Source organism: Prinia subflava, unplaced genomic scaffold (genome assembly GCF_021018805.1).
Source record: "Prinia subflava isolate CZ2003 ecotype Zambia unplaced genomic scaffold, Cam_Psub_1.2 scaffold_98_NEW, whole genome shotgun sequence".
Lineage (NCBI taxonomy): Eukaryota > Metazoa > Chordata > Aves > Passeriformes > Cisticolidae > Prinia > Prinia subflava.
Genome location: NW_026961105.1, coordinates 1 through 119987, shown reverse-complemented (window position 1 = coordinate 119987; position 119987 = coordinate 1). Strand labels below are relative to the sequence as shown.

At 52.7% G+C, this 119987-nt stretch overlaps 18 protein-coding genes and 12 pseudogenes across 18 annotated transcripts; 10 read left to right on the top strand and 20 right to left on the bottom strand.

Moving 5' to 3' along the window:
* Positions 1-920: 920 nt before the first annotated feature.
* LOC134546496 (feather keratin Cos2-2-like) lies at positions 921-1400 on the bottom strand. The gene has a single exon (XM_063389300.1). It carries the CDS (start codon positions 1227-1229, stop codon positions 921-923), a length of 309 nt encoding a protein of 102 aa, XP_063245370.1. The 5' UTR covers positions 1230-1400.
* Positions 1401-5194: 3794 nt separating this feature from the next.
* On the bottom strand, positions 5195-5954 carry LOC134546503 (feather keratin Cos2-2-like; annotated as a pseudogene).
* Positions 5955-8929: 2975 nt separating this feature from the next.
* LOC134546504 (feather keratin Cos2-2-like) lies at positions 8930-9697 on the bottom strand (annotated as a pseudogene).
* A 3435-nt stretch (positions 9698-13132) lies between these two features.
* On the bottom strand, positions 13133-13507 carry LOC134546502 (feather keratin Cos2-2-like). Its single transcript, XM_063389305.1, has one exon. The coding sequence runs from the start codon at positions 13502-13504 to the stop codon at positions 13196-13198; it is 309 nt and encodes a 102-aa protein (XP_063245375.1). The 5' UTR covers positions 13505-13507; the 3' UTR covers positions 13133-13195.
* Positions 13508-16928: 3421 nt separating this feature from the next.
* On the bottom strand, positions 16929-17237 carry LOC134546501 (feather keratin Cos2-2-like). The gene has a single exon (XM_063389304.1). It carries the CDS (start codon positions 17235-17237, stop codon positions 16929-16931), a length of 309 nt encoding a protein of 102 aa, XP_063245374.1.
* Positions 17238-20635: 3398 nt separating this feature from the next.
* LOC134546498 (feather keratin Cos2-2-like) lies at positions 20636-21403 on the bottom strand (annotated as a pseudogene).
* Positions 21404-24904: 3501 nt separating this feature from the next.
* Positions 24905-25213, bottom strand: LOC134546495 (feather keratin Cos2-2-like). The gene has a single exon (XM_063389299.1). The coding sequence runs from the start codon at positions 25211-25213 to the stop codon at positions 24905-24907; it is 309 nt and encodes a 102-aa protein (XP_063245369.1).
* A 3936-nt stretch (positions 25214-29149) lies between these two features.
* On the bottom strand, positions 29150-29912 carry LOC134546508 (feather keratin Cos2-2-like; annotated as a pseudogene).
* Positions 29913-33410: 3498 nt separating this feature from the next.
* LOC134546506 (feather keratin Cos2-2-like) lies at positions 33411-33739 on the bottom strand. Its single transcript, XM_063389308.1, has one exon. It carries the CDS (start codon positions 33717-33719, stop codon positions 33411-33413), a length of 309 nt encoding a protein of 102 aa, XP_063245378.1. The 5' UTR covers positions 33720-33739.
* A 3377-nt stretch (positions 33740-37116) lies between these two features.
* Positions 37117-37425, bottom strand: LOC134546494 (feather keratin Cos2-2-like). Its single transcript, XM_063389298.1, has one exon. It carries the CDS (start codon positions 37423-37425, stop codon positions 37117-37119), a length of 309 nt encoding a protein of 102 aa, XP_063245368.1.
* A 3400-nt stretch (positions 37426-40825) lies between these two features.
* Positions 40826-41134, bottom strand: LOC134546491 (feather keratin Cos2-2-like). Its single transcript, XM_063389296.1, has one exon. It carries the CDS (start codon positions 41132-41134, stop codon positions 40826-40828), a length of 309 nt encoding a protein of 102 aa, XP_063245366.1.
* Positions 41135-48780: 7646 nt separating this feature from the next.
* Positions 48781-49532, bottom strand: LOC134546497 (feather keratin Cos2-2-like; annotated as a pseudogene).
* A 3489-nt stretch (positions 49533-53021) lies between these two features.
* On the bottom strand, positions 53022-53348 carry LOC134546484 (feather keratin Cos2-2-like). Its single transcript, XM_063389290.1, has one exon. The coding sequence runs from the start codon at positions 53346-53348 to the stop codon at positions 53022-53024; it is 327 nt and encodes a 108-aa protein (XP_063245360.1).
* A 2432-nt stretch (positions 53349-55780) lies between these two features.
* On the bottom strand, positions 55781-56089 carry LOC134546509 (feather keratin Cos2-2-like). The gene has a single exon (XM_063389309.1). The coding sequence runs from the start codon at positions 56087-56089 to the stop codon at positions 55781-55783; it is 309 nt and encodes a 102-aa protein (XP_063245379.1).
* A 4610-nt stretch (positions 56090-60699) lies between these two features.
* On the bottom strand, positions 60700-61026 carry LOC134546485 (feather keratin Cos2-2-like). Its single transcript, XM_063389291.1, has one exon. The coding sequence runs from the start codon at positions 61024-61026 to the stop codon at positions 60700-60702; it is 327 nt and encodes a 108-aa protein (XP_063245361.1).
* A 4771-nt stretch (positions 61027-65797) lies between these two features.
* Positions 65798-66127, bottom strand: LOC134546499 (feather keratin Cos2-2-like). Its single transcript, XM_063389302.1, has one exon. It carries the CDS (start codon positions 66125-66127, stop codon positions 65798-65800), a length of 330 nt encoding a protein of 109 aa, XP_063245372.1.
* A 2410-nt stretch (positions 66128-68537) lies between these two features.
* Positions 68538-69660, bottom strand: LOC134546488 (feather keratin Cos2-2-like; annotated as a pseudogene).
* A 1237-nt stretch (positions 69661-70897) lies between these two features.
* Positions 70898-71301, bottom strand: LOC134546492 (feather keratin Cos2-2-like). Its single transcript, XM_063389297.1, has one exon. The coding sequence runs from the start codon at positions 71225-71227 to the stop codon at positions 70898-70900; it is 330 nt and encodes a 109-aa protein (XP_063245367.1). The 5' UTR covers positions 71228-71301.
* An 11532-nt stretch (positions 71302-82833) lies between these two features.
* Positions 82834-83956, bottom strand: LOC134546511 (feather keratin Cos2-2-like; annotated as a pseudogene).
* Positions 83957-86279: 2323 nt separating this feature from the next.
* Positions 86280-86588, top strand: LOC134546481 (feather keratin Cos2-2-like). Its single transcript, XM_063389289.1, has one exon. The coding sequence runs from the start codon at positions 86280-86282 to the stop codon at positions 86586-86588; it is 309 nt and encodes a 102-aa protein (XP_063245359.1).
* A 2457-nt stretch (positions 86589-89045) lies between these two features.
* On the top strand, positions 89046-89375 carry LOC134546500 (feather keratin Cos2-2-like). Its single transcript, XM_063389303.1, has one exon. It carries the CDS (start codon positions 89046-89048, stop codon positions 89373-89375), a length of 330 nt encoding a protein of 109 aa, XP_063245373.1.
* A 1594-nt stretch (positions 89376-90969) lies between these two features.
* LOC134546480 (feather keratin Cos2-2-like) lies at positions 90970-91735 on the top strand (annotated as a pseudogene).
* Positions 91736-94163: 2428 nt separating this feature from the next.
* LOC134546486 (feather keratin Cos2-2-like) lies at positions 94164-94677 on the top strand. Its single transcript, XM_063389293.1, has one exon. It carries the CDS (start codon positions 94174-94176, stop codon positions 94501-94503), a length of 330 nt encoding a protein of 109 aa, XP_063245363.1. The 5' UTR covers positions 94164-94173; the 3' UTR covers positions 94504-94677.
* Positions 94678-96097: 1420 nt separating this feature from the next.
* LOC134546507 (feather keratin Cos2-2-like) lies at positions 96098-96863 on the top strand (annotated as a pseudogene).
* A 7811-nt stretch (positions 96864-104674) lies between these two features.
* Positions 104675-105789, top strand: LOC134546510 (feather keratin Cos2-2-like). The gene is made up of 2 exons (XM_063389311.1): positions 104675-104907; positions 105265-105789. The coding sequence occupies exons 1-2, from the start codon at positions 104743-104745 to the stop codon at positions 105613-105615; spliced, it is 516 nt and encodes a 171-aa protein (XP_063245381.1). The 5' UTR covers positions 104675-104742; the 3' UTR covers positions 105616-105789.
* A 1420-nt stretch (positions 105790-107209) lies between these two features.
* Positions 107210-107975, top strand: LOC134546505 (feather keratin Cos2-2-like; annotated as a pseudogene).
* A 2416-nt stretch (positions 107976-110391) lies between these two features.
* Positions 110392-110905, top strand: LOC134546490 (feather keratin Cos2-2-like). The gene has a single exon (XM_063389295.1). The coding sequence runs from the start codon at positions 110402-110404 to the stop codon at positions 110729-110731; it is 330 nt and encodes a 109-aa protein (XP_063245365.1). The 5' UTR covers positions 110392-110401; the 3' UTR covers positions 110732-110905.
* Positions 110906-112325: 1420 nt separating this feature from the next.
* Positions 112326-113091, top strand: LOC134546483 (feather keratin Cos2-2-like; annotated as a pseudogene).
* A 2436-nt stretch (positions 113092-115527) lies between these two features.
* LOC134546487 (feather keratin Cos2-2-like) lies at positions 115528-115857 on the top strand. The gene has a single exon (XM_063389294.1). It carries the CDS (start codon positions 115528-115530, stop codon positions 115855-115857), a length of 330 nt encoding a protein of 109 aa, XP_063245364.1.
* A 2279-nt stretch (positions 115858-118136) lies between these two features.
* Positions 118137-118900, bottom strand: LOC134546489 (feather keratin Cos2-2-like; annotated as a pseudogene).
* Between the last annotated feature and the right edge of the window lie 1087 nt (positions 118901-119987).

Below are 119987 nucleotides of genomic sequence, written 5' to 3'. Positions count from 1 at the left end.
AGGTGGGGAGATTAAGAATATCCGTGTGGGAAACTTCACATATTTACTGCTGATTATCCTGTTTCTCTTTTGAGACCTACTTTAAAAGCTATCAGAACCTTAAGAGTGATCTCTCACAGACAATCTGGAGCCTCCTTCTGGGAGAGTGAGAGATCAAAAATCTCAAAGGTCATCAAAGCACAGCATTGTGATAAACTGCACATGCATGAGACCCTCAGGGATACCGGGGGAGACAGGGAACCACCAGGACTAGACTAACCCTAAAGGTGCCACTGTTCCCATTTTATGTGTCTCTGCAGCACAGCAGTGTCTTGGGACCTTTAAGTTGATGAGGTAATGAAATAAATCAACCTTTTGCATTTTAGGCTTGGTTTGGTGACTGGGGCGTATCAATTCACAGACCAGCACACTCCTGTGAGCCTATGGAGCCTCGCTGTTCCTGAGGGCCATTGACTGGGCACCATCCAGGTATATTTTCCTCAGCTCCAATGGGAAAGAGAACACAGCAAAATTCACAGCAGGGATTCCCACCTTCTACTTCTCCACCCTTTATCATGAGCAGACTGGAAAATTTTCCATGGAAAGAAGGAGTACTCAGAAGCCAAGGCTTGGATGCGCATTGAATTTATTGAGTCTAAAGAAGAAAAGGTGGTCGCTCACACAGAGCACCAGGAGCAGCTGCTAAGATGCAGTGGAGCTTCTGAAGGGTGTCCAACAGCCTCTCCTGAAGAGGGAGGAAGAACAATGCATTTCCACTGGGCTGGCTTCAGGAGATAAGGGCAGTGAAGAAAGAAAGAGAAAAAGAAAGCAAGGAAGTGGTGACATGAAACTCTAAATACAATATCCCAAAGCTCTATCTCCTGGCCAGAGCCTTGTTGTGAGGTCTTGGAGACTGTTGCCCGAGGATGTTGCCAGCAGATTTAGCAGGGCCGGCATCTGCTGCCACCGTAGCAGTTGGTGATGCAGGAGATGTCAAAGCTGCCAGAGCTGATGGGCACTCCTCCACAGCTGAGGATGTTGCCAACAGCAGCAGAGGTGGAGGATCCCACGGCAGTGTTCTGTGGGAAGGAGCTGAGGATGGGGCCGGGCAGGGTCACCAGCACAGCAGGCGGCTCAATGACGACGTGGGAGCTCTGGCACTGCCTGACACAGCACTCATTGCAGCTGCTGGCCAGCGGGCAGGGGCCGCAGGGCTGGCAGCAAGGGTCACAGGGCTTGCAGCAGGACATGGCTCGGGGTCACAGGTGCACCTGGCACAGAGGGCAGGGACAAGCAGAAGGTGAGGACACATCAGGAAGCAGCACTGCACCCAAACCCCCTGCAGCCAAGGCACCTCCTGGCCCACACTGAACTGCCCAGCTCCAAGGCCAGGAGCCACCTCAGCCAAGTGCCAGCCTCTCTCTGTCTGCACAACACCTTCTCTCCCCTGCCCTCTCCCAGCAGAAGCACCTCCCAGCCCTGTGCTACCACAGCCCTTCTCAGCTGAGACCTCCAGCCAGGACAGAACTCGTCTTGAAGAACCAGCAGGAGAAGGAGAAGAAGATTCCCACTCACCTGATTCCTGAGAGAAGGAGGTTGAGAGAAGTGGATGAGGGAGCAGAGACTTGGGCTGCCTTTTATAGCACTCCTGCCCTGCCTCAGGACCAGAGGCATTTTTGTGCCAGTCATAATTTTGTGACCAGCTCATGCCACAAAGTGCACCATCCCAGCTAATGGCTGGGGCTGTGTCCTGGTTTCCTGAACTTCTGCCTTTTCATTTCCTGCCTAATTCTGCATGCTTTCCTACATGAACAGTCATTTTGTTAAATGCTGGGATGAGATGTTCAAGAATTTCCTGAGTAAAACCAATGCTGAGTGTATTTAGAATGTTCAGAACATTCTGTGGCAGCATCTGCTGTGGAGAATGTGTTCACCTGTGTCATTCATGTGGGTTTCTTTTTGTCCAAGTTGTCCGGAAATGGGCATCAGTCTCGTGCTTCTTGCCCACACGCCCAAGGGCTGCCATGGGAAGGGGTCATGACACATCATTTTCTCTTGCTTTTGCCATCTCTCCATGATGGTCACTCCCTGTTGCACACAGGTCTGCATCTGCTGGGCGGGTTGGACCTTGTTGCTACTCAGTGCTCAGAGAAAAATTGTGTTGGCCTCATTTGTCTCATTGTCTGTTTGGGCAATCTCTGGGGGTCCTCTGGGAAAACCAGGAGTTTCTGGGGCCTGATCATTCTCCAGGATACCTGAGTCATTTTCTGCCGCACGGGTCCCCTGTATCTCCTCATCTGAGTTCCCAAAACTGCACATCTTTTCTATCTGTTCTTGTCTCTTTGCTGACTCTGTGTGAGCATAGAGATCTTGACAGTGTTCCATGCAGGTGTGTTGGAGCACACGTGTGTCATTCTGTGCTTGGGTGACCCTCCTGTGGGCATGCCCAGGTCAGAGCAGCAGGCCTTTTCCCTGGAGTGTTCATGATCTGAGAGAGGAACATGTTCCCTTTGACCTCAGGAATGGCACTTGGTATGGAATCTCCAGCACAATGGTCATGGCTTTGAGCTGGCAGAGAACTCACACTGCAATCAGCTTCTGCCTCCTGCACACTGCTACATTTCTTCTCCCATCCCCCCCAAGCCTTTCCCCCCTCGGACCCCCAGAACAGTTCTGATGGTCTGCCAAGGCACTTGGTCATGTTTTTAGACTTTTGATCACTGTCCATCCATTATCTCCCAGGCAACAAATAGGAACTGAGTTCCCCAGAGAAAAAATGCCCCAAAATCTAAACCCTAAGGGAAAGATTGAAGGCATGCAGTCTTTTCTCCCTGGAGAACTGCAGGCTTGTGCAGGGCCTCATCACAGTATTTTAGTCATGAAATGGGCTCTACCAGTTTTATTTTCTCTTGGTAGCTTCAGTGTGATCTGGGCTGCCTCAGGTGTTCCTGGATAGGGAGTACACTTAAGTACCTCCTGCCCGAGTAGACACAGGCAAAGCTCCCAGGCACAGGCAGTACTTAGCAAGCTTAGTTATCAGTGATATTCAGCTCTTTGCAGTGGTCAGCTCTTAGCAGTGATTTTCAGCTCATAAGCTTGCTAAGCGCCATGGCTAACACAGGGAGAGAAAGGAAAAGCACTGTATGAGGATCCACAGATGAATCTTTATTGGCATGCTAAGTGAAGGGTTTCAGGGACAGCTCTTTGCTGAGCTGGGCAAAAGTGGGGTTTATGTACGGTACTGAGGTTTTGAGAAATGGTCCAATGGTCTGAGTCGGGGTAAAAAGTGACAGATTGTCTTACAGGGAGATAAGGGAGAGTCCAAGAGCGGGAGAGTGGTTATTTGTCCTAGTCACCATGACCAGGCATTTCTTTGCCTTCAGGCGACTGACCGCCAGAGAGGCCTGTTAGGCCTCATGGCTGCAACATACCAAGAGGACTGAGACTTTCTCAGCACCATCACAGAATCCTAGAATCAGAGGAGATGCTGAGTTGGAAGTGACACATCAGGAGCATCAAGTCCAACTCCTGGCCCTGCACTGGGCTTCCCAAGTCTCCCCCCAAGTACCTGAGAGTGTTGTCCAAACACTTCTGGAGCTCTGTCAGGTTTAGTGCTGAGCCCACTTCCCTGGGGAGCCTGTTCCAGTGCTCAACCACCAAATACCCGCTGGGTGAAGAACCTTTGGCTGATATCCAACTGAAACCTCCCTCAACTCAGCTCCAGCCATTTCTTCAAGGTTTATCACTGGTCATGAGAGGGAAGAGTTTGGTTCCTGCCCCTGTCCTGCCCGTCAGGAGGATGTCAAAGATCATAGTGAGGTCTGACCTCAGTCTCATCTTCTCCTGCCTGAATGGGCCTAGTGACCTCAGCATCTCCTCGTATGGGCCCCCTCCCCAAACCCTTCCCCATCCTCGTGGCCTCCTTTGGCCACTCTCTGGTAGCTTATACTCCTTTTCATATGGTGGGTCCCAGAAGGATCCATGTGGAGGTGTTCCCCATGAGGGTCACACACAGAAAGTGAAGTGGAACTGCAGATGGTTTGGTTCTGGACACTGAGAGCTGTGCTTGGGCACCAGGTCTCACTAGGAGCAGGTGAAGCCTTGGTTTTAGGATAGAGCAAGGTGTGCCAGCAGCTTGTGAGATGGACAAAGCTGGTGTCTCTGCCAAGAGATTTAGGCAGCAGCAGCATGTGTGGAAGCTCATATGGATACCAGAATGCTGTGAGCCTGATTTGCTACTTGGAGCCCTGCACTGCCTTCAGCAATTCACTTTCTGCACCCAGGAGAACATGGATACCCAGGGAATGATATTTGGAGCATTGCCTGGGACTGGATACCAAGGGCTAAACATAAATTTTCAAGCAGAACTGAAAAGATTCCGAAATAGTTCCATTAGCCGTGAAACCCCAAGTCATTGGCACAGGGAAGATGGACACCTGGAACAGAAGTTTTGATCCTTTTGGAGGTGTTGGGTCTACAGGGGTAGAGACTCCAGTGCACAGATGCAGTGTGTTACCACTCCTGCCTTGGGACTGCCCTCAGCCCTGTGTGTCTGGGCAGCAGCTGGGCCCTGTCAAGTGCTGAGGGGCTGTGTGAGCTTTGGATCTCATCTGCTTGTTGCCAGGTGTGCTGGCCACCGAGCCTAGGCCAGGAAATGAAGGCAGGGTAGGAAGAGATGAGGCTGTGGGCTTTCCCCAGGTGTTGTATCCCAACCCCTCTCCTTAGGAGCGAAAGGCTCCAGTCAAGGCCTTTGGTTTCTTAGTAGCCAGGGATGTTCTTCATCAGCCCCAATGGAGAAGGGCACAAAGTCAAATCCTCTGCAGCGAGCCCCACCCATTGCTTTCTGCATCTTTTTCCTGAGCAGACTGCTGGAGAAATTACCACAGAACAACTGATAACTCAGAGGCCGAAGCTTGAATGCAGCACAGTTTTATTAAGTTGAAAGAAGAAAAGGAGATGGCTGACAGAGAGCACCAGGAGCAGCAACTAGGATGGGGCTCCCATCTGGTGTTCTTTAGAATGCCCTGCAGAGGACAGGAGGGCCACAGGTCCACACTAGACTGGCCTGGCGAGAGAGGGACAGAAAGGGAGAGGCAGGTAGAAGAAAGAAGTGATGGTCCCAAGCTGTAAATACAATATCCCAAAGCTCTATCTCCTGGACATAGCCTTGTTGTGAGGTCTTGGAGATTGTTGCCTGAGGATGTTGCCAGCAGATTTAGCAGGGCCGGCATCTGCTGCCACCATAGCAGTTGGTGATGCAGGAGATGTCAAAGCTGCCAGAGCTGATGGGCACTCCTCCACAGCTGAGGATGTTGCCAACAGCAGCAGAGGTGGAGGATCCCACGGCAGTGTTCTGTGGGAAGGAGCTGAGGACGGGGCCGGGCAGGGTCACCAGCACAGCAGGCGGCTCGATGACGACGTGGGAGCTCTGGCACTGCCTGACACAGCACTCATTGCAGCTGCTGGCCAGCGGGCAGGGGCCGCAGGGCTGGCAGCAAGGGTCACAGGGCTTGCAGCAGGACATGGCTCGGGGTCACAGGTGCACCTGGCACAGAGGGCAGGGACAAGCAGAAGGTGAGGACACATCAGGAAGCAGTGCTGAACCCAAATCCTCTGCAGCCAAGGCACCTCCTGGCCCACACTGCACTGCCCAGCTCCAAGGCCAGGAGCCACCTCAGCCAAGTGCCAGCCTCTCTCTGTCTGCACAACACCTGCTCTCCCCTTGCCTCTCCCAGCAGAAGCAGCTCCCAGGCCTGTGCTAGGACAGCCCCTCTCAGCTGAGACCTGCAGCAGGGAAAGAGCTGGACGTGAAGCAGCAGCAGGAGAAGAGGCTTCCCACTCACCTGATTCCTGAGAGAAGGAGGTGAGAGAAGTGAATGAGGGAGCAGAGACTTGGGCTGCCTTTTATAGCACTCCTGCCCTGCCTCAGACTAAGTGGTACCTATGTGAGAGTCATAATTTTGTGACCAGCTCATGCCACAAAGTGCACTATCCCGACTAATGGCAGGGGCTGTGTCCTGGTTTCCTGAACTTCTGCCTTTTCATTTCCTGCCTAATTCTGCATGCTTTCCTACATGAACGGTCATTTCTGTAAACGCTGAGATTAGACATTAGTGCAGTTCCTGAGTAAAACCAATGCTGAGTGTATTTAGAATGCTCAGAACATTGTGTGGCAGCATCTTCTGTGGACAAATGTGTTGACCTGTGTCATTCCTGTGGGTTTCTTTTTGTCCAAGTTGTCCGGAAATGGGCATCAGTCTCGTACTTCTTGCCCACACGCCCAAGGGCTGCCATGGGAAGGGGTCATGACACATCATTTTCTCTTGCTTTTCCCATCTCTCCATGATGGTCACTACCTGTTGCACACAGGTCTGCATCTGCTGGGAGGGTTGGACCCTGTTGCTACTCTAACAGTGCTCAGAGAAAAATTGCGTTGGCCTCATTTGTCTCATTGTCTTTCTGTGCAATGTCAGGGGGTTCTCTGGGAAAACCAGGTCTGGTCTGGGGCCTGATCCTCTTCCAGGATACCTGAGTCATTTTCTGCCACACGTGTCCCCTGTATCTCCTCAGATGTGTTTCCAGAAATGCATAACTTTTCTGTCTGTTCTTGACTCTTCGCAGACTGTGTGTGATCATAGAGATCTTGACAGTGTTCCATGCAGGTGTGTTGGAGCACACGTGTGTCATTCTGTGCTTGGGTGACCATCCGGTGGGCATGCCCAGGTCAGAGCAGCAGGGCTTTTTTCTGGAGTGTTCATGATCTGAGAGAGAAACATGTTCCCTTTGACCTCAGGAATGGCACTTGGTATGGAATCTCCAGCACAATGGTCATGGCTTTGAGCTGGCAGAGAGCTCGCACTGCAATCAGCTTCTGCCTCCTGCACACCGTTTCGTTTCCCCACCCACCCAATGCCCAACCCTTTCCCCCCTCGGACCCCCAGAACAGTTCTGATGGTCTGCCAAGGCACTTGGTCACGTCTTTAGTCTCTTGATCACTGTCCATCCATTATCTCCCAGGCACCAAAGGGGAACAAAATTTCCCTAGAGAAAAAATCCTCCAAAACCTTACCCTCAAGAGAAAGATTGAAGGCATGCAGTCTTTTCTCCCTGGAGAACTGTAGGCTTGTGCAGGACCTCATCACCGTATTTTAGTCATGAAATGTGTTCTACTAAGAGGACTGAGATTTTCTCAGCACAATCACAGAATCCTAGAATCAGAGGAGATGTTGAGTGGGAAGTGACACATCAGGAGCATCAAGTCCAACTCCTGGCCCTGCACAGGACAGCCCAAGACTCCCCCCAAGTACCTGAGAGTGTTGTCCAAACACTTCTTGAGCTCTGTCAGGTTTAGTGCTGAGCCCACTTCCCTGGGGAGCCTGTTCCAGTGCTCAGCCACCAAATACCCTCTGGGGGAAGAACCTTTGGCTGATATCCAACCGAAACCTCCCTCAACTCAGCTCCAGCCATTTCTTCAAGGTTTATCACTGGTCATGAGAGGGAAGAGTTTGGTTCTTGCCCCTGTCCTGCCCGTCAGGAGGATGTCAAAGATCACAGTGAGGTCTGACCTCAGTCTCATCTTTTCCTGCCTGAATGGGCCTAGTGACCTCAGCATCTCCTCGTATGGGCCCCCCCAGACCCTTCCCCATCCTCGTGGCCTCCTTTGGCCGCTCTCTGGTAGCTTATACTCTTTTTCATATGGTGGGTCCCAGAAGGATCCATGTGGAGGTGTTCCCCATGAGGGTCACACACAGAAAGTGAAGTGGAACTGCAGATGGTTTGGTTCTGGACACTGAGACCTGTGCTTGGGCACCAGGTCTCACTAGGAGCAGGTGAAGCCTTGGTTTTGGGACAGAGCAAGGTGTGTCAGCAGCCTGTGAGATGGACAAAGCTGGTGTCTCTGCGCAGAGATCTAGGCAGGAGGAACATGTGTGGAAGGTCACAGCAATCACAGAATGCTGTGAACCTGAGCTGGTATTTGGAGGTTTGCAATTTCTTCAACCATTCATTTTCTGCACCCAAGAGGACATGGATACCCAGGGAATGATATTTGGAGCAATTCCTGGGACTGGATACCAAGGGCTAAACATAAATTTTCAAGCAGAACTGAAAAGATTCCTAAATAGTCGCATTAGCAGTGAAACCCCAAGTCATTCGCACAGGGAAGATGGACACCTGGAACAGAAATTTGATCCTTTTGGAGGTGTTGGGTCTACAGGGGTGGAGACTCCAGTGCGCAGATGGAGTGTGTTACCACTCCTGCCTTGGGACTGACCTCAGCCCTGTGTGTCTGGGCAGCAGCTGGGCCCTGCCAAGTGCTGAGGGGCTGTGTGAGCTTTGGATCTCATCTGCTTGTTGCCAGGTGTGCTGGCCACCGAGCCTAGGCCAGGAAATGAAGGCAGGGTAGGAAGAGATGAGGCTGTGGGCTTTCCCCAGGTGTTGTATCCCAACCCCTCTCCTTAGGAGCGAAAGGCTCCAGTCAAGGCCTTTGGTTTCTTAGTAGCCAGGGATGTTCTTCATCAGCCCCAATGGAGAAGGGCACAAAGTCAAATCCTCTGCAGCGAGCCCCACCCATTGCTTTCTGCATCTTTTTCCTGAGCAGACTGCTGGAGGAATTGCCACAGAACAACTGATGACTCAGAGGCCGAAGCTTGAATGCAGCACAGTTTTATTAAGTTGAAAGAAGAAAAGGAGATGGCTGACAGAGAGCACCAGGAGCAGCAACTAGGATGGAGCTCCCATCTGGTGTTCTTTGGAATGCCCTGCAGAGGAGGGAAGGGCCACACGTCCACACTAGACTGGCCTGGCGAGAGAGGGACAGAAAGAGAGAGGCAGGTAGAAGAAAGAAACGATGGTCCAAAGCTCTAAATACAATATCCCAAAGCTCTATCTCCTGGCCAGAGCCTTGTTGTGAGCTCTTGGAGACTGTTGCCCGAGGATGTTGCCAGCAGATTTAGCAGGGCCGGCATCTGCTGCCACCATAGCAGTTGGTGATGCAGGAGATGTCAAAGCTGCCAGAGGTGATGGGCACTCCTCCACAGCTGAGGATGTTGCCAACAGCAGCAGAGGTGGAGGATCCCACGGCGGTGTTCTGTGGGAAGGAGCTGAGGACGGGGCCAGGCAGGGTCACCAGCACAGCAGGCGGCTCGATGACGACGTGGGAGCTCTGGCACTGCCTGACACAGCACTCATTGCAGCTGCTGGCCAGCGGGCAGGGGCCGCAGGGCTGGCAGCAAGGGTCACAGGGACGGCAGCAGGACATGGCTCGGGGTCACAGGTGCACCTGGCACAGAGGGCAGGGACAAGCAGAAAGTGAGGACACCTCAGGAAGCAGCACTGCACCCAAACCCCCTGCAGTCAAGGCACCTCCTGGCCCACATTGCACTGCCCATTTCCAAGGCCAGGAGCCACCTCAGCCAAGTGCCAGCCTCTCTCTGTCTGCACAACACCTGCTCTCCCCTTGCCTCTCCCAGCAGAAGCACCTCCCAGCCCTGTGCTACAACAGCCCCATTCAACTAAGACTTCCAGCCAGGAATGGGTTGTCTTGAAGCAGAAGGAACACAAGGAGGAGAAGAGGCTTTCTACTCACCTGATTCCTGAGAGAAGGAGGTGAGAGAAGTGAATGAGGGAGCAGAGACTTGGGCTGCCTTTTATAGCACTCCTGCCCTGCCTCAGGACCAGAGGCATTTTTGTGCAAGTCATAATTTTGTGACCAGCTCATGCCACAAAGTGCACCATCCCGACTAATGGCTGGGGCTGTGTCCTGGTTTCCTGAACTTCTGCCTTTTCATTTCCTGCCTAATTCTGCATGCTTTCCTACATGAACGGTTTGTTAAATGCTGGGATGAGATGTTCAAGGATTTCCTGAATAAAACCATTGCTGAGAGTATTTAGAATGTTCAGAACATTCTGTGGCAGCATCTGCTGTGGAGAATGTGTTCACCTGTGTCATTCATGTGGGTTTCTTTTTGTCCAAGTTGTCCGGAAATGGGCATCAGTCTCGTGCTTCTTGCCCACACGCCCAAGGGCTGCTATGGGAGGGGACATGACACATCATTTTCTCTTGCTTTTGCCATCTCTCCATGATGGTCACTCCCTGTTGCACACAGGTCTGCATCTGCTGGGCGGGTTGGACCTTGTTGCTACTCAGTGCTCAGAGAAAAATTGTGTTGGCCTCATTTGTCTCATTGTCTTTCTGTGCAGTCTCTGGGGTCCTCTGGGAAAACCAGGAATGGTCTGGGGCCTGATCATTCTCCAGGATACCTGAGTCATTTTCTGCCGCACGGGTCCCCTGTATCTCCTCATCTGAGTTCCCAGAACTGCACATCTTTTCTATCTGTTCTTGTTTCTTTGCTGACTCTGTGTGAGCATAGAGATCTTGACAGTATTCCACGCAGGTGTGTTGGAGCACACGTGTGTCATTCTGTGCTTGGGTGACCCTCCTGTGGGCATGCCCAGGTCAGAGCAGCAGGCCTTTTCCCTGGAGTGTTCATGATCTGAGAGAGAAACATGTTCCCTTTGACCTCAGGAATGGCACTTGGTATGGAATCTCCAGCACAATGGTCATGGCTTTGAGCTGGCAGAGAACTCACACTGCAATCAGCTTCTGCCTCCTGCACACTGCTACATTTCTTCTCCCATCCCCCCCATGCCTTTCCCCCCTCGGACCCCCAGAACAGTTCTGAGGGTCTGCCAAGGCACTTGGTCACGTCTTTAGTCTCTTGATCACTGTCCATTCATTATCTCCCTGGCAACAAATAGGAACTGAGTTCCCCAGAGAAAAAATGCCCCAAAACCTAACTCCTAAGGGAAAGATTGAAGGAATGCAGTCTTTTCTCCCTGGAGAACTGCAGGCTTGTGCAGGGCCTCATCACAGTATTTTAGTCATGAAATGGGCTCTACCAGTTTTGTTTTCTCTTGGTAGCTTCAGTGTGATCTGGGCTGCCTCAGGTGTTCCTGGATAGGGAGTACACTTAAGTACCTCCTGCCCGAGTAGACACAGGCAAAGCTCCCAGGCACAGGCAGTACTTAGCAAGCTTTGTTATCAGTGATATTCAGCTCTTTGCAGTGGTCAGCTCTTAGCAGTGATTTTCAGCTCATAAGCTTGCTAAGCGCCATGGCTAACACAGGGAGAGAAAGGAAAAGCACTGTATGAGGATCCACAGATGAATCTTTATTGGCATGCTAAGTGAAGGGTTTCAGGGACAGCTCTTTGCTGAGCTGGGCAAAAGTGGGGTTTATGTAGGGTACTGAGGTTTTGAGAAATGGTCCAATGGTCTGAGTCGGGGTAAAAAGTGACAGATTGTCTTACAGGGAGATAAGGGAGGGTCTGAGTGCGGGAGAGGTGTTATTTGGCCTAGTCACCATGACCAGGCATTTCTTTGCCTTCAGGCGACTGACCGCCAGAGAGGCCTGTTAGGCCTCATGGCTGCAACATACCAAGAGGACTGAGACTTTCTCAGCATCATCACAGAATCCTAGAATCAGAGGAGATGCTGAGTTGGAAGTGACTCTTCAGGAGCATCAAGTCCAACTCCTGGCCCTGCACTGGGCTTCCCAAGTCTCCCCCCAAGTACCTGAGAGTGTTGTCCAAACACTTTTACAGCTCTGTCAGGTTTAGTGCTGAGCCCACTTCCCTGGGGAGCCTGTTCCAGTGCTCAGCCACCAAATACCCTCTGGGGGAAGAACCTTTGGCTGATATCCAACCGAAACCTCCCTCAACTCAGCTCCAGCCATTTCTTCAAGGTTTATCACTGGTCATGAGAGGGAAGAGTTTGGTTCTTGCCCCTGTCCTGCCCGTCAGGAGGATGTCAAAGATCACAGTGAGGTCTGACCTCAGTCTCATCTTTTCCTGCCTGAATGGGCCTAGTGACCTCAGCATCTCCTCGTATGGGCCCCCCCAGACCCTTCCCCATCCTCGTGGCCTCCTTTGGCCACTCTCTGGTAGCTTATACTCTTTTTCATATGGTGGGTCCCAGAAGGATCCATGTGGAGGTGTTCCCCATGAGGGTCACACACAGAAAGTGAAGTGGAACTGCAGATGGTTTGGTTCTGGACACTGAGACCTGTGCTTGGGCACCAGGTCTCACTAGGAGCAGGTGAAGCCTTGGTTTTGGGACAGAGCAAGGTGTGCCAGCAGCCTGTGAGATGGACAAAGCTGGTGTCTCTGCGCAGAGATCTAGGCAGGAGGAACATGTGTGGAAGGTCACAGCAATCACAGAATGCTGTGAACCTGAGCTGGTATTTGGAGGTTTGCAATGTCTTCAACCATTCATTTTCTGCACCCAAGAGGACATGGATACCCAGGGAATGATATTTGGAGCAATTCCTGGGACTGGATACCAAGGGCTAAACATAAATTTTCAAGCAGAACTGAAAAGATTCCTAAATAGTCGCATTAGCAGTGAAACCCCAAGTCATTGGCACAGGGAAGATGGACACCTGGAACAGAAATTTGATCCTTTTGGAGGTGTTGGGTCTACAGGGGTGGAGACTCCAGTGCGCAGATGGAGTGTGTTACCACTCCTGCCTTGGGACTGACCTCAGCCCTGTGTGTCTGGGCAGCAGCTGGGCCCTGCCAAGTGCTGAGGGGCTGTGTGAGCTTTGGATCTCATCTGCTTGTTGCCAGGTGTGCTGGCCACAGAGCCTAGGCCAGGAAATGAAGGCAGGGTAGGAAGAGATGAGGCTGTGGGCTTTCCCCAGGTGTTGTATCCCAACCCCTCTCCTTAGGAGCGAAAGGCTCCAGTCAAGGCCTTTGGTTTCTTAGTAGCCAGGGATGTTCTTCATCAGCCCCAATGGAGAAGGGCACAAAGTCAAATCCTCTGCAGCGAGCCCCACCCATTGCTTTCTGCATCTTTTTCCTGAGCAGACTGCTGGAGGAATTGCCACAGAACAACTGATGACTCAGAGGCCGAAGCTTGAATGCAGCACAGTTTTATTAAGTTGAAAGAAGAAAAGGAGATGGCTGACAGAGAGCACCAGGAGCAGCAACTAGGATGGAGCTCCCATCTGGTGTTCTTTGGAATGCCCTGCAGAGGAGGGAAGGGCCACACGTCCACACTAGACTGGCCTGGTGAGAGAGGGACAGAAAGAGAGAGGCAGGTAGAAGAAAGAAACGATGGTCCAAAGCTCTAAATACAATATCCCAAAGCTCTATCTCCTGGCCAGAGCCTTGTTGTGAGGTCTTGGAGACTGTTGCCCGAGGATGTTGCCAGCAGATTTAGCAGGGCCGGCATCTGCTGCCACCATAGCAGTTGGTGATGCAGGAGATGTCAAAGCTGCCAGAGGTGATGGGCACTCCTCCACAGCTGAGGATGTTGCCAACAGCAGCAGAGGTGGAGGATCCCACGGCAGTGTTCTGTGGGAAGGAGCTGAGGACGGGGCCGGGCAGGGTCACCAGCACAGCAGGCGGCTCAATGATGACGTGGGAGCTCTGGCACTGCCTGACACAGCACTCATTGCAGCTGCTGGCCAGCGGGCAGGGGCCGCAGGGCTGGCAGCAAGGGTCACAGGGCTTGCAGCAGGACATGGCTCGGGGTCACAGGTGCACCTGGCACAGAGGGCAGGGACAAGCAGAAGGTGAGGACACATCAGGAAGCAGTGCTGAACCCAAATCCCCTGCAGCCAAGGCACCTCCTGGCCCACACTGCACTGCCCAGCTCCAAGGCCAGGAGCCACCTCAGCCAAGTGCCAGCCTCTCTCTGTCTGCGCAACACCTGCTCTCCCCTTGCCTCTCCCAGCAGAAGCAGCTCCCAGGCCTGTGCTAGGACAGCCCCTCTCAGCTGAGACCTGCAGCAGGGAAAGAGCTGGACGTGAAGCAGCAGCAGGAGAAGAGGCTTGCCACTCACCTGATTCCTGAGAGAAGGAGGTGAGAAGTGAATGAGGGAGCAGAGACTTGGGCTGCCTTTTATAGCACTCCTGCCCTGCCTCAGACTAAGTGGTACCTATGTGAGAGTCATAATTTTGTGACCAGCTCATGCCACAAAGTGCACTATCCCGACTAATGGCAGGGGCTGTGTCCTGGTTTCCTGCACTTCTGCCTTTTCATTTCCTGCCTAATTCTGCATGCTTTCCTACATGAACGGTCATTTCTGTAAACGCTGAGATTAGACATTAGTGCAGTTCCTGAGTAAAACCAATGCTGAGTGTATTTAGAATGCTCAGAACATTGTGTGGCAGCATCTTCTGTGGACAAATGTGTTGACCTGTGTCATTCCTGTGGGTTTCTTTTTGTCCAAGTTGTCCGGAAATGGGCATCAGTCTCGTGCTTCTTGCCCACATGCCCAAGGGCTGCCATGGGAAGGGGTCATGACACATCATTTTCTCTTGCTTTTGCCATCTCTCCATGATGGTCACTACCTGTTGCACACAGGTCTGCATCTGCTGGGAGGGTTGGACCCTGTTGCTACTCTAACAGTGCTCAGAGAAAAATTGTGTTGGCCTCATTTGTGTCATTGTCTTTCTGTGCAATGTCAGGGGGTTCTCTGGGAAAACCAGGTCTGGTCTGGGGCCTGATCCTCTTCCAGGATACCTGAGTCATTTTCTGCCACACGTGTCCCCTGTATCTCCTCAGATGTGTTTCCAGAAATGCATAACTTTTCTGTCTGTTCTTGACTCTTCGCAGACTGTGTGTGATCATAGAGATCTTGACAGTGTTCCATGCAGGTGTGTTGGAGCACACGTGTGTCATTCTGTGCTTGGGTGACCATCCGGTGGGCATGCCCAGGTCAGAGCAGCAGGGCTTTTTTCTGGAGTGTTCATGATCTGAGAGAGAAACATGTTCCCTTTGACCTCAGGAATGGCACTTGGTATGGAATCTCCAGCGCAATGGTCATGGCTTTGAGCTGGCAGAGAGCTCGCACTGCAATCAGCTTCTGCCTCCTGCACACCGTTTCGTTTCCCCACCCACCCAATGCCCAACCCTTCCCCCCCTCGGACCCCCAGAACAGTTCTGATGGTCTGCCAAGGCACTTGGTCACGTCTTTAGTCTTTTGATCACTGTCCATCCATTATCTCCCAGGCACCAAAGGGGAACAAAATTTCCCTAGAGAAAAAATCCTCCAAAACCTTACCCTCAAGAGAAAGATTGAAGGCATGCAGTCTTTTCTCCCTGGAGAACTGTAGGCTTGTGCAGGACCTCATCACCGTATTTTAGTCATGAAATGTGTTCTACTAAGAGGACTGAGATTTTCTCAGCACAATCACAGAATCCTAGAATCAGAGGAGATGCTGAGTGGGAAGTGACACATCAGGAGCATCAAGTCCAACTCCTGGCCCTGCACAGGACAGCCCAAGACTCCCCCCAAGTACCTGAGAGTGTTGTCCAAACACTTCTTGAGCTCTGTCAGGTTTAGTGCTGAGCCCACTTCCCTGGGGAGCCTGTTCCAGTGCTCAGCCACCAAATACCCTCTGGGTGAAGAACCTTTGGCTGATATCCAACCGAAACCTCCCTCAACTCAGCTCCAGCCATTTCTTCAAGGTTTATCACTGGTCATGAGAGGGAAGAGTTTGGTTCCTGCCCCTGTCCTGCCCGTCAGGAGGATGTCAAAGATCATAGTGAGGTCTGACCTCAGTCTCACCTTCTCCTGCCTGAATGGGCCTAGTGACCTCAGCATCTCCTCGTATGGGCCCCCCCAGACCCTTCCCCATCCTCGTGGCCTCCTTTGGCCACTCTCTGGTAGCTTATACTCTTTTTCATATGGTGGGTCCCAGAAGGATCCATGTGGAGGTGTTCCCCATGAGGGTCACACACAGAAAGTGAAGTGGAACTGCAGATGGTTTGGTTCTGGACACTGAGACCTGTGCTTGGGCACCAGGTCTCACTAGGAGCAGGTGAAGCCTTGGTTTTGGGACAGAGCAAGGTGTGCCAGCACCCTGTGAGATGGACAAAGCTGGTGTCTCTGCGCAGAGATCTAGGCAGGAGGAACATGTGTGGAAGGTCACAGCAATCACAGAATGCTGTGAACCTGAGCTGGTATTTGGAGGTTTGCAATGTCTTCAACCATTCATTTTCTGCACCCAAGAGGACATGGATACCCAGGGAATGATATTTGGAGCAATTCCTGGGACTGGATACCAAGGGCTAAACATAAATTTTCAAGCAGAACTGAAAAGATTCCTAAATAGTCGCATTTGCAGTGAAACCCCAAGTCATTGGCACAGGGAAGATGGACACCTGGAACAGAAGTTTTGATCCTTTGGAGGTGTTGGCTTGACAGGGATGGAGACTCCAGTGCACAGATGCAGTGTGTTACCACTCCTGCCTTGGGACTGCCCTCAGCCCTGTGTGTCTGGGCAGCAGCTGGGCCCTGCCAAGTGCTGAGGGACTGTGTGAGCTTTGGATCTCATCTGCTTGTTGCCAGGTGTGCTGGCCACAGAGCCTAGGCCAGGAAATGAAGGCAGGGTAGGAAGAGATGAGGCTGTGGGCTTTCCCCAGGTGTTGTATCCCAACCCCTCTCCTTAGGAGCGAAAGGCTCCAGTCAAGGCCTTTGGTTTCTTAGTAGCCAGGGATGTTCTTCATCAGCCCCAATGGAGAAGGGCACAAAGTCAAATCCTCTGCAGCGAGCCCCACCCATTGCTTTCTGCATCTTTTTCCTGAGCAGACTGCTGGAGAAATTGCCACAGAACAACTGATGACTCAGAGGCCGAAGCTTGAATGCAGCACAGTTTTATTAAGTTGAAAGAAGAAAAGGAGATGGCTGACAGAGAGCACCAGGAGCAGCAACTAGGATGGGGCTCCCATCTGGTGTTCTTTAGAATGCCCTGCAGAGGACAGGAGGGCCACAGGTCCACACTAGACTGGCCTGGCGAGAGAGGGACAGAAAGGGAGAGGCAGGTAGAAGAAAGAAGTGATGGTCCCAAGCTGTAAATAGAATATCCCAAAGCTCTATCTCCTGGCCAGAGCCTTGTTGTGAGGTCTTGGAGACTGTTGCCCGAGGATGTTGCCAGCAGATTTAGCAGGGCCGGCATCTGCTGCCACCATAGCAGTTGGTGATGCAGGAGATGTCAAAGCTGCCAGAGGTGATGGGCACTCCTCCACAGCTGAGGATGTTGCCAACAGCAGCAGAGGTGGAGGATCCCACGGCGGTGTTCTGTGGGAAGGAGCTGAGGACGGGGCCGGGCAGGGTCACCAGCACAGCAGGCGGCTCAATGACGACGTGGGAGCTCTGGCACTGCCTGACACAGCACTCATTGCAGCTGCTGGCCAGCGGGCAGGGGCCGCAGGGCTGGCAGCAAGGGTCACAGGGCTTGCAGCAGGACATGGCTCGGGGTCACAGGTGCACCTGGCACAGAGGGCAGGGACAAGCAGAAGGTGAGGACACATCAGGAAGCAGTGCTGAACCCAAATCCCCTGCAGCCAAGGCACCTCCTGGCCCACACTGCACTGCCCAGCTCCAAGGCCAGGAGCCACCTCAGCCAAGTGCCAGCCTCTCTCTGTCTGCGCAACACCTGCTCTCCCCTTGCCTCTCCCAGCAGAAGCAGCTCCCAGGCCTGTGCTAGGACAGCCCCTCTCAGCTGAGACCTGCAGCAGGGAAAGAGCTGGACGTGAAGCAGCAGCAGGAGAAGAGGCTTGCCACTCACCTGATTCCTGAGAGAAGGAGGTGAGAAGTGAATGAGGGAGCAGAGACTTGGGCTGCCTTTTATAGCACTCCGGCCCTGCCTCAGACTAAGTGGTACCTATGTGAGAGTCATAATTTTGTGACCAGCTCATGCCACAAAGTGCACTATCCCGACTAATGGCAGGGGCTGTGTCCTGGTTTCCTGCACTTCTGCCTTTTCATTTCCTGCCTAATTCTGCATGCTTTCCTACATGAACGGTCATTTCTGTAAACGCTGAGATTAGACATTAGTGCAGTTCCTGAGTAAAACCAATGCTGAGTGTATTTAGAATGCTCAGAACATTGTGTGGCAGCATCTTCTGTGGACAAATGTGTTGACCTGTGTCATTCCTGTGGGTTTCTTTTTGTCCAAGTTGTCCGGAAATGGGCATCAGTCTCGTACTTCTTGCCCACATGCCCAAGGGCTGCCATGGGAAGGGGTCATGACACATCATTTTCTCTTGCTTTTGCCATCTCTCCATGATGGTCACTACCTGTTGCACACAGGTCTGCATCTGCTGGGAGGGTTGGACCCTGTTGCTACTCTAACAGTGCTCAGAGAAAAATTGTGTTGGCCTCATTTGTGTCATTGTCTTTCTGTGCAATGTCAGGGGGTTCTCTGGGAAAACCAGGTCTGGTCTGGGGCCTGATCCTCTTCCAGGATACCTGAGTCATTTTCTGCCACACGTGTCCCCTGTATCTCCTCAGATGTGTTTCCAGAAATGCATAACTTTTCTGTCTGTTCTTGACTCTTCGCAGACTGTGTGTGATCATAGAGATCTTGACAGTGTTCCATGCAGGTGTGTTGGAGCACACGTGTGTCATTCTGTGCTTGGGTGACCATCCGGTGGGCATGCCCAGGTCAGAGCAGCAGGGCTTTTTTCTGGAGTGTTCATGATCTGAGAGAGAAACATGTTCCCTTTGACCTCAGGAATGGCACTTGGTATGGAATCTCCAGCGCAATGGTCATGGCTTTGAGCTGGCAGAGAGCTCGCACTGCAATCAGCTTCTGCCTCCTGCACACCGTTTCGTTTCCCCACCCACCCAATGCCCAACCCTTTCCCCCCTCGGACCCCCAGAACAGTTCTGATGGTCTGCCAAGGCACTTGGTCACGTCTTTAGTCTTTTGATCACTGTCCATCCATTATCTCCCAGGCACCAAAGGGGAACAAAATTTCCCTAGAGAAAAAATCCTCCAAAACCTTACCCTCAAGAGAAAGATTGAAGGCATGCAGTCTTTTCTCCCTGGAGAACTGTAGGCTTGTGCAGGACCTCATCACAGTATTTTAGTCATGAAATGTGTTCTACTAAGAGGACTGAGATTTTCTCAGCACAATCACAGAATCCTAGAATCAGAGGAGATGCTGAGTGGGAAGTGACACATCAGGAGCATCAAGTCCAACTCCTGGCCCTGCACAGGACAGCCCAAGACTCCCCCCAAGTACCTGAGAGTGTTGTCCAAACACTTCTTGAGCTCTGTCAGGTTTAGTGCTGAGCCCACTTCCCTGGGGAGCCTGTTCCAGTGCTCAGCCACCAAATACCCGCTGGGTGAAGAACCTTTGGCTGATATCCAACCGAAACCTCCCTCAACTCAGCTCCAGCCATTTCTTCAAGGTTTATCACTGGTCATGAGAGGGAAGAGTTTGGTTCTTGCCCCTGTCCTGCCCGTCAGGAGGATGTCAAAGATCATAGTGAGGTCTGACCTCAGTCTCATCTTCTCCTGCCTGAATGGGCCTAGTGACCTCAGCATCTCCTCGTATGGGCCCCCCCAGACCCTTCCCCATCCTCGTGGCCTCCTTTGGCCACTCTCTGGTAGCTTATACTCTTTTTCATATGGTGGGTCCCAGAAGGATCCATGTGGAGGTGTTCCCCATGAGGGTCACACACAGAAAGTGAAGTGGAACTGCAGATGGTTTGGTTCTGGACACTGAGACCTGTGCTTGGGCACCAGGTCTCACTAGGAGCAGGTGAAGCCTTGGTTTTGGGACAGAGCAAGGTGTGCCAGCAGCCTGTGAGATGGACAAAGCTGGTGTCTCTGCCCAGAGATCTAGGCAGGAGGAACATGTGTGGAAGCTCACAGCAATCACAGAATGCTGTGAACCTGAGCTGGTATTTGGAGGTTTGCAATTTCTTCAACCATTCATTTTCTGCACCCAAGAGGACATGGATACCCAGGGAATGATATTTGGAGCAATTCCTGGGACTGGATACCAAGGGCTAAACATAAATTTTTCAAGCAGGACTGAAAAGATTCCTAAATAGTCGCATTAGCAGTGAAACCCCAAGTCATTTGCACAGGGAAGATGGACACCTGGAACAGAAGTTTTGATCCTTTTGGAGGTGTTGGGTCTACAGGGGTGGAGACTCCAGTGCGCAGATGGAGTGTGTTACCACTCCTGCCATGGGACTGCCCTCAGCCCTGTGTGTCTGGGCAGCAGCTGGGCCCTGCCAAGTGCTGAGGGACTGTGTGAGCTTTGGATCTCATCTGCTTGTTGCCAGGTGTGCTGGCCACAGAGCCTAGGCCAGGAAATGAAGGCAGGGTAGGAAGAGATGAGGCTGTGGGCTTTCCCCAGGTGTTGTATCCCATCCCCAATCCTTTGTCTGCCAAGTAGCCAGGGATGTTCTTCATCAGCCCCAATGGAGAAGGGCACAAAGTCAAATCCTCTGCAGCGAGCCCCACCCATTGCTTTCTGCATCTTTTTCCTGAGCAGACTGCTGGAGGAATTGCCACAGAACAACTGATGACTCAGAGGCAGAGGCTTGAATGCAGCACAGTTTTATTAAGTTGAAAGAAGAAAAGGAGATGGCTGACAGAGAGCACCAGGAGCAGCAACTAGGATGGGGCTCCCATCTGGTTTTCTTTGGAATGCCCTGCAGAGGAAGGAAGGGCCACAAGTCCACACTAGACTGGCCTGGCGAGAGAGGGACAGAAAGGGAGAGGCAGGTAGAAGAAAGAAACGATGGTCCAAAGCTCTAAATACAATATCCCAAAGCTCTATCTCCTGGCCAGAGCCTTGTTGTGAGGTCTTGGAGACTGTTGCCCGAGGATGTTGCCAGCAGATTTAGCAGGGCCGGCATCTGCTGCCACCATAGCAGTTGGTGATGCAGGAGATGTCAAAGCTGCCAGAGGTGATGGGCACTCCTCCACAGCTGAGGATGTTGCCAACAGCAGCAGAGGTGGAGGATCCCACGGCGGTGTTCTGTGGGAAGGAGCTGAGCACGGGGCCGGGCAGGGTCACCAGCACAGCAGGTGGCTCAATGACGACGTGGGAGCTCTGGCACTGCCTGACACAGCACTCATTGCAGCTGCTGGCCAGCGGGCAGGGGCCGCAGGGCTGGCAGCAAGGGTCACAGGGCTTGCAGCAGGACATGGCTCGGGGTCACAGGTGCACCTGGCACAGAGGGCAGGGACAAGCAGAAGGTGAGGACACATCAGGAAGCAGCACTGCACCCAAACCCCCTGCAGCCAAGGCACCTCCTGGCCCACATTGCACTGCCCATTTCCAAGGCCAGGAGCCACCTCAGCCAAGTGCCAGCCTCTCTCTGTCTGCACAACACCTGCTCTCCCCTTGCCTCTCCCAGCAGAAGCACCTCCCAGCCCTGTGCTACAACAGCCCCATTCGACTAAGACTTCCAGCCAGGAATGGGTTGTCTTGAAGCAGAAGGAACACAAGGAGGAGAAGAGGCTTTCTACTCACCTGATTCCTGAGAGAAGGAGGTGAGAGAAGTGAATGAGGGAGCAGAGACTTGGGCTGCCTTTTATAGCACTCCGGCCCTGCCTCAGGACCAGAGGCATTTTTGTGCCAGTCATAATTTTGTGACCAGCTCATGCCACAAAGTGCACCATCCCGACTAATGGCTGGGGCTGTGTCCTGGTTTCCTGAACTTCTGCCTTTTCATTTCCTGCCTAATTCTGCATGCTTTCCTACATGAACGGTTTGTTAAATGCTGGGATGAGATGTTCAAGGATTTCCTGAATAAAACCAATGCTGAGAGTATTTAGAATGTTCAGAACATTCTGTGGCAGCATCTGCTGTGGAGAATGTGTTCACCTCTGTAATTCCTGTTGGTTTCTTTTTGTCCAAGTTGTCCGGAAATGGGCATCAGTCTCGTGCTTCTTGCCCACACGCCCAAGGGCTGCTATGGGAGGGGACATGACACATCATTTTCTCTTGCTTTTGCCATCTCTCCATGATGGTCACTCCCTGTTGCACACAGGTCTGCATCTGCTGGGCGGGTTGGACCCTGTTGCTACTCAGTGCTCAGAGAAAAATTGTGTTGGCCTCATTTGTCTCATTGTCTTTCTGTGCAGTCTCTGGGGGTCCTCTGGGAAAACCAGGAATGGTCTGGGGCCTGATCATTCTCCAGGATACCTGAGTCATTTTCTGCCACACGGGTCCCCTGTATCTCCTCATCTGAGTTCCCAGAACTGCACATCTTTTCTATCTGTTCTTGTCTCTTTGCTGACTCTGTGTGAGCATAGAGATCTTGACAGTATTCCACGCAGGTGTGTTGGAGCACACGTGTGTCATTCTGTGCTTGGGTGACCCTCCTGTGGGCATGCCTGGATCAAAGCAGGAGGCCTTTTCCCTGGAGTGTTCATGATCTGAGAGAGAAACATGTTCCCTTTGACCTCAGGAATGGCACTTGGTATGGAATCTCCAGCACAATGGTCATGGCTTTGAGCTGGCAGAGAACTCGCACTGCAATCAGCTTCTGCCTCCTGCACACTGCTACATTTCTTCTCCCATCCCCCCCAACCCTTTCCCCCCTCGGACCCCCAGAACAGTTCTGATGGTCTGCCAAGGCACTTGGTCATGTCTTTAGTCTCTTGATCACTGTCCATTCATTATCTCCCTGGCACCAAATAGGAACTGAGTTCCCCAGAGAAAAAATGCCCCAAAACCTAAATCCTAAGGGAAAGATTGAAGGCATGCAGTCTTTTCTCCCTGGAGAACTGCAGGCTTGTGCAGGACCTCATCACAGTATTTTAGTCATGAAATGGGCTCTACCAGTTTTGTTTTCTCTTGGTAGCTTCAGTGTGATCTGGGCTGCCTCAGGTGTTCCTGGATAGGGAGTACACTTAAGTACCTCCTGCCCGAGTAGACACAGGCAAAGCTCCCAGGCACAGGCAGTACTTAGCAAGCTTTGTTATCAGTGATATTCAGCTCTTTGCAGTGGTCAGCTCTTAGCAGTGACTTTCAGCTCATAAGCTTGCTATGCGCCATGGCTAACACAGGGAGAGAAAGGAAAAGCACTGTATGAGGATCCACAGATGAATCTTTATTGGCATGATAAGTGGAGGGTTTCAGGGACAGCTCTTTGCTGAGCTGGGCAAAAGTGGGGTTTATGTACGGTACTGAGGTTTTGAGAAATGGTCCAATGGTCTGAGTCGGGGTAAAAAGTGACAGATTGTCTTACAGGGAGATAAGGGAGGGTCTGAGTGCGGGAGAGGCGTTATTTGTCCTAGTCACCATGACCAGGCATTTCTTTGCCTTCAGGCGACTGACCGCCAGAGAGGCCTGTTAGGCCTCATGGCTGCAACATACCAAGAGGACTGAGACTTTCTCAGCACCATCACAGAATCCTAGAATCAGAGGAGATGCTGAGTTGGAAGTGACTCTTCAGGAGCATCAAGTCCAACTCCTGGCCCTGTACTGGGCTTCCCAAGTCTCCCCCCAAGTACCTGAGAGTGTTGTCCAAACACTTCTTGAGCTCTGTCAGGTTTAGTGCTGAGCCCACTTCCCTGGGGAGCCTGTTCCAGTGCTCAGCCACCAAATACCCGCTGGGTGAAAAACCTTTGGCTGATATCCAACCGAAACCTCCCTCAACTCAGCTCCAGCCATTTCCTCATGTCTCGTCACTGATCATGAGACTGAAGAGTTTAGTTCTTGCCCCTGTCCTGCTGCTCAGGATTATACCAAAGATCATAGTGAGGTCTGACCTCAGTCTCATCTTCTCCTGCCTGAATGGGCCTAGTGACCTCAGCATCTTCTCGTATGGGCCCCCCCAGACCCTTCCCCATCCTCGTGGCCTCCTTTGGCCACTCTCTGGTAGCTTATACTCTTTTTCATATGGTGGGTCCCAGAAGGATCCATGTGGAGGTGTTCCCCATGAGGGTCACACACAGAAAGTGAAGTGGAACTGCAGATGGTTTGGTTCTGGACACTGAGACCTGTGCTTGGGCACCAGGTCTCACCAGGAGCAGGTGAAGCCTTGGTTTTGGGACAGAGCAAGGTGTGTCAGCAGCCTGTGAGATGGACAAAGCTGGTGTCTCTGCCCAGAGATCTAGGCAGGAGGAACATGTGTGGAAGCTCACAGCAATCACAGAATGCTGTGAACCTGAGCTGGTATTTGGAGGTTTGCAATGTCTTCAACCATTCATTTTCTGCACCCAAGAGGACATGGATACCCAGGGAATGATATTTGGAGCAAATCCTGGGACTGGATACCAAGGGCTAAACATAAATTTTTCAAGCAGGACTGAAAAGATTCCTAAATAGTCGCATTAGCAGTGAAACCCCAAGTCATTCGCACAGGGAAGATGGACACCTGGAACAGAAGTTTTGATCCTTTTGGAGGTGTTGGGTCTACAGGGGTGGAGACTCCAGTGCGCAGATGGAGTGTGTTACCACTCCTGCCTTGGGACTGACCTCAGCCCTGTGTGTCTGGGCAGCAGCTGGGCCCTGCCAAGTGCTGAGGGGCTGTGTGAGCTTTGGATCTCATCTGCTTGTTGCCAGGTGTGCTGGCCACAGAGCCTAGGCCAGGAAATGAAGGCAGGGTAGGAAGAGATGAGGCTGTGGGCTTTCCCCAGGTGTTGTATCCCAACCCCTCTCCTTAGGAGCGAAAGGCTCCAGTCAAGGCCTTTGGTTTCTTAGTAGCCAGGGATGTTCTTCATCAGCCCCAATGGAGAAGGGCACAAAGTCAAATCCTCTGCAGCGAGCCCCACCCATTGATTTCTGCATCTTTTTCCTGAGCAGACTGCTGGAGGAATTGCCACAGAACAACTGATGACTCAGAGGCCGAAGCTTGAATGCAGCACAGTTTTATTAAGTTGAAAGAAGTAAAGGAGATGGCTGACAGAGAGCACCAGGAGCAGCAACTAGGATGGGGCTCCCATTTGGTGTTCTTTAGAATGCCCTGCAGAGGACAGGAGGGCCACAGGTCCACACTAGACTGGCCTGGCGAGAGAGGGACAGAAAGGGAGAGGCAGGTAGAAGAAAGAAACAATGGTCCAAAGCTCTAAATACAATATCCCAAAGCTCTATCTCCTGGACACAGCCTTGTTGTGAGGTCTTGGAGACTGTTGCCCGAGGATGTTGCCAGCAGATTTAGCAGGGCCGGCATCTGCTGCCACCATAGCAGTTGGTGATGCAGGAGATGTCAAAGCTGCCAGAGGTGATGGGCACTCCTCCACAGCTGAGGATGTTGCCAACAGCAGCAGAGGTGGAGGATCCCACGGCAGTGTTCTGTGGGAAGGAGCTGAGGACGGGGCCGGGCAGGGTCACCAGCACAGCAGGCGGCTCAATGACGACGTGGGAGCTCTGGCACTGCCTGACACAGCACTCATTGCAGCTGCTGGCCAGCGGGCAGGGGCCGCAGGGCTGGCAGCAAGGGTCACAGGGCTTGCAGCAGGACATGGCTCGGGGTCACAGGTGCACCTGGCACAGAGGGCAGGGACAAGCAGAAGGTGAGGACACATCAGGAAGCAGTGCTGAACCCAAATCCCCTGCAGCCAAGGCACCTCCTGGCCCACACTGCACTGCCCAGCTCCAAGGCCAGGAGCCACCTCAGCCAAGTGCCAGCCTCTCTCTGTCTGCGCCACACCTGCTCTCCCCTTGCCTCTCCCAGCAGAAGCAGCTCCCAGGCCTGTGCTAGGACAGCCCCTCTCAGCTGAGACCTGCAGCAGGGAAAGAGCTGGACGTGAAGCAGCAGCAGGAGAAGAGGCTTGCCACTCACCTGATTCCTGAGAGAAGGAGGTGAGAAGTGAATGAGGGAGCAGAGACTTGGGCTGCCTTTTATAGCACTCCTGCCCTGCCTCAGACTAAGTGGTACCTATGTGAGAGTCATAATTTTGTGACCAGCTCATGCCACAAAGTGCACTATCCCGACTAATGGCAGGGGCTGTGTCCTGGTTTCCTGCACTTCTGCCTTTTCATTTCCTGCCTAATTCTGCATGCTTTCCTACATGAACGGTCATTTCTGTAAACGCTGAGATTAGACATTAGTGCAGTTCCTGAGTAAAACCAATGCTGAGTGTATTTAGAATGCTCAGAACATTGTGTGGCAGCATCTTCTGTGGACAAATGTGTTGACCTGTGTCATTCCTGTGGGTTTCTTTTTGTCCAAGTTGTCCGGAAATGCGCATCGGTCTCGTACTTCTTGCCCACACGCCCAAGGGCTGCCATGGGAAGGGGTCCTGACACCTCATTTTCTCTTGCTTTTGCCATCTCTCCATGATGGTCACTACCTGTTGCACACAGGTCTGCATCTGCTGGGAGGGTTGGACCCTGTTGCTACTCAGTGCTCAGAGAAAAATTGTGTTGGCCTCATTTGTCTCATTGTCTTTCTGTGCAGTGTCAGGGGGTTCTCTGGGAAAACCAGGTCTGGTCTGGGGCCTGATCCTCTTCCAGGATACCTGAGTCATTTTCTGCCACATGTGTCCCCTGTATCTCCTCAGATGTGTTTCCAGAAATGCATAACTTTTCTGTCTGTTCTTGACTCTTCGCAGACTGTGTGTGATCATAGAGATCTTGACAGTGTTCCATGCAGGTGTGTTGGAGCACACGTGTGTCATTCTGTGCTTGGGTGACCATCCGGTGGGCATGCCCAGGTCAGAGCAGCAGGGCTTTTTTCTGGAGTGTTCATGATCTGAGAGAGAAACATGTTCCCTTTGACCTCAGGAATGGCACTTGGTATGGAATCTCCAGCACAATGGTCATGGCTTTGAGCTGGCAGAGAGCTCGCACTGAAATCAGCTTTTGCCTCCTGCACACTGCTACATTTCTTCTCACATCCCCCCCAACCCTTTCCCCCCTCGGACCCCCAGAACAGTTCTAATGGTCTGCCAAGGCACTTGGTCACGTCTTTAGTCTTTTGAACACTGTCCATCCATTATCTCCCAGGCACCAAAGGGGAACAAAATTTCCCTAGAGAAAAAATCCTCCAAAACCGAACGCCCAAGAGAAAGATTGAAGGCATGCAGTCTTTTCTCCCTGGAAAACTGCAGGCTTGTGCAGAACCTCATCACAGTATTTCAGTCATGAAATTGGTTCTACCAATTTTGTTTTCTCTTGGTAGCTTCTCTTGGCAGTGTGATCTCAGCTGCCTCAGGTGTTCCTGGATAGGGAGTACACTTAAGTACCTCCTGCCCAAGTAGGCTCAGGCAAAGTTTCCAGGCACAGGCAGGACTTAGCAAGCTTAGTTATCAGTGATATTCAGCTCTTTGCAGTGGTCAGCTCTTAGCAGTGATTTTCAGCTCATAAGCTTGCTATGCGCCATGGCTAACACAGGGAGAGAGAGGAGAAGAGCTGGATGAGGTTCCACAGATGAATCTTTATTGGCATGCTAAGTGAAGGGTTTCAGGGACAGCTCTTTGCTGAGCTGGGCAAAAGTGGGGTTTATGTACGGTACTGAGGTTTTGAGAAATGGTCCAATGGTCTGAGTCGGGGTAGAAATGACAGATTGTCTTACAGGGAGATAAGGGAGAGTCCAAGAGCGGGAGAGTGGTTATTTGTCCTAGGCACCATGACCAGGCCTTTCTTTGCCTTCAGGCGACTGACCGCCAGAGAGGCCTGTTAGGCCTCATGGCTGCAACATACCAAGAGGACTGAGACTTTCTCAGCACCATCACAGAATCCTAGAATCAGAGAATATACTGAGTTGGCAGTGACTCTTCAGGAGCATCAAGTCCAACTCCTGGCCCTGTACTGGACAGCCCAAGACTCCCCCCAAGTACCTGAGAGTGTTGTCCAAACACTTCTTGAGCTCTGTCAGGTTGAGTGCTGAGCCCACTTCCCTGGGGAGCCTGTTCCAGTGCTCAACCACCAAATACCTGCTGGGTGAAGAACCTTTGGCTGATATCCAACCGAAACCTCCCTCAACTCAGCTCCAGCCATTTCCTCAAGGCTTATCACTGGTCATGAGACTGAAGAGTTTGGTTCTTGCCCCTGTCCTGCCCGTCAGGAGGATGTCAAAGATCACAGTGAGGTCTGACCTCAGTCTCACCTTCTCCTGGCTGAATGAGCCTAGTGACCTCAGCCACTCCTCGTATTGGTCCCCCAGGACCATTCCCCATCCTCGTGGTCTCCTTTGGCCACTCTCTGGTAGCTTATACTCTTTCTCATATGGTGGGTCCCAGAAGGAGCCATGTGGAGGTGATCCCCATGAGGGTCACACACAGAAAGTGAAGTGGAACTGCAGATGGTTTGGTTCTGGACACTGAGAGCCGTGCTTGGTCACCAGGTCCCACTAGGAGCAGGTGAAGCCTTGGTTTTGGGACAGAGCAAGGTGTGCCAGCAGCCTGTGAGATGGACAAAGCTGCTGTCTCTGCCCAGAGATCTAGGCAGGAGGAGCATGTGTGGAAGGTCACATGGATCACAGAATGCTGTGAACCTGAGCTGGTATTTGGAGCCCAGCACTGCCTTCAGGTGTTCATTTTCTGCACCCAGGTGAACATGGATACCCAGGGAATGATATCCGGAGCATTGCCTGCGACTGGATGCAAAGGGCTGAGCATAAAAATTCAAGCAGAGCGGAAAAGATTCCTAAATAGTTGCATTAGCAGTGAAACCCCAGGTCATTTGCACAGGGAAGATGGACACCTGGAACAGAATATTTGCTCCTTTTGGAGGTGTTGGCTTGACAGGGATGGAGACTCCAGTGCACAGATGCAGTGTGTTACCACTCCTACCTTGGGACTGCCCTCAGCCCTGTGTGTCTGGGCAGCAGCTGGGCCCTGCCAAGTGCTGAGGGACTGTGTGAGCTTTGGATCTCATCTGCTTGTTGCCAGGTGTGCTGGCCACAGAGCCTAGGCCAGGAAATGAAGGCAGGGTAGTAAGAGATGAGGCTGTGGGCTGTCTGCAGGTGTTGTTGTTTCCCATCCCCAATCCTTTGTCTGCCAAGTAGCCAGGGATGCTCTTCATCAGCTCCAAGGGAGAAGGGCACAAAGTCAAATCCTCTGCAGAGGCCACACCCATTGTTTTCTGCAACTTTTTCCTGAGCAGACTCCTGGAGGAGTTGCCACAGAACAACAGATGACTCAGAAGCCGAGGCTTGAATGCAGCACAGTTTTATTGAGTTTAAAGAAGAAATGGAGATGGCTGTCAGAGAGCACCAGGAGCAGCAACTAGGATGGGGCTCCCATCTGGTGTTCTTTGGAATGCCCTGCAGAGGAAGGAAGGGCCACAAGCCCACACTAGACTGTCCTGGCGAGAGAGGGACAGAAAGGGAGAGGCAGGTAGAAGAAGGAAGCGATGGTCCCAAGCTGTAAATACAATATCCCAAAGCTCTATCTCCTGGACACAGCCTTGTTGTGAGGTCTTGGAGATTGTTGCCTGAGGATGTTGCCAGCAGATTTAGCAGGGCCGGCATCTGCTGCCACCATAGCAGTTGGTGATGCAGGAGATGTCAAAGCTGCCAGAGGTGATGGGCACTCCTCCACAGCTGAGGATGTTGCCAACAGCAGCAGAGGTGGAGGATCCCACGGCAGTGTTCTGTGGGGAGGAGCTGAGGATGGGGCCGGGCAGGGTCACCAGCACAGCAGGCGGCTCAATGACGACGTGGGAGCTCTGGCACTGCCTGACACAGCACTCATTGCAGCTGCTGGCCAGTGGGCAGGGGCCGCAGGGCTGGCAGCAAGGGTCACAGGGCTTGCAGCAGGACATGGCTCGGGGTCACAGGTGCACCTGGCACAGAGGGCAGGGACAAGCAGAAAGTGAGGACACATCAGGAAGCAGCACTGCACCCACACCCCCTGCAGCCAAGGCACCTCCTGGCCCACACTGCACTGCCCAGCTCCAAGGCCAGGAGCCACCTCAGCCAAGTGCCAGCCTCTCTCTGACTGCACAAGACCTTCTCTCCCCTGCCCTCTCCCAGCAGAAGCAGCTCCCAGACCTGTGCTATGACAGCCCCTCTCAGCTGAGACCTGCAGTCAGAAAAGAGCTGGGTTTGAAGCAGCAGCAGAAGGAGAAGAGGCTTCCCACTCACCTGATTCCTGGGAGGAGGAGGTGAGAGAAGTGGATGAGGGAGCAGAGACTTGGGCTGCCTTTTATAGCACTCCGGCCCTGCCTCAGGCCCTGAGGCAACTTTGTGGAAGTCATAATTTTGTGACCAGCTCATGCCACAAAATGCACCATCCCAGCTAATGGCAGGGGCTGTGTCCTGGTTTCCTGAACTTCTGCCTTTTCATTTCCTGCCTAATTCTGCATGCTTTCCTACATGAACGGTCATTTCTGTAAACGCTGAGATTAGACATTAGTGCAGTTCCTGAGTAAAACCAATGCTGAGTGTATTTAGAATGCTCAGAACATTGTGTGGCAGCATCTTCTGTGGACAAATGTGTTGACCTGTGTCATTCCTGTGGGTTTCTTTTTGTCCAAGTTGTCCAGAAATGGGCATCAGTCTTGTACTTCTTGCCCACACGCCCAAGGGCTGCCATGGGAAGGGGTCATGACACATCATTTTCTCTTGCTTTTGCCATCTCTCCGTGATGGTCACTCCCTGTTGCACACAGGTCTGCATCTGCTGGGAGGGTTGGACCCTGTTGCTACTCTAACAGTGCTCAGAGAAAAATTGCGTTGGCCTCATTTGTCTCATTGTCTTTCTGTGCAATCTCTGGGGGTTCTCTGGGAAAACCAGGAGGGAAAACCAGGTCTGGGGCCTGATCCTCTTCCAGGATACCTGAGTCATTTTCTGCCACACGTGTCCCCTGTATCTCCTCAGATGTGTTTCCAGAAATGCACATCTTTTCTGTCCTTGTCTCTTTGCTGACTCTGTGTGATTATAGAGATCTTGACAGTATTCCACGCAGGTGTGTTGGAACATACGTGTGTCATTCTGTGCTTGGGGGACCCTCCTGTGGTCATGCCCAGGTCAGAGCAGCAGAGCTTTTTTCTGGAGTGTTCATGATCTGAGAGAGAAACATGTTCCCTTTGACCTCAGGAATGGCACTTGGTATGGAATCTCCAGCACAATGGTCATGGCTTTGAGCTGGCAGAGAGCTTGCACTGCAATCAGCTTCTGCCTCCTGCACACTGCTACATTTCTTCTCCCATCCCCCCCAACCCTTTCCCCCCTCGGACCCCCAGAACAGTTCTGATGGTCTGCCAAGGCACTTGGTCACGTCTTTAGTCTCTTGATCACTGTCCATTCATTATCTCCCTGGCACCAAATAGGAACTGAGTTCCCCAGAGAAAAAATGCCCCAAAACCTAACTCCTAAGAGAAAGATTGAAGGCATGCAGTCTTTTCTCCCTGGAGAACTGCAGGCTTGTGCAGGGCCTCATCACAGTATTTTAGTCATGAAATGGGCTCTACCAGTTTTGTTTTCTCTTGGTAGCTTCTCTTGGCAGTGTGATCTCAGCTGCCTCAGGTGTTCCTGGATAGGAAGTATACTTAAGTACCTCCTGCCCGAGTAGACACAGGCAAAGCTCCCAAGTACAGGCCGTACTTAGCAAGCTTTGTTATCAGTGATATTCAACTCTTTGCAGTGGTCAGCTCTTAGCAGTGACTTTCAGCTCATAAGCTTGCTAAGCGCCTTGGCAGACGCAAGGAGAGAAAGGAGAATCGCTTTAATGGGTTCCAAAGATGAATCTTTATTGGCATCCTAAGTGAAGGGTTTCAGGGACAGCTCTTCTGCTGAGTTGGGGAAAAGAGGGGTTTTTATAGGGTGCCGAGGTTTTGAGAAATGGTCCAATGGTCTGAGTCGGGGTAGAAATGACAGATTGTCTTACAGGGAGATAAGGGAGGGTCCGAGAGCGGGAGAGTGGTTATTTGTCCTAGTCACCATGACCAGGCATTTCTTTGCCTTCAGGCGACTGACCGCCAGAGAGGCCTGTTAGGCCTCATGGCTGCAACATACCAAGAGGACTGAGACTTTCTCAGCACCATCACAGAATCCTAGAATCAGAGGAGATGCTGAGTTGGAAGCGACTCTTCAGGAGCATCAAGTCCAACTCCTGGCCCTGCACTGGGCTTCCCAAGTCTCCCCCCAAGTACCTGAGAGTGTTGTCCAAACACTTCTTGAGCTCTGTCAGGTTGACTACTGAGCCCACTTCCCTGGGGAGCCTGTTCCAGTGCTCAACCACCAAATACTCGCTGGGTGAAGAACCTTTGGCTGATATCCAACCGAAACCTCCCTCAATTCAGCTCCAGCCATTTCCTCAAGGCTTATCACTGGTCATGAGACTGAAGAGTTTGGTTCTTGCCCCTGTCCTGCCCATCAGGAGGATGTCAAAGATCACAGTGAGGTCTGACCTCAGTCTCACCTTCTCCTGGCTGAATGAGCCTAGTGACCTCAGCCACTCCTCACATGGGTCCCCCCAGGACCATTCCCTATCCTCGTGGTCTCCTTTGGCCACTCTCTGGTAGCTTATACTCTTTCTCATATGGTGGGTCCCAGAAGGAGCCATGTGGAGGTGTTCCCCATGTGGGGCACACACAGAAAGTGAAGTGGAACTGCAGATGGTTTGGTTCTGGACACTGAGAGCTGTGCTTGGGCACCAGGTCCCACCAGGAGCAGGTGAAGCCTTGGTTTTGGGACAGAGCAAGGTGTGCCAGCACCCTGTGAGATGGACAAAGCTGGTGTCTCTGCCCAGAGATTTAGGCAGGAGGAGCATGTGTGGAAGGTCACATGGATCACAGAATGCTGTGAACCTGAGCTGGTATTTGGAGCCCAGCACTGCCTTCAGGTGTTCATTTTCTGCACCGAGGTGAACATGGATACCCAGGGAATTATATCTGGAGCATTGCCTGCGACTGGATGCCAAGGGCTGAGCATAAAAATTCAAGCAGAGCAGAAAAGATTCCTAAATATTTGCATTAGCAATGAAACCCCAGGTCATTTGCACAGGGAAGATGTGGACACCTGGAACAGAATATTTGCTCCTTTTGGAGGTGTTGGCTTGACAGGGATGGAGACTCCAGTGCACAGATGCAGTGTGTTACCACTCCTACCTTGGGACTGCCCTCAGCCCTGTGTGTCTGGGCAGCAGCTGGGCCCTGCCAAGTGCTGAGGGACTGTGTGAGCTTTGGATCTCATCTGCTTGTTGCCAGGTGTGATGGCCGCAGAGCCTAGGCCAGGAAATGAAGGCAGGGTAGGAAGAGATGAGGCTGTGGGCTTTCCCCAGGTGTTGTTGTTTCCCATCCTCACTCCTTTGTCTGCCAAATAGCCAGGGATGTTCTTCATCAGCTCCAGGAAAAAGGACAGAAAGTCAAATCCTCTGCAGTGAACCCCACCCATTGTTTTCTGCATCTTTTTCCTGAGCAGACTCCTGGAGGAGTTGCCACAGAGCAACAGATGACTCAGAGGCAGAGGCTTGAATGCAGCACAATTTTATTGAGTTTAAAGAAGTAAAAGAGATGGCTGACAGAGAGCACCAGGAGCAGCCACTAAGTTGGAGCTCCCATCTGGTGTTCTTTAGAATGCCCTGCAGAGGACAGGAGGGCCACAAGCCCACACTAGACTGTCCTGGCGAGAGAGGGACAGAAAGGGAGAGGCAGGTAGAAGAAGGAAGCGATGGTCCCAAGCTGTAAATACAATATCCCAAAGCTCTATCTCCTGGACACAGCCTTGTTGTGAGGTCTTGGAGATTGTTGCCTGAGGATGTTGCCAGCAGATTTAGCAGGGCCGGCATCTGCTGCCACCATAGCAGTTGGTGATGCAGGAGATGTCAAAGCTCCCGGAGGTGATGGGCACTCCTCCACAGCTGAGGATGTTGCCAACAGCAGCAGAGGTGGAGGATCCCACGGCAGTGTTCTGTGGGGAGGAGCTGAGGATGGGGCCGGGCAGGGTCACCAGCACAGCAGGCGGCTCAATGACGACGTGGGAGCTCTGGCACTGCCTGACACAGCACTCATTGCAGCTGCTGGCCAGTGGGCAGGGGCCGCAGGGCTGGCAGCAAGGGTCACAGGGCTTGCAGCAGGACATGGCTCGGGGTCACAGGTGCACCTGGCACAGAGGGCAGGGACAAGCAGAAGGTGAGGACACATCAGGAAGCAGCACTGCACCCAAACCCCCTGCAGCCAAGGCACCTCCTGGCCCCCATTGCACTGCCCAGCTCCAAGGCCAGGAGCCACCTCAGCCAAGTGCCAGCCTCTCTCTGTCTGCACAACACCTGCTCTCCCCTTGCCTCTCCCAGCAGAAGCAGCTCCCAGGCCTGTGCTAGGACAGCCCCTCTCAGCTGAGACCTGCAGCAGGGAAAGAGCTGGGCGTGAAGCAGCAGCAGGAGCTTCCCACTCACCTGATTCCTGAGAGAAGGAGGTGAGAAGTGAATGAGGGAGCAGAGACTTGGGCTGCCTTTTATAGCACTCCGGCCCTGCCTCAGACTAAGTGGTACCTATGTGAGAGTCATAATTTTGTGACCAGCTCATGCCACAAAGTGCACTATCCCGACTAATGGCAGGGGCTGTGTCCTGGTTTCCTGCACTTCTGCCTTTTCATTTCCTGCCTAATTCTGCATGCTTTCCTACATGAATGGTCATTTCTGTAAACGCTGAGATTAGACATTAGTGGAGTTCCTGAGTAAAACCAATGCTGAGTGTATTTAGATTGCTCAGAACATTGTGTGGCAGCATCTTCTGTGGACAAATGTGTTGACCTGTGTCATTCCTGTGGGTTTCTTTTTGTCCAAGTTGTCTGGAAAGGGGCATCATTCTCGTACTTCTTGCCCACACGCCCAAGGGCTGCCATGGGAAGGGGTCATGACACATCATTTTCTCTTGCTTTTGCCATCTCTCCATGATGGTCACTCCCTGTTGCACACAGGTCTGCATCTGCTGGGAGGGTTGGACCCTGTTGCTACTCTAACAGTGCTCAGAGAAAAATTGTGTTGGCCTCATTTGTCTCATTGTCTTTCTGTACAATCTCTAAGGGTTCTCTGGGAAAACCAGGAGTGGTCTGGGGCCTGATCCTCTTCCAGGATACCTGAGTCATTTTCTGCCACACGTGTCCCCTGTATCTCCTTCAGATGTGTTTCCAGAAATGCATAACTTTTCTGTCTGTTCTTGACTCTTCGCAGACTGTGTGTGATTATAGAGATCTTGACAGTGTTCCATGCAGGTGTGTTGGAGCACACGTGTGTCATTCTGTGCTTGGGGGACCCTCCTGTTGGCATGCCCAGGTCAGAGCAGCAGAGCTTTTTCTGGAGTGTTCATGATCTGAGAGAGAAACATGTTCCCTTTGACCTCAGGAATGGTACTTGGTATGGAATCTCCAGCGCAATGGTCATGGCTTTGAGCTGGCAGAGAACTCGCACTGCAATCAGCTTCTGCCTCCTGCACACCGCTTCGTTTCCCCACCCACCCAACGCCCAAGCCTTTCCCCCCTCGGACCCCCAGAACAGTTCTGATGGTCTGCCAAGGCACTTGGTCACATCTTTAGTCTTTTGATCACTGTCCATTCATTATCTCCCAGGCACCAAATGGGAACAAAATTTCCCTAGAGAAAAAATCCTCCAAAACCGAACGCCCAAGAGAAAGTTTGAAGGCATGCAGTCTTTTCTCCCTGGAAAACTGCAGGCTTTTGCAGGACCTCATCACCGTATTTTAGTCTTGAAATGTGTTCTACTAAGAGGACTGAGATTTTCTCAGCACAATCAGAGAGTACTAGAATCAGAGAAGATGCTGAGTTGGAAGTGACACATCAGGAGCATCAAGTCCAACTCCTGGCCCTGCACAGGACAGCCCAAGACTCCCCCCAAGTACCTGAGAGTGTTGTCCAAACACTTTTACAGCTCTGTAAAGTCTGGTGCAGAGGCCACTTCCCTGGGGAGCCTGTTCCAGTGCTCAACCACCAAATACCGTCTGGGTGAGGAACATTTTCATGATACCTAACGTACACCTTCCTCAACTCAGCTCCAGCCATTTGCTCATGTCTCGTCACTGGTCATGAGACTGAAGAGTTTGGTTCTTGCCCCTGTCCTGCCCGTCAGGAGGATGTCAAAGATCACAGTGAGGTCTGACCTCAGTCTCACCTTCTCCTGGCTGAATGAGCCTAGTGACCTCAGCCACTCCTCACATGGGCCTCCTCCCCAGACCATTCCCCATCCTCGTGGCCTCCTTTGGCCACTCTCTGGTAGCTTATACTCTTTCTCATATGGTGGGTCCCAGAAGGAGCGATGTGGATGGGTTCCACTTGAAGGTCACACACAGAAAGTGAAGTGGAACTGGAGATGGTTTGGTTCTGGACACTGAGAGCCGTGCTTGGGCACCAGGTCCCACTAGGAGCAGGTGAAGCCTTGGTTTTGGGACAGAGCAAGGTGTGCCAGCACCCTGTGAGATGGACAAAGCTGGTGTCTCTGCCCACAGATCTAGGCAGGATGAGCATGTGTGGAAGCTCACATGGATCACAGAATGCTGTGAACCTGAGCTGGTATTTGGAGGTTTGCAATGTCTTCAACCATTCATTTTCTGCACCCAAGAGGACATGGATACCCAGGGAATGATATCTGGAGCATTGCCTGCGACTGGATGCCAAGGGCTGAGCATAAAAATCCAAGCAGAGCAGAAAAGATTCCTAAATATTTGCATTAGCAATGAAACCCCAGGTCATTTGCACAGGGAAGATGGACACCTGGAACAGAATATTTGCTCCTTTTGGAGGTGTTGGCTTGACAGGGATGGAGACTCCAGTGCACAGATGCAGTGCGTTACCACTCCTGCCTTGGGACTGACCTCAGCCCTGTGTGTCTGGGCAGCAGCTGGGCCCTGCCAAGTGCTGAGGGACTGTGTGAGCTTTGGATCTCATCTGCTTGTTGCCAGGTGTGATGGCCGCAGAGCCTAGGCCAGGAAATGAAGGCAGGGTAGGAAGAGATGAGGCTGTGGGCTGTCTGCAGGTGTTGTGGTTTCCCATCCCCAATCCTTTGTCTGCCAAGTAGCCAGGCATGCTCTTCATCAGCTCCAAGGGAGAAGGGCACAAAGTCAAATCCTCTGCAGTGAACCCCACCCATTGTTTTCTGCATCTTTTTCCTGAGCAGACTCCTGGAGGAGTTGCCACAGAACAACAGATGACTCAGAGGCAGAGGCTTGAATGCAGCACAATTTTATTGAGTTGAAAGAAGTAAAGGAGATGGCTGACAGAGAGCACCAGGAGCAGCCACTAGGATGGAGCTCCCATCTGGTGTTCTTTGGAATGCCCTGCAGAGAAAGGAAGGGCCACAAGTCCACACTAAACTGGCCTGGCGAGAGAGGGACAGAAAGGGAGAGGCAGGTAGGAGAAGGAAGTGATGGTCCCAAGCTCTAAATAGAATATCCCAAAGCTCTATCTCCTGGACACAGCCTTGTTGTGAGGTCTTGGAGATTGTTGCCTGAGGATGTTGCCAGCAGATTTAGCAGGGCCGGCATCTGCTGCCACCATAGCAGTTGGTGATGCAGGAGATGTCAAAGCTGCCAGAGGTGATGGGCACTCCTCCACAGCTGAGGATGTTGCCAACAGCAGCAGAGGTGGAGGATCCCACGGCAGTGTTCTGTGGGAAGGAGCTGAGGACGGGGCCAGGCAGGGTCACCAGCACAGCAGGCGGCTCAATGACGACGTGGGAGCTCTGGCACTGCCTGACACAGCACTCATTGCAGCTGCTGGCCAGCGGGCAGGGGCCGCAGGGCTGGCAGCAAGGGTCACAGGGCTTGCAGCAGGACATGGCTCGGGGTCACAGGTGCACCTGGCACAGAGGGCAGGGACAAGCCGAAGGTGAGGACACCTCAGGAAGCAGCACTGCACCCAAACCCCCTGCAGCCAAGGCACCTCCCGGCCCCCATTGCACTGCCCAGCTCCAAGGCCAGGAGCCACCTCAGCCAAGTGCCAGCCTCTCTCTGTCTGCACAACACCTTCTCTCCCCTTGCCTCTCCCAGCAGAAGCAGCCCCCAGCCCTGTGCTATGACAGCCCCTCTCAGCTGAGACCTGCAGCAGGGAAAGAGCTGGGCGTGAAGCAGCAGCAGGAGCTTCCCACTCACCTGATTCCTGAGAGAAGGAGGTGAGAAGTGAATGAGGGAGCAGAGACTTGGGCTGCCTTTTATAGCACTCCGGCCCTGCCTCCGGCTAAGTTGTACCTATGTGAGAGTCATAATTTTGTGACCAGCTCATGCCACAAAGTGCACTATCCCGACTAATGGCAGGGGCTGTGTCCTGGTTTCCTGCACTTCTGCCTTTTCATTTCCTGCCTAATTCTGCATGCTTTCCTACATGAACGGTCATTTCTGTAAACGCTGAGATTAGACATTAGTGGAGTTCCTGAGTAAAACCAATGCTGAGTGTATTTAGAATGTTCAGAACATTGTGTGGCAGCATCTTCTGTGGACAAATGTGTTGACCTGTGTCATTCCTGTGGGTTTCTTTTTGTCCAAGTTGTCTGGAAAGGGGCATCATTCTCGTACTTCTTGCCCACACGCCCAAGGGCTGCCATGGGAAGGGGTCATGACACATCATTTTCTCTTGCTTTTGCCATCTCTCCATGATGGTCACTCCCTGTTGCACACAGGTCTGCATCTGCTGGGAGGGTTGGACCCTGTTGCTACTCTAACAGTGCTCAGAGAAAAATTGTGTTGGCCTCATTTGTCTCATTGTCTTTCTGTACAATCTCTAAGGGTTCTCTGGGAAAACCAGGTGTGGTCTGGGGCCTGATCCTCCTCCAGGATACCTGAGTCATTTTCTGCCACACGTGTCCCCTGTATCTCCTCAGATGTGTTTCGTGAAATGCATAACTTTTCTGTCTGTTCTTGACTCTTCGCAGACTGTGTGTGATCATAGAGATCTTGACAGTGTTCCATGCAGGTGTGTTGGAGCACACGTGTGTCATTCTGTGCTTGGGGGACCCTCCTGTTGGCATAGCCAGGTCAGAGCAGCAGGCCTTTTCCCTGGAGTGTTCATGATCTGAGAGAGAAACATGTTCCCTTTGACCTCAGGAATGGTACTTGGTATGGAATCTCCAGCGCAATGGTCATGGCTTTGAGCTGGCAGAGAACTCGCACTGCAATCAGCTTCTGCCTCCTGCACACCTCTTCGTTTCCCCACCCACCCATCGCCCAAGCCTTTCCCCCCTCGGACCCCCAGAACAGTTCTGATGGTCTGCCAAGGCACTTGGTCACGTCTTTAGTCTTTTGATCACTGTCCATTCATTATCTCCCAGGCACCAAAGGGGAACAAAATTTCCCTAGAGAAAAAATCCTCCAAAACCGAACACCCAAGAGAAAGATTGAAGGCATGCAGTCTTTTCTCCCTGGAAAACTGCAGGCTTGTGCAGGACCTCATCACAGTATTTTAGTCATGAAATGGGCTCTACTAAGAGGACTGAGATTTTCTCAGCACAATCAGAGAATACTAGAATCAGAGAAGATGCTGAGTTGGAAGTGACACATCAGGAGCATCAAGTCCAACTCCTGGCCCTGCACAGGACAGCCCAAGACTCCCCCCAAGTACCTGAGAGTGTTGTCCAAACACTTCTTGAGCTCTGTCAGGTTGAGTACTGAGCCCACTTCCCTGGGGAGCCTGTTCCAGTGCTCAACCACCAAATACCTGCTGGGTGAAGAACCTTTGGCTGATATCCAACCGAAACCTCCCTCAATTCAGCTCCAGCCATTTCCTCAAGGCTTATCACTGGTCATGAGACTGAAGAGTTTGGTTCTTGCCCCTGTCCTGCCCGTCAGGAGGATGTCAAAGATCACAGTGAGGTCTGACCTCAGTCTCACCTTCTCCTGGCTGAATGAGCCTAGTGACCTCAGCAACTCCTCGTATTGGTCCCCCTCCCCAGACCCTTCCCCATCCTCGTGGTCTCCTTTGGCCACTCTCTGGTAGCTTATACTCTTTCTCATATGGTGGGTCCCAGAAGGAGCCATGTGGAGGGGTTGTCCATGAGGGGCACACACAGAAAGTGAAGTGGAACTGGAGATGGTTTGGTTCTGGACACTGAGAGCTGTGCTTGGGCACCAGGTCCCACTAGGAGCAGGTGAAGCCTTGGTTTTGGGACAGAGCAAGGTGTGCCAGCACCCTGTGAGATGGACAAAGCTGGTGTCTCTGCCAAGAGATTTAGGCAGGAGGAGCATGTGTGGAAGGTCACATGGATCACAGAATGCTGTGAACCTGAGCTGGTATTTGGAGCCCAGCACTGCCTTCAGGTGTTCATTTTCTGCACCCAGGTGAACATGGATACCCAGGGAATGATATTTGGAGCATTGCCTGTGACTGGATGCTAAGGGCTGAGCATAAAAATTCAAGCAGAGCAGAAAAGATTCCTAAATAGTTGCATTAGCAGTGAAACCCCAGGTCATTTGCACAGGGAAGATGTGGACACCTGGAACAGAATATTTGCTCCTTTTGGAGGTGTTGGCTTGACAGGGATGGAGACTCCAGTGCACAGATGCAGTGTGTTACCACTCCTACCTTGGGACTGACCTCAGCCCTGTGTGTCTGGGCAGCAGCTGGGCCCTGCCAAGTGCTGAGGGGCTGTGTGAGCTTTGGATCTCATCTGCTTGTTGCCAGGTGTGCTGGCCACCGAGCCTAGGCCAGGAAATGAAGGCAGGGTAGGAAGAGATGAGGCTGTGGGCTTTCCCCAGGTGTTGTTGTTTCCCATCTCCAATCCTTCGTCTGCCAAGTAGCCAGGGATGTTCTTCACCAGCTCCAAGGGAGAAGGGCACAAAGTCAAATCCTCTGCAGTGAACCCCACCCATTGTTTTCTGCATCTTTTTCCTGAGCAGACTCCTGGAGGAGTTGCCACAGAACAACAGATGACTCAGAGGCAGAGGCTTGAATGCAGCACAATTTTATTGAGTTGAAAGAAGAAAAGGAGATGGCTGACAGAGAGCACCAGGAGCAGCCACTAAGTTGGAGCTCCCATCTGGTGTTCTTTAGAATGCCCTGCAGAGGACAGGAGGGCCACAAGTCCACACTAGACTGTCCTGGCGAGAGAGGGACAGAAAGGGAGAGGCAGGTAGAAGAAGGAAGCGATGGTCCCAAGCTCTAAATACAATATCCCAAAGCTCTATCTCCTGGACATAGCCTTGTTGTGAGGTCTTGGAGATTGTTGCCCGAGGATGTTGCCAGCAGATTTAGCAGGGCCGGCATCTGCTGCCACCATAGCAGTTGGTGATGCAGGAGATGTCAAAGCCCCCAGAGCTGATGGGCACTCCTCCACAGCTGAGGATGTTGCCAACAGCAGCAGAGGTGGAGGATCCCACGGCAGTGTTCTGTGGGAAGGAGCTGAGGATGGGGCCGGGCAGGGTCACCAGCACAGCAGGCGGCTCAATGACGACGTGGGAGCTCTGGCACTGCCTGACACAGCACTCATTGCAGCTGCTGGCCAGCGGGCAGGGGCCGCAGGGCTGGCAGCAAGGGTCACAGGGCTTGCAGCAGGACATGGCTCGGGGTCACAGGTGCACCTGACACAGAGGGCAGGGACAAGCAGAAGGTGAGGACATATCAGGAAGCAGCACTGCACCCAAACCCCCTGCAGCCAAGGCACCTCCCGGCCCCCATTGCACTGCCCAGCTCCAAGGCCAGGAGCCACCTCAGCCAAGTGCCAGCCTCTCTCTGTCTGCACAACACCTGCTCTCCCCTTGCCTCTCCCAGCAGAAGCAGCCCCCAGCCCTGTGCTATGACAGCCCCTCTCAGCTGAGACCTGCAGCAGGGAAAGAGCTGGACGTGTAGCAGCAGCAGGAGAAGAGGCTTCCCACTCACCTGATTCCTGAGAGAAGGAGGTGAGAAGTGAATGAGGGAGCAGAGACTTGGGCTGCCTTTTATAGCACTCCGGCCCTGCCTCCGGCTAAGTTGTACCTATGTGAGAGTCATAATTTTGTGACCAGTTCATGCCACAAAGTGCACTATCCCGACTAATGGCAGGGGCTGTGTCCTGGTTTCCTGCACTTCTGCCTTTTCATTTCCTGCCTAATTCTGCATGCTTTCCTACATGAACGGTCATTTCTGTAAATGCTGAGATTAGACATTAGTGGAGTTCCTGAGTAAAACCAATGCTGAGTGTATTTAGAATGCTCAGAACATTGTGTGGCAGCATCTTCTGTGGACAAATGTGTTGACCTGTGTCATTCCTGTGGGTTTCTTTTTGTCCAAGTTGTCCGGAAATGGGCATCATTCTCTTACTTCTTGCCCACACGCCCAAGGGCCGCCATGGGAAGGGGTCATGACACATCATTTTCTCTTGCTTTTGCCATCTCTCCATGATGGTCACTCCCTGTTGCACACAGGTCTGCATCTGCTGGGAGGGTTGGACCCTGTTGTTACTCTAACAGTGCTCAGAGAAAAATTGCGTTGGCCTCATTTGTCTCATTGTCTTTCTGTGCAATCTCTGGGGGTTCTCTGGGAAAACCAGGAGTGGTCTGGGGCCTGATCCTCTTCCAGGATACCTGAGTCATTTTCTGCCACATGTGTCCCCTGTATCTCCTTCAGATATGTTTCCAGAAATGCACATCTTTTCTGTCTGTTCTTGTCTCTTTGCTGACTCTGTGTGAGCATAGAGATCTTGACAGTGTTCCATGCAGGTGTGTTGGAGCACACGTGTGTCATTCTGTGCTTGGGGGACCCTCCTGTTGGCATGCCCAGGTCAGAGCAGCAGAGCTTTTTTCTGGAGTGTTCATGATCTGAGAGAGAAACATGTTCCCTTTGACCTCAGGAATGGTACTTGGTATGGAATCTCCAGCACAATGGTCATGGCTTTGAGCTGGCAGAGAGCTCGCACTGCAATCAGCTTCTGCCTCCTGCACACCGCTTCGTTTCCCCACCCACCCAACGCCCAAGCCTTTCCCCCCTCGGACCCCCAGAACAGTTCTGATGGTCTGCCAAAGCACTTGGTCACATCTTTAGTCTTTTGATCACTGTCCATTCATTATCTCCCAGGCACCAAAGGGGAACAAAATTTCCCTAGAGAAAAAATCCTCCAAAACCGAACGCCCAAGAGAAAGATTGAAGGCATGCAGTCTTTTCTCCCTGGAAAACTGCAGGCTTGTGCAGGACCTCATCACCGTATTTTAGTCTTGAAATGTGTTCTAACTAAGAGGACTGAGATTTTCTAAGCACAATCAGAGAGTACTAGAATCAGAGAAGATGCTGAGTTGGAAGTGACACATCAGGAGCGTCAAGTCCAACTCCTGGCCCTGCACAGGACAGCCCAAGACTCCCCCCAAGTACCTGAGAGTGTTGTCCAAACACTTCTACAGCTCTGTAAAGTCTGGTGCAGAGGCCACTTCCCTGGGGAGCCTGTTCCAGTGCTCAACCACCAAATACCCTCTGGGTGAGGAACATTTTCATGATACCTAACGTACGCCTTCCTCAACTCAGCTCCAGCCATTTGCTCATGTCTCGTCACTGGTCATGAGACTGAAGAGTTTGGTTCTTGCCCCTGTCCTGCCCGTCAGGAGGATGTCAAAGATCACAGTGAGGTCTGACCTCAGTCTCACCTTCTCCTGGCTGAATGAGCCTAGTGACCTCAGCCACTCCTCGTATGGGCCCCCTCCCCAGACCCTTCCCCATCCTCGTGGCCTCCTTTGGCCACTCTCTGGTAGCTTATACTCTTTTTCATATCGTGGGTCCCAGAAGGAGCCATGTGGATGGGTTCCACTTGAAGGTCACACACAGAAAGTGAAGTGGAACTGCAGATGGTTTGGTTCTGGACACTGAGAGCCGTGCTTGGGCACCAGGTCCCACTAGGAGCAGGTGAAGCCTTGGTTTTGGGACAGAGCAAGGTGTGTCAGCAGCCTGTGAGATGGACAAAGCTGGTGTCTCTGCCCAGAGATCTAGGCAGGATGAGCATGTGTGGAAGCTCACATGGATCACAGAATGCTGTGAACCTGAGCTGGTATTTGGAGGTTTGCAATGTCTTCAACCATTCATTTTCTGCACCGAGGTGAACATGGATACCCAGGGAATGATATCTGGAGCATTGCCTGCGACTGGATGCCAAGGGCTGAGCATAAAAATTCAAGCAGAGCGGAAAAGATTCCTAAATATTTGCATTAGCAATGAAACCCCAGGTTATTTGCACAGGGAAGATGTGGACACCTGGAACAGAAGTTTTGATCCTTTTGGAGGTGTTGGGTCTACAGGGGTGGAGACTCCAGTGCGCAGATGGAGTGTGTTACCACTCCTACCTTGGGACTGACCTCAGCCCTGTGTGTCTGGGCAGCAGCTGGGCCCTGCCAAGTGCTGAGGGACTGTGTGAGCTTTGGATCTCATCTGCTTGTTGCCAGGTGTGATGGCCGCAGAGCCTAGGCCAGGAAATGAAGGCAGGGTAGGAAGAGATGAGGCTGTGGGCTGTCTGCAGGTGTTGTGGTTTCCCATCCCCACTCCTCTGGCTGCCAAGTAGCCAGGCATGCTCTTCATCAGCTCCAAGGGAGAAGGGCACAAAGTCAAATCCTCTGCAGTGAGCCCCACCCATTGATTTCTGCATCTTTTTCCTGAGCAGACTCCTGGAGGAGTTGCCACAGAACAACAGATGACTCAGAGGCAGAGGCTTGAATGCAGCACAATTTTATTGAGTTGAAAGAAGAAAAGGAGATGGCTGACAGAGAGCACCAGGAGCAGCCACTAGGATTGAGCTCCCATCTGATGTTCTTTGGAATGCCCTGCAGAGAAAGGAAGGGCCACAAGTCCACACTAAACTGGCCTGGCGAGAGAGGGACAGAAAGGGAGAGGCAGGTAGGAGAAGGAAGCGATGGTCCCAAGCTCTAAATACAGTATGCCAAAGCTCTATCTCCTGGACACAGCCTTGTTGTGAGGTCTTGGAGATTGTTGCCTGAGGATGTTGCCAGCAGATTTAGCAGGGCCGGCATCTGCTGCCACCATAGCAGTTGGTGATGCAGGAGATGTCAAAGCTGCCAGAGGTGATGGGCACTCCTCCACAGCTGAGGATGTTGCCAACAGCAGCAGAGGTGGAGGATCCCACGGCAGTGTTCTGTGGGGAGGAGCTGAGGACGGGGCCAGGCAGGGTCACCAGCACAGCAGGCGGCTCAATGACGACGTGGGAGCTCTGGCACTGCCTGACACAGCACTCATTGCAGCTGCTGGCCAGCGGGCAGGGGCCGCAGGGCTGGCAGCAAGGGTCACAGGGACGGCAGCAGGACATGGCTCGGGGTCACAGGTGCACCTGGCACAGAGGGCAGGGACAAGCCGAAGGTGAGGACACCTCAGGAAGCAGCACTGCACCCAAACCCCCTGCAGCCAAGGCACCTCCTGGCCCCCATTGCACTGCCCAGCTCCAAGGCCAGGAGCCACCTCAGCCAAGTGCCAGCCTCTCTCTGTCTGCACAACACCTTCTCTCCCCTGCCCTCTCCCAGCAGAAGCAGCCCCAAGCCCTGTGCTATGACAGCCCCTCTCAGCTGAGACCTGCAGCAGGGAAAGAGCTGGACGTGTAGCAGCAGCAGGAGCTTCCCACTCACCTGATTCCTGAGAGAAGGAGGTGAGAAGTGAATGAGGGAGCAGAGACTTGGGCTGCCTTTTATAGCACTCCGGCCCTGCCTCCGGCTAAGTTGTACCTATGTGAGAGTCATAATTTTATGACCAGTTCATGCCACAAAGTGCACTATCCCGACTAATGGCAGGGGCTGTGTCCTGGTTTCCTGCACTTCTGCCTTTTCATTTCCTGCCTAATTCTGCATGCTTTCCTACATGAACGGTCATTTCTGTAAACGCTGAGATTAGACATTAGTGGAGTTCCTGAGTAAAACCAATGCTGAGTGTATTTAGAATGTTCAGAACATTGTGTGGCAGCATCTTCTGTGGACAAATGTGTTGACCTGTGTCATTCCTGTGGGTTTCTTTTTGTCCAAGTTGTCCAGAAATGGGCATCATTCTCTTACTTCTTGCCCACACGCCCAAGGGCTGCCATGGGAAGGGGTCATGACACATCATTTTCTCTTGCTTTTGCCATCTCTCCATGATGGTCACTCCCTGTTGCACACAGGTCTGCATCTGCTGGGAGGGTTGGACCCTGTTGCTACTCTAACAGTGCTCAGAGAAAAATTGCGTTGGCCTCATTTGTCTCATTGTCTTTCTGTGCAATCTCTGGGGGTTCTCTGGGAAAACCAGGAGTGGTCTGGGGCCTGATCCTCCTCCAGGATACCTGAGTCATTTTCTGCCACACGTGTCCCCTGTATCTCCTCAGACGTGTTTCCAGAAATGCACATCTTTTCTGTCTGTTCTTGTCTCTTTGCTGACTCTGTGTGAGCATAGAGATCTTGACAGTGTTCCATGCAGGTGTGTTGGAGCACACGTGTGTCATTCTGTGCTTGGGGGACCCTCCTGTGGTCATGCCCAGGTCAGAGCAGCAGGCCTTTTCCCTGGAGTGTTCATGATCTGAGAGAGAAACATGTTCCTTTTGACCTCAGGAATGGCACTTGGTATGGAATGCACAGCACAATGGTCATGGCTTTGAGCTGGCAGAGAACTCGCACTGCAATCAGCTTCTGCCTCCTGCACACCGCTTCGTTTCCCCACCCACCCAACGCCCAAGCCTTTCCCCCCTCGGACCCCCAGAACAGTTCTGATGGTCTGCCAAGGCATTTGGTCACGTCTTTAGTCTTTTGATCACTGTCCATTCATTATCTCCCAGGCACCAAAGGGGAACAAAATTTCCCTAGAGAAAAAATCCTCCAAAACCTTACGCTCAAGAGAAAGATTGAAGGCATGCAGTCTTTTCTCCCTGGAAAACTGCAGGCTTGTGCAGGACCTCATCACAGTATTTCAGTCATGAAATTGGCTCTACCAATTTTGTTTTCTCTTGGTAGCTTCTCTTGGCAGTGTGATCTCGGCTGCCTCAGGTGTTCCTGGATAGGGAGTACACTTAAGTACCTCCTGCCCAAGTAGGCTCAGGCAAAGCTCCCAGGCACAGGCAGTACTTAGCAAGCTTAGTTATCAGTGATATTCAGCTCTTTGCAGTGGTCAGCTCTTAGCAGTGATTTTCAGCTCATAAGCTTGCTATGCGCCATGGCTAACACAGGGAGAGAAAGGAGAAGCACTGTATGAGGATCCACAGATGAATCTTTATTGGCATGCTAAGTGGAGGGTTTCAGGGATGGCTCTTCTGTTGAGTTGGGGAAAAGAGGGGTTTTTATAAGGTACCGAGGTTTTGAGAAATGGTCCAATGGTCTGAGTCGGGGTAAAAAGTGACAGATTGTCTTACAGGGAGATAAGGGAGGGTCTGAGTGCGGGAGAGTGGTTATTTGGCCTAGTCACCATGACCAGGCATTTCTTTGCCTTCAGGCAACTGACCGCCAGAGAGGCCTGTTAGGCCTCATGGCTGCAACATACCAAGAGGACTGAGACTTTCTCAGCACCATCACAGAATCCTAGAATCAGAGAATATACTGAGTTGGCAGTGACTTTTCAGGAGCATCAAGTCCAACTCCTGGCCCTGCACTGGGCTTCCCAAGTCTCCCCCCAAGTACCTGAGAGTGTTGTCCAAACACTTCTTGAGCTCTGTCAGGTTTAGTGCTGAGCCCACTTCCCTGGGGAGCCTGTTCCAGTGCTCAGCCACCAAATACCCTCTGGGTGAAGAACCTTTGGCTGATATCCAACCGAAACCTCCCTCAACTCAGCTCCAGCCATTTCCTCAAGGCTTATCACTGGTCATGAGACTGAAGAGTTTGGTTCTTGCCCCTGTCCTGCCCGTCAGGAGGATGTCAAAGATCACAGTGAGGTCTGAACTCAGTCTCACCTTCTCCTGGCTGAATGGGCCTAGTGACCTCAGCATCTCCTCGTATTGGTCCCCCAGGACCATTCCCCATCCTCGTGGCCTCCTTTGGCAACTCTCTGGTAGCTTATACTCTTTTTCATATGGTGGGTCCCAGAAGGAGCCATGTGGAGGTGATCCCCATGAGGGGCACACACAGAAAGTGAAGTGGAACTGGAGATGGTTTGGTTCTGGACACTGAGAGCTGTGCTTGGGCACCAGGTCCCACTAGGAGCAGGTGAAGCCTTGGTTTTGGGACAGAGCAAGGTGTGCCAGCAGCCTGTGAGATGGACAAAGCTGGTGTCTCTGCCAAGAGATTTAGGCAGGAGGAGAATGTGTGGAAGGTCACATGGATCACAGAATGCTGTGAACCTGAGCTGGTATTTGGAGCCCAGCACTGCCTTCAGGTGTTCATTTTCTGCACCGAGGTGAACATGGATACCCAGGGAATGATATCTGGAGCATTGCCTGCGACTGGATGCCAAGGGCTGAGCATAAAAATTCAAGCAGAGCGGAAAAGATTCCTAAATATTTGCATTAGCAATGAAACCCCAGGTCATTTGCACAGGGAAGATGGACACCTGGAACAGAATATTTGCTCCTTTTGGAGGTGTTGGCTTGACAGGGATGGAGACTCCAGTGCACAGATGCAGTGTGTTACCACTCCTACCTTGGGACTGACCTCAGCCCTGTGTGTCTGGGCAGCAGCTGGGCCCTGCCAAGTGCTGAGGGACTGTGTGAGCTTTGGATCTCATCTGCTTGTTGCCAGGTGTGATGGCCGCAGAGCCTAGGCCAGGAAATGAAGGCAGGGTAGGAAGAGATGAGGCTGTGGGCTGTCTGCAGGTGTTGTGGTTTCCCATCCCTACTTTTTTGGCTGCCAAGGATGTTTTTCCTCAGCTCCAAGGAAAAAGGGCACAGAGTCAAATCCTCTGCAGTGAGCCCCACCCATTGATTTCTGCATCTTTTTCCTGAGCAGACTCCTGGAGGAGTTGCCACAGAACAACAGATGACTCAGAGGCAGAGGCTTGAATGCAGCACAATTTTATTAAGTTGAAAGAAGAAAAGGAGATGGCTGACAGAGAGCACCAGGAGCAGCCACTAGGATGGAGCTCCCATCTGGTGTTCTTTGGAATGCCCTGCAGAGAAAGGAAGGGCCACAAGTCCACACTAAACTGGCCTCGCGAGAGAGGAACAGAAAGGGAGAGCAGGTAGAAGAAGGAAGCGATGGTCCCAAGCTCTAAATACAATATCCCAAAGCTCTATCTCCTGGACACAGCCTTGTTGTGAGGTCTTGGAGATTGTTGCCTGAGGATGTTGCCAGCAGATTTAGCAGGGCCGGCATCTGCTGCCACCATAGCAGTTGGTGATGCAGGAGATGTCAAAGCTGCCAGAGGTGATGGGCACTCCTCCACAGCTGAGGATGTTGCCAACAGCAGCAGAGGTGGAGGATCCCACGGCAGTGTTCTGTGGGAAGGAGCTGAGGACGGGGCCGGGCAGGGTCACCAGCACAGCAGGCGGCTCGATGACGACGTGGGAGCTCTGGCACTGCCTGACACAGCACTCATTGCAGCTGCTGGCCAGCGGGCAGGGGCCGCAGGGCTGGCAGCAAGGGTCACAGGGACGGCAGCAGGACATGGCTCGGGGTCACAGGTGCACCTGGCACAGAGGGCAGGGACAAGCCGAAGGTGAGGACACATCAGGAAGCAGCACTGCACCCAAACCCCCTGCAGCCAAGGCACCTCCTGGCCCACACTGCACTGCCCAGCTCCAAGCCCAGGAACCACCTCAGCCAAGTGCCAGCCTCTCTCTGTCTGCACAACACCTTCTCTCCCCTGCCCTCTCCCAGCAGAAGCAGCCCCCAGCCCTGTGCTATGACAGCCCCTCTCAGCTGAGACCTGCAGCAGGGAAAGAGCTGGGCGTGAAGCAGCAGCAGGAGCTTCCCACTCACCTGATTCCTGAGAGAAGGAGGTGAGAAGTGAATGAGGGAGCAGAGACTTGGGCTGCCTTTTATAGCACTCCTGCCCTGCCTCAGGCCCAGAGGCAGCTTTGTGGAAGTCATAATTTTGTGACCCGCTCATGCCACAAAGTGCACTATCCCGACTAATGGCAGGGGCTGTGTCCTGGTTTCCTGCACTTCTGCCTTTTCATTTCCTGCCTAATTCTGCATGCTTTCTTACATGAACGGTCATTTCTGTAAACGCTGAGATTAGACATTAGTGGAGTTCCTGGGCAAAACCAATGCTGAGTGTATTTAGAATGCTCAGAACATTGTGTGGCAGCATCTTCTGTGGACAAATGTGTTGACCTGTGTCATTCCTGTGGGTTTCTTTTTGTCCAAGTTGTCCAGAAATGGGCATCAGTCTCGTACTTCTTGCCCACACGCCCAAGGGCTGCCATGGGAAGGGGTCATGACACATCATTTTCTCTTGCTTTTGCCATCTCTCCATGATGGTCACTCCCTGTTGCACACAGGTCTGCATCTGCTGGGAGGGTTGGACCCTGTTGCTACTCTAACAGTGCTCAGAGAAAAATTGCGTTGGCCTCATTTGTCTCATTGTCTTTCTGTGCAATCTCTGGGGGTTCTCTGGGAAAACCAGGAGTGGTCTGGGGCCTGATCCTCCTCCAGGATACCTGAGTCATTTTCTGCCACACGTGTCCCCTGTATCTCCTTCAGATGTGTTTCCAGAAATGCACATCTTTTCTGTCTGTTCTTGTCTCTTTGCTGACTCTGTGTGAGCATAGAGATCTTGACAGTGTTCCATGCAGGTGTGTTGGAGCACACGTGTGTCATTCTGTGCTTGGGGGACCCTCCTGTGGTCATGCCCAGGTCAGAGCAGCAGGCCTTTTCCCTGGAGTGTTCACGATCTGAGAGAGAAACATGTTCCCTTTGACCTCAGGAATGGCACTTGGTATGGAATCTCCAGCACAATGGTCATGGCTTTGAGCTGGCAGAGAGCTCGCACTGCAATCAGCTTCTGCCTCCTGCACACCGCTTCATTTCCTCACCCACCATCGCCCAACCCTTTCCCCCTTCAGACCCCCAGAACAGTTCTGATGGTCTGCCAAGGCACTTGGTCACGTCTTTAGTCTCTTGATCACTGTCCATTCATTATCTCCCAGGCACCAACTAGGAACTGAGTTCCCCCAGAGAAAAAATGCCCCAAAACCTAACTCCTAAGGGAAAGATTGAAGGCATGCAGTCTTTTCTCCCTGGAGAACTGCAGGCTTGTTCAGGGCCTCATCACAGTATTTCAGTCATGAAATGGGCCCTACCAATTTTCTTTTCTCTTGGTAGCTTCAGTGTGATCTGGGCTGCCTCAGGTGTTCCTGGATAGGGAGTACACTTAAGTACCTCCTGCCCGAGTAGACACAGGCAAAGCTTCCAAGTACAGGCAGTACTTAGCAAGCTTAGTTATCAGTGATATTCAGCTCTTTGCAGTGGTCAGCTCTTAGCAGTGATTTTCAGCTCATAAGCTTGCTAAGCGCCTTGGCAGATGTAGGGAAAGTAAGGAGAAGCACTGTATGAGGATCCACAGATGAATCTTTATTGGAATCCTAAGTGAAGGGTTTCAGGGATGGCTCTTCTGTTGAGTTGGGGAAAAGTGGGTTATTTATAAGGTACCAAGGTTTTGACAAATGGTCCAATGGTCCGCGTCGGGGTAGAAAGTGACAGATTGTCTTACAGGGAGATAAGGGAGAGTCCAAGAGCGGGAGAGTGGTTATTTGTCCTAGTCACCATGACCAGGCATTTCTTTGCCTTCAGGCGACTGACCGCCAGAGAGGCCTGTTAGGCCTCATGGCTGCAACATACCAAGAGGACTGAGACTCTCTCAGCACAGTCACAGAATCCTTGAATCAGAGAAGATACGGAGATGGAAGTGACTCATCAGGAGCATCAACTCCCAGCCCTGGCGCTGCACAGGTCTGCCCAAGACTCCCCCCAAGTACCTGAGAGGGTTGTCCAAACACTTTTACAGCTCTGTCAGGTTCAGTACTGAGCCCACTTCCCTGGGGAGCCTGTTCCAGTGCTCAACCACCAAATACCCGCTGGGTGCAAAACCTTTGGCTGATATCCAACCTAAACCTCCCTCAACTCAGCTCCAGCCATTTCCTCAAGGCTTATCACTGGTCATGAGACTGAAGAGTTTGGTTCTTGCCCCTGTCCTGCCTGTCAGGAAGATATCAAAGATCACGGTGAGGTCTGACCTCAGTCTCACCTTCTCCTGGCTGAATGGGCCTAGTGACCTCAGCCACTCCTCACATGGGTCCCCCCAGGACCGTTCCCCATCCTCGTGGCCTCCTTTGGCAACTCTCTGGTAGCTTATACTCTTTCTCATATGGTGGGTCCCAGAAGGAGCCATGTGGAGGTGATCCCCATGAGGGTCACACACAGAAAGTGAAGTGGAACTGCAGATGGTTTGGTTCTGGACACTGAGAGCCGTGCTTGGTCACCAGGTCCCACTAGGAGCAGGTGAAGCCTTGGTTTTGGGACAGAGCAAGGTGTGCCAGCACCCTGTGAGATGGACAAAGCTGGTGTCTCTGCCAAGAGATTTAGGCAGGAGGAACATGAGTGGAAGGTCACATGGATCATAGAATGCTGTGAACCTGAGCTGGTATTTGGAGCCCAGCACTGCCTTCAGGTGTTCATTTTCTGCACCGAGGTGAACATGGATACCCAGGGAATGATATCTGGAGCATTGCCTGCGACTGGATGCCAAGGGCTGAGCATAAAAATTCAAGCAGAGCGGAAAAGATTCCTAAATAGTTGCATTAGCAGTGAAACCCCAAGTCATTTGCACAGGGAAGATGGACACCTGGAACAGAAGTTTTGCTCCTTTTGGAGGTGTTGGCTTGACAGGGATGGAGACTCCAGTGCACAGATGCAGTGTGTTACCACTCCTACCTTGGGACTGCCCTCAGCCCTGTGTGTCTGGGCAGCAGCTGGGCCCTGCCAAGTGCTGAGGGACTGTGTGAGCTTTGGATCTCATCTGCTTGTTGCCAGGTGTGCTGGCCACAGAGCCTAGGCCAGGAAATGAAGGCAGGGTAGGAAGAGATGAGGCTGTGGGCTTTCCCCAGGTGTTGTTGTTTCCCATCTCCAATCCTTCGTCTGCCAAGTAGCCAGGGATGTTCTTCATCAGCTCCAAGGGAGAAGGGCACAAAGTCAAATCCTCTGCAGTGAACCCCACCCATTGTTTTCTGCATCTTTTTCCTGAGCAGACTCCTGGAGGAGTTGCCACAGAACAACAGATGACTCAGAGGCAGAGGCTTGAATGCAGCACAATTTTATTGAGTTGAAAGAAGAAAAGGAGATGGCTGACAGAGAGCACCAGGAGCAGCCACTAAGTTGGAGCTACCATGTGGTGTTCTTTGGAATGCCCTGCAGAGGAAGGAAGGGCCACAAGTCCATAATAGACTGTCCTGGGAGAGAGAGACAGAAAGGGAGAGGCAGGTAGAAGAAAGAAGCGATGGCCCAAAGTGGTAAATACAATATCCCAAAGCTCTATCTCCTGGACATAGCCTTGTTGTGAGGTCTTGGAGATTGTTGCCTGAGGATGTTGCCAGCAGATTTAGCAGGGCCGGCATCTGCTGCCACCGTAGCAGTTGGTGATGCAGGAGATGTCAAAGCTGCCAGAGGTGATGGGCACTCCTCCACAGCTGAGGATGTTGCCAACAGCAGCAGAGGTGGAGGATCCCACGGCAGTGTTCTGTGGGGAGGAGCTGAGGATGGGGCCAGGCAGGGTCACCAGCACAGCAGGCGGCTCAATGACGACGTGGGAGCTCTGGCACTGCCTGACACAGCACTCATTGCAGCTGCTGGCCAGCGGGCAGGGGCCGCAGGACTGGCAGCAAGGGTCACAGGGCCGGCACTGCTGGCACTTCTCCGAGCAGGACATGGCTGGGGCCTGGCGCTGCACCTGGCACAGAGGGCAGGGAGGAAGCAGAGCACACGCACACCTCAGACACAGCCCGCAAGGCACCCCCAGCAAGACAAGGCCTTGCTGCCTGCACAGCTCCAGGCTCTGCAGCCCAAAACTGGGGAGCCTTTGCTGCAGCTCAGCACGGCCCCTCTGAGCTCAGCCAGGCCCAGCCGTGCTCCTGCCTAAGCTGCATCCAAATCAGCACTTCAGCCCAACCTCAGCCTCTGGCCACAGCACACGGTCTCCCCTGTGCCCACACCACCACCAGTGCAGAACACTCCCACAAGAACAAGGAGCAGGAACAAGGGCTGGAAAGATCAATGCCGTCCCAGAGAGTGTGGAGGAGAAAGGGACTTGCAACTCACCTGTTTCCCAAGGAGAAGGAGGTGACAGAAGTGGTTGAGAGAGCCACCAGTGTGGCTGCCTTTTATGCTGGCCCCACAGTGCCTCAGGGCCCACAGTCCATGCTGCACAGGTGACGATATTCCTGCATGATCCCAAATGAATGGAAAGATCTCTGGGAATGGCATGGCATGAGTTTTTTCTTCCATGTACAATGACTTTGCATTTCCTGGCTTGCATCATTCCCATTCCCTCAAGGACACTTCTTCCCAGTGCTAGTAGGGAAGATTCCATGTTTCCTAGGGGCAAGGATGTGTCCGTGTCGGCAGAAGATATGATCTTAGTGCAGAAGGGATTTAAAGAGAGGCAGGTGAGGGCAGCCCGATGCACTGTGGTGGAGGTTTATAATGCTGCCAGATTTTTGTAATTCCTGCTGACTGGAAGGGGCTCATCTACTCCCTGGCCTCCAGACTTTTGCTCAGCATCTAATGCCTCCACCATGTCACTTGTCTGATTAACGGGACCTCTTTAACCTCCTCCTCATCCTGCACAATCCATGAGACTCCTGCAGCACTGCAGCCCAAGCTTCTCTCCTGCTTTTGTGTTCTCAGAACTTTCTGTAGCTGGGAAATCCCGTCAAGGCCATCCCTTGCTATGGCCTCTGCCCCATGTGCTCCCCCACAATCATGTGCATGGCAGTGTGGCTGTGGCCCAGTGTGTGCGAGTGTCTGCACATGCCTGTGCTTGTGCTCTCGTGGCAACAGCCCCTGAGAGCCTCTGGCCTCCACGGGGATGGCTGTGCTCAGGGCAGGGCACTTGTGTGCAAGCCCCGTGCCCGTGTGCCTGTGCCCGTGTGCCGGGCTCTGTGCGTCTGGGCTCATCTCTGGGCACAGCTGGGCAGGCTGGCAATGTCTCAGTGCCCCTGGCTGTGTGTCCACAGCTGGGCCTGAGCTCACCTCTCAGCCCAGCCATTGCAAGCCCCACAGGCACTTCCCTGCCCACCAGTGCCAGCCCCTCACACACACTCAGCCCCCAGCTGCTTCTCTGCTGCAACCTGGACTGGGCCACGGCACTCCCATCTCTCCAGGACAATCCCAAACCCGGGCCATCCCTTTGATGCCACCTCCAGGCAGCCTTGGGGCACTCGGCTCATTCCCAGGCTCCTTGCTCCTGCCTCATGGAGAAGCTTGGAGATTACAGTGTTCTGCTGGCTCTGTGGGGATGGGGCAGTCCTGTTTCTACACAGGCCTGTGTCCTCAGCCAGGAACTCTGGGAAATTATTCTGTCAAAGAGAATGAGGCACATGGAGAAAATCGTTTGACTGTGTCTGGCAGGTGCAGGCTGGAAAATCAGAGAGTTGCGCCTATTCAACACTGCCAGAAAGGGAAATATCCTCCAGAACGTTGGGAGGATGCCTTTGGATGTGTCCCAAGTCTTAGTTGAGCCTGTGAAAGCTTTTAGCCCTGCCTGTCTGGTGGGAAGCTGAGCAGAAGTCTAATTTCAGACACGTGTTGGAAGAGAGGAGGTCGTTGACTTTGTCCAGGCATTGCTGTTTCCCATGCCACTCCTGTGAGTTTTGCCATCATCTTCTCCTGATGGGGACATTTTGGGGAAGCCAGGGATGTGTTTGTGAGCTCCAGTGGAAAAGGCACAAGGTAAAATGCACCACGGAGTGTCCACCCTTGAGTTCCTCCACCTTTTGCCCTGAGCTGACTGGAAGAGTACCCACACAAGGAAGGAGAAAGCAGAGGGCCAGATTTGGATGCAAAACAACTTTATTGAGTCTAAGGAAGGAAAGGAGGTGGCTCAAAGAGGACACCAGGAGCAGGTGCTGGGGTGCAGAGGGGGTGTCCATTTGCCTGGCCAGCAAAGGGATGGAGAGAGGCCAACAGGTCCCACTAGGCTGGCACTGGGTGGTGGTGACAGGAAAGGAAGAGAACGGAAGAGACTGGAGGACAGCAACTGTAAACCAAGGGCACAAAACCATTGTTCCAAAGATTCGTCTTCATTGCAGCTCCACATTCTGAGGTTGTTGAGGTTCTTGGCCAAGGATGTTGCCAGCAGATTTAGCAGGGGGGACAACACCTGCTGCCATAGCAGTTGGTGATGCAGGAGATGTCAAAGCCCCCAGAGCTGATGGGCACTCCTCCACAGCTGAGGATGTTGCCAACAGCAGCAGAGGTGGAGGATCCCACGGCAGTGTTCTGTGGGAAGGAGCTGAGGACGGGGCCGGGCAGGGTCACCAGCACAGCAGGCGGCTCAATGATGACGTGGGAGCTCTGGCACTGCCTGACACAGCACTCATTGCAGCTGCTGGCCAGCGGGCAGGGGCCGCAGGGCTGGCAGCAAGGGTCACAGGGCTTGCAGCAGGACATGGCTCGGGGTCACAGGTGCACCTGGCACAGAGGGCAGGGACAAGCAGAAGGTGAGAACATATAAAGAAGCAGCACTGCACCCAAACCCCCTGCAGCCAAGGCACCTCCTGGCCTACATTGCACTGCCCAGCTCCAAGGCCAGGAGCCACCTCAGCCAAGTGCCAGCTTCTCTCTGTCTGCACAACACCTGCTCTCCCCTGCCCTCTCCCAGCAGAAGCAGCCCCCAGCCCTGTGCTATGACAGCCCCTCTCAGCTGAGACCTCCAGCCAGGAAAGAGCTGCTCTTGAAGCAGCAGCAGCAGGAGAAGAGCCTTCCCACTCACCTGATTCCTGAGGAGGAGGAGGTGAGAGAAGCAGATGAGGGAGTAGAGACTTGGGCTGCCTTTTATAGCACTCCTGCCCTGCCTCAGGTCCAGAGGCAGCTTTGTGGAAGTCATAATTTTGTGACCAGCTCATGCCACAAAGTGCACCATCCCAGCTAATGGTAGGGGCTGTGTCCTGGTTTCCTGAATTGTGGCCTCTATTTCCTGGCTTCTGCCTTGTGCATTCCTGTCTGAGGTGTTCTTCTACAGCCAGGATGAGAGGCCCAAGAATTTCCAGGATATGAAGATGTCAGAGTAGGCAGAAGGCTGGGATCATGGCCTGCTGGCAGTCCATGCAGGCACATGACATGAACCTGTGTCATTCCTGTGGCTTTGTTTGTGGTCATGTACTCAGGCCATCACTCTCATTCCTCCTGTATACCTGCCCATCTCTCCCTCATCTCTCTGGGACATCCCATGAGTTTTCACATGCAGCCTGATTTCCTGGACCATTTTGAGAATGGGTTGGGGACATAAGATGTTCCTTGTGGTCTTGCTTTCCCTCTAATACATCTCCCTTTGGTCAACAGCCCATGCCTGCTTCTCCAGCTGGTTCCTGCTCTTGCCCTGGGCTGGATTACGTGAGCTGTGCTCTGTGGACCTTGGGTGGCTGCATGGATGGTGCCCAGGAAGTTGCTCTATCAATCCCCTTTCTCTGGTTGGAAAACAAGATCAAATGAAACAGAGAACAGCTTGAACCTTATAGAAGACAGTGTGCTAAAGTAGACGCGCAAGGTTATGCATGCACAGGTACATTGGGAAAGAAAAGAATTCATGGCCTTCTTCCGTCAGGAAGTTGTGGCTGGCCACTTCCCAGGAAGAAGGGCTTCCTCTCGTGTTGTGGTTGCTCACAAAGGCCAACTTTGTAAATATAGCTGCAGGAATGGGCTCTGTGAGAAGGGTAGAGTGCCTCCTGGCACATCTGACTGAGTCAGCCCCAACTGAGTCCAAGGGGGATTCAGCCCTGCTGAACACTGAGCTCATTTGTCACACTGCTGATGCCTCTGTGAAAGCAGATTTCATTGGAAATGGGTTGGGCTGGAAGGCAACTTGAAGACCATTTCTTTCCACTCCATCTGCCCTCAACAGATGGGCGCTAATGCAACGCACTGACGGAGCTTTCTCAAACCTCTGTCCAACCTGCTCTTGCAAGCTTCCAGGTTTGAGGCTTCCAGAAATATTCTGGGCATGTTATTGCAATGTGTCACCACACTCAGACAGAAGGACATCTCTCTCAGCTCCAATGGAAAGGGAACAACATAAATAGCACAAAAGAATGTTGCGGGGATTGAAACCCTCTGCTTTCTCTGGCCTTTTTCCAATGAGCAAACTCGAAGAGTTGTGCCAGAAAGAAGGAGAACATAGAAGCCCAGGTCGGAATGCAAAAGGAACTTTATTGAGTCAAGAGAAGAAAAGGAGGATGATCACAGGGAGCACCAGAGGGCAGCCACGAAGATGCAGCTGGAGTGTGTGTCTCTTGGCCTGCAGAGGAATAAAGGCCAACAGGTCCCACAAGGACCTGGCAATGAGTGGTGGGTGACAGGAAAGGAAGGGAAGAGAATAAAGAGAGCAGGAGAAGAAGGAAACAGCAGTCCAAAGCTCTAAATCCACTGTCTTCCAGTTCTGACTTCATTCCAGCACCATGTTCTGAGGTCTTGGAGGATCTTGCCGGAGGATGTTGGCCACAGCATCTTTAGCAGGGACGACAACATCTGCTGCCACCATAGCAGTTGGTGATGCAGGAGATGTCAAAGCCCTCAGAGGTGATGGGCACTCCCTCACAGCTGAGGATGTTGCCAACAGCAGCAGAGGTGGAGGATCCCACGGCAGTGTTCTGTGGGGAGGAGCTGAGGATGGGGCCGGGCAGGGTCACCAGAACAGCAGGCAGCTCAATGACAACGTGGGAGCTCTGGCACTGCCTGACACAGCACTCATTGTCTTCTTAATGAAACCTCTTTGCCCTTCTCTTCATCCTGCAAAATCCATGAGACTCTTGCAGCACTGCAGCCTGAGCTTCAGTCTGGCTTTTGTGTTCTCAAAATTTTCTGTGGCCAGGAGCTCCCCAGCATCCCCTCAGTGCCATCCCTTCTTATGTCCTCTTCCCCATGTGCTCCCCCACAATCATGTGCGTGGCAGTGTGGCCTTGGCCCAGTGTGTGCGAGTGTCTGCACATGCCTGTGCTTGTGCTCTTGTGGCAACAGCCCCTGAGAGCCTCTGGCCTCCACGGGGATGGCTGTGCTCCAACCTGCATTCTGATTAATCCTATCATATCCCTAATGCGCATTTTCCAGTATTGAAAGGGATATTCTAGTATATTAGAGTCTAATGCTTTTGCTCATAAAAGACTTTCAGCCTAAAACCAAGCCATCTTCTCTATCTCCTGTTACTTAGGATCTTTACTATCTTTCTCTCTTCACTGGCTTCAGTTTCATGCTGTGTTTCTTCATGTCTGTTTTCCTCTCCCTTGGGGAAAGGGTCCTTAGCTCTCATTTTTGCAGTGAAAGAGTGAACATCTCTCCCAGGTCTCTCCTTCTTGGACTGGGCTCACGGTGTTGGATTTCAAAGCCGTGGGGATTGGGGGAAGAGCTCAAGCAGAGAGATTGGAGCGGCCCGGGCGGTCAGGAATCTCAGCACCCAGCATCTCAGCGGCCAGGACATGCTGATGGACAGCTCCCTCACCCCTTGCTGCCATCGAGGGTGGTGGATACCTCCCTTGGCCCAGGCTGGCGGTGCCAGCAGCTGCTGGGGCCCGGGGCCCTGCTCGGCCCTGCCAGGGCTACAGCAGAGGCAGAACCAGGCCAGGCCGTGCCAGCTTGTGGAGGGGCCCTGTGGATGAATGGGGCTAGGCCGCCACTCGTATTACCTCTCTACAAGGACAGAAGAAAGAGAGCAATTCCTGGAATTCCTCTGATTTTAGCCCTGTGTGTTCCCAGAGACATGTCATCTTTCTAATGGTTATGCCAAATGTCAATATTCAAACCTAGAGTCTGATTTGGTTTGCTATAGCTTTCTCAAAAAAACCACTTCCTTCCCAAACTATCACTAAACAATCTTTACCTGATGGTCAGTTCACTGAATTAGAGGAAGGATGCCCCGAGTACCCCACACTGCAATAATGATTTCCTGCTTTCTAATACTCAAAACTGTGTTATAGATTGTCTGTCTGTCTGACTTCAGAATCATTTTTGGCTACCCAGACAGGATACTGCACCTATTCTCATGTGGATCTCAGAGATCTCTGACAAGCACTGGGACTTTCATGGAGAGGACCACAGCCCCATGTACTAGTCTAGAAAGCAAGTAAGATGCCATTTGAAAATAAGGCCTATTTTAACAATCCTGCCTATATAAGATATGTGACCTTGTGATGCTGGGCACGGGTTATGTGGTATTCTTGAATTTGATATTTGACTTGGTTTGATCAATTGATAATAGTTCTGTGTTTGTATTTGTATCAGTATAGTAATATTTTGGTCTAGTATTTGGAAAAGGGTAGGGAGCACGGTTAAAAAATCCTGATTTGGTTGCATTTTGGGACATTGGAGGAAGTTTGGTGGTCCCTGGATGAACCAGCAAAGGACCCCACAGAAATGTTGCTCCAAAACAGCTCTTTCGTGTGGCTGATACCAATCCTAACTGCTGAAACTCTTCAGTGCTTTCTGTCTGAACAGAAGCTGGGACAAATATTAAATGTGACGGCAGTGTTGGAACAGAAAAGGTTGTGGGCTATCCCAGGCCTTGCTGTTTTCCATTCCCTGCCATCATTTACCTGATGGTCATTTCTGTGGAGTAGCCAGTGATGCGCCTGTCAGGTCCAATGGAAAGGACATAGAGAAAAATCCACTGGGGAGTGGCCACCCTTGGCTTACTCCAACTTTTGCCCTGAGCTCAATGAAAGAGTTCCCACAGAAAGAACAACAAAAGAGAAGGACAGGTTTAGATGCAAAAACAATTTATTGAGTCTAAGAATGAAAAAGCAGAATCTCACGGGGCACCAGGGGCAGCCACTATGATGAATTAAGGGTATCTGCCTGCTTGGCCTGCAGAGGGACAGAGGGAGGCAAACAGGTCCCACTAGGCTGGAACTGGGTGGTGCTGGCAGAAGAGGAAGGGAAGAGAAAGGCAAGAGAGTGGAAGAAGGCAACAGTAACCTAACGACATAAGAATAAAGTTTCAAAAACTTAATCTTCATTCCAGCAGCATAACCTGAGATCTTGGAGGTTCTTCCCCGAGGATGTTGCCAGCAGATTTAGCAGGGGGGACAACACCTGCTGCCATAGCAGTTGGTGATGCAGGAGATGTCAAAGCCCCCAGAGCTGATGGGCACTCCCTCACAGCTGAGGATGTTGCCAACAGCAGCAGAGGTGGAGGATCCCACGGCAGTGTTCTGTGGGGAGGAGCTGAGGATGGGGCCGGGCAGGGTCACCAGCACAGCAGGCGGCTCAATGATGACGTGGGAGCTCTGGCACTGCCTGACACAGCACTCATTGCAGCTGCTGGCCAGTGGGCAGGGGCCGCAGGACTGGCAGCAAGGGTCACAGGGCCGGCACTGCTGGCACTTCTCCGAGCAGGACATGGCTGGGGCCTGGCGCTGCACCTGGCACAGAGGGCAGGGAGGAAGCAGAGCACACGCACACCTCAGACACAGCCCGCAAGGCACCCCCAGCAAGACAAGGCCTTGCTGCCTGCGCAGCTCCAGGCTCTGCAGCCCCAAACTGGGGAGCCTTTGCCTTAGCTCAGCACGGCCCCTCTGAGCTCAGCCAGGCCCAGCTGTGCTCCTGCCTAAGCTGCATCCAAATCAGCACCTCAGCCCAACCTCAGCCTCTGGCCACAGCACACGGTCTCCCCTGTGCCCACACCACCACCAGTGCAGAACACTCCCACAAGAACAAGGAGCAGGAACAAGGGCTGGAAAGATCAATGCTGTCCCAGAGAGTGTGGAGGAGAAAGGGACTTGCAACTCACCTGGTTCCCAAGGAGAAGGAGGTGACAGAAACGGTTGAGAGAGCCACCAGTGTGGCTGCCTTTTATGCTGGCCCCACAGTGCCTCAGGGCCCACAGTCCATGCTGCACAGGTGACGATATTCCTGCATGATCCCAAATGAACGGAAAAATCTCTGGGAATGGCATGGCATGAGTTGTTTTTTCCCTCTACAATGACTTTGCATTTCCTGGCTTACGTCATTCCTATTCCCTGACAGTTAATTTTTCTGAGTGCTGGTATGTGAGATTCCTGGGGCAAAGAATTTTCAGAGTGGGTAAGAAGACTTGAACCTGAGCAGAAGGGATCACAAGGAGTCCGATCATGTCACTCTGAGGCATTCTTTTGCATATTTAATGTTCCTGCTGACTGGAAGTGCCTCATCTCTTCCCAGCCCTCCAGTCATTAGTTTGTCACCCAGTGACTCTCCTGTATGCCTAGCCCTCGAGCTAGAACCTCTTTGCCTTCCTCCTTGGCCTTCACAATCCATGAGACTCCTGCAGCACTGCAGCCTGAGCTTCAGCCCTGCTTGCAGTGCCCTGAATTTGATGTGTCCGGGACCTCCCCAGCATCCTCAGTGCCATCCCTTGCTACGGCCTCTGCCCCATGTGCTCCCCCACAATCATGTGCATGGCAGTGTGGCTGTGGCCCAGTGTGTGCGAGTGTCTGCACATGCCTGTGCTTGTGCTCTCGTGGCAACAGCCCCTGAGAGCCTCTGGCCTCCACGGGGATGGCTGTGCTCAGGGCAGGGCACTTGTGTGCAAGCCCCGTGCCCGTGTGCCTGTGCCCGTGTGCCGGGCTCTGTGCATCTGGGCTCATCTCTGGGCACAGCTGGGCAGGCTGGCAATGTCTCAGTGCCCCTGGCTGTGTGTCCACAGCTGGGCCTGAGCTCACCTCTCAGCCCAGCCATTGCAAGCCCCACAGGCACTTCCCTGCCCACCAGTGCCAGCCCCTCACACACACTCAGCCCCCAGCTGCTTCTCTGCTGCAACCTGGACTGGGCCACGGCACTCCCATCTCTCCAGGACAATCCCAAACCCAGGCCATCCCTTTGATGCCACCTCCAGGCAGCCTTGGGGTACTCGGCTCATTCCCAGGCTCCTTGCTCCTGCCTCATGGAGAAGCTTGGAGATTACAGTGTTCTGCTGGCTCTGTGGGGATGAGGCAGTCCTGTTTCTACACAGGCCTGTGTCCTCAGCCAGGAACTCTGGGAAATTATTCTGTCAAAGAGAATGAGGCACATGGAGAAAATCGTTTGACTGTGTCTGGCAGGTGCAGGCTGGAAAATCAGAGAGTTGCGCCTATTCAACACTGCCAGAAGGGGAAATATCCTCCAGAACGTTGGGAGGATGCCTTTGGATGTGTCCCAAGTCTTAGTTGAGCCTGTGAAAGCTTTTAGCCCTGCCTGTCTGGTGGGAAGCTGAGGAGAAGTCTAATTTCAGACACGAGTCGGAAGAGAGGAGGTCGTTGACTTTGTCCAGGCATTGCTGTTTCCCATGCCACTCCTGTGAGTTTTTGCCATCATCTTCTCCTGATGGGGACTTTTTTGGGGAAGCCAGGGATGTGTTTGTGAGCTCCAATGGAAAAGGCACAAGGTAAAATGCACCACGGAGTGTCCACCCTTGAGTTCCTCCACCTTTTGCCCTGAGCTGACTGGAAGAGTTCCCACACAAGGAAGGAGAAAGCAGGGGGCCAGATTTGGATGCAGAATAACTTTATTGAGTCTAAGGAAGGAAAGGAGGCTGCTCAAGGAGGACACCAGGAGCAGGTGCTGGGGTGCAGAGGGGGTGTCCATTTGCCTGGCCTGCAGAGGGACAGAGAGAGGCCAACAGGTCCCACTAGGCTGGCACTGGGTGGTGGTGACAGGAAAGGAAGAGAAAGGAAGAGATTCGAGGACAGCAACTGTAAACGAAGGGCACAAAGCCATTTTTCCAAAGATTCATCTTCCGTGCAGCTCCACATTCTGAGGTTGTGGAGGTTCTTGGCCAAGGATGTTGCCAGCAGATTTAGCAGGGGGGACAACATCTGCTGCCATAGCAGTTGGTGATACAGGAGATGTCAAAGCCCCCAGAGCTGATGGGCACTCCTCCACAGCTGAGGATGTTGCCAACAGCAGCAGAGGTGGAGGATCCCACGGCAGTGTTCTGTGGGAAGGAGCTGAGGACGGGGCCGGGCAGGGTCACCAGCACAGCAGGCGGCTCAATGACGACGTGGGAGCTCTGGCACTGCCTGACACAGCACTCATTGCAGCTGCTGGCCAGCGGGCAGGGGCCGCAGGGCTGGCAGCAAGGGTCACAGGGACGGCAGCAGGACATGGCTCGGGGTCACAGGTGCACCTGGCACAGAGGGCAGGGACAAGCAGAAGGTGAGAACATATAAAGAAGCAGCACTGCACCCAAACCCCCTGCAGCCAAGGCACCTCCTGGCCTACATTGCACTGCCCAGTTCCAAGGCCAGGAGCCACCTCAGCCAAGTGCCAGCTTCTCTCTGTCTGCACAACACCTTCTCTCCCCTGCCCTCTCCCAGCAGAAGCAGCCCCCAGCCCTGTGCTATGACAGCCCCTCTCAGCTGAGACCTCCAGCCAGGAAAGAGCTGCTCTTGAAGCAGCAGCAGCAGGAGAAGAGCCTTCCCACTCACCTGATTCCTGAGGAGGAGGAGGTGAGAGAAGCAGATGAGGGAGTAGAGACTTGGGCTGCCTTTTATAGCACTCCTGCCCTGCCTCAGGTCCAGAGGCAGCTTTGTGGAAGTCATAATTTTGTGACCAGCTCATGCCACAAAGTGCACCATCCCAGCTAATGGTAGGGGCTGTGTCCTGGTTTCCTGAATTGTGGCCTCTATTTCCTGGCTTCTGCCTTGTGCATTCCTGTCTGAGGTGTTCTTCTACAGCCAGGATGAGAGGCCCAAGAATTTCCAGGATATGAAGATGTCAGAGTAGGCAGAAGGCTGGGATCATGGCCTGCTGGCAGTCCATGCAGGCACATGACATGAACCTGTGTCATTCCTGTGGCTTTGTTTGTGGTCATGTACTCAGGCCATCACTCTCATTCCTCCTGTATACCTGCCCATCTCTCCCTCATCTCTCTGGGACATCCCATGAGTTTTCACGTGCAGCCTGATTTCCTGGTCCATTTTGGGAATGGGTTGGGGACATAAGGTATTCCTTGTGGTCTTGCTTCCCCTCTAATACATCTCCCTTTGGTCAACAGCCCATGCCTGCTTCTCCAGCTGGTTCCTGCTCCTGCCCTGGGCTGGATTACCTGGGCTGTGGTCTGTGGACCCTGGCAGGATGAATGGTGCCCAGCAAGCTGTTCTATCATTCCCCTTTCTCTGATGGGAAGACAAGATAAAATCAGACAGAGAAGAGCTTCAATCCTGATAGAAGGCACCGTGCTAAACAAAGAGCGCAAGTTTATGCATGCACAAGTACACTGGAAAAGAAAAGAATTCATGGCCTACTTCCCTGAGGAAGTGGTGGCTGGCCACTTCCCAGGAAGAAGGGCTTCCTCTCGTGTTGTGGTTGCTCACAAAGGCCAACTTTGTAAATACAGCTGCAGGAATGGGCTCTGTGAGAAGGGTAGAGTGCCTCCTGGCACATCTGACTGAGTCAGCCCCAACTGAGTCCAAGGGGGATTCAGCCCTGCTGAACACTGAGCTCATTTGTCACACTGCTGATGCCTCTGTGAAAGCAGATTTCATTGGAAATGGGTTGGGCTGGAAGGCAACTTGAAGACCATTTCTTTCCACTCCATCTGCCCTCAACAGATGGGCGCTAATGCAACGCACTGACGGAGCTTTCTCAAACCTCTGTCCAACCTGCTCTTGCAAGCTTCCAGGTTTGAGGCTTCCAGAAATATTCTGGGCATGTTATTGCAATGTGTCACCACACTCAGACAGAAGGACATCTCTCTCAGCTCCAATGGAAAGGGAACAACATAAATAGCACAAAAGAATGTTGCGGGGATTGAAACCCTCTGCTTTCTCTGGCCTTTTTCCAATGAGCAAACTCGAAGAGTTGTGCCAGAAAGAAGGAGAACATAGAAGCCCAGGTCGGAATGCAAAAGGAACTTTATTGAGTCAAGAGAAGAAAAGGAGGATGATCACAGGGAGCACCAGAGGGCAGCCACTAAGATGCAGCTGGAGTGTGTGTCTCTTGGCCTGCAGAGGAATAAAGGCCAACAGGTCCCACAAGGACCTGGCAATGAGTGGTGGGTGACAGGAAAGGAAGGGAAGAGAATAAAGAGAGCAGGAGTAGAAGGAAACAGCAGTCCAAAGCTCTAAATCCACTGTCTTCCAGTTCTGACTTCATCCCAGCACCATGTTCTGAGGTCTTGGAGGATCTTGCCGGAGGATGTTGGCCACAGCATCTTTAGCAGGGACGACAACATCTGCTGCCACCATAGCAGTTGGTGATGCAAGAGATGTCAAAGCCCCCAGAGCTGATGGGCACTCCCTCACAGCTGAGGATGTTGCCAACAGCAGCAGAGGTGGAGGATCCCACGGCAGTGTTCTGTGGGGAGGAGCTGAGGATGGGGCCGGGGAAGGTCACCAGCACAGCAGGCGGCTCGATGACGACGTGGGAGCTCTGGCACTGCCTGACACAGCACTCATTGCAGCTGCTGGCCAGCGGGCAGGGGCCGCAGGACCGGCAGCAAGGCTCGCAGGGCCGGCACTGCTGGCACTTCTCCGAGCAGGACATGGCTGGGGCCTGGCGCTGCACCTGGCACAGAGGGCAGGGAGGAAGCAGAGCACACGCACACCTCAGACACAGCCCGCAAGGCACTCCCAGCAAGACAAGGCCTTGCTGCCTGCGCAGCTCCAGGCTCTGCAGCCCCAAACTGGGGAGCCTTTGCCTTAGCTCAGCACGGCCCCTCTGAGCTCCGCCAGGCCCAGCTGTGCTCCTGCCTAAGCTGCATCCAAATCAGCACCTCAGCCCAACCTCAGCCTCTGGCCACAGCACACGGTCTCCCCTGTGCCCACACCACCACCAGTGCAGAACACTGCCAGAAGAACAAGGAGCAGGAACAAGGGCTGGAAAGATCATGGCCGTCCCAGAGAGTGTGGAGGAGAAAGGGACTTGCAACTCACCTGTTTCCCAAGGAGAAGGAGGTGACAGAAACGGTTGAGAGAGCCACCAGTGTGGCTGCCTTTTATGCTGACCCCACAGTGCCTCAGGGCCCATAGTCCATGCTGCACAGGTGACGATATTCCTGCATGATCCCAAATGAACGGAAAGATCTCTGGGAATGGCATGGCATGAGTTGTTTTTTCCCTCTACAATGACTTTGCATTTCCTGGCTTACGTCATTCCTATTCCCTGACAGTTAATTTTTCTGAGTGCTGGTATGTGAGATTCCTGGGGCAAAGAATTTTCAGAGTGGGTAAGAAGACATGAACCTGAGCAGAAGGGATCACAAGGAGTCCAATCATGTCACTCTGAGGCATTCTTTTGCATATTTAATGTTCCTGCTGACTGGAAGTGCCTCATCTCTTCCCAGCCCTCCAGTCATTAGTTTGTCACCCAGTGACTCTCCTGTATGCCTAGCCCTCGAGCTAGAACCTCTTTGCCTTCCTCCTTGGCCTTCACAATCCATGAGACTCCTGCAGCACTGCAGCCTGAGCTTCAGCCCTGCTTGCAGTGCCCTGAATTTGATGTGTCCGGGACCTCCCCAGCATCCTCAGTGCCATCCCTTGCTACGGCCTCTGCCCCATGTGCTCCCCCACAATCATGTGCATGGCAGTGTGGCTGTGGCCCAGTGTGTGCGAGTGTCTGCACATGCCTGTGCTTGTGCTCTCGTGGCAACAGCCCCTGAGAGCCTCTGGCCTCCACGGGGATGGCTGTGCTCAGGGCAGGGCACTTGTGTGCAAGCCCCGTGCCCGTGTGCCTGTGCCCGTGTGCCGGGCTCTGTGCGTCTGGGCTCATCTCTGGGCACAGCTGGGCAGGCTGGCAATGTCTCAGTGCCCCTGGCTGTGTGTCCACAGCTGGGCCTGAGCTCACCTCTCAGCCCAGCCATTGCAAGCCCCACAGGCACTTCCCTGCCCACCAGTGCCAGCCCCTCACACACACTCAGCCCCCAGCTGCTTCTCTGCTGCAACCTGGACTGGGCCACGGCACTCCCATCTCTCCAGGACAATCCCAAACCCAGGCCATCCCTTTGATGCCACCTCCAGGCAGCCTTGGGGCACTCGGCTCATTCCCAGGCTCCTTGCTCCTGCCTCATGGAGAAGCTTGGAGATTACAGTGTTCTGCTGGCTCTGTGGGGATGGGGCAGTCCTGTTTCTACACAGGCCTGTGTCCTCAGCCAGGAACTCTGGGAAATTATTCTGTCAAAGAGAATGAGGCACATGGAGAAAATCGTTTGACTGTGTCTGGCAGGTGCAGGCTGGAAAATCAGAGAGTTGCGCCTATTCAACACTGCCAGAAGGAGAAATATCCTCCAGAACGTTGGGAGGATGCCTTTGGATGTGTCCCAAGTCTTAGTTGAGCCTGTGAAAGCTTTTAGCCCTACCTGTCTGGTGGGAAGCTGAGCAGAAGTCTAATTTCAGACACGAGTTGGAAGAGAGGAGGTCGTTGACTTTGTCCAGGCATTGCTGTTTCCCATGCCACTCCTGTGAGTTTTGCCATCATCTTCTCCTGATGGGGACTTTTTTGGGGAAGCCAGGGATGTGTTTGTGAGCTCCAGTGGAAAAGGCACAAGGTAAAATGCACCACGGAGTGTCCACCCTTGAGTTCCTCCACCTTTTGCCCTGAGCTGACTGGAAGAGTTCCCACACAAGGAAGGAGAAAGCAGGGGGCCAGGTTTGGATGCAGAACAACTTTATTGAGTCTAAGGAAGGAAAGGAGGCTGCTCAAGGAGGACACCAGGAGCAGGTGCTGGGGTGCAGAGGGGGTGTCCATTTGCATGGCCTGCAGAGGGACAGAGAGAGGCCAACAGGTCCCACTAGGCTGGCACTGGGTGGTGGTGACAGGAAAGGAAGAGAAAGGAAGAGATTGGAGGAAAGCAACTGTAAACGAAGGGCACAAAGCCATTTTTCCAAAGATTCATCTTCCGTGCAGCTCCACATTCTGAGGTTGTGGAGGTTCTTGGCCAAGGATGTTGCCAGCAGATTTAGCAGGGGGGACAACATCTGCTGCCATAGCAGTTGGTGATGCAGGAGATGTCAAAGCTCCCGGAGGTGATGGGCACTCCTCCACAGCTGAGGATGTTGCCAACAGCAGCAGAGGTGGAGGATCCCACGGCAGTGTTCTGTGGGAAGGAGCTGAGGACGGGGCCGGGCAGGGTCACCAGCACAGCAGGCGGCTCAATGACGACGTGGGAGCTCTGGCACTGCCTGACACAGCACTCATTGCAGCTGCTGGCCAGCGGGCAGGGGCCGCAGGGCTGGCAGCAAGGGTCACAGGGCTTGCAGCAGGACATGGCTCGGGGTCACAGGTGCACCTGGCACAGAGGGCAGGGACAAGCAGAAGGTGAGGACACCTCAGGAAGCAGCACTGCACCCAAACCCCCTGCAGCCAAGGCACCTCCTGGCCCACACTTCACTGCCCAGCTCCAAGGCCAGGAGCCACCTCAGCCAAGTGCCAGCCTCTCTCTGTCTGCACAACACGTGCTCTTCCCTGCCCTCTCTCAGCAGAACCACTTCCCAGCCCTGTGCTACCACAGCCCCTCTCAGCTGAGACCTCCAGCCAGGAAAGAGCTGCTCTTAATGCAGCAGCAGCAGGAGAAGAGGCTTCCCACTCACCTGATTCCTGAGAGAAGGAGGCTGAGAGAAGTGGATGAGAGAGCAGAGACTTGGGCTGCCTTTTATAGCACTCCTGCCCTGCCTCAGGCCCAGAGGCAGATTTGTGGAAGGCATAATTTTATGACAAGCTCAGGCCACAAAGCGCACCATCCCAGCTAATGGCTGGGGCTGTGTCCTGGTTTCCTGAATTGTGGCCTCCATTTGCTGGTTTCTGCTTTGTGCGTTCCTATCTGAAGAATTCTTCTAGGGCCAGGATGAGAGGCCCAAGTATTTCCAGGATATGAAGACGTCAGAGTAGGCAGAAGGCTGGGATCATGGCCTGCTGGCAGTCCATGCAGGCACATGACAAGAACCTGTGTCATTCCTGTGGCTTTGTTTGTGGCCATGTACTCAGGCCATCACTCTCATTCCTCCTGTATACCTGCCCATCTCTCCCTCATCTCTCTGGGACATCCCATGAGTTTTCACGTGCAGCCTGATTTCCTGGTCCATTTTGGGAATGGGTTGGGGACATAAGGTATTCCTTGTGGTCTTGCTTCCCCTCTAATACATCTCCCTTTGGTCAACAGCCCATGCCTGCTTCTCCAGCTGGTTCCCGCTCCTGCCCTGGGCTGGATTACCTGGGCTGTGGTCTGTGGACCCTGGCAGGATGAATGGTGCCCAGCAAGCTGTTCTATCATTCCCCTTTCTCTGATGGGAAGACAAGATAAAATCAGACAGAGAAGAGCTTCAATCCTGATAGAAGGCACCGTGCTAAACAAAGAGCGCAAGTTTATGCATGCACAAGTACACTGGAAAAGAAAAGAATTCATGGCCTACTTCCCTCAGGAAGTGGTGGCTGGCCACTTCCCAGGAAGAAGGGCTTCCTCTCGTGTTGTGGTTGCTCACAAAGGCCAACTTTGTAAATATAGCTGCAGGAATGGGCTCTGTGAGAAGGGTAGAGTGCCTCCTGGCACATCTGACTGAGTCAGCCCCAACTGAGTCCAAGGGGGATTCAGCCCTGCTGAACACTGAGCTCATTTGTCACACTGCTGATGCCTCTGTGAAAGCAGATTTCATTGGAAATGGGTTGGGCTGGAAGGCAACTTGAAGACCATTTCTTTCCACTCCATCTGCCCTCAACAGATGGGCGCTAATGCAACGCACTGACGGAGCTTTCTCAAACCTCTGTCCAACCTGCTCTTGCAAGCTTCCAGGTTTGAGGCTTCCAGAAATATTCTGGGCATGTTATTGCAATGTGTCACCACACTCAGACAGAAGGACATCTCTCTCAGCTCCAATGGAAAGGGAACAACATAAATAGCACAAAAGAATGTTGCGGGGATTGAAACCCTCTGCTTTCTCTGGCCTTTTTCCAATGAGCAAACTCGAAGAGTTGTGCCAGAAAGAAGGAGAACATAGAAGCCCAGGTCGGAATGCAAAAGGAACTTTATTGAGTCAAGAGAAGAAAAGGAGGATGATCACAGGGAGCACCAGAGGGCAGCCACGAAGATGCAGCTGGAGTGTGTGTCTCTTGGCCTGCAGAGGAATAAAGGCCAACAGGTCCCACAAGGACCTGGCAATGAGTGGTGGGTGACAGGAAAGGAAGGGAAGAGAATAAAGAGAGCAGGAGAAGAAGGAAACAGCAGTCCAAAGCTCTAAATCCACTGTCTTCCAGTTCTGACTTCATTCCAGCACCATGTTCTGAGGTCTTGGAGGATCTTGCCGGAGGATGTTGGCCACAGCATCTTTAGCACGGACGACAACAACTGCTGCCACCATAGCAGTTGGTGATGCAGGAGATGTCAAAGCCCCCAGAGCTGATGGGCACTCCCTCACAGCTGAGGATGTTGCCAACAGCAGCAGAGGTGGAGGATCCCACGGCAGTGTTCTGTGGGGAGGAGCTGAGGATGGGGCCGGGGAAGGTCACCAGCACAGCAGGCGGCTCGATGACGACGTGGGAGCTCTGGCACTGCCTGACACAGCACTCATTGCAGCTGCTGGCCAGCGGGCAGGGGCCGCAGGACTGGCAGCAAGGCTCGCAGGGCCGGCACTGCTGGCACTTCTCCGCGCAGGACATGGCTGGGGCCTGGCGCTGCACCTGGCACAGAGGGCAGGGAGGAAGCAGAGCACACGCACACCTCAGACACAGCCCGCAAGGCACTCCCAGCAAGACAAGGCCCTCCCAGCAAGACAAGGCCTTGCTGCCTGCACAGCTCCAGGCTCTGCAGCCCCAAACTGCGGAGCCTTTGCCTTAGCTCAGCACGGCCCCTCTGAGCTCAGCCAGGCCCAGCCGTGCTCCTGCCTAAGCTGCATCCAAATCAGCACCTCAGCCCAACCTCAGCCTCTGGCCACAGCACACGGTCTCCCCTGTGCCCACACCACCACCAGTGCAGAACACTCCCACAAGAACAAGGAGCAGGAACAAGGGCTGGAAAGATCAATGCCGTCCCAGAGAGTGTGGAGGAGAAAGGGACTTGCAACTCACCTGGTTCCCAAGGAGAAGGAGGTGACAGAAATGGTTGAGAGAGCCACCAGTGTGGCTGCCTTTTATGCTGGCCCCACAGTGCCTCAGGGCCCACAGTCCATGCTGCACAGGTGACAATATTCCTGCATGATCCCAAATGAACGGAAAGATCTCTGGGAATGGCATGGCATGAGTTGTTTTTTCCCCTCTACAATGACTTTGCATTTCCTGGCTTACGTCATTCCTATTCCCTGACAGTTAATTTTTCTGAGTGCTGGTATGTGAGATTCCTGGGGCAAAGAATTTTCAGAGTGGATAAGAAGACATGAACCTGAGCAGAAGGGATCACAAGGAGTCCGATCATGTCACTCTGAGGCATTCTTTTGCATATTTAATGTTCCTGCTGACTGGAAGTGCCTCATCTCTTCCCAGCCCTCCAGTCATTAGTTTGTCACCCAGTGACTCTCCTGTATGCCTAGCCCTCGAGCTAGAACCTCTTTGCCTTCCTCCTTGGCCTTCACAATCCATGAGACTCCTGCAGCACTGCAGCCTGAGCTTCAGCCCTGCTTGCAGTGCCCTGAATTTGATGTGTCCGGGACCTCCCCAGCATCCTCAGTGCCATCCCTTGCTACGGCCTCTGCCCCATGTGCTCCCCCACAATCATGTGCATGGCAGTATCACCGTGGAGGCCCAACCAGGAACACAGACTGGGGACACAGATCTGGGTGCATCAACAGCAGCAGGGCAGAAGACCCTGCCCTTAGTTTATTTTTCCATTATATATCTGTGGCAAGGTGACCATGGATTGGAGAAGGGTATCGCCACCTCTCCTGTCACATTGGTCCAGGAGGCTGTCATTCAACCTCCCCTTGTCTTGGAGAAAGTATTCATAACATTGCCAATATTTACAAAACATGGTCCTGTGTTTACAATTCACCAGCGTGAGAAACTGCACGTTTCTCCTTTAATATGAACGCTTAGCAAACCAGGAAAATTCATGGCAACATCTCACCCTTTTAAGTATATTAAAAAGAAAACAAAAAAAGAAAAATGAACAATTCTATGACAGGAAAAAAGAAAGAAAAAAAAACCTGTATAAAGTTCACCGACCTTCATTTAGGTGACGGTGTGAGGGCTACATGTTGGTCTGATTCTGCCTTTGCTACCCAGGGTTTCACCCTGAACCCCTTGCAATAACTTGCTCAAAATATCTCGAGCATAGTCTAACATAATTCAACCAACACCCTCATATTTTTAAATTTTTATAAGATACAAGGGAATATACGGTGCAAAAGGCAGGAGCATTCCAAGAAAGATTTAACCACTCAATTGAAAATTCTGAACCCCAAAAGTTCTGTCCCAAAACCACAACCCCCAAACAACGTGCACTTTCCCCACAGAGGTCACAATGGCTACCATACATAAAACTGAGCCGTAGCAAACAATTCCTCTGAGTCCATGATTAACAGTCCGCTGGCTCTCACAGCATCACACTGCTTCAGTCAGTCCTTGTCCAGCAGCTCCACAGGATCCAAAGTCTCTATGGAGGCCATATAGGAAAGGAGAGGATGCCAGTCCGTGTCCATGTTAATCAGATCTCGAAGAGGCTTCTGTGATGGGTGGCACTAGGGTGGCACAGGATGCACAAGGTTTCAGGATCAAACAGGATCAGTCCAATGCACCTGAGGCAGCTCAGCAGACTTTCAGCGGCCACCTCCATGGCAAAGATCCCAGAACCTGAGGATAGAGAACTTAGAAAACACAAATTGAGCAATTGACTTTTTCTCAAAGAATGCATGCAACATAGGATGTGGACGTAGAAACCCACTGCAAGGTCCAAGGAAAACTGACCATAGCTATGTGGCAACATCAACACTTCCTACACTTGAGATGATGGCTGTACACCAGCCAGAGAATTTTGCTCTTGTTCTAGAGCTTGGGAAACTGTTTCGTCCCCCTGACGTCTTCGTCTTTTTCTTCGCCTCCGAGTTTTCGGGCTTGGCGTGGGCTCAGCATGACCCACTGCCTCGCATGTTTCTGCAGTATGGTCTGGACCCACACCTTGTGCGCAGAAAAACAAGGGAGTCACTTTCTGTGCCTCCTTTTCCTGTTCTCCACTAGGCTGAATATCTGCCTGTGTCTCATGTCCATCATTCTGCCTCTTTTCTGCCGGCTGTGAAGCAGCCGTTGGGGTCATCACCATAGAATCACAGGTGTTTAGAACTGCACAGGTCTGGACCATCTCCAGGAGAGTAGAAGTCTCTGGAATGGTTTCCAGAAGCCTCTGGCAAGCAGAATTAGCATGGCTTCTTGCTAATTGCTCCAAAATTATCATTGTCAAAGTTACATCCTCGACTCTCGTCTTTAAAAAATTGCATCAGACGCGATATAAATTCATTAAAAGCTTCCTCTGGCTTCTGTGCTATGTCTAAGAAGTCTTCCTTTGGGGAGAAGGATAACTTGGTTTTTATCAATGCAGATATCCCTATGTATCTGCACGAATCTAAAACAATGAAAGAAAGGCCAGCTTGCACATCAGGGCAAGCATATTGACTCCTCCCCATAAGTAGGTCAACTCCGACCCCAAACAAGGGATCATCTCGAGGCAGGTGGCTATTTTCGACAGCCATTTGTCCAGCTAGGAATTTCCAATTTCTTTCAAAGGTAAAAACCTGTTGAGGTTCAAGCATCATTGTTGCAAGACCTCTTATTACATAAGGAAAGATTAGATTCTCAAATTCTGCACTGATCCATTGAATTGCCTCAGTGAAGCTTATATTATCTTCTGCCACGTCCCTTGATAAGGGAAGCGGGACTGCCCATGATGGGTCATCATGGCTATGATGCTGTGGAACCAAAACCACAGGTCCCTGAACTGGCTCGGGCAAAGTTGCATCTTCAGGCAGCAGCTCTCTTAGGTCAGCAGCCTGGTTCACCTGCGGACTAAAATTCTCATCCGATTTCACGACAGGGAAAGCGTGCACATCAGACAACGCTTTTGCCCCGTTATCATCTCCCACAGCCGACCCGGCCCCGTAGGGGGGGTGGGCGGGGGACAGTGACTCGCTCAGACTCCTCTCTGAGCGGGGGGGGTGATTGTCGCGCTGGGCAGGGGGGGCGTGGCCGATCGGCCACAGCCTTCAGCTCCTGCCCGGCCAGCCGATGGGTCGGTGGCCAGGTCGGCGGCAGCAGCGGCAGCCGAGAGCCCCTCCCGCTCGGTGCGGGGGGGCATTCCCCGAGCGGCAGGGAGGGGACGCGCGGCGGTGCCGCGCGGCGGCGCGGGGGGGGTCGCACGGCACGGAGGGCCCTGCAGCGGCGGGCAGCGTTGCGCCCAGCCCTTCCCCCGCGGCGCCGGACCGGCACTGGACGCGTGGGGCGGGGCGCGGCGCGGTGGGCGGCGGCGGCGGCTCCGCTGCGGGCACCGCACAGACCGCCGGCGGCGGCGACCCCGCGCACAGCATTTGGCGCGGCGGGGGGACGGGGCAAGGAGGGGCCGTCCCCGCCGCTCTCGCCTGCCGAATCCTGCGCGGAGCAGGTCGCGGCGGGGCGGGGCGGGCCGGGGAGGCGGCGGCAGGGGGCGGCGCCGGCAGCGCCGGGGGCGGCGCGCACGGCGGCCCCCCCGGCTCCCCGCAGGGGGCCCGAGGCGGCGCGGCTCCGCGCGGCAGCTGCAGGGCGGACCCCGCAGCGGTGGCGGGCAGCGGGGGGGTCGCCGCGGCACGGCGGCCCGGGGCGGCGCGGGCGATCCCCCGCGCTCGGCGTGGGACCCGAGGCCGAGCGCTCCGACCCCTCGGCACCCCAGCTCCCCGCCCGGCAAACCGCGCGGGGAGCGGACCGAAAAAGGCTTCCCCGCCCTTCCAAAAACCCCGCTGGGCGCGCCCAACCCCCGACATGGGGGTGGGGGTCTCCTGCATCGGCTCCAACCCTGTATCAGAGCAATCCTCGTCAGAAGCGACGGAGCTCGCAGGGGAGCTTCTGCTCTGTGTCGAAAACCCAGAATCAACTTCAAAGTCCTCTCCAGCCTCTTTTAGAAGTGGGAAGACTGTTCCCCAGATCCCTAGGAGAGCGCTAGCTCTCCTATTTCCGTTCAGAACGGATAAAAAAAGTTTTTCCCCCAGGGTTTTCCATGGGCCAATATAAAGTGCCTTTTCAGCAGTATAAAAAATTCCAAGTTTCTTTCCCCAGCTAAATAGTTCTCTCACGTGTTTCCTGGTTAAGTCAGCGTCACAGGACAACAAAAAGGAGTGGAGCAGTTCCATCATCAATCGTTCCTCTGAGAACATCGTGGGTTTCTTCTTTTTGCAGCTGTAGAAGGCAGATTTTTTTTTTTTTTTTTTTTTCTTCTTTTTTCTTTCCTCACTAGCTTGCAACTTGACCACGTATAGGCGCCAGTTATCACCGTGGAGGCCCAACCAGGAACACAGACTGGGGACACAGATCTGGGTGCATCAACAGCAGCAGGGCAGAAGACCCTGCCCTTAGTTTATTTTTCCATTATATATCTGTGGCAAGGTGACCATGGATTGGAGAAGGGTATCGCCACCTCTCCTGTCACATTGGTCCAGGAGGCTGTCATTCAACCTCCCCTTGTCTTGGAGAAAGTATTCATAACATTGCCAATATTTACAAAACATGGTCCTGTGTTTACAATTCACCAGCGTGAGAAACTGCACGTTTCTCCTTTAATATGAACGCTTAGCAAACCAGGAAAATTCATGGCAACATGGCAGTGTGGCTGTGGCCCAGTGTGTGCGAGTGTCTGCACATGCCTGTGCTTGTGCTCTCGTGGCAACAGCCCCTGAGAGCCTCTGGCCTCCACGGGGATGGCTGTGCTCAGGGCAGGGCACTTGTGTGCAAGCCCCGTGCCCGTGTGCCTGTGCCCGTGTGCCGGGCTCTGTGCGTCTGGGCTCATCTCTGGGCACAGCTGGGCAGGCTGGCAATGTCTCAGTGCCCCTGGCTGTGTGTCCACAGCTGGGCCTGAGCTCACCTCTCAGCCCAGCCATTGCAAGCCCCACAGGCACTTCCCTGCCCACCAGTGCCAGCCCCTCACACACACTCAGCCCCCAGCTGCTTCTCTGCTGCAACCTGGACTGGGCCACGGCACTCCCATCTCTCCAGGACAATCCCAAACCCAGGCCATCCCTTTGATGCCACCTCCAGGCAGCCTTGGGGCACTCGGCTCATTCCCAGGCTCCTTGCTCCTGCCTCATGGAGAAGCTTGGAGATTACAGTGTTCTGCTGGCTCTGTGGGGATGGGCAGTCCTGTTTCTACACAGGCCTGTGTCCTCAGCCAGGAACTCTGGGAAATTATTCTGTCAAAGAGAATGAGGCACATGGAGAAAATCGTTTGACTGTGTCTGGCAGGTGCAGGCTGGAAAATCAGAGAGTTGCGCCTATTCAACACTGCCAGAAGGGGAAATATCCTCCAGAACGTTGGGAGGATGCCTTTGGATGTGTCCCAAGTCTTAGTTGAGCCTGTGAAAGCTTTTAGCCCTACCTGTCTGGTGGGAAGCTGAGCAGAAGTCTAATTTCAGACACGAGTTGGAAGAGAGGAGGTCGTTGACTTTGTCCAGGCATTGCTGTTTCCCATGCCACTCCTGTGAGTTTTGCCATCATCTTCTCCTGATGGGGACTTTTTTGGGGAAGCCAGGGATGTGTTTGTGAGCTCCAGTGGAAAAGGCACAAGGTAAAATGCACCACGGAGTGTCCACCCTTGAGTTCCTCCACCTTTTGCCCTGAGCTGACTGGAAGAGTTCCCACACAAGGAAGGAGAAAGCAGGGGGCCAGGTTTGGATGCAGAACAACTTTATTGAGTCTAAGGAAGGAAAGGAGGCTGCTCAAGGAGGACACCAGGAGCAGGTACTGGGGTGCAGAGGGGGTGTCCATTTGCATGGCCTGCAGAGGGACAGAGAGAGGCCAACAGGTCCCACTAGGCTGGCACTGGGTGGTGGTGACAGGAAAGGAAGAGAAAGGAAGAGATTGGAGGAAAGCAACTGTAAACGAAGGGCACAAAGCCATTTTTCCAAAGATTCATCTTCAGTGCAGCTCCACATTCTGAGGTTGTGGAGGTTCTTGGCCAAGGATGTTGCTAGCAGATTTAGCAGGGGGGACAACATCTGCTGCCATAGCAGTTGGTGATGCAGGAGATGTCAAAGCCCCCAGAGCTGATGGGCACTCCTCCACAGCTGAGGATGTTGCCAACAGCAGCAGAGGTGGAGGATCCCACGGCAGTGTTCTGTGGGGAGGAGCTGAGGATGGGGCCGGGCAGGGTCACCAGCACAGCAGGCGGCTCAATGACGACGTGGGGAGCTCTGGCACTGCCTGACACAGCACTCATTGCAGCTGCTGGCCAGCGGGCAGGGGCCGCAGGGCTGGCAGCAAGGGTCACAGGGACGGCAGCAGGACATGGCTCGGGGTCACAGGTGCACCTGGCACAGAGGGCAGGGACAAGCAGAAAGTGAGGACACCTCAGGAAGCAGCACTGCACCCAAACCCCCTGCAGCCAAGGCACCTCCTGGCCCACACTTCACTGCTCAGCTCCCAGCCCAGGAGCCACCTCAGCCAAGTGCCAGCCTCTCTCTGTCTGCAAAACACGTGCTCTTCCCTGCCCTCTCTCAGCGGAACCACTTCCCAGCCCTGTGCTACCACAGCCCCTCTCAGCTGAGACCTCCAGCCAGGAAAGAGCTGCTCTTAATGCAGCAGCAGCAGGAGAAGAATCTTCCCACTCACCTGATTCCTGAGAGAAGGAGGCTGAGAGAAGTGGATGAGAGAGCAGAGACTTGGGCTGCCTTTTATAGCACTCCTGCCCTGCCTCAGGCCCAGAGGCAGATTTGTGGAAGGCATAATTTTATGACAAGCTCAGGCCACAAAGCGCACCATCCCAGCTAATGGCTGGGGCTGTGTCCTGGTTTCCTGAATTGTGGCCTCCATTTGCTGGTTTCTGCCCTGTGCGTTCCTATCTGAAGAATTCTTCTAGGGCCAGGATGAGAGGCCCAAGTATTTCCAGGATATGAAGACGTCAGAGTAGGCAGAAGGCTGGGATCATGGCCTGCTGGCAGTCCATGCAGGCACATGACAAGAACCTGTGTCATTCCTGTGGCTTTGTTTGTGGCCATGTACTCAGGCCATCACTCTCATTCCTCCTGTATACCTGCCCATCTCTCCCTCATCTCTCTGGGACATCCCATGAGTTTTCACGTGCAGCCTGATTTCCTGGTCCATTTTGGGAATGGGTTGGGGACATAAGGTATTCCTTGTGGTCTTGCTTTCCCTCTAATACATCTCCCTTTGGTCAACACTCCATTCTCGCTTCTCCAGCTGGTTCCTGCTCTTGCCTTGGGCTGGATTACCTGGGCTGTGGTCTGTGGACCCTGGCAGGATGAATGGTGCCCAGCAAGCTGTTCTATCATTCCCCTTTCTCTGATGGGAAGACAAGATAAAATCAGACAGAGAAGAGCTTCAATCCTGATAGAAGGCACCGTGCTAAACAAAGAGCGCAAGTTTATGCATGCACAAGTACACTGGAAAAGAAAAGAATTCATGGCCTACTTCCCTCAGGAAGTGGTGGCTGGCCACTTCCCAGGAAGCAGGGCTTCCTCTCGTGTTGTGGTTGCTCACAAAGGCCAACTTTGTAAATATAGCTGCAGGAATGGGCTCTGTGAGAAGGGTAGAGTGGCTCCTGGCACATCTGACTGAGTCAGCCCCAACTGAGTCCAAGGGGGATTCAGCCCTGCTGAACACTGAGCTCATTTGTCACACTGCTGATGCCTCTGTGAAAGCAGATTTCATTGGAAATGGGTTGGGCTGGAAGGCAACTTGAAGACCATTTCTTTCCACTCCATCTGCCCTCAACAGATGGGCGCTAATGCAGCGCACTGACGGAGCTTTCTCAAACCTCTGTCCAACCTGCTCTTGCAAGCTTCCAGGTTTTGAGGCTTCCAGAAATATTCTGGGCATGTTATTGCAATGTGTCACCACACTCAGACAGAAGGACATCTCTCTCAGCTCCAATGGAAAGGGAACAACATAAATAGCACAAAAGAATGTTGCGGGGATTGAAACCCTCTGCTTTCTCTGGCCTTTTTCCAATGAGCAAACTCGAAGAGTTGTGCCAGAAAGAAGGAGAACATAGAAGCCCAGGTCGGAATGCAAAAGGAACTTTATTGAGTCAAGAGAAGAAAAGGAGGATGATCACAGGGAGCACCAGAGGGCAGCCACGAAGATGCAGCTGGAGTGTGTGTCTCTTGGCCTGCAGAGGAATAAAGGCCAACAGGTCCACAAGGACCTGGCAATGAGTGGTGGGTGACAGGAAAGGAAGGGAAGAGAATAAAGAGAGCAGGAGAAGAAGGAAACAGCAGTCCAAAGCTCTAAATCCACTGTCTTCCAGTTCTGACTTCATTCCAGCACCATGTTCTGAGGTCTTGGGAGGATCTTGCCGGAGGATGTTGGCCACAGCATCTTTAGCAGGGACGACAACATCTGCTGCCACCATAGCAGTTGGTGATGCAGGAGATGTCAAAGCCCCCAGAGCTGATGGGCACTCCCTCACAGCTGAGGATGTTGCCAACAGCAGCAGAGGTGGAGGATCCCACGGCAGTGTTCTGTGGGGAGGAGCTGAGGATGGGGCCGGGCAGGGTCACCCAGCACAGCAGGCGGCTGGATGACAACGTGGGAGCTCTGGCACTGCCTGACACAGCACTCATTGCAGCTGCTGGCCAGCGGGCAGGGGCCGCAGGACTGGCAGCAAGGCTCGCAGGGGCCGGCACTGCTGGCACTTCTCCGCGCAGGACATGGCTGGGGCCTGGCGCTGCACCTGGCACAGAGGGCAGGGAGGAAGCAGAGCACACGCACACCTCAGACACAGCCCGCAAGGCACCCCCAGCAAGACAAGGCCCTCCCAGCAAGACAAGGCCTTGCTGCCTGCGCAGCTCCAGGCTCTGCAGCCCCAAACTGGGGAGCCTTTGCCGCAGCTCAGCACGGCCCCTCTGAGCTCAGCCAGGCCCAGCCGTGCTCCTGCCTAAGCTGCATCCAAATCAGCACCTCAGCCCAACCTCAGCCTCTGGCCACAGCACACGGTCTCCCCTGTGCCCACACCACCACCAGTGCAGAACACTCCCACAAGAACAAGGAGCAGGAACAAGGGCTGGAAAGATCAATGCCGTCCCAGAGAGTGTGGAGGAGAAAGGGACTTGCACTCACCTGGTTCCCAAGGAGAAGGAGGTGACAGAAATGGTTGAGAGAGCCACCAGTGTGGCTGCCTTTTATGCTGGCCCCACAGTGCCTCAGGGCCCACAGTCCATGCTGCACAGGTGACGATATTCCTGCATGATCCCAAATGAACGGAAAGATCTCTGGGAATGGCATGGCATGAGTTGTTTTTTCCCCTCTACAATGACTTTGCATTTCCTGGCTTACGTCATTCCTATTCCCTGACAGTTAATTTTTCTGAGTGCTGGTATGTGAGATTCCTGGGGCAAAGAATTTTCAGAGTGGATAAGAAGACATGAACCTGAGCAGAAGGGATCACAAGGAGTCCGATCATGTCACTCTGAGGCATTCTTTTGCATATTTAATGTTCCTGCTGACTGGAAGTGCCTCATCTGTTCCCAGCCCTCCAGTCATTAGTTTGTCACCCAGTGACTCTCCTGTATGCCTAGCCCTCGAGCTAGAACCTCTTTGCCTTCCTCCTTGGCCTTCACAATCCATGAGACTCCTGCAGCACTGCAGCCTGAGCTTCAGCCCTGCTTGCAGTGCCCTGAATTTGATGTGTCCGGGGACCTCCCCAGCATCCTCAGTGCCATCCCTTGCTACGGCCTCTGCCCCATGTGCTCCCCCACAATCATGTGCATGGCAGTGTGGCTGTGGCCCAGTGTGTGCGAGTGTCTGCACATGCCTGTGCTTGTGCTCTCGTGGCAACAGCCCCTGAGAGCCTCTGGCCTCCACGGGGATGGCTGTGCTCAGGGCAGGGCACTTGTGTGCAAGCCCCGTGCCCGTGTGCCTGTGCCCGTGTGCCGGGCTCTGTGCGTCTGGGCTCATCTCTGGGCACAGCTGGGCAGGCTGGCAATGTCTCAGTGCCCCTGGCTGTGTGTCCACAGCTGGGCCTGAGCTCACCTCTCAGCCCAGCCATTGCAAGCCCCACAGGCACTTCCCTGCTCACCAGTGCCAGCCCCTCACACACACTCAGGCCCCAGCTGCTTCTCTGCTGCAACCTGGACTGGGCCACGGCACTCCCATCTCTCCAGGACAATCCCAAACCCAGGCCATCCCTTTGATGCCACCTCCAGGCAGCCTTGGGGTACTCGGCTTATTCCCAGGCTCCTTGCTCCTGCCTCATGGAGAAGCTTGGAGATTACAGTGTTCTGCTGGCTCTGTGGGGATGAGGCAGTCCTGTTTCTACACAGGCCTGTGTCCTCAGCCAGGAACTCTGGGAAATTATTCTGTCAAAGAGAATGAGGCACATGGAGAAAATCGTTTGACTGTGTCTGGCAGGTGCAGGCTGGAAAATCAGAGAGTTGCGCCTATTCAACACTGCCAGAAGGAGAAATATCCTCCAGAACGTTGGGAGGATGCCTTTGGATGTGTCCCAAGTCTTAGTTGAGCCTGTGAAAGCTTTTAGCCCTGCCTGTCTTGTGGGAAGCTGAGCAGAAGTCTAATTTCAGACACGAGTTGGAAGAGAGGAGGTCGTTGACTTTGTCCAGGCATTGCTGTTTCCCATGCCACTCCTGTGAGTTTTTGCCATCATCTTCTCCTGATGGGGACTTTTTTGGGGAAGCCAGGGATGTGTTTGTGAGCTCCAATGGAAAAGGCACAAGGTAAAATGCACCACGGAGTGTCCACCCTTGAGTTCCTCCACCTTTTGCCCTGAGCTGACTGGAAGAGTTCCCACACAAGGAAGGAGAAAGCAGGGGGCCAGATTTGGATGCAGAACAACTTTATTGAGTCTAAGGAAGGAAAGGAGGCTGCTCAAGGAGGACACCAGGAGCAGGTACTGGGGTGCAGAGGGGGTGTCCATTTGCATGGCCTGCAGAGGGACAGAGAGAGGCCAACAGGTCCCACTAGGCTGGCACTGGGTGGTGGTGACAGGAAAGGAAGAGAAAGGAAGAGATTGGAGGAAAGCAACTGTAAACGAAGGGCACAAAGCCATTTTTCCAAAGATTCATCTTCAGTGCAGCTTCACATTCTGAGGTTGTGGAGGTTCTTGGCCAAGGATGTTGCCAGCAGATTTAGCAGGGGGGACAACATCTGCTGCCATAGCAGTTGGTGATGCAGGAGATGTCAAAGCCCCCAGAGCTGATGGGCACTCCTCCACAGCTGAGGATGTTGCCAACAGCAGCAGAGGTGGAGGATCCCACGGCGGTGTTCTGTGGGAAGGAGCTGAGGACGGGGCCGGGCAGGGTCACCAGCACAGCAGGCGGCTCAATGACGACGTGGGAGCTCTGGCACTGCCTGACACAGCACTCATTGCAGCTGCTGGCCAGCGGGCAGGGGCCGCAGGGCTGGCAGCAAGGGTCACAGGGACGGCAGCAGGACATGGCTCGGGGTCACAGGTGCACCTGGCACAGAGGGCAGGGACAAGCAGAAAGTGAGGACACCTCTGGAAGCAGCACTGCACCCAAACACCCTGCAGCCAAGGCACCTCCTGGCCCACACTTCACTGCCCAGCTCCAAGGCCAGGAGCCACCTCAGCCAAGTGCCAGCCTCTCTCTGTCTGCAAAACACGTGCTCTTCCCTGCCCTCTCTCAGCAGAAGCACCTCCCAGCCCTGTGCTACCACAGCCCCTCTCAGCTGAGACCTCCAGCCAGGAAAGAGCTGGTCTTGAAGCAGCAGCAGAAGAAGAAGAGGCTTCGCACTCACCTGATTCCTGAGAGAAGGAGGCTGAGAGAAGTGGATGAGAGAGCAGAGACTTGGGCTGCCTTTTATAGCACTCCTGCCCTGCCTCAGGCCCAGAGGCAGATTTGTGGAAGGCATAATTTTATGACAAGCTCAGGCCACAAAGCGCACCATCCCAGCTAATGGTAGGGGCTGTGTCCTGGTTTCCTGAATTGTGGCCTCCATTTCCTGGTTTCTGCCCTGTGCGTTCCTATCTGAAGAATTCTTCTAGGGCCAGGATGAGAGGCCCAAGTATTTCCAGGATATGAAGATGTCAGAGTAGGCAGAAGGCTGGGATCATGGTCTGGTGGCATTCCAGGCATGCACATGACATGAACCTGTGTCATTCCTGTGGCTTTGTTTGTGGCCATGTACTCAGGCCATCACTCTCATTCCTCCTGTATACCTGCTCATCTCTCCCTCATCTCTCTGGGACATCCCATGAGTTTTCCCGTGCAGCCTGATTTCCTGGTCCATTTTGGGAATGGGTTGGGGACATAAGGTATTCCTTGTGGTCTTGCTTCCCCTCTAATACATCTCCCTTTGGTCAACACTCCATTCCCGCTTCTCCAGCTGGTTCCTGCTCTTGCCCTGGGCTGGATTACCTGGGCTGTGGTCTGTGGACCCTGGCAGGATGAATGGTGCCCAGCAAGCTGTTCTATCATTCCCCTTTCTCTGATGGGAAGACAAGATAAAATCAGACAGAGAAGAGCTTCAATCCTGATAGAAGGCACTGTGCTAAACAAAGAGCGCAAGTTTATGCATGCACAAGTACACTGGAAAAGAAAAGAATTCATGGCCTTCTTCCCTGAGTAAGTGGTGGCTGGCCAGTTCCCAGGAAGCAGGGCTTCCTCGTGTGTTTTGGTTTCTCACAAAGCAAACTTTGTAAATATGGATTGTAAATTGGATTTGTTTGGCCTAACTATATTGTCTACCTTTACCTGTAAGGCGTATTGGAGAATTTATCATTCTCTACTACTACCTGGAAGGAGGTACTGTGGAGAATGATGTTTGCTTCTTCTCCCAAGGAAACAAAGTTCTTGAATGTCCCTGTGGCACCCAAAACATCTATCCTACCACTCAGAGCAAGGCAATATCTGTACCGTGATCCCTTCAGTTCCATCCCCTCATTTGTTGTAAGGTCTTGGCCCCTGCCTCACTCAGCACCAGTCTGAGTGGTAGCATTGGCCTGGACAGGGAGACACTGTCCCATCCCAGTGGATGGATGTAGGAGATAAGGGCTGATGTGTCTGTCTCAAACACGGAGAGCTGGATGCCCCTGGAGCCAGCCAAGGCTTGTGGCTGTGTTGGGTCTGGCTGAGATGTAGTTCATGTTGCCCACAGCAGCCCTGGCAGGGCTGGGCTCTGCTCTGGGAGTTACAAAGGTGCTGGTAACACTCCAGTGCCTTGGCTGCTGCTGAGCAGTGCTCACACAGCACCAGCACTGTCTCTCCAACATTCCCTTCCCCATCTGGAGCTGGGGGAGGGCAAGATCCTGGCAGTGCATCAGGCAGTTGACCCAAATTGAGTCAAAGGAATGTTCCATGCCATATGACATGAGCTCAGACACATCAGCTAAGGAAAGGAGGAACAGGGGTGAGCATTTATTACTGGCAATGTTTGCCTCCAAGTAACACCACTGCATGTGCTCAAGCTCTGCTTCCTGCGAAGTGGCCAGATAGAACTTTCTGATTGGAAGTAGAGGATAAGAAGTGTTGGGGCTTTTTCTCCAGTTTAGTACCATATGCACAATCTTTTGAATACGTTTAAGTGGACCTATAAATCTTAATATTCTAGTTGTTTTCCTTCTTTTTTACCTGTCATTGTTCACCCCAGAAGGGAGAGTGATAAGAGTGGCAGGAGGGCACTGGCTGTCCAGCCTAGGTCAATCAGCAAAGCTGGTAATAACAACCAAGGATTCTTCATAAGAACATGTAGTGAAAAACACCTGCGGGTGTCTGGAGAAGGGGCCCTAGGGAGGTAGAGCAGAACTTTTCTGGGAGAAGTGTCCTTGCTGTGGGTCCTGGACAGAAAGAAAGCACAGCGAAAAACAAGAGCAGTAATGAGGTAGAGAAAAAAAGTGTGGGCTGTTGACTGAAGGCTCACCCAGTAGGGAGGATTCAAGACACATCACGTGGCCATATGGAACGCCACCAGACCATAATCCAAGAATTCTGCCTACTCTCACGTCTTCACATCCTGGAAATTCTTGGGCCGCACATCCTGGCCGAAGAAGAACACTTCAGATAGGAATGCACAGGGCAGAAGCCAGGAAAGAGAGGCCACAGTGCAGGAAACTAGGACACAGCCCCTACCATTAGCTGGGATGGTGCACATTTGACATTGTCTGGTCAGAAAAATATCACTTCCACTAAAGTACCTCTGGGCCTGAGGCAGGGGCAGGAGTGCTATAAAAGGCAGCCCAAGTCTCTGCTCCCTCATCCACTTCTCTCACCTCCTTCTCTCAAGAATCAGGTGAGTGGGAAGCTTCTTTCGCTTCTCCTGGTGGTGCTTCAAGAGCAGCTCTTTCCTGGCTGGAGGTCTCAGCTTAGAGGGGCGGTCGTAGCACAGGGCTGGGAGGTTCTTCTGCTGGGAGAGGGCAGGGGAGAGAAGGTGTTGTGCAGACAGAGAGAGGCTGGCACTTGGCTGAGGTGGCTCCTGGCCTTGGAGCTTGGCAATGCAGTGTGGGCCAGGAGGTGCCTTGGCTGCAGGGGGTTTGGGTGCAGTGCTGCTTCCTGAGGTGTCCTCACTTTCTGCTTGTCCCTGCCCTCTGTGCCAGGTGCACCTGTGACCCCGAGCCATGTCCTGCTGCCGTCCCTGTGACCCTTGCTGCCAGCCCTGCGGCCCCTGCCCGCTGGCCAGCAGCTGCAATGAGTGCTGTGTCAGGCAGTGCCAGAGCTCCCACGTCGTCATTGAGCCGCCTGCTGTGCTGGTGACCCTGCCCGGCCCCATCCTCAGCTCCTCCCCACAGAACACCGCCGTGGGATCCTCCACCTCTGCTGCTGTTGGCAACATCCTCAGCTGTGGAGGAGTGCCCATCAGCTCTGGGGGCTTTGACATCTCCTGCATCACCAACTGCTATGGCAGCAGATGTTGTCCCCCCTGCTAAATGCGCTGGCAACATCCTTGACCAAGAACCTCCACAACCTCAGAACGTGCAGCTGCACTGAAGATGAATCTTTGGAAAAATGGCTTTGTGCCCTTCGTTTACAGTTGCTTCCCTCCAATCTCTTCCCTTCCTTTCCTTTCCTGTCACCACCACCCAATGCCAGCCTAGTGGGACCTGTTGGCCTCTCTCTGTCCCTCTGCAGGCCAGGCAAATGGACACCCCTTCTGCACCCCAGTTCCTGCTCCTGGTGTCCTCTTTGAGCCACCTCCTTTCCTTCCTTAGACTCAATAAAGTTGTTTTGCATCCAAACCTGGCCCTCTGCTTTCTTCTTCCTTGTATGGGAACTCTTCCAGTCAGCTCAGGGCCAAAAATGGAGGAAGCCAAGGGTGGACACTCCCTGGTGCATTTTACTTTGTGCCTTAATCTTTGGAGCTCACAAACACATCCCTGGCTTCCCCAAAGGAGTCACCATCAGGAGAAGATGATGGCCAAAGGTCACAGGAATGGAATGGGAAACAGCAATGCCTGGACATGGTGCACAACCTCCTCTCTTCCAACATGTGTCTCACATTAGCCTTCTGCTCAGCTTCTACAGACAGGCAGGGCTAAGGGCTTCCACAGGATCAACTAAGCATGAGGTCAGAACCAAAGGCATCCTCCCACCATGTTGGAGGCTGCCACTATTTCACCTTCTGTCAGTGTGGGAGAGGAGCAGATCTCTGATTTTTCAGCCTGCACCTGCCAGACACAGTCAAACGATTTTCTCCACATGACACATTCTCTTTGGCAGAATCATTTCCCAGAGCTTCTGGCTCAGGACAAAGGCCAGTGTGCCCACAGGACTGCCTCATCCCCACAGAGCCAGCAGGACATTGTAACCTCCAAGCTTCTCCATGAGGCAGGAGCAAGGAGACTGGGAAAGAGCTGAGTGCCCCAAGGCTGCCTGGAGGTGGCATCAAAGGGATGGCCCGGGTTTGGGATTGTCCTGGAGAGATGGGAGTGCCGTGGCCCAGTCCAGGTTGCAGCAGAGAAGCAGCTGGGGGCTGAGTGTGTGTGAGGGGCTGGCACTGGTGGGCAGGGAAGTGCCTGTGGGGCTTGCAATGGCTGGGCTGAGAGGTGAGCTCAGGCCCAGCTGTGGACACACAGCCAGGGGCACTGAGACATTGCCAGCCTGCCCAGGTGTGCCCAGAGATGAGCCCAGACGCACAGAGCCCGGCACACGGGCACAGGCACACGGGCACGGGGCTTGCACACAAGTGCCCTGCCCTGAGCACAGCCATCCCCGAGGAGGCCAGAGGCTCTCAGGGGCTGTTGCCACGAGAGCACAAGCACAGGCATGTGCAGACACTCGCACACACTGGGCCACAGCCACACTGCCATGCACATGATTGTGGGGGAGCACATGGGGCAGAGGCCATAGCAAGGGATGACCTTGATGGGATTTCCCAGCCACAGAAAATTCTGAGATCACAAAAGCAGGAGAGAAGCTCAGGCTGCAGTGCTGCAGGAGTCTCATGGATTGTGCAGGATGAGAAGGAGGACAAAGAGGTTACCTTAAGAAGACAAGTCACATAGTGGAGCCCTTAGATTCTGAGCAACAGTCTGGAGGCCTGGGAGTAGATGAGGCCTTCCCACTCAGCAGGAATTACAAAAATCTGGCAGCATTATAAACCTCCACCACAGTGCCTCGGGCTGCACTCACCTGCCTCACTTTGGATCCCTTCTGAACTTAGATCATGTCTTCTGCCCACACTAACACATCCTTGTCCCCAGGAAACATGGACTCTTCCATACCAGCACTGGGAAGAAGTGTCCTTGAGGGAATGGTAATGATGTAAACCAGGAAATGCAAAGTCATTGTAGAAGGAAAAAACAGCTCATGCCATGCCATTCCTAAAGATCTTTCTGTTCATTTGGGATCATGCAGGAATATCGTCACCTGTGCAGCATGGACTGTGGGCCCTGAGGCACTGTGGGGCCAGCATAAAAGGCAGCCACACTGGTGGCTCTCTCAACCACTTCTGTCACCTCCTTCTCCTTGAGAAACAGGTGAGTTGCAAGCCCCTTTCTCCTCCACACTCTCTGGGACATCATTGATCTTTCCAGCCCTTGTTCCTGCTCCTTGTTCTTGTGGGAGTGTTCTGCACTGGTGGTGGTGTGGGCACAGGGGAGACCGTGTGCTGTGGCCAGAGGCTGAGGTTGGGCTGAGGTGCTGATTTGGATGCAGTTTAGGCAGGAGCACAGCTGGGCCTGGCTGAGCTCAGAGGGGCCGTGCTGAGCTAAGGCAAAGGCTCCCCAGTTTGGGGCTGCAGAGCCTGGAGCTGCGCAGGCAGTAGGGCCTTGTCTTGCTGGGGGTGCCTTCTCTTGCTGGGGGTGCCTTGCGGGCTGTGTCTGAGGTGTGCGTGTGCTCTGCTTCCTCCCTGCCCTCTGTGCCAGGTGCAGCGCCAGGCCCCAGCCATGTCCTGCTTGGAGAAGTGCCAGCAGTGCCGGCCCTGCGAGCCTTGCTGCCAGTCCTGCGGCCCCTGCCCGCTGGCCAGCAGCTGCAATGAGTGCTGTGTCAGGCAGTGCCAGAGCTCCCACGTTGTCATCCAGCCGCCTGCTGTGCTGGTGACCTTCCCCGGCCCCATCCTCAGCTCCTCCCCACAGAACACTGCCGTGGGATCCTCCACCTCTGCTGCTGTTGGCAACATCCTCAGCTGTGAGGGAGTGCCCATCAGCTCTGGGGGCTTTGACATCTCCTGCATCACCAACTGCTATGGTGGCAGCAGATGTTGTCGTCCCTGCTAAGGATGCTGTGGCCAACACCCTTGGACAAGGACCTCCAAGACCTCAGATCATGGTGCTGGAATGAAGTCAGAACCTGAAGACAGTGGATTTAAAGCTTTGGACTGTTGTTTCCTTCTTCTCCTGCTCTCTTTATTCTCTTCCCTTCCTTTCCTGTCACCACCACTCAATGCCAGCTTCGTGGGACCTGTTGGCCTCTTTCACTCTGCAGGCCAAGAGACAGACAGCCCAGCTGCATCTTAGTGGCTGTCCTCTGCTGCTCCCTGTGAGCCTCCTCCTTTTCTTCTTTTGACTCAATAAAGTTACTTTTGCATTCAAACCTTGGCCTTGGATTTCGCCTTCATTTTGTGACAATTTTTTCAGTTTGCTCATTGCAAAAAGCATGGAGAAAGCAGAGTCTTTCAATCGCTGCAACATCCATTTTCAATTTTTCACTGTTTTCTTTCCATGATAACTGACAGAGATGATCCTCTCTGTGAAGGTGGTGAGACACTGAGAAACTTGCCCACAATGTTTTTGGATGCCTCAACACTGCAAGCTTGCAAGACCCGGTTGGACAGAACTCTGAGCAAGCTGGTTCAGTGGGTGGCATCAGTGCCCATCTGTTGAGGGCAGGAGGAGTAGAAAGAAATGGTCTTCAAGTTGCCTTCCAGCCCAACCCATTTCTAATGAAATCTGCTTTCACAGAGACATCAGCAGTGTGACAAATTTGCTCCGTGTTGGTCACGGCTGAGTCCCCTTTGGACTCAGTTGGGGCTGACTCAGTCAGATGTGGCAGGAGCCACTCTACCCTTCTCACAGAGCCCATTCCTGCAGCTGTATTTACAAAGTTGGCCTTTGTGAGCAACCACCACACATGAGGAAGCCCTTCTTCCTGGGAAGTGGCCAGCCACAACTTCTTGACGGAAGAAGGCCATGAATTCTTTTCTTTCCCAATGTACCTGTGCATGCATAACCTTGCGCGTCTACTTTAGCACACTGCCTTCTATAAGGTTCAAGCTGTCCTCTGTTTCATTTGATCTTCTTTTCCCACCAGAGAAAGGGGATTGATAGAGCAACTTCCTGGGCACCATCCATGCAGCCACCCAAGGTCCACAGAGCACAGCTCAGGCAATCCAGCCCAGGGCAGGAGCAGGAACCTGCTGGAGAAGCAGGCATGGGCTGTTGACCAAAGGGAGATGTATTAGAGGGGAAGCAAGACCACAAGGAACACCTTATGTCCCCAACCCATTCTCAAAATGGTCCAGGAAATCAGGCTGCACGTGAAAACTCATGGGATGTCCTAGAGAGATGAGGGAGAGATGGGCAGGTATACAGGAGGAATGAGAGTGATGGCCTGAGTACATGGCCACAAACAAAGCCACAGGAATGACACGGGTTCTTGTCATGTGCCTGCATGGACTGCCAGCAGACCATGACCCCAGCCTTCGGCCTACTCTGACATCTTCATATCCTGGAAATACTTGGGCCTCTCATCCTGGCCCTAGAAGAACACCTCAGATAGGAACGCACAGGGCAGAAGCCAGGAAATAGAGGCCACAATTTAGGAAACCAGGACACAGCCCCAGCCATTAGCTGGGATGGTGCACTTTGTGGCATGAGCTGGTCACAAAATTATGACTTCCACAGATGTACCTTTGGGCCTGAGGCAGGGCAGGAGTGCTATAAAAGGCAGCCCAAGTCTCTGCTCCCTCATCCACTTCTCTCACCTCCTTCTCTCAAGAATCAGGTGAGTGGGAAGCTTCTTTCGCTTCTCCTGGTGGTGCTTCAAGAGCAGCTCTTTCCTGGCTGGAGGTCTCAGCTTAGAGGGGCGGTCGTAGCACAGGGCTGGGAGGTTCTTCTGCTGGGAGAGGGCAGGGGAGAGAAGGTGTTGTGCAGACAGAGAGAGGCTGGCACTTGGCTGAGGTGGCTCCTGGCCTTGGAGCTTGGCAATGCAGTGTGGGCCAGGAGGTGCCTTGGCTGCAGGGGGTTTGGGTGCAGTGCTGCTTCCTGAGGTGTCCTCACTTTCTGCTTGTCCCTGCCCTCTGTGCCAGGTTCACCTGTGACCCCGAGCCATGTCCTGCTGCCGTCCCTGTGACCCTTGCTGCCAGCCCTGCGGCCCCTGCCCGCTGGCCAGCAGCTGCAATGAGTGCTGTGTCAGGCAGTGCCAGAGCTCCCACGTCGTCATTGAGCCGCCTGCTGTGCTGGTGACCCTGCCCGGCCCCATCCTCAGCTCCTCCCCACAGAACACCGCCGTGGGATCCTCCACCTCTGCAGCTGTTGGTAACATCCTCAGCTGTGGAGGAGTGCCCATCAGCTCTGGGGGCTTTGACATCTCCTGCATCACCAACTGCTATGGCAGCAGATGTTGTCCCCCCTGCTAAATGCGCTGGCAACATCCTTGACCAAGAACCTCCACAACCTCAGAACGTGCAGCTGCACTGAAGATGAATCTTTGGAAAAATGGCTTTGTGCCCTTCGTTTACAGTTGCTTCCCTCCAATCTCTTCCCTTCCTTTCCTTTCCTGTCACCACCACCCAATGCCAGCCTAGTGGGACCTGTTGGCCTCTCTCTGTCCCTCTGCAGGCCAGGCAAATGGACACCCCTTCTGCACCCCAGTTCCTGCTCCTGGTGTCCTCTTTGAGCCACCTCCTTTCCTTCCTTAGACTCAATAAAGTTGTTTTGCATCCAAACCTGGCCCTCTGCTTTCTTCTTCCTTGTATGGGAACTCTTCCAGTCAGCTCAGGGCCAAAAATGGAGGAAGCCAAGGGTGGACACTCCCTGGTGCATTTTACTTTGTGCCTTAATCTTTGGAGCTCACAAACACATCCCTGGCTTCCCCAAAGGAGTCACCATCAGGAGAAGATGATGGCCAAAGGTCACAGGAATGGAATGGGAAACAGCAATGCCTGGACATGGTGCACAACCTCCTCTCTTCCAACATGTGTCTCACATTAGCCTTCTGCTCAGCTTCTACAGACAGGCAGGGCTAAGGGCTTCCACAGGATCAACTAAGCATGAGGTCAGAACCAAAGGCATCCTCCCACCATGTTGGAGGCTGCCACTATTTCACCTTCTGTCAGTGTGGGAGAGGAGCAGATCTCTGATTTTTCAGCCTGCACCTGCCAGACACAGTCAAACGATTTTCTCCACTTGACACATTCTCTTTGGCAGAATCATTTCCCAGAGCTTCTGGCTCAGGACAAAGGCCAGTGTGCCCACAGGACTGCCTCATCCCCACAGAGCCAGCAGAACATTGTAACCTCCAAGCTTCTCCATGAGGCAGGAGCAAGGAGACTGGGAAAGAGCTGAGTGCCCCAAGGCTGCCTGGAGGTGGCATCAAAGGGATGGCCCGGGTTTGGGATTGTCCTGGAGAGATGGGAGTGCCGTGGCCCAGTCCAGGTTGCAGCAGAGAAGCAGCTGGGGGCTGAGTGTGTGTGAGGGGCTGGCACTGGTGGGCAGGGAAGTGCCTGTGGGGCTTGCAATGGCTGGGCTGAGAGGTGAGCTCAGGCCCAGCTGTGGACACACAGCCAGGGGCACTGAGACATTGCCAGCCTGCCCAGGTGTGCCCAGAGATGAGCCCAGACGCACAGAGCCCGGCACACGGGCACAGGCACACGGGCACGGGGCTTGCACACAAGTGCCCTGCCCTGAGCACAGCCATCCCCGAGGAGGCCAGAGGCTCTCAGGGGCTGTTGCCACGAGAGCACAAGCACAGGCATGTGCAGACACTCGCACACACTGGGCCACAGCCACACTGCCATGCACATGATTGTGGGGGAGCACATGGGGCAGAGGCCATAGCAAGGGATGACCTTGATGGGATTTCCCAGCCACAGAAAATTCTGAGATCACAAAAGCAGGAGAGAAGCTCAGGCTGCAGTGCTGCAGGAGTCTCATGGATTGTGCAGGATGAGAAGGAGGACAAAGAGGTTACCTTAAGAAGACAAGTCACATAGTGGAGCCCTTAGATTCTGAGCAACAGTCTGGAGGCCTGGGAGTAGATGAGGCCTTCCCACTCAGCAGGAATTACAAAAATCTGGCAGCATTATAAACCTCCACCACAGTGCCTCGGGCTGCACTCACCTGCCTCACTTTGGATCCCTTCTGAACTTAGATCATGTCTTCTGCCCACACTAACACATCCTTGTCCCCAGGAAACATGGACTCTTCCATACCAGCACTGGGAAGAAGTGTCCTTGAGGGAATGGTAATGATGTAAACCAGGAAATGCAAAGTCATTGTAGAAGGAAAAAACAGCTCATGCCATGCCATTCCTAAAGATCTTTCTGTTCATTTGGGATCATGCAGGAATATCGTCACCTGTGCAGCATGGACTGTGGGCCCTGAGGCACTGTGGGGCCAGCATAAAAGGCAGCCACACTGGTGGCTCTCTCAACCACTTCTGTCACCTCCTTCTCCTTGAGAAACAGGTGAGTTGCAAGCCCCTTTCTCCTCCACACTCTCTGGGACATCATTGATCTTTCCAGCCCTTGTTCCTGCTCCTTGTTCTTGTGGGAGTGTTCTGCACTGGTGGTGGTGTGGGCACAGGGGAGACCGTGTGCTGTGGCCAGAGGCTGAGGCTGGGCTGAGGTGCTCATTTGGATGCAGCTTAGGCAGGAGCACGGCTGGGCCTGGCTGAGCTCAGAGGGGCCGTGCTGAGCTATAGCAAAGGCTCCCCAGTTTGGGGCTGCAGAGCCTGGAGCTGCGCAGGCAGCAGGGCCTTGTCTTGCTGGGGGTGCCTTGCGGGCTGTGTCTGAGGTGTGCGTGTGCTCTGCTTCCTCCCTGCCCTCTGTGCCAGGTGCAGCGCCAGGCCCCAGCCATGTCCTGCTCGGAGAAGTGCCAGCAGTGCCGGCCCTGCGAGCCTTGCTGCCAGTCCTGCGGCCCCTGCCCGCTGGCCAGCAGCTGCAATGAGTGCTGTGTCAGGCAGTGCCAGAGCTCCCACGTTGTCATCCAGCCGCCTGCTGTGCTGGTGACCTTCCCCGGCCCCATCCTCAGCTCCTCCCCACAGAACACTGCCGTGGGATCCTCCACCTCTGCTGCTGTTGGCAACATCCTCAGCTGTGAGGGAGTGCCCATCAGCTCTGGGGGCTTTGACATCTCCTGCATCACCAACTGCTATGGTGGCAGCAGATGTTGTCGTCCCTGCTAAGGATGCTGTGGCCAACACCCTTGGACAAGGACCTCCAAGACCTCAGATCATGGTGCTGGAATGAAGTCAGAACCTGAAGACAGTGGATTTAAAGCTTTGGACTGTTGTTTCCTTCTTCTCCTGCTCTCTTTATTCTCTTCCCTTCCTTTCCTGTCACCACCACTCAATGCCAGCCTCGTGGGACCTGTTGGCCTCTTTCACTCTGCAGGCCAAGAGACAGACAGCCCAGTTGCATCTTAGTAGCTGTCCTCTGCTGCTCCCTGTGAGCCTCCTCCTTTTCTTCTTTTGACTCAATAAAGTTACTTTTGCATTCAAACCTTGGCCTTGGATTTCTCCTTCATTTTGTGACAATTTTTTCAGTTTGCTCATTGCAAAAAGCATGGAGAAAGCAGAGTCTTTCAATCGCTGCAACATCCATTTTCAATTTTTCACTGTTTTCTTTCCATGATAACTGACAGAGATGATCCTCTCTGTGAAGGTGGTGAGACACTGAGAAACTTGCCCACAATGTTTTTGGATGCCTCAACACTGCAAGCTTGCAAGACCCGGTTGGACAGAACTCTGAGCAAGCTGGTTCAGTGGGTGGCATCAGTGCCCATCTGTTGAGGGCAGGAGGAGTAGAAAGAAATGGTCTTCAAGTTGCCTTCCAGCCCAACCCATTTCTAATGAAATCTGCTTTCACAGAGACATCAGCAGTGTGACAAATGTGCTCCGTGTTGGTCACGGCTGAGTCCCCTTTGGACTCAGTTGGGGCTGACTCAGTCAGATGTGGCAGGAGCCACTCTACCCTTCTCACAGAGCCCATTCCTGCAGCTATATTTACAAAGTTGGCCTTTGTGAGCAACCACCACACATGAGGAAGCCCTGCTTCCTGGGAAGTGGCCAGCCACAACTTCTTGATGGAAGAAGGCCATGAATTCTTTTCTTTCCCAATGTACCTGTGCATGCATAACCTTGCGCGTCTACTTTAGCACACTGTCTTCTATAAGGTTCAAGCTGTCCTCTGTTTCATTTGATCTTGTTTTCCCACCAGAGAAAGGGGATTGATTGAGCAACTTCCTGGGCACCATCCATGCAGCCACCCAAAGTCCACAGAGCACAGCTCAGGCAATCCAGCCCAGGGCAGGAGCAGGAACCAGCTGGAGAAGCAGGCATGGGCTGTTGACCAAAGGGAGATGTATTAGAGGGGAAGCAAGACCACAAGGAACATCTTATGTCCCCAATCCATTCTCAAAATGGTCCAGGAAATCAGGCTCCATGTGAAAACTCATGGGATGTCCCAGAGAGATGAGGGAGAGATGGGCAGGTATATAGGAGGAATGAGAGTGATGGCCTGAGTACACGGCCACAAACAAAGCCACAGGAATGACAGAGGTTCTTGTCATGTGCCTGCATGGACTGCCAGCAGGCCATGATCCCAGCCTTCTGCCTACTCTGACATCTTCATATCCTGGAAATACTTGGGCCTCTCATCCTGGCTGTAGAAGAACACCTCAGATAGGAACGCACAGGGCAGAAGCCAGGAAATAGAGGCCACAATTTAGGAAACCAGGACACAGCCCCAGCCATTAGTTGGGATGGTGCACTTTGTGGCATGAGCTTGTCATAAAATTATGCCTTCCACAGATGTACCTTTGGGCCTGAGGCAGGGCAGGAGTGCTATAAAAGGCAGCCCAAGTCTCTGCTCCCTCATCCACTTCTCTCACCTCCTTCTCTCAAGAATCAGGTGAGTGGGAAGCTTCTTCCGCTTCTCCTGGTGGTGCTTCAAGAGCAGCTCTTTCCTGGCTGGAGGTCTCAGCTGAGAGGGGCTGTGGTAGCACAGGGCTGGGAGGTGCTTCTGCTGGGAGAGGGCAGGGGAGAGAAGGTGTTGTGCAGACAGAGAGAGGCTGGCACTTGGCTGAGGTGGCTCCTGGCCTTGGAGCTGGGCAGTGAAGTGTGGGCCAGGAGGTGCCTTGGCTGCAGGGGGTTTGGGTGCAGTGCTGCTTCCTGAGGTGTCCTCACTTTCTGCTTGTCCCTGCCCTCTGTGCCAGGTGCACCTGTGACCCCGAGCCATGTCCTGCTGCCGTCCCTGTGACCCTTGCTGCCAGCCCTGCGGCCCCTGCCCGCTGGCCAGCAGCTGCAATGAGTGCTGTGTCAGGCAGTGCCAGAGCTCCCACGTCGTCATTGAGCCGCCTGCTGTGCTGGTGACCCTGCCTGGCCCCGTCCTCAGCTCCTTCCCACAGAACACTGCCGTGGGATCCTCCACCTCTGCTGCTGTTGGCAACATCCTCAGCTGTGGAGGAGTGCCCATCAGCTCTGGGGGCTTTGACATCTCCTGCATCACCAACTGCTATGGCAGCAGATGTTGTCCCCCCTGCTAAATGCGCTGGCAACATCCTTGACCAAGAACCTCCACAACCCCAGAACGTGCAGCTGCACTGAAGATGAATCTTTGGAAAAATGGCTTTGTGCCCTTCGTTTACAGTTGCTTCCCTCTAATCTCTTCCCTTCCTTTTCTTTCCTGTCACCACCACCCAGTGCCAGCCTAGTGGGACCTGTTGGCCTCTCTCTGTCCCTCTGCAGGCCAGGCAAATGGACACCCCTTCTGCACCCCAGTTCCTGCTCCTGGTGTCCTCCTTGAGCAGCCTCCTTTCCTTCCTTAGACTCAATAAAGTTGTTTTGCATCCAAACCTGGCCCCCTGCTTTCTTATTCCTTGTGTGGGAACTCTTCCAGTCAGCTCAAGGCAAAAGGTGGAGGAACTCAAGGGTGGACACTCCCTGGTGCATTTTACTTTGTGCCTTTATCTTTGGAGCTCACAAACACATCCCTGGCTTCCCCAAAGGAGTCACCATCAGGAGAAGATGATGGCCAAAGGTCACAGGAATGGAATGGGAAACAGCAATGCCTGGACATGGTGCACAACCTCCTCTCTTCCAACATGTGTCTCACATTAGCCTTCTGCTCAGCTTCTACAGACAGGCAGGGCTAAGGGCTTCCACAGGATCAACTAAGCATGAGGTCAGAACCAAAGGCATCCTCCCACCATGTTGGAGGCTGCCACTATTTCACCTTCTGTCAGTGTGGGAGAGGAGCAGATCTCTGATTTTTCAGCCTGCACCTGCCAGACACAGTCAAACGATTTTCTCCACTTGACACATTCTCTTTGGCAGAATCATTTCCCAGAGCTTCTGGCTCAGGACAAAGGCCAGTGTGCCCACAGGACTGCCTCATCCCCACAGAGCCAGCAGAACATTGTAACCTCCAAGCTTCTCCATGAGGCAGGAGCAAGGAGCCTGGGAAAGAGCTGAGTGCCCCAAGGCTGCCTGGAGGTGGCATCAAAGGGATGGCCTGGGTTTGGGATTGTCCTGGAGAGATGGGAGTGCCGTGGCCCAGTCCAGGTTGCAGCAGAGAAGCAGCTGGGGGCTGAGTGTGTGTGAGGGGCTGGCACTGGTGGGCAGGGAAGTGCCTGTGGGGCTTGCAATGGCTGGGCTGAGAGGTGAGCTCAGGTCCAGCTGTGGACACACAGCCAGGGGCACTGAGACATTGCCAGCCTGCCCAGCTGTGCCCAGAGATGAGCCCAGACGCACAGAGCCCGGCACACGGGCACAGGCACACGGGCACGGGGCTTGCACACAAGTGCCCTGCCCTGAGCACAGCCATCCCCGTGGAGGCCAGAGGCTCTCAGGGGCTGTTGCCACGAGAGCACAAGCACAGGCATGTGCAGACACTCGCACACACTGGGCCACAGCCACACTGCCACGCACATGATTGTGGGGGAGCACATGGGGCAGAGGCCGTGTAAGAGTCGGTCCGAAAATCCCTCATTTCTGCCTCACGACTGTCAGAGGCTGAGACCCCCCCTGGACCCTGGGCCACAGCACAGGAGAGATCCAAGCTTCTCCCTGCAGCTGCACCCACTGGACCAAGACACCCTCCTCAGGGACCCGTGCAGGAACAATGGACACTGTCACGGTTTCCTGGCCATGTTTGCAGAGGCCGTGTTTGCTTTGACTGACTGTGCTGTACCTGCTGCAGAGCCCAGACCTGCTTGCCCCAAACCTGCCTGATCTGAATGTGCAACGGGGCTCCTCACAATGACTCTTGGGTGCTCCCCCCCACGCTGGCCAGGTGCCCCCCACTTCTGCCTGCATTGTGCATTGGCTGGGTGCCCCCTGCTTCTGCAATGACTATAAAAGCTTCCCCCTGCGACTCACACTTTGAGGCCTCCCCTTCGGACGACGGCTCCATTGACCTACGTGCCACGGAGACTGCGAAGGTGGTCTGTTGGCATCGGCGTCACGAGGACCCCCGTCTGTCAGTTGGTAGCTATACCCTTTCTTTACCCCCCTTTCTCTCCCTCTCTCTCTCCCTCTCTTCTTTCCCCTTCTTTTCTATCGCATAACTGTGTGTATCAATAAAGATACAATTGATTTCACTTGAATTAAGTTATCACTGCCTCTTTTTGCACTCTGAAATCAAAACGAACCATCACGACCATCCTTTGGCTCGTGACATTAAATTGGCGTCACGGACAGGATCCTGATTGACAGAGGGGTTGCAGGTTGTCTATAGTCTGTACTAGGAAGAGGAAGATTTGCCTCAGCCGCACCTAGCCCGTCACTTCAGTGAACGAAGCTAGAAAGCAAGGGGGGCTTTTCTGATTCTTCACACACTGTAGACACCTAGGTGAAAAGCATCCCTATACTCTATTGAGGTGTATCTGTCTTCAGGATTTCACAAAAGATCTCCTAGTGCAAAAAGAGAAACTGTTTTTTGTGTGTGAACTGTCTTGTTGAGAGAAGGGACACCTTGACGTAACTAAACAGTGCCTCAGCAGACAGATTTTGTCCCTTCACCCACCCCAGGGAAAGAGGGGAGACGCAGCGTAGCTGTGTGTGTGTACAACCAAGCATTACCTCCCTGTAGTGGTTTTCTGATCCCCTTTACAAAATGACTAATGATTTTATACATAAAACTGAATTTTATGCTCTACTAGCTAAACACAATGCCAGACCCTCTCCAGAGGTGGAATTTTGGGCTAATAATAACTGGTCTAATTTGGAAAGTGTGGTTGATAAAGTATGTTCTTTACAACATGAAACAAAATTTAAACTGGGCAAAAATAAAACCATACTGTGCTCAGTTCTGGGAGCCTGCCTTACTGCAGCTGTAGAAACTCGCTTTAAGCAAAGAAGTGAAGAAAATGCAATAATAGACTCCCTTCAAAATTTAGTTGAAATTTTGCAAAATGAAAATCATTTGCTGCGAGATGAAAATAATTTGCTACGGACTGCCTTGGGAGATGAATATTCTAAAAATTTAGAGAATGCTGACTTCCCAAAAAAGGCAGAAGAAAAAGAAACTCCTCACATTTATCAGATTTACCCCCAGAAAGACTTAGTGTTAGTAAAAAATTGTGAGGAACACTGCTGCCCTAACACAACACCTCTAGTTAAAACAGAATGCAACTATATTGATGAAAATTCAGACCTACACATAATCACTAAAGAAATCCCGGACACCACCACTGAATTATCTAAGTTAAAAGGAGAGTACTCGCATTTCCCTCATGAATCAGAGACAGAATATGTTTCCCGAGTATCTCTCGGTGGTGGAGATCAAATTAAATTGACAGAACAAGAAGTTAGTGGGTATTGGGGACATGGAGTTTCCTTAAAACATAATTCATGGTCCCTGATTCAATGCTCAGCTCACTGGGCAGAGGGGTATAACCCCTTGGAAAAGGGAAACCATTTAACTTTAATTGGTACTCCCGAACAGCCCATGGAAAACATTCACAAAGCTGCCTGCCTGCAAATGATACATGATGACTCTCCAATGCAATTGCCTGTAAAGCCTGAAATTATGATTCCTTTAATTCAAAAGCCTTTGGAATTACTTAAACCTATAGCAATTGTTTTAAGTTCTGTAGAAAAGCTAGACAGATCCCTCGGAAACCCAAGTGAACCAACCAGATCTACAGATCGTGGTTTCAGTCCTTATCCTACCCCCTCCCAACCCCCAGCCCCTCAATCTAATTCACCTGCTGGTGATCGTAATGTCTATGTATTAAGTGAAATTGCAGTAGAAGTGACCAACTATGTTAAAACTCCTAGTAGTGAAAAACCAGAGAAAAGTAAACAAATCACTAGCCGCCAACACTTGTTGCTATTAGATATTAAAAAAGGGGTCCCCAAACAAAACCCAAATTTGCCAGGGCAACCCCTCCCTAAAAAGTCACAGCAAATTACACACCTTTCTTCTGAGAATCTGGGCAGTGAGCCCAGAAACAGTCTAACAATCCAACCCCCCCCACCCTCCCCCTCTCAGCACCCAGGCAACGAGCCAAAGCAAAGCCTTCCTTCTCAAGGGAACCGACATTCACCCACCCGTGCCCACCCTGCTTTGGCCCAAGAGTTAGAAAAAATACCCATAGCTGACAATGTAGCTGTTTACCAATGCATCGATGATATTTTTGTGGGTAGGGATGAAATAGAAGTGGAAGATCCTCAACAGAAAATAATCTCCAACTTTGAAAGCTTTGATCTACAAATTTCCCCTGAAAGTAAAATTTCTGGGAATTTGATGGAAAAGAAGCATGATACGCATTTGATAAACTCCTTCAATCAAATTAAAATGCTAGAATCTACGAAGGAACTGCAACAAGTTTCAGAATTACTAGTGCTTTGCAGAAAACACATCCCTGATTTTTCTATAATTGCCAGAACCCTTTACAGCCTGCTGAGAAAAGGAAAAATTTGGGAATGGGGTGATTCTCATCATGAGGCTTTAAAATTGTTAATTTTTGAGGCAACCGCCCACCAAACACTTGGTCCTACTTATCCTACAGATCCTTTCCACATGGAATGGTGTTTTGCTTTTTCAGGATTGTCAGTACAACAACCTGTTGTCCTGAGAGGCCCTTCTCCATATGCAACCCCCCCACCTGACGGGGTGGCCGAAGGAGCCTCATTTGGAGCTGTAAAAAATCTGACAATGAACTTGGATGGTAACCCAGACAAACCTGCCTCAGTCACTGGAACAGCCCCTCCCTTTTGCCCCAAGCAGTCTCACCTTACTGCAGAAATTGTCCCATACTGGGCAAAACGTGAAAAGATCAAATGGGCTTCTCATACCCCTTGTGGATGGGAGGCTAACAAGTGTTCCAAAATCACTGCTTTTTGCCCAGCAGTTCCAAGCATAAACACACCCTGGATAATTCCTTCATACTAACTTTTCTGCCTTTGAAGGCAGATTCTGTTGTGTTTACTTTTCACAGGAGAACTCCGATGGACATAAAGACCACATAAAACCATGATAAAACTGGTGATATTTTAAACATTATTTGTGTTATAGGAACAAAATTAAGAATTTTAAACAGTATTGATTTAGAAATATTCGTTAATAAATTGGTTGTTACAATTAAGAATTTGACAACACCTTTTACAGTCGTCCTTATTGGCTTTGAGAACGACTCAGTGGCTATTATCAAACATATTATCAAACTGAGAACTGGTAAATGTGAATGATTATAAATTGATAATTGATCGCAAAACTAAATCTTTTAGCTCTTAGCTGCCTCCAGTCTCAGTAGTGGATGCAGTTAGTGGCTGCCTCAATTATAAAAGATGGCAGCTTTTTCTACTGAAATTTGGAAAGTAATTTGGAACAATGCCAATGATTTCAAAAGAGATTTTCAATTCTAGTTGAACTTAGTGAATTTTATTTATGACTCTTTTATAAACACAGCCACAGCTTTTGTATTGACCATATGTAATGCTTTGATACATTTGATATTCCCTATTATTGTGTTAAGATTAAAACATGATGGAGCTATTCTCTATCTTTTCCAGTATAGGGAGTGGGCCCGTCAAGTCGATAAAAAATGGCAAACTGTTAACTTAGAATCCTGCATAGTCCGAGAACAACAAGGCTTTATTTGTGAAAGTAATAAAATTACATTTGTTTAGACATAGAACAAAATATTTGTCATTTTAAAGTTTATCCTAACGAGACTCCTGAAACAGTGCTTTTATATGTAGGCAATGGATGTGTATGCTTTAGGACTGCTTGTGATGTTGTAACTGTAGAAAATGTTATACTAGAAACCAAAAATCATTCGAACTTTTGTGCTTGTAACTTTACTAAAATTACAGCTTTTGATTTTTCTTTTTCAGCTCCAGTTACTTCTTACCAGCTTTTACAATCTAATTACACACTGATCCACAAGCTACGGCCTACTCTAATTGGGATGAACCTCACTTTGGTAAAGTAATTGTTGCTCCATCAGGATCTAAGTGAAATTTTAGATAAAACCAAGACCTTGATAACAAATTATGTCATCCCATCGTTGTTCTTTTAACTTTATTTTGATTGGCTTTTGTTTTGCAGCAATCTCATTCTTTACTTAGAAACAATAGATATACTTAGAGATGTTGACACAAGACAAACTTTACAAGTAGGCCATAGCCGCGGACTGTGAAATGGATTTTGCCTAAGTAATACATATATTTACAGAAAATTATGTATTTTGATTCTTGTGATTTGTGTTAATAATTTTTAAATTTGTTCATGCTACTTGAAAATTGTTTTACAATAATTTTTTGCCTTAATTGAAAATTGTTTTAATTAATATCACTATAATCCTCTTAAAAATTGTTTTAAGAATTTTTGCTTTGAATACTTGAAAAATTGTTTAATTAATAATATTATTTTAATTAATATTGTTAAGATTTTGTCTTGATTATTTGATTTTGTGAATCATTTATCATCATGATTTGTTTAAGAGTTTTATTAATCAACAACAATTATTTGTTTTGAAATTTTAATGTCATTGGATTTGTTTTGTCATAATGATTTGTTTTGAGATATTAACAATCAATATTAATCATTATGATATCTCTTGTTTTTCCTTCTCCCTTCTCTATTTCTTTTCCCCCTCTCTTTTTCTCTGGACTCTATTTTCCTGGGTATACTACTGACACTGACAATGAGTCCTGAAGACTTCAGAACAACGCAACGAACTCGACTGATGGAGCTCTCCTGCCGACCAGTCGTGAGTCACGGGGTGGTGTAAGAGTCGGTCCGAAAATCCCTCATTTCTGCCTCACGACTGTCAGAGGCTGAGACCCCCCCTGGACCCTGGGCCACAGCACAGGAGAGATCCAAGCTTCTCCCTGCAGCTGCACCCACTGGACCAAGACACCCTCCTCAGGGACCCGTGCAGGAACAATGGACACTGTCACGGTTTCCTGGCCATGTTTGCAGAGGCCGTGTTTGCTTTGACTGACTGTGCTGTACCTGCTGCAGAGCCCAGACCTGCTTGCCCCAAACCTGCCTGATCTGAATGTGCAACGGGGCTCCTCACAATGACTCTTGGGTGCTCCCCCCCACGCTGGCCAGGTGCCCCCCACTTCTGCCTGCATTGTGCATTGGCTGGGTGCCCCCTGCTTCTGCAATGACTATAAAAGCTTCCCCCTGCGACTCACACTTTGAGGCCTCCCCTTCGGACGACGGCTCCATTGACCTACGTGCCACGGAGACTGCGAAGGTGGTCTGTTGGCATCGGCGTCACGAGGACCCCCGTCTGTCAGTTGGTAGCTATACCCTTTCTTTACCCCCCTTTCTCTCCCTCTCTCTCTCCCTCTCTTCTTTCCCCTTCTTTTCTATCGCATAACTGTGTGTATCAATAAAGATACAATTGATTTCACTTGAATTAAGTTATCACTGCCTCTTTTTGCACTCTGAAATCAAAACGAACCATCACGACCATCCTTTGGCTCGTGACAGGCCGTAGCAAGAGATGGCCTTGATGGGATCTCCCAGCCACAGAAAATTCTGAGAACACAAAAGCAGGAGAGAAACTCGGGCTGCAGTGCTGCAGGAGTCTCATGGATTGTGCAGGGTGAGGTGGAGGGAAAAGTGGTTTCCTTAAGAAGACAAGTTACCTAGTGGAGTCTTAGATGCTGAGCAACAGTCTGGAGGCCTGGGAGTAGATGAGGCCCTTCCACTCAGAAGGAATTACAAAAATCTGGCAGCATTATAAACCTCCACCACAGTGCCTCGGACTGCTCTTACCTGCCTCTCTTTGGATCCCTTCTGAACTTAGATCATGTCTTCTGCCCACACTAACACATCCTTGCCCCCAGGAAACATGGAATCTTCCATACCAGCACTGGGAAGAAGTGTCCTTGAGGGAATGGTAATGATGTAAACCAGGAAATGCAAAGTCATTGTAGAAGGAAAAAACAGCTCATGCCATGCCATTCCTAAAGATCTTTCTGTTCATTTGGGATCATGCAGGAATATCGTCACCTGTGCAGCATGGACTATGGGCCCTGAGGCACTCTGGGGCCAGCATAAAAGGCAGCCACACTGGTGGCTCTCTCAACCACTTCTGTCACCTCCTTCTCCTTGAGAAACAGGTGAGTTGCAAGCCCCTTTCTCCTCCACACTCTCTGGGACGGCATTGATGTTTCCAGCCCTTGTTCCTGCTCCTTGTTCTTGTGGGAGTGTTCTGCACTGGTGGTGGTGTGGGCACAGGGGAGACCGTGTGCTGTGGCCAGAGGCTGAGGTGCTGATTTGGATGCAGTTTAGGCAGGAGCACAGCTGGGCCTGGCTGAGCTCAGAGGGGCCGTGCTGAGCTAAGGCAAAGGCTCCCCAGTTTGGGGCTGCAGAGCCTGGAGCTGCGCAGGCAGCAAGGCCTTGTCTTGCTGGGGGTGCCTTGCGGGCTGTGTCTGAGGTGTGTGTGTGCTCTGCTTCCTCCCTGCCCTCTGTGCCAGGTGCAGCGCCAGGCCCCAGCCATGTCCTGCTCGGAGAAGTGCCAGCAGTGCCGGCCCTGCGAGCCTTGCTGCCAGTCCTGCGGCCCCTGCCCGCTGGCCAGCAGCTGCAATGAGTGCTGTGTCAGGCAGTGCCAGAGCTCCCACGTTGTCATCCAGCCGCCTGCTGTGCTGGTGACCTTCCCCGGCCCCATCCTCAGCTCCTCCCCACAGAACACTGCCGTGGGATCCTCCACCTCTGCTGCTGTTGGCAACATCCTCAGCTGTGAGGGAGTGCCCATCAGCTCTGGGGGCTTTGACATCTCCTGCATCACCAACTGCTATGGTGGCAGCAGATGTTGTCGTCCCTGCTAAGGATGCTGTGGCCAACACCCTTGGACAAGGACCTCCAAGACCTCAGATCATGGTGCTGGAATGAAGTCAGAACCTGAAGACAGTGGATTTAAAGCTTTGGACTGTTGTTTCCTTCTTCTCCTGCTCTCTTTATTCTCTTCCCTTCCTTTCCTGTCACCACCACTCAATGCCAGCCTCGTGGGACCTGTTGGCCTCTTTCACTCTGCAGGCCAAGAGACAGACAGCCCAGTTGCATCTTAGTAGCTGTCCTCTGCTGCTCCCTGTGAGCCTCCTCCTTTTCTTCTTTTGACTCAATAAAGTTACTTTTGCATTCAAACCTTGGCCTTGGATTTCGCCTTCATTTTGTGACAATTTTTTCAGTTTGCTCATTGCAAAAAGCATGGAGAAAGCAGAGTCTTTCAATCGCTGCAACATCCATTTTCAATTTTTCACTGTTTTCTTTCCATGATAACTGACAGAGATGATCCTCTCTGTGAAGGTGGTGAGACACTGAGAAACTTGCCCACAATGTTTTTGGATGCCTCAACACTGCAAGCTTGCAAGACCCGGTTGGACAGAACTCTGAGCAAGCTGGTTCAGTGGGTGGCATCAGTGCCCATCTGTTGAGGGCAGGAGGAGTAGAAAGAAATGGTCTTCAAGTTGCCTTCCAGCCCAACCCATTTCTAATGAAATCTGCTTTCACAGAGACATCAGCAGTGTGACAAATGTGCTCCGTGTTGGTCACGGCTGAGTCCCCTTTGGACTCAGTTGGGGCTGACTCAGTCAGATGTGGCAGGAGCCATTCTACCCTTCTCACAGAGCCCATTCCTGCAGCTGTATTTACAAAGTTGGCCTTTGTGAGCAACCACCACACATGAGGAAGCCCTGCTTCCTGGGAAGTGGCCAGCCACAACTTCTTGACGGAAGAAGGCCATGAATTCTTTTCTTTCCCAATGTACCTGTGCATGCATAACCTTGCGCGTCTACTTTAGCACACTGTCTTCTATAAGGTTCAAGCTGTCCTCTGTTTCATTTGATCTTGTTTTCCCACCAGAGAAAGGGGATTGATAGAGCAACTTCCTGGGCACCATCCATGCAGCCACCCAAAGTCCACAGAGCACAGCCCAGGTAATCCAGCCCAGGGCAGGAGCAGGAACCAGCTGGAGAAGCAGGCATGGGCTGTTGACCAAAGGGAGATGTATTAGAGGGGAAGCAAGACCACAAGGAACATCTTATGTCCCCAATCCATTCTCAAAATGGTCCAGGAAATCAGGCTCCATGTGAAAACTCATGGGATGTCCCAGAGAGATGAGGGAGAGATGGGCAGGTATACAGGAGGAATGAGAGTGATGGCCTGAGTACATGGCCACAAACAAAGCCACAGGAATGACACAGGTTCTTGTCATGTGCCTGCATGGACTCCCAGCAGGCCATGATCCCAGCCTTCTGCCTACTCTGACATCTTCATATCCTGGAAATACTTGGGCCTCTCATCCTGGCTGTAGAAGAACACCTCAGATAGGAACGCACAGGGCAGAAGCCAGGAAATAGAGGCCACAATTTAGGAAACCAGGACACAGCCCTAGCCATTAGCTGGGATGGTGCACTTTGTGGCATGAGCTGGTCATAAAATTATGCCTTCCACAGATGTACCTTTGGGCCTGAGGCAGGGCAGGAGTGCTATAAAAGGCAGCCCAAGTCTCTGCTCCCTCATCCACTTCTCTCACCTCCTTCTCTCAAGAATCAGGTGAGTAGGAAGCTTCTTCCGCTTCTCCTGGTGGTGCTTCAAGAGCAGCTCTTTCCTGGCTGGAGGTCTCAGCTGAGAGGGGCTGTGGTAGCACAGGGCTGGGAGGTGCTTCTGCTGGGAGAGGGCAGGGGAGAGCAGGTGTTGTGCAGACAGAGAGAGGCTGGCACTTGGCTGAGGTGGCTCCTGGCCTTGGAGCTGGGCAGTGAAGTGTGGGCCAGGAGGTGCCTTGGCTGCAGGGGGTTTGGGTGCAGTGCTGCTTCCTGAGGTGTCCTCACTTTCTGCTTGTCCCTGCCCTCTGTGCCAGGTGCACCTGTGACCCCGAGCCATGTCCTGCTGCCGTCCCTGTGACCCTTGCTGCCAGCCCTGCGGCCCCTGCCCGCTGGCCAGCAGCTGCAATGAGTGCTGTGTCAGGCAGTGCCAGAGCTCCCACGTCGTCATTGAGCCGCCTGCTGTGCTGGTGACCCTGCCTGGCCCCGTCCTCAGCTCCTTCCCACAGAACACTGCCGTGGGATCCTCCACCTCTGCTGCTGTTGGCAACATCCTCAGCTGTGGAGGAGTGCCCATCAGCTCTGGGGGCTTTGACATCTCCTGCATCACCAACTGCTATGGCAGCAGATGTTGTCCCCCCTGCTAAATGCGCTGGCAACATCCTTGACCAAGAACCTCCACAACCCCAGAACGTGCAGCTGCACTGAAGATGAATCTTTGGAAAAATGGCTTTGTGCCCTTCGTTTACAGTTGCTTCCCTCTAATCTCTTCCCTTCCTTTTCTTTCCTGTCACCACCACCCAGTGCCAGCCTAGTGGGACCTGTTGGCCTCTCTCTGTCCCTCTGCAGGCCAGGCAAATGGACACCCCTTCTGCACCCCAGTTCCTGCTCCTGGTGTCCTCCTTGAGCAGCCTCCTTTCCTTCCTTAGACTCAATAAAGTTGTTTTGCATCCAAACCTGGCCCCCTGCTTTCTTATTCCTTGTGTGGGAACTCTTCCAGTCAGCTCAAGGCAAAAGGTGGAGGAACTCAAGGGTGGACACTCCCTGGTGCATTTTACTTTGTGCCTTTATCTTTGGAGCTCACAAACACATCCCTGGCTTCCCCAAAGGAGTCACCATCAGGAGAAGATGATGGCCAAAGGTCACAGGAATGGAATGGGAAACAGCAATGCCTGGACATGGTGCACAACCTCCTCTCTTCCAACATGTGTCTCACATTAGCCTTCTGCTCAGCTTCTACAGACAGGCAGGGCTAAGGGCTTCCACAGGATCAACTAAGCATGAGGTCAGAACCAAAGGCATCCTCCCACCATGTTGGAGGCTGCCACTATTTCACCTTCTGTCAGTGTGGGAGAGGAGCAGATCTCTGATTTTTCAGCCTGCACCTGCCAGACACAGTCAAACGATTTTCTCCACTTGACACATTCTCTTTGGCAGAATCATTTCCCAGAGCTTCTGGCTCAGGACAAAGGCCAGTGTGCCCACAGGACTGCCTCATCCCCACAGAGCCAGCAGAACATTGTAACCTCCAAGCTTCTCCATGAGGCAGGAGCAAGGAGCCTGGGAAAGAGCTGAGTGCCCCAAGGCTGCCTGGAGGTGGCATCAAAGGGATGGCCTGGGTTTGGGATTGTCCTGGAGAGATGGGAGTGCCGTGGCCCAGTCCAGGTTGCAGCAGAGAAGCAGCTGGGGGCTGAGTGTGTGTGAGGGGCTGGCACTGGTGGGCAGGGAAGTGCCTGTGGGGCTTGCAATGGCTGGGCTGAGAGGTGAGCTCAGGTCCAGCTGTGGACACACAGCCAGGGGCACTGAGACATTGCCAGCCTGCCCAGCTGTGCCCAGAGATGAGCCCAGACGCACAGAGCCCGGCACACGGGCACAGGCACACGGGCACGGGGCTTGCACACAAGTGCCCTGCCCTGAGCACAGCCATCCCCGTGGAGGCCAGAGGCTCTCAGGGGCTGTTGCCACGAGAGCACAAGCACAGGCATGTGCAGACACTCGCACACACTGGGCCACAGCCACACTGCCATGCACATGATTGTGGGGGAGCACATGGGGCAGAGGCCGTAGCAAGAGATGGCCTTGATGGGATCTCCCAGCCACAGAAAATTCTGAGAACACAAAAGCAGGAGAGAAACTCGGGCTGCAGTGCTGCAGGAGTCTCATGGATTGTGCAGGGTGAGGTGGAGGGAAAAGTGGTTTCCTTAAGAAGACAAGTTACCTAGTGGAGTCTTAGATGCTGAGCAACAGTCTGGAGGCCTGGGAGTAGATGAGGCCCTTCCACTCAGAAGGAATTACAAAAATCTGGCAGCATTATAAACCTCCACCACAGTGCCTCGGACTGCTCTTACCTGCCTCTCTTTGGATCCCTTCTGAACTTAGATCATGTCTTCTGCCCACACTAACACATCCTTGCCCCCAGGAAACATGGAATCTTCCATACCAGCACTGGGAAGAAGTGTCCTTGAGGGAATGGTAATGATGTAAACCAGGAAATGCAAAGTCATTGTAGAAGGAAAAAACAGCTCATGCCATGCCATTCCTAAAGATCTTTCTGTTCATTTGGGATCATGCAGGAATATCGTCACCTGTGCAGCATGGACTATGGGCCCTGAGGCACTCTGGGGCCAGCATAAAAGGCAGCCACACTGGTGGCTCTCTCAACCACTTCTGTCACCTCCTTCTCCTTGAGAAACAGGTGAGTTGCAAGCCCCTTTCTCCTCCACACTCTCTGGGACGGCATTGATGTTTCCAGCCCTTGTTCCTGCTCCTTGTTCTTGTGGGAGTGTTCTGCACTGGTGGTGGTGTGGGCACAGGGGAGACCGTGTGCTGTGGCCAGAGGCTGAGGTGCTGATTTGGATGCAGTTTAGGCAGGAGCACAGCTGGGCCTGGCTGAGCTCAGAGGGGCCGTGCTGAGCTAAGGCAAAGGCTCCCCAGTTTGGGGCTGCAGAGCCTGGAGCTGCGCAGGCAGCAGGGCCTTGTCTTGCTGGGGGTGCCTTGCGGGCTGTGTCTGAGGTGTGTGTGTGCTCTGCTTCCTCCCTGCCCTCTGTGCCAGGTGCAGCGCCAGGCCCCAGCCATGTCCTGCTCGGAGAAGTGCCAGCAGTGCCGGCCCTGCGAGCCTTGCTGCCAGTCCTGCGGCCCCTGCCCGCTGGCCAGCAGCTGCAATGAGTGCTGTGTCAGGCAGTGCCAGAGCTCCCACGTTGTCATCCAGCCGCCTGCTGTGCTGGTGACCTTCCCCGGCCCCATCCTCAGCTCCTCCCCACAGAACACTGCCGTGGGATCCTCCACCTCTGCTGCTGTTGGCAACATCCTCAGCTGTGAGGGAGTGCCCATCAGCTCTGGGGGCTTTGACATCTCCTGCATCACCAACTGCTATGGTGGCAGCAGATGTTGTCGTCCCTGCTAAGGATGCTGTGGCCAACACCCTTGGACAAGGACCTCCAAGACCTCAGATCATGGTGCTGGAATGAAGTCAGAACCTGAAGACAGTGGATTTAAAGCTTTGGACTGTTGTTTCCTTCTTCTCCTGCTCTCTTTATTCTCTTCCCTTCCTTTCCTGTCACCACCACTCAATGCCAGCCTCGTGGGACCTGTTGGCCTCTTTCACTCTGCAGGCCAAGAGACAGACAGCCCAGTTGCATCTTAGTAGCTGTCCTCTGCTGCTCCCTGTGAGCCTCCTCCTTTTCTTCTTTTGACTCAATAAAGTTACTTTTGCATTCAAACCTTGGCCTTGGATTTCTCCTTCATTTTGTGACAATTTTTTCAGTTTGCTCATTGCAAAAAGCATGGAGAAAGCAGAGTCTTTCAATCGCTGCAACATCCATTTTCAATTTTTCACTGTTTTCTTTCCATGATAACTGACAGAGATGATCCTCTCTGTGAAGGTGGTGAGACACTGAGAAACTTGCCCACAATGTTTTTGGATGCCTCAACACTGCAAGCTTGCAAGACCCGGTTGGACAGAACTCTGAGCAAGCTGGTTCAGTGGGTGGCATCAGTGCCCATCTGTTGAGGGCAGGAGGAGTAGAAAGAAATGGTCTTCAAGTTGCCTTCCAGCCCAACCCATTTCTAATGAAATCTGCTTTCACAGAGACATCAGCAGAGTGACAAATGTGCTCCGTGTTGGTCACGGCTGAGTCCCCTTTGGACTCAGTTGGGGCTGACTCAGTCAGATGTGGCAGGAGCCATTCTACCCTTCTCACAGAGCCCATTCCTGCAGCTGTATTTACAAAGTTGGCCTTTGTGAGCAACCACCACACATGAGGAAGCCCTGCTTCCTGGGAAGTGGCCAGCCACAACTTCTTGACGGAAGAAGGCCATGAATTCTTTTCTTTCCCAATGTACCTGTGCATGCATAACCTTGCGCGTCTACTTTAGCACACTGTCTTCTATAAGGTTCAAGCTGTCCTCTGTTTCATTTGATCTTGTTTTCCCACCAGAGAAAGGGGATTGATAGAGCAACTTCCTGGGCACCATCCATGCAGCCACCCAAAGTCCACAGAGCACAGCCCAGGTAATCCAGCCCAGGGCAGGAGCAGGAACCAGCTGGAGAAGCAGGCATGGGCTGTTGACCAAAGGGAGATGTATTAGAGGGGAAGCAAGACCACAAGGAACATCTTATGTCCCCAATCCATTCTCAAAATGGTCCAGGAAATCAGGCTCCATGTGAAAACTCATGGGATGTCCCAGAGAGATGAGGGAGAGATGGGCAGGTATACAGGAGGAATGAGAGTGATGGCCTGAGTACATGGCCACAAACAAAGCCACAGGAATGACACAGGTTCTTGTCATGTGCCTGCATGGACTCCCAGCAGGCCATGATCCCAGCCTTCTGCCTACTCTGACATCTTCATATCCTGGAAATACTTGGGCCTCTCATCCTGGCTGTAGAAGAACACCTCAGATAGGAACGCACAGGGCAGAAGCCAGGAAATAGAGGCCACAATTTAGGAAACCAGGACACAGCCCTAGCCATTAGCTGGGATGGTGCACTTTGTGGCATGAGCTGGTCATAAAATTATGCCTTCCACAGATGTACCTTTGGGCCTGAGGCAGGGCAGGAGTGCTATAAAAGGCAGCCCAAGTCTCTGCTCCCTCATCCACTTCTCTCACCTCCTTCTCTCAAGAATCAGGTGAGTAGGAAGCTTCTTCCGCTTCTCCTGGTGGTGCTTCAAGAGCAGCTCTTTCCTGGCTGGAGGTCTCAGCTGAGAGGGGCTGTGGTAGCACAGGGCTGGGAGGTGCTTCTGCTGGGAGAGGGCAGGGGAGAGCAGGTGTTGTGCAGACAGAGAGAGGCTGGCACTTGGCTGAGGTGGCTCCTGGCCTTGGAGCTGGGCAGTGAAGTGTGGGCCAGGAGGTGCCTTGGCTGCAGGGGGTTTGGGTGCAGTGCTGCTTCCTGAGGTGTCCTCACTTTCTGCTTGTCCCTGCCCTCTGTGCCAGGTGCACCTGTGACCCCGAGCCATGTCCTGCTGCCGTCCCTGTGATCCTTGCTGCCAGCCCTGCGGCCCCTGCCCGCTGGCCAGCAGCTGCAATGAGTGCTGTGTCAGGCAGTGCCAGAGCTCCCACGTCGTCATTGAGCCTCCTGCTGTGCTGGTGACCCTGCCCGGCCCCATCCTCAGCTCCTCCCCACAGAACACTGCCGTGGGATCCTCCACCTCTGCTGCTGTTGGCAACATCCTCAGCTGTGGAGGAGTGCCCATCAGCTCTGGGGGCTTTGACATCTCCTGCATCACCAACTGCTATGGCAGCAGATGTTGTCCCCCCTGCTAAATGCGCTGGCAACATCCTTGACCAAGAACCTCCACAACCCCAGAACGTGCAGCTGCACTGAAGATGAATCTTTGGAAAAATGGCTTTGTGCCCTTCGTTTACAGTTGCTTCCCTCTAATCTCTTCCCTTTCTTTCCTTTCCTGTCACCACCACCCAGTGCCAGCCTAGTGGGACCTGTTGGCCTCTCTCTGTCCCTCTGCAGGCCATGCAAATGGACACCCCCTCTGCACCCCAGTACCTGCTCCTGGTGTCCTCCTTGAGCAGCCTCCTTTCCTTCCTTAGACTCAATAAAGTTGTTCTGCATCTAAATCTGGCCCCCTGCTTTCTCCTTCCTTGTGTGGGAACTCTTCCAGTCAGCTCAAGGCAAAAGGTGGAGGAACTCAAGGGTGGACACTCCCTGGTGCATTTTACTTTGTGCCTTTATCTTTGGAGCTCACAAACACATCCCTGGCTTCCCCAAAGGAGTCACCATCAGGAGAAGATGATGGCCAAAGGTCACAGGAATGGAATGGGAAACAGCAATGCCTGGACATGGTGCATAACCTCCTCTCTTCCAACACGTGTCTCACATTAGACTTCTGCTCAGCTTCTACAGACAGGCAGGGCTAAGGGCTTCCACAGGATCAACTAAGCATGAGGTCAGAACCAAAGGCATCCTCCCACCATGTTGGAGGCTGCCACTATTTCACCTTCTGTCAGTGTGGGAGAGGAGCAGATCTCTGATTTTTCAGCCTGCACCTGCCAGACACAGTCAAACGATTTTCTCCACATGACACATTCTCTTTGGCAGAATCATTTCCCAGAGCTTCTGGCTCAGGACAAAGGCCAGTGTGCCCACAGGACTGCCTCATCCCCACAGAGCCAGCAGAACATTGTAACCTCCAAGCTTCTCCATGAGGCAGGAGCAAGGAGCCTGGGAAAGAGCTGAGTGCCCCAAGGCTGCCTGGAGGTGGTATCAAAGGGATGGCCTGGGTTTGGGATTGTCCTGGAGAGATGGGAGTGCCGTGGCCCAGTCCAGGTTGCAGCAGAGAAGCAGCTGGGGCCTGAGTGTGTGTGAGGGGCTGGCACTGGTGGGCAGGGAAGTGCCTGTGGGGCTTGCAATGGCTGGGCTGAGAGGTGAGCTCAGGCCCAGCTGTGGACACACAGCCAGGGGCACTGAGACATTGCCAGCCTGCCCAGCTGTGCCCAGAGATGAGCCCAGACGCACAGAGCCCGGCACACGGGCACAGGCACACGGGCACGGGGCTTGCACACAAGTGCCCTGCCCTGAGCACAGCCATCCCCGTGGAGGCCAGAGGCTCTCAGGGGCTGTTGCCACGAGAGCACAAGCACAGGCATGTGCAGACACTCGCACACACTGGGCCACAGCCACACTGCCATGCACATGATTGTGGGGGAGCACATGGGGCAGAGTCTGTAGGAAGGGATGTGATTGCTGACACGCTGGGAAGCCCCAGTCTGGAGCAGCCCAAGTCGTACAGAAGGTCAGACAGCAGTCCTACAGAAGCACCAAGTATTTTCATGTTTGCGGAGTAGGGCAGAGAGGTTTCATTAAAATGAGAAGTCACACAGAGGAGCTGCTGGATCATGACCAAAACACTGGAGGGCTGGGAGCAGATGAGGCCCTTTCAGTAGCCAGGAATTACAAAACTCTGGCAGCATTACAAATCTTCACGAGTGCCCCAGGCTGTCATCACCTGCCATCCTTTAGATTCCTTCTGCACTTAGTTCCTGTCTTTTACCCACACTGACATATTCTTACTTCCAGGAAACATTTAATCTCCCATACTAGAAGCCAGAATTTTCTGAGAGGGAATGGGAATGATGTGAGCCAGGAAATGCAAAGTCATTGTAGAAGGAAAAAACAAATCATGCCATGCCATTCCTAGAGATCTTTCCATTCATTTGGATCATGCCTGAAATTTGTCACATCTTTGTCACAGGACTGACTCTGGGCCCTGAGGTACTGTGGGGCCAGGATAAAAGGGAGCTACACTGGTGGCTCTCTCAACCACTTCTGTCACCTCCTTCTCCTTGGGAAACAGGTGAGTTGCAAGTCCCTTTCTCCTCCACACTCTCTGGGACATCATTGATCTTTCCAGCCCTTGTTCCTGCTCCTTGTTCTTGTGGGAGTGTTCTGCACTGGTGGTGGTGTGGGCAAAGGGGAGACCATGTGCTGTGGCCAGAGGCTGAGGCTGGGCTGAGGTGCTGATTTGGATGCAGCTTAGGCAGGAGCACGGCTGGGCCTGGCTGAGCTCACAGGGGCCGTGCTGAGCTAAGGCAAAGGCTCCCCAGTTTGGGGGCTGCAGAGCCTGGAGCTGCGCAGGCAGCAAGGCCTTGTCTTGCTGGGGGGTGCCTTGCGGGCTGTGTCTGAGGTGTGCGTGTGCTCTGCTTCCTCCCTGCCCTCTGTGCCAGGTGCAGCGCCAGGCCCCAGCCATGTCCTGCTCGGAGAAGTGCCAGCAGTGCCGGCCCTGCGAGCCTTGCTGCCAGTCCTGCGGCCCCTGCCCGCTGGCCAGCAGCTGCAATGAGTGCTGTGTCAGGCAGTGCCAGAGCTCCCACGTCGTCATCCAGCCGCCTGCTGTGCTGGTGACCCTGCCCGGCCCCATCCTCAGCTCCTCCCCACAGAACACTGCCGTGGGATCCTCCACCTCTGCTGCTGTTGGCAACATCCTCAGCTGTGAGGGAGTGCCCATCAGCTCTGGGGGCTTTGACATCTCCTGCATCACCAACTGCTATGGTGGCAGCAGATGTTGTCGTCCCTGCTAAAGGTGCTTTCGCCAACATCCTCCGGCAAGAACCTCCAAGATCTCAGAACATGGAGCTGGAATGAAGACAGAATTTGTCGACATCGGATTTAGACTTTTTGGTCATTAGTTTTTTCTTCTCTCTCTGCTCTCTTCCATTTTCTTCCTCTCTCCACCAATCAATGCCACCTTAGTGGGATCTGTTGCACCCCCTCTCTCCCTCCTTGTATCTGCTGGTCTAGCAGATGGCCACCCCCAATGCATCTTTCTGGCTTCTCCTGTTGCTATCTCTGAGAACCGCCTCCTTTTCTTCTTTAGACTCAATAAACTTCTTTTCGCATTGAATCCTGGGCCTCTGATTTCTCTTTCATTCTGCAACAACTCTTCCAATCTCCTCAGGACAACGGTGGAAAAGCAGAGATCAGAACTCACTGCAATGAACTTTCCTTGCAGCCGTCAAAGACATCTATGACAGCAAGAGTTATGAGGCACTGGAACAGAGAAATTACTTCTCATTCCTTGAAGTTTTTAACACTCAAGTTCCACAGGACTTTGAGGCACCTGGTGTGTGGATGCTGCCAATGTCTGTTTCGTTGGGTGGCTGTAAAGCTGGAAATGAAATGTTCTATATGTTCCCTTTCATCTCAAGTGTTTGAGTTGACAGAGTCAGGCATGTGGAACAATCACAAAACCATGGTGGAAAGACAAAGAGTAAATTCATTGCCTCACCTCACCCCCCAGAGGAGGCTGAATCAACACTCGGGCAAGGATGCACAAGTGGAAATGCTGACCCGCTTCAGATCTGTTCTTTGGGGGCACACAGGAGGGAATTTCAGCACCCTTAGGCACACTCCTTGATAGTAGGACTCTTCTTTGCACCAGTGCTGTTACCACCCTGTGCTTTTTGCTTTTTGTGATCTCTGAGTTTTGTTCTTCTCTCTCGCAAAACAGGGAGCTCAAGCATGTCTCTAAGAGGGCCTCCAAGTCTCTCCAAACACCTGCCTTGTCTCTACATAGAGATTTCCCTCTGCAAACAGATAAACAGCAGGTGCTGAGTTAAATGATCTTTGCACAGGATAGGCAAGTGAGGCCATTCCCACACCCTTATTTTACTTCTTCAGAAAGACATTGGAATGTTCTATCTAAAGATGCATCTTGGTGCCAGTTTGAAAGGTGAGCCAGGACTGTCCCAATCCAGCAGCCACTACAACCCCTCTGCATGTGTCAGAGATGACCAAAGATCTGGAGAACCTGTGCTATGAGTGACAGTGTGGAGCCTTTTTTCTCTGGAAAGCAGAAGGTCTTGGAAAACTCCACCCAGTTTTCCAGCAGTTAAGGATTGCAACAAAAAGGATGGGGCCTCTTTCATTCCAAATATTCCCATGGAAAGGGTGGCCCAATTCCAAAGACTGCACTTGTTCAAGAACAGAATGCTCCAAGGCAGGTCTCCAAGAGGATAAGAAGTCCTATCAGTAGGACCTGCTCTACCTGCTCTCTCTATGGCTTTCTCTCAAAGGCACTGGACATTCCTGCCAGGAATCTTTCCTGGTGCGGGCTCCTCATGGGATCACAGCTTCCCTCATGGTCCATTCACTTGCAAAGGGCTCCAAAGAACAGTGGATCCCAATCAGCTTTTCTGTGTGGGTGATGCCAATCCCAACCTATGAAAGCCCTCAGTCCTGTGTGTCCTCGAGAGGAGCTGGGTAGAGCACGAAATGTGAGAGAGGTGTCAGAAAAGAGGAGGTTGTGGGTTGTCCCCAAGCATTGCTAATTCCAACCCATCGCTGTTTACTTCCCATTTGTGTCAAGTTTGGCAACCATCTTCCTCCCCCAGTAGTTGCAGTGGAGTAGTGAGGGATGTATTTGTGAGCTCCAAGAGAAAAGGCAGATGGTGGAATCCGCTGTAGGGAGTCCCAGGCTCTGCTTCCTCCATCTTTTGCCCTGAGATCATCAGAAAATTTGACACAGATGGAAAGAGGATCAGGATCCAAGGCTTGGATGCAAAACGACTTTATTGACTCTAAGCAAGAAAAGGAGATGGTTCTCAGAGAAAATCAGGAGCAGCAACTGAGGTGCATTTGGGGTGTCCCTCTGCCTGGGCTGCAAATACAAGGAGAGAGGGACCCCAACAGGTCCCACTAGGGTGGCTTTGGGTGGTGGTGACAGGAAAGAAAGGGAAGAGAAAAAAGAAGAAGTAAACAAGTCAGAAGCCCTACATACAATATCTCAATATTATGTCATCATTCCAGCTCCATGTTCTGAGACCTTGGAGGTTCTTGCCAGAGGATGTTGCCAGCATCTTTAGCAGGGACGGCATCTGCTGCCACCATAGCAGTTGGTGATGCAGGAGATGTCAAAGCCCCCAGAGCTGATGGGCACTCCTCCACAGCTGAGGATGTTGCCAACAGCAGCAGAGGTGGAGGATCCCACGGCAGTGTTCTGTGGGGAGGAGCTGAGGATGGGGCCGGGCAGGGTCACCAGCACAGCAGGCGGCTCAATGACGACGTGGGAGCTCTGGCACTGCCTGACACAGCACTCATTGCAGCTGCTGGCCAGCGGGCAGGGGCCGCAGGGCTGGCAGCAAGGGTCACAGGGCTTGCAGCAGGACATGGCTCGAGGTCACAGGTGCACCTGGCACAGAGGGCAGGGACAAGCAGAAAGTGAGGACACCTCAGGAAGCAGCACTGCACCCAAACCCCCTGCAGCCAAGGCACCTCCTGGCCCCCATTGCACTGCCCAGCTCCAAGGCCAGGAGCCACCTCAGCCAAGTGCCAGCCTCTCTCTGTCTGCACAACACCTGCTCTCCCCTGCCCTCTCCCAGCAGAAGCACCTCCCAGCCCTGTGCTACCACAGCCCCTCTCAGCTGAGACCTCCAGTCAGGAAAGAGCTAGCTCTTGAAGCAGCAGCAGCAGGAGAAGAGGCTTCCTACTCACCTGATTCTTGAGAGAAGGAGGTGAGAGAAGTGGATGAGGGAGCAGAGACTTGGGCTGCCTTTTATAGCACTCCTGCCCTGCCTCAGGCCCAAAGGTACATCTGTGGAAGGCATAATTTTGTGACCAGCTCATGTCAAATGTACACCATCCCATCTAATGGTAGGGGCTGTGTCCTCATTTCCTGTACTGCTGCCTTTTCATTTCCTGGTTTCTGCCCTGTGAGATCCTATCTGAAGACTTTTTTTAGGGCTGGGATGAGAGGACCAAGAGTTTCCAGGATGTAAACATGTCAGCACAGGGAAAGTGCTTGGGTCATGATCTGGTGGCATTCCATGCAGGCACATGATGTTCACCTGGGTCATTCCTGTAGATTTCTTTGTGGCAAAATTTTCAGTTCATCATGCTCGTTCTTCTCATACAAGGGCTGCCATGTGAGAGAAGAGGAAAACATCTTTTTCTTCTTATTCCCCATCTCTCTCTGGAAATCACTCATTTTTTCACTCAGGTGGGCTTCCGTTGGTGGGTTTTTCCTTCTTGCTACATTTACAGGATCTCAGAAAAATTGGGCTGGTCTCATCGACCTCACCCTTTTTCTGTACAGTCTCTGTGAGTCCTTTGGGATGTCAAGGACCATTTCTATGGCCAGGTTCCTTCACAGGGTGAGTTCTCTTTTAGTTGCCCCCAAGACCTCAACAGAGCACACACTTTTTGATGGTTTTCTTTTAGGAATGTCCAGATTGCAAGGTTCAAGGGAGGCCTTCCTAAGCACACATATGTCAGTCTGTGCATGTGTGCATCATGTGGGCACATGAAGCTTCCCTCTTTGGCGTGTCCTTAAGTCCCCGCAGAGGCACTGGTTGCCCTGGAGAGACAGAGCCAATGTACAGCTGAATGGTGCTGCTTTGACCTTGCAGAGGGGTGTCCAGAGAACTGAAATGCAGCCTCTGCCTCCTCCACCCTCCACTTCTTGCATTATGTTCAGGAAGAAAGCCCAGAAATCCTTCCAGACTCTGCAGACCTTCATGTCAAATGGATCCCCCTCTGCTGGAGTGTTGCTGGTGAGTGGGTGTGATGTCCCACTCGTAAGGGGGAGGGAACAGCCAGGATTTGTACATGCTGGTGATTGAGAGGAAAGACCAAAGTCAGAGAGTCCATAGAAGAATTCACATTTTATTAATAAATTGCACACTTGGCATGGAAATAGGGGGAGGACAAAGAA

Bases quoted from the DNA above. Each gene is read 5' to 3' on its own strand.
- LOC134546502 (XM_063389305.1), bottom strand. From the start codon at position 13,504: ATGTCCTGCTGCAAGCCCTGTGACCCTTGCTGCCAGCCCTGCGGCCCC.
- LOC134546491 (XM_063389296.1), bottom strand. From the start codon at position 41,134: ATGTCCTGCTGCAAGCCCTGTGACCCTTGCTGCCAGCCCTGCGGCCCC.
- LOC134546499 (XM_063389302.1), bottom strand. From the start codon at position 66,127: ATGTCCTGCTCGGAGAAGTGCCAGCAGTGCCGGCCCTGCGAGCCTTGC.
- LOC134546500 (XM_063389303.1), top strand. From the start codon at position 89,046: ATGTCCTGCTTGGAGAAGTGCCAGCAGTGCCGGCCCTGCGAGCCTTGC.
- LOC134546487 (XM_063389294.1), top strand. From the start codon at position 115,528: ATGTCCTGCTCGGAGAAGTGCCAGCAGTGCCGGCCCTGCGAGCCTTGC.
- LOC134546509 (XM_063389309.1), bottom strand. From the start codon at position 56,089: ATGTCCTGCTGCAAGCCCTGTGACCCTTGCTGCCAGCCCTGCGGCCCC.
- LOC134546506 (XM_063389308.1), bottom strand. From the start codon at position 33,719: ATGTCCTGCTGCAAGCCCTGTGACCCTTGCTGCCAGCCCTGCGGCCCC.
- LOC134546496 (XM_063389300.1), bottom strand. From the start codon at position 1,229: ATGTCCTGCTGCAAGCCCTGTGACCCTTGCTGCCAGCCCTGCGGCCCC.
- LOC134546494 (XM_063389298.1), bottom strand. From the start codon at position 37,425: ATGTCCTGCTGCAAGCCCTGTGACCCTTGCTGCCAGCCCTGCGGCCCC.
- LOC134546485 (XM_063389291.1), bottom strand. From the start codon at position 61,026: ATGTCCTGCTCGGAGAAGTGCCAGCAGTGCCGGCCCTGTGACCCTTGC.
- LOC134546492 (XM_063389297.1), bottom strand. From the start codon at position 71,227: ATGTCCTGCGCGGAGAAGTGCCAGCAGTGCCGGCCCTGCGAGCCTTGC.
- LOC134546484 (XM_063389290.1), bottom strand. From the start codon at position 53,348: ATGTCCTGCTCGGAGAAGTGCCAGCAGTGCCGGCCCTGTGACCCTTGC.
- LOC134546501 (XM_063389304.1), bottom strand. From the start codon at position 17,237: ATGTCCTGCTGCAAGCCCTGTGACCCTTGCTGCCAGCCCTGCGGCCCC.
- LOC134546510 (XM_063389311.1), top strand. From the start codon at position 104,743: ATGCCATTCCTAAAGATCTTTCTGTTCATTTGGGATCATGCAGGAATA. The intron at 104,908-105,264 runs GTGAGTTGCAAG...CCTCTGTGCCAG, and splicing joins TCCTTCTCCTTGAGAAACAG to GTGCAGCGCCAGGCCCCAGC.
- LOC134546495 (XM_063389299.1), bottom strand. From the start codon at position 25,213: ATGTCCTGCTGCAAGCCCTGTGACCCTTGCTGCCAGCCCTGCGGCCCC.
- LOC134546486 (XM_063389293.1), top strand. From the start codon at position 94,174: ATGTCCTGCTCGGAGAAGTGCCAGCAGTGCCGGCCCTGCGAGCCTTGC.
- LOC134546490 (XM_063389295.1), top strand. From the start codon at position 110,402: ATGTCCTGCTCGGAGAAGTGCCAGCAGTGCCGGCCCTGCGAGCCTTGC.
- LOC134546481 (XM_063389289.1), top strand. From the start codon at position 86,280: ATGTCCTGCTGCCGTCCCTGTGACCCTTGCTGCCAGCCCTGCGGCCCC.